The 144,075-nt window shown below is 41.0% G+C and overlaps 8 protein-coding genes and 1 non-coding gene across 9 annotated transcripts; 3 read left to right on the forward strand and 6 right to left on the reverse strand.

The window, feature by feature from the left end:
- Window positions 1-10,447: 10,447 nt before the first annotated feature.
- On the forward strand, window positions 10,448-11,383 carry LOC138384898 (olfactory receptor 5M5-like). The gene has a single exon (XM_069470556.1). The coding sequence runs from the start codon at window positions 10,448-10,450 to the stop codon at window positions 11,381-11,383; it is 936 nt and encodes a 311-aa protein (XP_069326657.1).
- Window positions 11,384-40,570: 29,187 nt separating this feature from the next.
- On the reverse strand, window positions 40,571-41,515 carry LOC138384210 (olfactory receptor 10A6). The gene has a single exon (XM_069469517.1). It carries the CDS (start codon window positions 41,513-41,515, stop codon window positions 40,571-40,573), a length of 945 nt encoding a protein of 314 aa, XP_069325618.1.
- Window positions 41,516-53,012: 11,497 nt separating this feature from the next.
- LOC138384211 (olfactory receptor 10A3-like) lies at window positions 53,013-53,957 on the reverse strand. Its single transcript, XM_069469518.1, has one exon. The coding sequence runs from the start codon at window positions 53,955-53,957 to the stop codon at window positions 53,013-53,015; it is 945 nt and encodes a 314-aa protein (XP_069325619.1).
- Window positions 53,958-62,648: 8,691 nt separating this feature from the next.
- LOC138384899 (NACHT, LRR and PYD domains-containing protein 10-like) lies at window positions 62,649-66,073 on the reverse strand. The gene is made up of 2 exons (XM_069470557.1): window positions 65,665-66,073; window positions 62,649-64,471 (listed from the first exon to the last, which is right to left on the reverse strand). Exons 1-2 carry the CDS (start codon window positions 65,945-65,947, stop codon window positions 62,649-62,651), a joined length of 2,106 nt encoding a protein of 701 aa, XP_069326658.1. The 5' UTR covers window positions 65,948-66,073.
- An 11,275-nt stretch (window positions 66,074-77,348) lies between these two features.
- Window positions 77,349-78,293, reverse strand: LOC138384212 (olfactory receptor 10A3-like). The gene has a single exon (XM_069469519.1). The coding sequence runs from the start codon at window positions 78,291-78,293 to the stop codon at window positions 77,349-77,351; it is 945 nt and encodes a 314-aa protein (XP_069325620.1).
- Window positions 78,294-89,270: 10,977 nt separating this feature from the next.
- On the reverse strand, window positions 89,271-90,215 carry LOC138384213 (olfactory receptor 10A3). Its single transcript, XM_069469520.1, has one exon. The coding sequence runs from the start codon at window positions 90,213-90,215 to the stop codon at window positions 89,271-89,273; it is 945 nt and encodes a 314-aa protein (XP_069325621.1).
- A 7,860-nt stretch (window positions 90,216-98,075) lies between these two features.
- NLRP10 (NLR family pyrin domain containing 10) lies at window positions 98,076-101,236 on the reverse strand. The gene is made up of 2 exons (XM_069469521.1): window positions 100,996-101,236; window positions 98,076-99,804 (listed from the first exon to the last, which is right to left on the reverse strand). The coding sequence occupies exons 1-2, from the start codon at window positions 101,180-101,182 to the stop codon at window positions 98,105-98,107; spliced, it is 1,887 nt and encodes a 628-aa protein (XP_069325622.1). The 5' UTR covers window positions 101,183-101,236; the 3' UTR covers window positions 98,076-98,104.
- Window positions 101,237-105,326: 4,090 nt separating this feature from the next.
- Window positions 105,327-113,582, forward strand: EIF3F (eukaryotic translation initiation factor 3 subunit F). Its single transcript, XM_069469522.1, has 8 exons — window positions 105,327-105,708; window positions 109,524-109,594; window positions 109,840-109,919; window positions 110,340-110,477; window positions 111,878-111,969; window positions 112,433-112,569; window positions 112,694-112,807; window positions 113,344-113,582. The coding sequence occupies exons 1-8, from the start codon at window positions 105,339-105,341 to the stop codon at window positions 113,419-113,421; spliced, it is 1,080 nt and encodes a 359-aa protein (XP_069325623.1). The 5' UTR covers window positions 105,327-105,338; the 3' UTR covers window positions 113,422-113,582.
- A 23,767-nt stretch (window positions 113,583-137,349) lies between these two features.
- LOC138385495 (U4 spliceosomal RNA) lies at window positions 137,350-137,489 on the forward strand. The gene has a single exon (XR_011233732.1). It is a non-coding gene; the product is annotated as a U4 spliceosomal RNA (small nuclear RNA).
- Window positions 137,490-144,075: the final 6,586 nt, after the last annotated feature.

Consider the following 144,075-nt stretch of genomic DNA (forward strand, 5'->3'; position numbering starts at 1 on the left):
ATCACATATATATTCTGTGACTCATTCATCATCTATTCCAAATGAGTTTAAGGCCGTTTAAAGGTAATTATTAATGAGAAAGGGAAATAGACCTTTCAGGGACTATTACACACAGACTCTGAGCTACACTAATTTTGGGAGGTCCAGAACTCCACTGTAGTCCATCAATCAGAGAGGAAACTTATAAGAATTAGTGGAAATCTTACAATAAGGATAAGTGGAATTCTTATAAGTGGAATTTTGACCCAATTTCACCTTATTGTGACCCCAATAGTACCCAGATTTATAATTGAAATAATTTTGGTTAACAATTGCCAAAATTCCCCCCATGTTGGCTCCCTGATTCATGGAATAGGGCTATTACATTGGAAGATTCAAGTGGCGGCTCCTGGATCTACTCATCCCAGCCAATATGGCAAATCAAAGGAATATTATTTTTCTTCAGACATAAATGCTCTTATTTGTTATTATTATCATTATTTAGTCTTATTAGCATGCTGGTTCTCATCCGAAACCAGGGCTGACTTATCTTATTGCAATCATAAGTATATTTTCAAGTTCATTAGGACAATTACTTCCCTTTGATATTTAAATTGTTTACCCAAAACTAGACTTTGGGTTTGGATTAGTTGGCTCAGAGTAGATGATTTAATGGCTTCTCAGGGAAAAGGGAAGCCTCTGCTCATAGTCAATTTTAGCAACCCCATGGAGTCTGAGGATTATTAGTCCAGGGATTCCCATCTCCTATGTTTGGAACTAAAGATGAGGTAGAGAATTGAAGAAAAAGCCCCAAAGGACTCACAGATGAGACAACATCTCTGCCTATCCCTGCCTCCCCAGCAGCTGGAACTGATACTTCTGCAAGTCATGGCGCATCCCCAGATAATGGGGGCATTAGAGCAACAGGAGATGTCATTAATTCTTACCTGTGTGTGTGTGTGTGTGTGTATATACATACACATATATATACACATTCAAACAGCACTTTAAGATACTAAGAAATACACCTTTCCTCTCTTTGGGACCTGAAACTACCTGACTCTTTGAAATGAAACAAAACTGGCATGTTTAAATAAAATTTCTAAAATCTCTGCTAACTGCTTTATGGATGACTGGTGAGTACCATCTGAATCTGTAACTTGCTCCACCACTGAGAGGGACCATCTGGTAAGGTTTCATTCAGGAATCAACAGGCTTGGAAGTAATCTCTTAGATCAGTTGCATTCTGAGCAAATGTGAGCATATTGACCAAGTGAAAGATCAGAAAGATTCTAGGAATGATGGGGATCCAGTTTTCAAGCAAATAGAATCTGACTTATAAAAAAATACTGAAAATAGAAGAGTATAAATGAGAGTAAAGAAGGAATTTTTAACCTCAGATAATAAATTGCCTTTGTCACCAAGCATGGTGGCTTATGCCTGTAATCCCAGCTATTCGGGAGACTGAGATGGGAGGATCACTTGAGCCCAGGAGTTCAAAGTTACAGAGAGCTATAATCATGTGACTTCACTCAGCCTGGATGACAGAGCAAGGCCGTCTCTTACAAAAAAAAAAAGCCTTTGTAGAAATAACTCCTGACCCAAAAGATATCAGGATCTTTTACTATCTTGTTTTATAGTAAAATGCATAAGAGAATTATCTCCACCTTCATATTCTATCTTATTTTATGAGATTGCTTTTCTCAACTAAGTTCTATAATAATTAAGGACATGGGTATTTCAATTTTCTTCAATATTTTCAATTTTTTATGTACAAAGTGTATTTTAAGCTTGTATACCTGCAAATTATTAATAAATACTTAGGAGAAGAGTATCCAAATGAAGATTAATAATATACAATAAAAATGCAAAAGCAATATGAAATGTGCAAAAAAAGGAATTCCAAATTTCAACTTGGGTATAAAGTAAATACATAGACTAAAGCGAAAAGGTTTTTTTATTTAACTACATATGCTTATGAATAAGTTAAAACAATTCTAAAGATAGGATGGTTGGAAACTATTATAAAGCCTAGCTTTGAAGATTGAATTACTTAATTAATGCTATAGTTCTAGGTATTCAGTTGGTCCATAAAGGACATTTTCACACAAAATCATATTGAAAAGAGCAGGAAATAAAAGGATGTGAGGGTGCAGTGTATCAATGAACACTCGGCCAGCTCTTTGAACATCTGTCTGTGTGGGAGGAGGACACACCTGGAGTACCAGTCAAATAACAGGATCTTATCATCCATTCATCTTATCTTCATATGTCAAATAATATGAAGAAGTCAATAATGCCCCATGCCTCTTGTATTTTAATATCTTTCTAAATAAAAAGATCAAGCCATGATGTATTGGCAGAATTTCTTCCATTGAACAGTTTTACAGACTACCTTTTTACCTGGATATTTTTATTCTTCAGAAATTAATTGCTAAAATTAGGCTGAAATGCAAGATGGGGTATTATCAGAATGCAAGCCTAGAGTAGTATAATTTTTAAAAGGGGTGAGAGAAAAAGAAGACTCAAAAATAGCTTGGAGTGAGAAGATTCATAGAAGCAAATGTCAATTTTTTTAAAACCATGTTCAGTGCTGTTCGTGTGTACTAATGTTGTACAAATAAATGCATGAACACAACTTTGGAGTTACATTTGCAGAACTAACACCAAAAATGTGTTGAAGGAAAACTATTGACATCTAATCTCAATTCCTCTGATTATGCATTGTTTTCTTCAATGTCTTGAATTTCTCATTTTCCCCCAGAAGAAAATAAATCAGAGAACAAAATGACTGGAGAAATTCAGTACACCAGACGCAAGTGCCTCCTCCATGTGTTCCCAGAAAATGAAGAACATCAAAGGTCTCTCCCCATGCCTTTCTTAGTATTGAATGTCCTTGTCCTTGTGTGGAAGCAGGAGACAATCCATATATCCCAGTCGGGTTGGAACTTCTCTTGTCCCCTGCACATTTTAATCTATATGGGGGGCTGCCATTCCCTCAGGACACTGCACAGACTAATCTTACAAAGGACAACCATTGTCAGGATGGGCACCTTTATCCACATTCATTTCTTATGTGCTCCACCCTCCAAGGATCCTTGTCTCCTGGCCAGAGTATCCAGTGAGCAATTCATGTCCATTGGTCACCCTGTGAGCTACGCATTCATGGTGACGATGAAAGTCCAAAATAACCTGCTGACCTGGGCTCACCTGAGTGCAGGGACATACACAATGACAGCCTTTCTGCTTCTACATGCTGACTGGATCATCATCTATCTCTTGTCTTACACAGCCCCATGGACTCTAGCTCTTGCCTGCTAGGGTTTTGCTCAGAAGATTGCCAGCTTTTTTTTTATTAGTGTTTCTGTAAAGATCACCAATGCTATTAGAAATGTCTTCCTCTCCCAGATATTCATCTTGGTTTAAGTTCCAAGGACTCTCCCCTCTGAAGCTTTTTTAGCTACTTCTTCCACCTCTCATTCCTGGATCTGTCCAACTTTCTTCTCTGAGATTACAAAACAAACTGGCTCAAGTCTTGTCCTAACTTGGACCAGGTAACCATGACCATAAGCACATTGAATCCCTGGATCCTTGAAATATACTTCAAGGCATTCCGAGGAAAGGAATTTCCCAGAGATAGTGCACGCACCCCCCAAAAAAAGACTATTGAATATGCACCAAAGGAAAAGAGGTCTCTGCTCTTAATTAAGCTGAAACTGAAGCCCAATCTGTTTGGTGTCAGAAACTGAGATAATATGTTTGAATTACAAAAATATTTATCAAATGCAGAAAACCAAAATGTTCTGTATAAAACAAGAGTAACAGTCCATATTAGAAAAATTTGCTTAATGGTTGCTTAGTGTTTGTCTGTTGTTTCCTCAAATAAAAATTTTCTTCATGCCATTCCCTTTTTCTGTGTCACACTCTGTGGGGCATATGGGTGGTGAATACAGATCACATAACACCTGTTTCTTCTGAGCTTATGTAGTAAAAATTCTGAGTTACTCTCATTCATGAATTTTCACTCTGAAGGAAAACAATACAAGTTAATTGTAATTTCAAGTACTCTGTGAGTCATTTTCTTGGAAAATAATTTTCTGTTATAGTACATGTTATTGAATAAATCCTATAGGTCAATATGTTGGTGTAATTCAAAAAAATCTCAGACAGATGCTAACAACTGGGCATTTGAATTACGATAGCCTCAGTGTAATTACAGCCCAGAGCTCTCTTTTCTCAGGTCATAAAGAGCAGAGACTTTCCTCAGCCCAGACAGCTAAGCTGGGGGAAGTCACAATACAAGCATGGCTCCCAAATACAAAGAAAGTAAGCGCAGGAGTAAAGAAGCCTTTGTTTACCCTGAAGGTTGGAATTTCCCACTCCATCATGACATTAACATTTCTTTCAGCCCTGTTTAAATTTTGGTAACATTAGGACAGAATTATAAGGGGACATTTCTAGTCACTTAACTACTTGACACCATATTAACATGGGAACATTTCACCAGGGGAAATCCAAATGTATAATCAAGCCTCAAACCAAATGCAGCAGCACATCAGCTACTCCAGGACAGGCACAGTAATTCAGAGCACCCACCAACTCGCAGTTCTATGAAAGAATCATCAACTCCATATAGGTTACTGGTTGTTTAGGACTAAGTATCAGTGGTTTTGAGCTACGCCCCTGGCACTTTTATTGGTCACCACCCTCAAGAACTAATATAACCAAACTTCTTACAATCTAGAGAATTCTCTTTGTCAAAGTGTATCCCCAGTTGAATGCATGAATCACATGTGCACCTTCCTTTAACATAAGTCCTTCCTAAAACCTAGAATTCAATCTCATGACCCAGCAGATCCTTAAAACACCTTCCCCTTCTTTAGACTCTCCCTGGTGACTAGCTGACGTTCCTGGACTTAGAACTTCTCTTTCCCAGTTTTGCTGAGTAATGGGGTGTAGCGTAAATACTGACTCGACAGTGCCATTGTCAGTCTTCCTCAGCTCCGTGAGCTGCACAGCAGTGTCTCCCCTCATCTTCCCCCTCCTGGGCACTCACCAGACACGATCCACAATACCATCTGCTTTCTGCAAGCCCAGCCTTTAGAAGACCTGGCTGGATTTTCCCCCAGATACTCAATTCCTATAATTGGTTCATCATGGAATGAGAATTCCATGGAAAAAACCAATTCTTTCTAAAAAGTAGGGAATGAACACACTTGAAGCTCAGACTCGGGGGGATGGGGAGGCATGGGCAATATAATTAAACTGAACTTTTGTACCCCCATAATGAGCTGAAATAAATAAATAAATAAAATAAAATAAATTAAAATTAAAATTTAAAAAAAGTACATTATCATATAACTTAGGAATAGACAGTGAAATGATGGTGATGACATGTGACACAAATGGCAGTAGTTCCACGGCCTCTCTACCTCGGTCCCTCACTCCAGCCCCTTTGGTTATGATTCAACGTAGGTGCACAATCCTAGGGACTCCGGAAACAAAAGTCTCCATGGCTTATTTTTAAGGAAACCTGGGTATGATTAAATCATGCAAAATTACAGATTTCTTCAATTAGCAAATGAAAGTTACTTTTTGCTTCCCACCATATTAACCTAAAAATTCTCCCCGCTAACCAGAAGGAAAAGCCATAGACTTACCTGCTACAAGTTACTAAACCAGTAGAGGTGACTAGGAAAGACCACTAAAACCATGCCTCCAGGTCTGACCCAAATGCACTTCTCTTCCAGTTTCCTCTTATTTGGTGTGAATCAATGAACTTGGGAAATGCTATGGGATATAAAAGGCACTTTCTAATGTGAGAATACTCTGACCTTAGCTCGGCCTTGCTTTAAATGCCAAGGTTGAGGATCGTGTTTTGGATTTTAAGGGCTGTGCTAAATCACTGCAATTAATGACCTGGAGATCCAGTTTCTAATCATTTTTCCCCAGTAGCCATTGAGAAGCTGACCTTGGCCACACCAGGAAGTATCAATTGCCCCAATTTAAATTCAGAAAGGAATAGGGAAGGGAGAGAGAAAGGGAAAGAAGCCTACAGGACCATTAAAACACTTAGGCTCTGACCTGGTCTTGAGTATGATTTTATTCCTTAATTTGATTCAATGGGAAATATATAACAGTAGGAGACATGAAGACAACTTTTCTCTTACATTATCTGTTGTGATAGATACGCTAATCAAGACCATTTTTTCTTTGCAAGCAAAAATGCCCCATAAGTTCATCCTAGTCATACCATCTTTGCATAATCTTACCTAGCTCCCTATGAAACATTCACTGGGACCTCGCCACAGTGACAACTTCCAGGCCACCCACTGTAGATGTCCTGGCAAGGGCAAGATGGCTGCATCATAGCATCACACCAAAGGTTCTGAACTTGGGAATAATCCTGAGAATAGGCACCAAAGCATCATAATATGAGTCATCATTACTTACTAGCTGATTCCGGGATTTTAATTCCCAAGGGCAATTTAAATCAAATGTAAAATATCTCAGAGAAACTCTGTATAAACTGTTCCCTTGGTGCCCAGGAAGCTCTGGAATAACAAAAGATAACAAACTCATTACACTTAAACATTATAAATACTCACGGGTTTGTCTGTAGAACACAAAAACCAAGCCCTCCCATCAGACATGAAGAAACCTGTTTGTCCGAATAGAAATGCACTAGGCAGATGCTTCCAGAGCATTAGGAATCCTGCCTGACTGTCTGACAGGTGCTTGGTAAGTTGTATTTCTTTTTAAGGTTGTCATAGTAAAAGCCACAGGCAGCCAAGAGAAGGCTTTCAGTTTCGGACTGTGGAGAGGACAGGGCTTTGGAATAGGTGTGCTTTGCTTCTGTCAGAGATGGAACGGGAAAGAATTGGTTGGCTCTTACTTCAAAAAACAGGGATTTTTTTGGTTTTTTGTCAGTGCATTGTTTTGTGAGGAGACCATAGCATGGACTTGATAAACTCACCAAGCCTCTGAAATTGCAAGCAAAATTTTGAATGAGTGAAACTTTCCTAGGAGTAGACAATTAGCTTTAATCGGATTCCCAAAGTGGTTCATGTGCCCTTCCCTTTCCAGGGGTTAAGAATATTTCTTAGGTTATTCAACAAAGTTGTTTGAATTATTCACACATAATGAATAATGGTAAGGGACAAAACAACACTGAATTGTCAAACATTGAATACATTGGCTGAACACAACAATAAATGTAAAAAGTGTTGAACGAATCCCAATATCCTTAGAATTTTCTCATAGTAATCCAACTTTGCAAGGAAAGAATAGGAAAAACAAAATCATGAAATAAATAAATACTGAGAAATCATAAATGAGAAGACACTATAATTCAGCCTGAAAGCTCTGGAATTAGTCTACCTGGTTCTATCTGGTTTCAAATCCTGGCTCATCTACTTAGGGAACTGGTCAAACTACTGAGTATTTCTATGTTTTACTTTTCTCCATAAGAAAATGAGGAAATATATACTTTATAAAATAACATGTGTAAAACAGAATGAATCTTGGCACATTGAAAGTATTGAAATAATTACCGGTTATTATTAAGTTTGATAGTAATTAAATCTCAATAGTCAGCATCTTCTTTTTAAAGGGGACTACAAATTTTCTCTTATGTAGAAAATTACAAGTTAAATTTTTATTATTAAAGTTTTATTATTTTGTTTTTCCTAGAACTTATCATCAGATCTAGTTATATTCTAAGAACTAATAGACTAATTATTAGTAATCCTCAAACTTGGAAATTAATTCATTTAGAAGTCCTTTGGAATGCAGAAGAACATTTCTATATGATAAATGATAAATATGTAGCTAATGCAATAGAAATTTTTTTTAAAATTCCAAAGTATAATGCATTAACCATCTTAGAAACCTTATAGGCAAATGTGAAATCATATAAATAATAGCTAATATAGTAAGAGTTTTCTGACACACAAGAGCTGTTAAATAAGGCTAGAGTCTACACACTGCCTTTTTGGACCCTTTCAGTTACTAAAGCTTTCCACATCTCAGTTTAGAGTGACAACTGCAATAATTCAAATGGAGGTGGAAGACTTGATCAATTCTAGAAATGAATCCAAAAGAGCACTCTACCACCTTTTGATGGCAGAGAATTCAGAACAACATTTTACAAGCAAACACTTTACTGAGTAAGACTGTTTAAGTGCAATGCCTGAAGAGGTTTGGCTTTGTGTTAAGCTATTGCTGATAGAGATAGGACCACAGCAAAACAGGTCACATCTACCATAAGCCAGGAGTGTCAGAAATGCCTGTATTTAAAAGGATCCTTACTATATCCTGGACATCTCAAGGCACCTTTTCTTCCTTGCTGATACTTCTTCCTACCCCTTAAAGATACATTTCCCCAAAGGTCTGTCCTTGAACCCTTGCTGCCACTGACTTCTCTCTCCCTGAATGATCTCATTGATTCACACATCTTATACCATCATCTCAATATCAATGGCTCCCAAATTAGGGTCACAGCTCTGATTGTGCAATGGACATCCACCATCCCCTCAAACTGAAGTCAACATTATTCCCTCCTAATCCGCTGCTAGTCCAGACTTTCTGTTTCTACTAAAATCACTACCACACAGAAATATTGTTAAATACATACAGTGGGAAAAGTCGCTTCTTTTTTCTCTCAATTGTGTCTTCTATTTTGAATTCTATGATATTAATTTTGGTACATTTTTCTGTCTGTGTGTGTGTGTGTGTGTTTAAATTGTGTCAGACCTCCTTAGGAAAGAGATAAAATAAAAATTAAATTAAACTGTCAATTCTCACATTATCATTATACTGGTAACCCAGACTTGAAAACTCAGTCTCAGCCAAATGCAAAGTGACACTGAGTCTGTAGTTGGGATGTCTCCCATCTCTGTCTCCTTTCTTCATTTCTACCATCATTCCTTAGTTCAAATCCTAACTAATCCCTCTCTGATGTGGAGAATACCCCAGCTGGTGTCCCTGCTGACAGCTCTCCCCCTTCCCTTCATCCACACACACCACCAGACTAATTCCCTGAAAGCTGAGCACTGGTCAAGTCATTCTACTGCTCAGTTGCTTGGTGAGCCCACGCTCACACTGAACTAGTTATTAGCTCTCCCTGGCATTAAAAGCTCTTCATATCCAGTTTGTCTCCCACAGAGCTCTTTCATATGTACTTGCTCTTACCCATAAGGATGCTCATAGTCACCAAACATGGTCTGGGCTCTTCTGATTCAACTCCTTGCTTAATTGTTCTCTCTACCTAAAACACTCTTCTCTAATCCATCCTTCATTTTTGGGGGCTCTTTCCGTCTTCCAATGGACATCTCAGTTCATGTCAAAGCTGCCTACTCCCTACAGGATACAGAACAAACTTCTTATAATGGGATATTAAGCCCTCCATTACCTAGCCCAGACATTCACTTCTAGTTATGCTTCTCACCACTTACTCATAAGCAATACTACCTTTAGATCCAAACAAAAGGGACTCTGCCATGGCCCCATGTTTTAGGGCTATCCTGGACTTCTTTCTACTGCACTACATTCCATGGGACAAAGGGATGTGCCCACAACAGTCCACCCCTTCTAGACCATCTTTCAGGTAACAGGACCTTAAAGTTCCTTGCCCAAATGCCGTGCCAATGCCAGACACAGGCCTCCTCCTTGGGAGCCTGCTTTCTAACCACATCAAATATTTGCAGATCTTTAAAGCCTGGTCTTTCTCAAACCTTAGGAACTTTGTTCAGCCTATGCTGTCTAGAGTACCTGAGATTCTCCTTGCACTGAAACATTCTTCAAGAGGTTGAAAGGTAAAAATTGACACCATTGTCACTATTTTTTAACACTGCTTTGGAAGTACTAGTCAATCCAAGCAAAGAAGAGAAAGGAACAAAAAATACTATATAGAAATGAGGGATGAAATTCACATCCTTTCATATTTTATGAATATGTATTTGAAAACCCAAGGGAATCAACTAGAAAACTATTTTTAAATGATAAGCTATGATAAGGAACATAATTACAAAATTAATTTACAAAAATAGCTTTCCTATATGTCAACAATATTTAAATAGACCACAAAAAATGGGGGGAAAAGATTTAATTTGCAATGGTGACAAAAAGATAAAATACCTGTGCTTACAATTTAAACAAATAGGTACAATGTATACCTGTAAAGTTTAAAGAAGTATTTGTTGAATTGAACTGAAAATGCTTCCACTGTTAACGTGAAAACAGATCCTGTCCTAGGAAAATCATTCCCCTGATTCCAAAAAGAAGTGAGATCAGAATTTGTGAGTCTGTGTTAGCAGACTAAAGCCCCATGGCTAATGAGAGCTTTTAACTATTGGAAATATAAAGCCAATTTTTTTAAATCTATCAAAGAGGTAAGAAGCTCTTGTTTTTAAGTATCTAATAATTCTTATGCCATATCTCTTCTTTTTGCAGCAGGTGAGAGAACAAAATGGCAAGAGACAATCGCACCACAGTGACAGAATTTGTCCTCATGGGATTCACAGACAGACCTGAGCTTCAGCTCCCACTCTTTGTGGTGTTCCTGGTAATTTATCTCATCACCCTGGTGGGAAACCTGGGCATGATCCTGCTCATCAAAGCAGATTCTCGGCTCCACACTCCCATGTACTATTTCCTCAGTCACCTGGCATTCATTGATCTTTGTTACTCATCTTCCATTGGGCCCAAGATGCTGCAAAATTTATTGGTGAAGAAAAAAACCATCTCTTTCTCAGGCTGTTTTGCTCAGCTATACTTCTCCAGTGCTTTTGCCACTACTGAATGTTTCCTGTTGGCCACAATGGCCTATGACCGCTACATGGCTATCTGCAACCCCCTGATTTACACAGCCATTATGACTCAGCGGGTCTGCAATGAGTTGGTGGTAGGAGTCTATACCTATGGCTTCCTAAACTCCGTGATGCAGACGGTTCTGACTTTCCAGCTGTCTTTCTGTGACTCCAACATCATCCACCACTTCTACTGTGCTGACCCCCCTCTCCTCGCCCTCTCCTGCTCTGACACCCACAACAAAGAAAAGCAGCTCTTGATCTTCTCTGCGGTGAACCTCACTGGATCCCTCATGACTGTCATCATCTCCTACATCTGCATCCTCTTCTCCATCTTAAGAATCCAGTCTTCTGAGGGCAAGTGCAAAGCATTTTCCACCTGCGCCTCCCACCTCACTGTTGTCACCATCTTCTATGGAACACTGTTTTTCATGTACTTGCAGCAACCTACAGCAGGGAATTCATGGAAGAACAACAAAGTGGTCTCTGTGTTTTATAGTCTTGTAATTCCCATGCTTAACCCTCTGATCTACAGCCTGAGGAACACAGAAGTAAAGGACACCCTGAAAAAAATGCTGGAGGGCAAAGAGTCATAGTGAGCAAATTATCAGAATGCAGCATTATGCAAATTTGATACACTGACACCATGTAACAAATCTGATTGAAATTTAGCAGGCCAATTGCTATCCAATCAGGAAGCACAGTTAATCCAATTTGGGTATTTTAACGACCAAAAGTTCTGGGCCATTTGCTTGATATAGCAATATTTAATGCAATCAATTATCTTGGACTAGTCAGGATAGATTTACAAGCTAGGATGTCAATAACTACGTCCTTCATATATTGAAAATGAAGTGGCTTACTACCAATTAGATAATAATATGAGCTATAAATTTAAAAAGATCCTGAAGAGAAACATGCTGGGTGAAAGTATAAATTAATGAAGCTGGGTACAAAACTCACATGTGTTTTGAAACAAAAATCTGTTATTAGAAACCCTTTCCAGCTTAAAACAGGCTGTATTGTAGCAAGTCAATTGTTAGTGTTAGAACGTGTTTCTTCCTCATACCTTGCTACAATGATTAAGTTTCAAGACCAGTTTTTGATTAAAGCTTATTTAATCCAAATGTAGTTGAAATACTGCATGCTTTAAATAAACAATAGAAAAAATAGTATTGCAGCAATAGTGAGGGGAAAAAAGAACAAAAAACTGTGATTCAGCTAAATGTGGGGTTTGTTTAGTAAAGAAAGTTTAATTAGAAGAGATAAAGAGAAGGTTTAGGGTACTTTCAGAGATGTTAAATGTAGTCATTTATTCAACAGCCAGGGTTTAATTTTTGTAGTCTCTGGAAAGTGGAGCTACGTTGGTTTTGGGGGGGTGGAGGTGAATAGAGAGAAAAAGGAATGAAAGAGGGAGAGCTTCCTGAGATGACCAAGCCAGGGTATGAATGTTTCTAAGAAATAAAATCATCTTAAATAATTTGAATGATCTAGAGAAATACTTTAGTTTTGCAACATTTTCCATGTTCTTTATTGTTTGTTTTCACAGATACAATATTCCAGTTTCTTGGAGACAAATCTATGTAAGTTCTTATGATTTGTGGGGATAGGTGAAAGAAATATCTTTTTAATTTTTTTTTAATTTAGTCAAGAATATGAGTGCTCTGTGGTTTTTCCAAGCCTCATTTCTTATACTTCTTTCAAAATAATTCTTAAGGCAAATGAATCTGCCACAAGCCATTAATTTTTCCTCCTAAATTGTTTTTAAATGTGATTAGTATAATGTGATTTTTTTTAATGGTTAAGAAAATATATCACCAATTAATTACAAGTAAGTTTAAAATTCACCAAGGAACTAAGGAGTCCCTGTTATCCCCAAATTAACCCTTCAGATAATAAGGTGGGATCTCTGTCTTATTGTTGCTTATGATCAAATAATTTAGGAAAATAAAGATGGTTAAATATTGACATCTCTTACTTAGTTCAGAAAGCCTTTCTGGAGTTGAGCTATACCGTGTACTCTAATCACCTGAGGACAGAGTGTTGTCTAAGGTTAAAAAGGAAGGTGCCAGCAGGATAAAGGGGCAGAGTGATGAAAGATGGGAAGCAAGCCAGGGAGGCAGGAGAGGTTACACAGGGAATGAACAGGAGGGACGTAGGCACAGTGCACAGGACAATGCTGAAGTGTAATATGAGACTGGGTATTAGACCATGAGCTCTCTGGGACCAAGCAGATTGTCTTCTTCACTTTGCACTCCAGCACCTACCACAGTTCCTGGTGCAAAACAAACACATTGTAACTGTTTGCTGGACTGAACTGAACTCTTCTGTACTTATTCCTAACTCCAATGGACAGGGGGACATGGTGCCCAATAATGGTCCTGTGGTTGGGAAGTGACAGAGAGAGAAAGAAGTCACTGGGGTTATGACAGAAAGATTGTTTTTCAATATCTACCCCCTACTCCCTGCCCCCTGCAGTGAGGCTAACACCCATAACACGGGAAGACACACAAAGGCAACAGTGCAAATTGGCCAGGGAAAGAGATGCGTTTAGGGAGTCGTTACATTGGGAATATGATAATAACCGGAGCTGTTGATGGAGCACAACAGGTAAGGGACTACTGCTGTAAAAAGAGGTTGCTGCCAGCTGAGATAAAGGTGAGCAGCTTCCAACACTTAAACGGAAAATGTGCTTTCAATCAAAAGCCACACCTATTTCCTAAATTTTTCTCTCAAACTATTTGTATGTCAGTTTAATTTAAAAAGATAAAAAAAAAATTCCACTAAGTAGATAGCACGTGTTAATACATGCCTCTCAGAAAATTAATTATAGTCATGTTTTCAAAGGACTATTTGATCTAAAAGTTTCATCAGTTCCTCAGTTCTTTTCAAAGAAACCTGAAGAAAATATGTCATGAGACCTCTCCATAATCCAGCTTTTGAATGTGTGCACTTCGCTCAACATGCTCCCTTGCTTCTGTAAAACAAAGCATAAAATCGAGGCTATCGTATTCATAAATTGTGAAGGGCATGAATCTGTATTTTACTAAATTTCCCCAAAAAGACTTGAAAAGCAAAGAGTTAGATATAAGGAAGGGTTTGAATCAGCTAATTTTGTGCAAATATTTTCTATTTTCTTTTCCCATTGGCACTCCTTGGCCTTAAAAATTTATCTCCCTGACTCTGGCATTACAAAGTAAGAAAGGTCTTGGTGAAGAATTCTCCAATTAATTATTTACATTTTTTTAAAAATATGTAGAACTCTATATACATGGATAGTATTTAAATGACAATGTTTAAGCCACAAGAGAAACCAAAATGATTATGTACCTTTGTTTACTTATAAAGTGAGGATGTTTCTATTAATACACATAATAATTATACTAATTTTTAGCGCATAATAAATATCTTCTGAATATGTAAATCTTACCAAAATAATGGAAGCTTTTACTTTTACCAGAACTTATGCATCATTTCATTAAAAGTGAAAATAAACTGCTCTCATACGTAAATAAAATGCAAACTCATTTTCCTCATGGTAATCCTAAAAAATGACTGTTATATGTCAGCATTCACCACTTAGACAATTTTCATTAACAAACCTAATATGTATCTGAAATATTTGATGTATGCATATACAAATGTGTATTCATTTGCACATAAAATGCTGAATTTTTCAATCAGCATAGATTTACATTTTTTTCCTCCTCAATAATACTCAATAGAGTATTGACTTGTCATGCTTGGAAACATACGAAAAGGGTTTTTTTAATGTTGATCATAAAAAGAAAACATGAAAGGGAAAATACTATTCTTTTCCATTTTTCTTTCATATTATTTGATATATAAGTATTTCAAAAGAATTAGCATTTTTAAGTCTCAAATCTGTGCCCCCAGATTTTCACTTCTGCCCTGGATGTACAGCTCTGGAATTCTTTTATGAGCAAGCAAGAGTAGAAAAGTTTTCATTTGGTGCTCAAGAGTGGCTCTGCCAGCAATTAAGTGGTGCATGCACCAGAGATAAGGGGCCACTGATGTCAGAACTTGTGCAGTTTAGGCTCCTGGGAAAGTGACAGATTTAGCCTACTCTTCCAACCAGGTTGCTGTCAAAATAAAAACATTTTATAAATTACTAGAACTTCCACCTCTGGTAATATAGAGAAAATTGGAGAAGGGAAAAGATAATCTTTAATTTTTAAAAATCAAAAGTATCTCTTAGGCCTTTGCAGAAGCTTAACCATCCTAACAGAGATGGTTTCTAGGTCTTATTTTGTGGTCTGAAAAAAAAAATTTTATTTCCACAAGCTTACTATCTTTGCTCGGTTGTGCTGGCCGCTCTGGCACCAGGACACCCACCAACCTGCAGTTTCTGCTTCTCATTTCAGGCAACCTGTTTGCTGGCCACCCTGGGTTTGGTATGAGGAGCAGGGACAGGACTGGGGGCCAGCCAGGCTCAAGGCTCTGCAGCTCACCCTCCACTACGGATGCTGCACAACTGCAGGCTGCTCATGTTTGGGTGAGAGTAGGGCCCATCTCTGGGTTTCCCATTGAAGCTTTTTATTTTTATTGTCTTTCCTCTTAGAGCCACTTTTAACCTTTTTTTCCTTATCATCCCCTGTTTAATCTGAGAGCTGTTATCATAAGTAGTATTTTATTAATACCTATCATTTGCCATAGCAAAACTAGCAATTAGCTTTCCTTAAAATGTAAGGAAATTAATGCAGAGTTTACATTAATGTTAATTATGATAATGCAGCAAATTGAAAGGAAACTAATGTTATTTGTGTTGGACGGTTGTCATTTTTATGAAGAAAGTTTGAAATATCCTCTTCAAATTTGGGGCTATCTTTTCTTCTTATATTTATCATAAAACACAGATGAGTCCTAAAGTGGCCACGGGCACAAAATAGCAATTCTATCAGCTTTAATGTAAGAGTACAGTTCTCTGCTCAGCTTTAATTAATTTGGTGTTAACACACTATCTGCTAAGCTTCTATCTCCTGGCTTATTCACATTTTCCTATACATTAAATTGTTCAAATTATCAAAAGAAGATGGTGATGGTGTGATAACTTCATTAAACCCATAACTCCAGATAATGTCTGTAAGTTCACATTTTAAAAGTGTATAAAAGAGCACGTTTAGCAGACACCTGCATTCCAAGCAAGCACAATAAATCAAGCTGGGCCTGAAAAATTGTATGGTCTAGGAGGTGAACATTTTGCTTACAGAAAAAAAAAAAAAAAAAACATGCCTTAAAAAGCCAGCCCTCAAAGCCTGTGGTGGCAGTGGTGACATAGCAGGGAGGGGACTGCACAGGGAAACTCAAGTGACTTGAGTCACTGGTCTGCTCTGAACTGCGATATCAGTCAAGTGGCTTGGCCCAACTAAGCCTTAGCTTTTTCATCTGGAAAATAATTTCTCACAAAGTTACTGTAAGGACAAAATAATATAGGGTGTGCTAAAGTATATTTTAAATATTACAAAAGTATAAAGTTTTTTTTAATAACCAGACTCTAGCACTCCTGACTAGTGTTCAACTTTCATAGTCTTTGATTTGAAGTGAGTATTTGAGAAATCTTTGCCTGAAATATGTTTTTACATCTATCTATATGACAAAATATGAAAGTTGCATATGTCTCCAATAATGGATTTGACTAGAAGAAATTAGCATACAGCTATTTTCAACTTACAGGAGCTCCAGCCCCTATCTCTGTTTGCAGGTGAGTGATTTGAAACATGGTCACTGTCCCCTGGAAACAATGCTGTCTTCCTAACTCATAATACATGTTTACTGGCGTTTCTTTGACCGTGAACCACTACAGCTCACATGTTCCCGTAGAACAAAGGTCTGAGGTTCCAAAGTAGGCCACTAGGAAATCCTGTACTTGTCACTGCTGCAGCTGTGGAAGGCAGCATTGTTGTCCCCTAGATCTGTGACTGCTCTGAGCTTCTGCTGGCCACGCCCCAGCCTGTAAAGGAGCAATCGGGTGAGCTGTGGGGCTGTGGTAAGGGAAGCATCTCACTTTCTCCTGCGCCTTTTCCTTGGTCTCTGCTTGGACTAGCAGTAAGCCAGGAAGAAGTTGATAGGAAACAGCACAACAGTTAAGGTCCTGCAGAAGCCTCTTTCCCTGTCTCCTTTCCCCTGAAGTGCTCTGCACCGCTAGGATAGGAATTCCAACCCCTCTCTGACTCTAGGAGGGTGATCAGGGGCCCGAGATGTGAGGAGCCAAGCTTGGGCAGGAAGACAGGACCAGGGAGGAGCTGATGCACCATTCTGAGACTCTGTGGAGGTGCTAGCTATTGCTTTATTCTTTTGAGAAAGAGTAAAATTTTTCAAGCGTTGATGAACCATCCAGGAAAATGCAGTGTTGCCTTTTACCCTATTACATACAATAGATGTGTATCAGAAGTTAACTGAATCTGGGTTTAATCTCTCTCTCTCTTTCTCTCTCTGCACCTTCCCCCCCATGTCCCGCCACATAGATACTGGACTGGGACCACAAACTCAGAATCTTAGTGGTTAAATTGGTCATCATCTTCTACTTCACATCCAACTTCTCCTGCTTTCCCTGGATTTGTACAGGGCACTTTTCCCAGTCACCTGGTTCAAAAAAATTATAGTTACTTTGGATCTCTCCTTATTGCCCTCATATTTCAAACAGGAGACAAGAGTTGTCCATTATTCATCTATGCATCAATGCAAGAGTTCTCGCACTAATCCCTGTCCTTTCCATTCCTATTACCACCCTTATCTTTACTTTGTACCTGGATCTCCCTGGTATCTCTGCTTCTAACCTCCTCACATCAGAGATCCTCAGTACATTCATACACGATGAGTACGGTGTATGGTAATATCGCATTTCATTTTTTAAAAGTCTGCCACAGAAGAGAATTATCAGAGTTACTGATCAGTGGGGGAAAGGATGGATTTATCAATAAATTAGAACAAATGCAAGCCATACACAATTACATATTATATACCTTATAGCAAAATAAATTTAAGATTAATCAGATCTTAATGTAATAAGTGAAACCTTAAAAGTACTTGAATAAAATATAAGTGAATATTTGCTAGGTTTGGGATAAGAAAAGCTTTTCTAAGAAAAGAATTAAGGTCAGAAGTTGCAAATAAAAAGTGTGACATATTTGATGAAATCAAAAATTGACATTTCTATTACAATAATCAGTAAACTCAGACAAATATCAAATGGGAAAATATGCACAATGTATATGACAAAATTAATATAGACTAATAAGAAGATAAACTGGTAAAAGTATAGGTACAAGATATGAGCAGTCAACTCACAAAATAAGAAATCTAAATGGCCTAAAATATGTAAAATATTTCAATCTCAGTAATCAAGGAAATACAAATTAATACAATAATGAGATCATTTTCCACCTTTCAGTATGGCAAAGATGTTAAGAAATATTAATAACCAGATGACAGTGTAGGGAAAGAGGAGGTACACTATGGACTAATTCGGGAAGTGTAAACTGGCATAAAATTTCCAGAGGGCAATTTGACAATATTCACCAAAAGCCTCAAAATTAAATACCTTTTGAGCCAGCAATTTCCTTTACAAGAATTTATTTGATGAAAATACTCCAACAAATTGACAAAGATCTACGTATTTAGCAATTTGCTATATAATAGTGTTTATAACAGTAAAAAAATTAGTATCAGTATAAACAAATATCAATAAAGGATTAATTCAATAAGTTAAGGAATAGTGATACAATGGTATATAATACATCAATTAAAATGATATAGAAAAATTTTATTTTCATGAAAATATTCATGATATATGTGCAAAGCATTCCCAATTATGCATACAACATCATTTTTTAATTATGTGAAATATATAAGGATACACAGATTGCAGGTAGTGGTTGGTATTGGTTATTTCTGGGTGATAGGATCCCAGATGCTTTTTATTGGTGTCTCTATTTAGAAATAAAAAAAAAATAAGAAATCAATTCCATTTGGGAAATAGTCTTAAATTTCCAGTCAAGATTCTACCCTACGTTAACCCCAAATTACAATCCTAGTGCCCAGCGTCAAGCCTAGAGGCAGAGGCCAAGTTACAAGGATGCTACCACAGTCTAGATGTATAGTGTGTGAATAATGGTAGTGGGAGAGAGGGGAAGAATGAGACAATACAGGAGTCAGAGACCATGCTGGAGTTTCACACCTGTCTGACAGGGAGGCCAATGGAGAGGTGGTCTGGCAGAAAGATGCTGGGTCTTTAAACACCCAACACAGAGCCTTGAACCTAGCAGTCATTCAGTTTTTTTAAATGGAAGAATATGGTTCTATATGATCCTTATTATGGTTAGTTGTATCCATACTCTAGCCAAAATATTCTCTTGAAATTCCAGGAAGATACTAACAGATCCATAAAGGAAATAGCAAAATGGGAGTCAGGAGACCTCTTTTACCCACTTACTAGCTGTATGTTTCTGGGCAAGTCACCTCACCCCTTCCTCTACCTAGGAACCCTCTTGTTCTGCACAGGTGCTTGAATTCCACTTTTTCAGAGAAGTCTTCTCTGATTTCCAGCCCTAAAGAAAAAGAAAGAAGCTATGTCCTCCTGTCCTCACTTGTCTGTCTGTCAGAATCCAACTGGTGTCTGGGAACTCACAAATCTCTGTCTTCCTTGTCTTGGCTTGCCACTGACATATTTAGTTCCCTTATGTTTTGGACTTAAGTGACATAAAGAATACAGCAAGGAATCTGCTCAGAATATCCCAGGATATCATCCCTAAAGATCTAGGCTTCTATAAGGGGTCTTAAACCCTGCACTTAACATGTGTAGGGCTCTCACTACCCTTCAGGCATTGCGCTAAGCACTTTGCACTCATGGGTATACCTCACTTGGTCATCACAGTGGCAAATGCCATTCTGACTAACCATAACACAAATGAGTAAAGTAGAACTTGCAGAAGCTAAGTGACATATCCTGATCACACTGTGTGTGTATGCTGGAGGCCCGATTCAGACCTGGGGAGAAGATTGGCAAGGGATTGTTCATCTGCCTCTCCTTACAGAGGTGCAGAGGCTGCTGCAAGATCTCAGGCCAGCCTGAGAGGTTTTACAGCTTTCTTCACTGATGTTTTTCACTATCTTTTATTACACAGTGTATACATATATCAAGTCATCACATTGTGCACCTTGAATGTATGCAATCTTTATTTGTCAATTAAATATGTTTTTTTAAAAAAATGAAAAGACAAGAAATACAGTGACTTGGTTGACATATTATAAGGGTAGGGGCTGGTTGTAGCTCAATAGCCCTCAGATTCACAGTGTACATCTAAATGACAGAGCTGAGTTTGGGCCCCAAACTGCTTCTCTGGAGCACCGTAGCGGGCCATGGCCTATTGTTGCTATGTCCACAACTGAACTGCTCTGCACCGGTCTGAGCAGGGGACAGCCCAGAGCTGGGCTTGGCAGGAGAGCTGAGTAGATGGCAAGCCTGGGCGTCAGCCTGTGCGCAGCAGTCACTACAGCACAGCGAAGCTTCTCACGCTCATTCTGCCGTCTGCACCAGCGGCCTGGCTTGCTTTTGTCCAAAGTGTTCTCAGGTACATAAATAGAATAAGGAATTAAATAAAGCCCATCTGCAGATTTCCCGCAGGCTTTACATATTCTCTCCCACAGAACACACACTGGAGGCTCCATGTGACAAGCGCTGGCTCACCTCCCGTGGGCCATTCTGGTAAATAATTCGCATCAGAGTAGATGTCTGAGCCCTGCAACTCTTTTTACCTCCATATTCTCTATATTCTTAAGCTACAGGATCAAATTACTGTCGTTATTCAAAAAGCACAACAGTGGACCCAATTTTTTTGACAATTTAAATCCTATTTGAACCTCAGTTTTGTGGTGTAAAACAATTTTCAAGATGTGGTATATGAGGACCTAATAATTGCTAAAACTCTGGAACAAGAAAAAAACAAGAAAAGAAAGGAACTGCCTCTAAAGCCTAATGAACCTTTGCTTAATTACTCAAGGAGCAGCAAATATCGCCTAAGCCCTGCAACAAATACCACAATTCAGAAGAAACATTTTAATTAAGAGCATTTAAAGCATTTAAAAAAAACTCAAAGTTTTGATACTCAAAAAAACTTTGCAGAATTCAAGCATCTTGTAATAAAACATTGATTTAAAAATATTGATTTAAAAGTTGAGTTGAACTAAACTGTCAGATGTATTACACACTCTTCATGATTTCAAGTATAACTTTTTAAACTTCCTTAAGCCAAATATAATACCCATGAATTATAATTTTAAAATAACGTTTTAAAAACTATCTGGGGCATTAGAACTAAAAGCCACTTACTTGCATGTTTTTGCTATCTTGAATGTGTTGTTATCAGGTTCATACTGCAGTATAAATGGGGGGAGTTTGTTTAGTCTGAGTTTTAAATAACTTGAGAAAATAGGTTCTTGCAACTTCCCAGCCCCCCCGGGATTTAATACTAATCCTGTTATTGAGAAAATTATGAGGATATTATTAGAAAAATCACAGCACTTGTACACTCTTGAAAAACATGAGCATTGTGGTCACAGTGCAGTCTAGGCTGCCCAGCCTCTGTAAACGCTACATAACTTATTTCTGTTCTTAGTAGTTTTATTTGCGTCCCTTATTTAGGCATAAAAACAACATCATCCTGAAGGAGTATGCTTGGTATGTTGGAGGAACAATAAGGAAGCCATGTGTGGAGTTAGCAGGAAGCAGAGTTGATAGTAAATGAGATAGAGACAGAATGCGAGCTCGGCACGTGTAGGGCCTTGTGGGCCGTGGCAATGATTCTGAGTAAGCAGGGAAGCCACTGGAAAGTTTTGAGCAATGGTGTCTGGCTCAGTTCACATGCACCAGCTCATGTTGTCAGGTCAGATGCCAGGTCACAGACCATCCTCATTGAAGGGATGACCTTGGTTCAGCGGCCCACCCAAATTCAACCCATGCCAAGAGAAGAGGTGAAGGAAATGTACAAGGGGTTTTGTGGCTATCTTAAGATGGAAAGCTTGTTCTGTCCCCTTGATCTTGCTGCCTCTAGCAGCGAGTGAATAGTTTACTGGAATTTTTATTTCCGTTTTGACCAAAGAATAAATCAGAAGATTTTTTTACAATTTCCAAGTAGTTAGATTATTTTTAACTATCATTTTATTAATGATATCTAGCTTTATTGAATTATGGTCAGAGAATGTGACATGTGCCATACTTCTTGGAATTAATGCAAATATTCTATGTGGCTATCACATTACCAATTTGTAGAAAAAAATATTTAAAAAGGGGTGATATCTATTTGTATGGCAAATATTTTGATAAAATCATTGAAACAATAAGTGTTCAATTATTCAAAGATATTTATATCTTTACAGTTTTGGCTAACTTATGAGTCAAATATTGAGAAAGTTATATTAAAGTCTCCCACTATTATTCTGACATCTGGCATCATTATTCTCATTTTTGATATTTTGATTTATATACTTTAATTCTATGTGTTTTGGCCCACAGGTGTTCATGCTTCCTGAGTTGATATTGTTGAAGCTAGGTGTTGGGAACATAGCAGTTTACTACCATGTTCTGTCCACTTTGCTATCTATGCAAAGTTTTCCATAATAAAAATAAAACAATATAATGATTTCAAAAGCTTCACTCTGTTTTGTACCATTAGTCCATATAAAGTAAAGGTTAGGTTCCCCCAGAAGCAGACTCTGAAACAAGGATAATTGTACATCGATTTTGGAAGAAGTACAGGGAAAACCAGCAGGGAGTGGGGATGTGATACAGGGAAGGAAAAGCCTCCCACAAAGGGTGTGCTATTAAGCACACGGTGGGCGATGGGGTCTAACTCCATGGGAAACTGAGAAATGGTGCAAAGCACATCTCAGAATTACCCCACCCAAAGGGCAAGAATCATTGGTCAAGGGCTGCTCACTGGGGCTAATTCCTTGGCATTTAAGGCTTTTTGTGGGCACAGAGTTGGATTGTGGGAGTAGGTAGAATTCTTCTTCAGAGACGTACACATTGGCAGTTAGAGTCTAGAGCACATAAAAGATTCAAGGAACATGAGGGGGCACACGAAGAGCATTCACAACATCTGTATTGTTCTTTTAACATACTGCTCTTATATTCTGCTTTTTTCTGATGGTAATATTTCCATCCATACTCTTTTGTGTGTTTGAATTTTACTATCTATTTAACATATAGTTGTTGAGGTTCTATTATACACTAAGAAGTACTCTATTAAGTTGGCATGGAGTTAAAGTCTGAAGATGGTTAGAGATAAGTAAATACAATGTGAAATATCACATGATAAGAATTATGGCAAAAGGAGCTACACTGTAGTCCACTTCCCAGAGGAAGTGATGTCTAAACTGAGAACTGACTGTTCAAAAAGGATGGGGTAGAGTGTTTTAAGCAGAGGGAACAGCAAGCTGGAAATCATAGATAACAAAGAATGTGTACTGGAAGAACTCGAAGTAAGGAGAGAGGTGCTGAATCAGAGCATAAAAACCAAGGAATAGCCAGAAATGAAGTTATAGATGTTAGCAGGGGCCATATGATGCAAGGCTTTATTAGCCATATTAAGGAGTTTGGACTCCATCCTAAAAGCAATGTGAATTCATTAGAATTTCAAACAGAGAAGAAACATACAAAAATGCATTTTAGAAAGGTTTGTCTGACCACAGTGTGGGAGACAAACCCACAGTGTGGGAGACACACAGTCTTTTGCATAAGACTAGAAGCAAAAAGGATGATTGCAATTAGGCTCGCGTAGCAATCATACAGGAGAGACGATGGGATAAACTGCAAAGATGGGATGGAGCGATATGGATGGGTTGAGAAAAACTTAAGAGTTATTTACATGGCATATCTTTGCCATCACTTTATTTCTAACATTTGTCAATCATTTCCCTTTAGTTGGGTCCCTTATAAACAGCTTATATTTAAATTTTGCTTTTGATGCAATTTGAGAACATTTATCTTCTAACAAGAATCTAAATCATTTATATTTTTTTATTTCAGCATATTATGGGGGTACAAATATTTAGGTTATAAATATTGCCCTTGTCCCCAAACCCCCGAGTCAGAGTTTCAAGCATGTCCATCCCGCAGACGGTGTGCATCGCATTCATTATGTATGTATATACCCATCCCCTCCTCCCCCCTCCCAACTGCCCAATACCCGATGAATGATATTACTATATGTGCACTTAGGTATTGATCAGTTAAAAGCAATTTGATGGTGAGTACATGTGGTGCTTATTTTTCCATTCTTGGGATACTTCACTTAGTAGAATGGGTTCCAGCTCTACCCAGGAAAATACAAGAGGTACTGTATCACCACTGTTTCTTGTAGCTGAATAGTACTCCATGGTATACATATACCACATTTTATTAATCCACTCATGTATTGATGAGCATTTGGGTTGTTTCCACATCTTTGCAATTGTGAATTGTACTGCTATAAACATTCGAATGCAGATGTCTTTATTATAAAATGACTTTTTTTCCTTTGGGTAGATGCCTAGTAGTGGGATTGCTGGATCAAATGGTATTTCTATTTTTAGTTCTTTGAGATATCTCCAAATTACTTTCCACAGAGGTTGTACTAATTTGAAGTCCCACCAGCAGTGTATGAGGGTTCCTATCTTTCCGCATCCACACCAGCATTTGTTGTTTTGGGACGTTTTGATAAAAGTCATTCTCAATGAAATTAAGTGATATCTCATTGTGGTTTTAATTTGCATTTCCTTGATGATTAGAGATGTTGGCACTTTTTATATGTTTGCTGGCCATTATTCTGTCTTCTTTTGCAAAGTTTCTGTTCATGTCCTTTGCCCACTGCTTAATGGGGTTGTTTGATTTTCTTCTTGCTGATTTTCCTGAGTTCTGTATAGACTCTAGTTATTGGCCCTTTATCAGATGTATAGCATGTAAATACTTTCTCCCGTTCTATAGGTTCTCTGTTCGCTCTAGTCATAGATCCTTTGGTGGTGCAGAAGCTTTTTAAGGTATACTACAAGGCTATAGTAAACAAAACAGCATAGTACTGGCACAAGAACATAGACCAATGAAACAGGACTGAGAACACAATATAAAACCATCCTCATATAACCATCTGATCTTAAACAAAGCAGACAAAAGCATACATTGAAGGAAAGAATCTCTATTCAATAAATGGTGCTGGGAAAATTGGATAGCCACATGTAGAAAACTGAAACAGGATCCTCACCTCTCACCTCTCACAAAAATTTGCTCATAGTGGATAACAGTCTTAAACCTAAGGCATGAAGCCATAAGAATTCTAGAAGAAAATGTTGGAAAAACTCTTATAGACATCAGCCTAATCAAAGAATTTATGGAGTAGACCCCTAAAGCAATCACATCGACAAAAATAAATGGGACCTGATCAAATCAGAAATTGATTTTAATTTAATAAATTATTGACAAATGTTCCATTTTTAATTTGGTTCCCTCCAGAAGTTAAAAAGTGCCTTTGTTTCCAAAACAATGGAACTTTACCACTATCTGTAGTTGCATAGAAAGATGCCCATGGTCTTCTATTAAATTACAAAGAAAGGATTCAGAACAGTATATGTAAGATAATTTATATAAATAAAAATATGTATGCATAAAATTTAGAAGGACTATAAACAAACAAAAAAGGGAACTGGGGGAGTATAAAACTAGATATTATCAATACTTCTCTAGGTTGATGCATATATGGGTATTCTCCATGTTTTTATTGCTTGTTTGTACTTTCTAGTTTTTTAAAATAACATATATATATTTCTTTGTTAATTTTGCAAAATAAAAATTTTAAAGAGGAAAAAAAGCAATAAATGAATCTTTTCTTTACTAGATTTAAAATGTATTCTAACAATAACAATGCAATAATTAAAATAATATATTGCACTGGCCCAGGAAAATAATAAGCACATAAATGGAAAATAAATATGATATAAATATATATAAATTGATATATATGTGTATATATACAATATATGTATATTTCAATAAATGGTGCAATAGATATGTTTTAGCAAAGCTGTAAGGTACCAGATTACTAAGTGAAATTTATAAATCCTTAAGGGTAGGAAAACCTTTTCTAAGCATGGCGTTAAAGACAGAATCATGAAGGTAAAAAATGACAGATTTAAAATGTTTTATATGCTTAAAAGAGCCAATTTAAAAATAAAATAGAAGTTTTGAAAAATATTTGTCAAGAAATGAAAAAGGTAAATGCCCTTAATGTATAAAGAGTTCTCACAATATAAAAATATAGCTATGATTATATCTCTATTGGCTAGTGTCTTTCACATCCACGTCAGGGAACAGCAGTCCCAGGTTGCTTCTTCTACCTCAGGTACTATAATTTTTAACATATTATATATAAAACACACCCTGCACCCTGGCCCCAACTGATTAGAACATGCACCAGTGTATGTGCAGGTTATTCTTTCTGACCTCACAGCAATTTTCGCTTGCCCTTCTCTGATCCACTTATTCTGTGCCCCAGTGGACTGCAGACAGACACATACAGCATCCCCCAGCCTCCTGGATCTCTGCATTCTGGTTGGTTCCAGCCAATTTAAGGTACTGGCAGAAGGTTAGAAGGTAGGGGAGATGTGTTCGCTGGCTTCCTTCCTGCCCTTGCACTACGGTTCTGTCAGTGTCTTGTCCCTCTACAAATAGTGCACTTGCCAGGTGACCCCCTGCCACAGCTTCACCACTCTGGTGACACTCATGCCTTCTTGACCATTTCAGGCCTGGGGGTGTTAATGGTTTTATTTTTAGTTAAATGCTGTTACTAGTTTCTGAGTGCCTCAGCATCCTTGTGGGCCCCCTTAATTCTGCCCTCACCTTATTACATAACCCCTTCACTAAATTCTCTCCAAAATCCCCACAAGTGTGCCTTCGAATCCTGCAGTCCCTGACTCAGAGAGTGGATGAACATAAGGTTATCAAAAATTGGCACAGTATAGAAACTGCAACGTCGTCTGTGTTGGCTTGGTAAGAAATTCTGCCTAATAGGAATGATCCTTATTAGAGGTGACACATGTCCCTATTTATATTTTCCTTAAGTGAACTCAGAGGAAGTAAGTCACTGAACTTCGGCTCTGTATGGATGACACTAAACTATGGTTGTGATTCTCATGATGCCAATGTACTAGAAGCCCTGGAAGCCAGAGGGGGCTTGTCGTTACAATAGAAAAGTCTCTGAAATTTCAGCTACCATCAAATTTATGAGACTATACATATTGAAAAGAAACAGAACAAATTATCATTATTTGCTGATGATGCTTATGAAACCCAAGAAAATCAGCTTAAAAAAACTATTATAAATAATTTTTCCATAGATGGCTGGTTCCATAATAGTCATAAATTATATATTACTCTTTACCTTTCATTCTTCCTTAATGTCCCATGACCTATCAATTACTGAGTTTGAGCAATACTAGCTGACATTTCTTGAATCACTGCCCAGCAGCAATCATGGCCTCTTTGCAACAGCCGTTGTGACTCACAATGAGGCACCCGACTCCGCCAAGACCAGCAGGCTCCTCAGCCAGGCGGGGCATTTGAGCGCCTGCTGGGTCAGCAGGTGGCAGCAGGCAAATGATTAAGTGAACTGATCCATGGACATTGAGATGCAGAAAACACTAGATGGGTGTGCAAATGCATGAGTGTGTGCTTAACTTTAGAAACAATAAGAACACATGCTTTTCAAATGCCTTTGACACACTTCATAGTCAGAGGGGGCATAGTCAGAAGGGACAAATCAATCATATATTAGTCCGCAAAGTTCTTAATGAATTTCCAAAGATTGAAATCATATAGTGCACAGTGTTTCATCAAAATAAAACTGAAAATTGAAAACAGAAAATTTTTTTAAATGTTCTAAGCAATTGGAAATAAATACTTCTCATAAATATCTTGAGGTTTTAAATAACATCTTCCTTTTATGGAATAACTAGAAACGAATCAGTATCATCAAATGAAAGCATTATATATCACTATTTGTCCAAAGTGGTAAACTGAAGAAAATTTGTAGGTTTAACACTATTTATTTTAAAATTAGAATGACTTACAAAATGAAACATTCAATCAAGGGGGCTATAAAAATACTACTAATAATAAAGCAAAAAGAGGTAGAAATAAATTAATACATGTTAAAGCATAAATTAAATAAGCTACAGAAAGTAAGTATAGTGAATTTAAAGGGAAAAATATCTATTTATTTAAAATGACCAATAATTGACACATCTGGGACAAGTCTGCCCAATGGAGAGAAGAAAAGAAAGAAAAGAAACAAGATGTGGGAAGAGAAGGGAAAAAAAATAAACAAAATTAAACTGAGGAAAAATATATATAACCAAAAATAAAAATCATTTGCTAGGTTCAATTTGACAATATAACCATTTTATAACAAATATTAAATAATTTGAAAAATCTAAATTAAACAGTTATTTTCCACACTATTCTAGAGCAATATTTCCCAATCTTTTTCACATGATAGCATACTTGGAAAATGATAAAGTTTGTATGGCATAATAACAATGCTGAAAGAAAAATTCTACTTGTACATGGAGGCAATAGGCATTAAAACTCTGGCCATCCCAGTACATCCATAACCAGTTTGTAGCAGACTGGTTGGAAGTTGTATTCTAGAAGTCCTAGAAAAGGCAACATGCCAGGGATGGATAAATTCACACCTAATGGGGGCGGTGCTCACTTTCTGGGGGATGAGCACACTTACAACTCTGACTCGAGTGGTATAAAAGCAATATATGTAACCAAAGTATGTGTACCCCCTAATATTCTTAAATTTAAAAAAAAGGCAATATGCCAAGGTTGCAGGGAGAGACAATGAGGAAGAAAATGCTCAAAGGAAGAAATAAAATTACCAAAATTACATTTTTGCAGATATTATTATCTAAGTTCATAGAGAAAAAATGGGTGAAATTCTCAACATAAAATCATAAGCAGAAAAGTTAGGAGTGATTCAGGGGAACTCTAAGTTCAGAATCAGTGGCTATAAACAGCAGGAAGAGGAATTAGAGGTAATTACCAGAATGATTATATGAGGACTTACCAGTGGTTAGCCAATCTCTTTTCCTCTACTTATGCTGAGCAGAAGACACAAGCTCATGTCCTGTGAAACTAAAGCGGTGCATGTGGACACTAGTTGCAGAGACTCAGAATAGTTTTCCAGGTAGGGTGGGCAAACCAAGATGGATGAATTGCACCAATAATAATAAAAAATTATTTTCACTGTTGACACACTCCACATGACATGTTCTCCTCCAAACTATGAAGGGAAGCTCATCAGAAACCACATCCATAGATAAATGAAGAGGGAGTCTCAATCCAAAGATAAAAGGGCGATCAAGAACCACCAAACATTTGAGGAAAATCTATGCCTTGAAAGATAGAAACCCAGTTTCACAAAAAGAAGAGATAATACCAAACAAAATAGATCACAAAACAGAAGATATTAAAATTCAATTTATTCAATTGAATTGTATCCATTCAATTATTAATAATATAGTCCCACAATACTGAGCAAATGATGTTTTCATTAAACAATTTAAATACTTTAAATTGTGACAATTGAAAAAATACTTGAAAATTTATTAGATAGGAGAATGGGCTGAATGAGAGAATAGATAATGGTTGAAGAAAGGATTGATGGACTAGCAAACTAAACTTAGTTATCTCCCCTTAAAAGTAGTACAAAGAAAAGATTTGGAAAACAATAGATAAAAGTGAATATATGAAAGATATTCCGAAACTCAACCCCTGTTTAAAAGGAATTCCAAAAGGAGAAAAGAGAGAATGGAGGAGAGGAAATAGTAAAAGATAACTTCAAGAAAATTTCACACAGGTGAAGAAACACAGAAGTCTTCAGAATTAAAAATCCCATCAAGTGAAAAGCATGATGAATGATATAGAGGCACAAATCCAGATCTCATGTTAAATTTCAAAGCACCAAGAATAAAGTGCAATGCTACAAATGTTTCTAGGGAGAAAACATGATTTGACTCTAAAGAAATAAACAGATTAATTCCATACTTCTCTTTCACAATTTTTTGATAAAATGCAATAGAATTTCCTCAAAGTTCTAATGAAAGTTGATTTTTGAACCTAAGCTATATCTAACCAAACTAGCATTAAGATGAGGTATAAAACAAAGCATTTTCAAACATGCAAGATCTCAGAAAATTTATTATTCTCAGGCTCTCTCTGAAAGAACTACTCAAGGATATACTCCAGCAAAACAGAAAAAGGAATTCAAGGTAAAGGACATATGATGATGAAGTAAAAAACAAGTAAATCATATAATTAAACCCAAATAATTGTTGATACATGCTGCAAAACTATAAGACTTTGGAAAGAAATCCCAATGTCAATACAAAAGATAATAATGCAAGGCAAGAGAGTGGGTTCAGGAAGAAGGAAATAGAAGTGTATTAAAATTTTAATCTTGTTAGGAGAAAAAGATATAGTGAATAGAGATATCAATTAATTATATAATTCAACCTAAAATGTAAATTAAAATTTTTAAGAATTTAACCCATTTTGAAATTTAACTTGTCAATTTACATTGAAATGTAAATTGGTACCACCATTTTAGAATACAGTTTAGCCTTATCTAGAAAGATTGAAAAGGCCGGGCGCGGTGGCTCACGCCTGTAATCCTAGCACTCTGGGAGGCCGAGGCGGGTGGATTGCTCAAGGTCAGGAGTTCGAGACCAGCCTGAGCGAGACCCCGTCTCTACTAAAAATAGAAAGACATTATATGGACAACTAAAAATCTATATAAAAAAATTAGCCGGGCATGGTGGCGCATGCCTGTAGTCCCAGCTACTTGGGAGGCTGAGGCAGTAGGATCGCTTTAGCCGAGGAGTCTGAGGTTGCTGTGAGCTAAGCTGACGCCACGGCACTCACTCTAGCCTGGGCAACAAAGTGAGACTCTGTCTCAACAAAAAAAAAAAAAAAAAAAAAAAGATTGAAAATATGCATAATCTAGCTGTGCAGCTTCCAACAATGGCCCTATTTGTTATATTTTAATTTTGATTTGGTTGTACTTTTTTCATAATTCTTCAGAAAATCATTAAGGATAGATACTTTTCCCCCTAGAAATATTGCTTCATTTCATGAGAGTTTATTTCAGGAGTTATTTTCAGCCCCCACCGTACCCCCATATTCCCCTTAACCAATCCATCACTAGCAGTCATGCCAGTTCCATCCTAATACCTCCCCAGTCTGTCTGTTCTCCCTATCTCCTCTGTCAACACCATAGGTCACCCCACCATACCTCTCACCTGGACAGCCTCAGTAGTCAGCTAACTGGAATCCTATAATCCATGCTAGTTTCCTTCCAAATCATTGTCTACCATGCAATTTCTCAAAATCTTTTCAAAATGCAAAACTGTTCCTGCCTGCCCTTGGTTTAAAACTTTTTTCTGTCATTCAGTATATGCAAGAGATTTCATATTATTCAAAAGCATTATTCAATTATAATATTTTATTATAGTATAATATTTCAACTATAATATTTTATTTAAGTTAGTGGTGATTACATGAATATTTATCATGTTATTCTCTACCTTCTATACACGGAATATTTCTCACACAAGAAAAACAGCCAAAAATTCAAAACAAACAAAAAAATCAAGATTATAGTATAGCAACAGAGGCTTTTTAATAGCTCCCTAATGAAAATAGGAAGTATTAAGATACTGCATGTCTGGTCCTCATGTTTCTCCAGTGATATACCACACACAACTTCTTTGGGTTATTTGCCTGAGATGTGTTTCCGTTTGCCACAGAGCCGTTTTTGTTTCTGCCTATGACTCTCTCTGCCACCTACTCTCCATAAACTCCCTGGTTAATTCCTATTCAAACTGCAGATTCCAATGTAAATATCACTTTCTTGGAGATGTCTTTCTTGATGTCTTCAGCCTAGGTCAAGATAGATAATAGACAGACAGATAGATGATGCATTGGTTTACACTATATATTTTTTCAAACACTTATCCTGGCTTGTAATGATATGCTGATTTGTGTGATTATTTTAGTTGTCTTTTGCTCTTTACCATAAGGCCCAGATGGGCAGGAACAATTCTGCTTTGGTTCCCTATTTTAGGATCTTGCCTGGAGTGACTCCTCAGTAAACTTGAGTTGAATGAAGAAGTAAATAGAGCATGCTGAGCCTAGGCTATGGTCAAAACTTGGGGTTAAAGGGAAGGATGCTCTATTTCCACTTCTGCCGCTTAACTTTGGGCAATGCATTTCAGCTCTCCGCAGCTAGGTTTCCTCATGAGTAAAATGACAATGATAGTAATGCCCAAGCTGCAGTAATGCCCCAACAAAGTGCTCAGCAAAATGCCCAGCTCCTGTAGGCACTCAAACCATTATTCATTATGTTTCCATACTTCTGTATTTGTCGTCTTTTGTTACAAAATTTCTACATTGAAATGTTCTCCCTATCTGCTCTTGCTCTTCTGAATGTCATTTGTTGATCTTGTGGGTGGAACTGAAACTGTTTTCCATCTCGGGCTGTCTGTAAAGGGTTTGAATGATACTCAGGAGGAGGAGGCGGTGGTGCTGCCATTCTCTCTGTCAGATGTGTCGCTGTCCCCGGGAGAGCATGGCACAGAACTGGGCTCCACAGGCTGCAGCCCTGAGCAGGGAACCTGCTTGGGACAGAGACTTCTGGGCTGTTCCCTTTGTTCTTTCCTTTCACTCTGTTGAGTCCTTGGCTTTTTTCCCCCCAGGGAAAATATTGCTGTGTTTTGCTTATAGATTTGTTTTGTTTTTACTTTAGATTCATGTGCTTATATTGGACAAATCCTAAAGCCTCAAAGTGTTATCCAGGGGAAAATGTATTGCTTTTTATTGAAACTGATCAAATTGTCAGAAATTCATGCTTGGCTGACCCTGTCTAAAGTTTGGTCACCTTCTCCAGGTTTGGCAAGCTTTTGTAACTCTTACTGAAGTCAGTGGTTGGCCAAAGGGGCTCCGTGAAGGGGAACATCTGGATTTAAAGTAGACTTTAATTACATCTCACACCCCTACGCTAGACCCATGTTCAACCCCAGGGAGAGGCTTAAAAGTGTGGCTTCATTAGAAACTCAGGAGTCGTTTTAAACTAATTGCTCCCTCATCATAGCTTAAAGTTGACACCTAAACCTTTAAGAATCCACTCATTGTTCCTGATTCCTGACTCTATTTGCCCTTGGCAAGTGCTCCCAGGGGACCAGAACACTATTACTAATTTCAGTAAATGTTTTCATGGTCTTGGCTATGGAGTTAATGTTTAACAAGTTCCAGAGGAACCAATTTCCTGCTTGAGGAAACTTCCTTACCAAGTTCCATAATTATTCCCAGATAGTCAGTCATTGCCCTGTGGAATCCATTCAGCCAAAGGCTGTTAATAGGCCACAAGTGGCAGCTACAGTTTAGTTACCAAGGAAACAGATCAACTCTACAGACAGTAATGTTTGACACCAGGAAACCAGAGACCTGTAAACACAGGTATTTCTGCTACCTGTTGGTTTTTTGTTTGTTTGCTTTGTTTTGTTTTGTTTTTTGGGGTGAAGGTTGCAGTTCAGGACATACATCCTTCCTCTTAAAGCCATGGAGAAATTGCCTACAGTGAATTCTCTAAACCAGTGTTCCCAAACTTTTTGTCTCAGGACGCCTTTACACTCCTACGATTTATAGAGAACCTCAAAGAGCTTTTGTTTTTATAGAATATAGCAATTAATATTTACTATATTAGAAATTAAAATGAGGACATTTTTTAAATATGTACTTAACTCATTTAAAAATAATAATAACCCTATTATGAGTTAACAGAAATAACAATAACAAAAAAAGCTATCTCTTTCGATGTTTACATGTCAAAGAGATGGTTCCCAGGTCCTCGACCTTCCCTGGGATTTAAAACTTCCAAGAGGATTGTAAGCAGATTTATATACACTTCAAAGGAGGCAGAGAAAGAATTTGTAATTACAAGTTTTCTAAAGTAAGTGATTTAAGAAAAGTGAGGTCAGGGACCTGTAGTAAGGAAGAAACCTGTCTTAAGTTTGCTCACACTGAGGGGAATGTTGAAGGCCATCTTGGTCAAAGCCCTCCTGTGATTTGATGTGAAGGAATTTCTCTACTTCCCTTCCTAGGGGTGCTTTGGGCATGTACCCTTTGCCAGACCCTAGAGAGATAAGGGAATGAAATGCAAAAGGAGAACTTACTTTCCTTATCCCTCCTGGTTGTTTGAAAAGAATTTATTTACTCCTCCCAGGAAAACCCTCTATAAAACCCAAGGCTCTTCCCTTTTTCTTGTGGATGCCTTTTTCAGCCTCCACCATCTGCCCCCAGATGTTCAAAATAAATAACATTTTGCTACACACGAGGCTTCATGTGTCTCCCTCTCAACTCTGGACCTACACCACCCAAATAGAAACAAACATGGGCTATTCAGTTTGCTATAGAAAGGGAGTCAGCTACTCCCACTTGCATTTAGCTCAAAGACAGTCAGGGAGTGGTAAAACATTATAATGACAAAAAGGGAAGGTTTCATGTATGTTCTGTTTAGAGGTTGATGGCATGGGAAAGCTGGAGATGGCTAACTAGACGTGGGGAATCTTATGGAATTGGTTTGGAAAGCATATTTGGCTTTCTCTAGTTGGTCCTGAGTTGGAAGAAGACAAGAATAAAAATAAAACTAGGGAAACTGGTAGTCAATGACCAAGTCCTGACCATTCTGGACTGATTGCTACAGAGGTTATGTTACCTAAAACTCAGCCGCTTGTCCACGAGACTGAATCAAAAGAACAAGGACAAGCAGTTTGAGGAGGAAGGAAGGAGAATCTACTTCGCTGGCAAAGGAAATATGGTAGACCTTCTCATCTCAAAATCCCAAATTTCCCAAACATAATCAGAAATACAGAGCTTTTAAAGGGAGTTTTCTCAGCTTCAGGCAATTACTGTGGTTAACTAAATTGTCCCATCTCTGCCAAAAACAAAGCCTGTGAACTCTACAGCCACCCACCTGGGAGTTTTAACAAAAGACTTAACCTGCCCCAGGGATACAGTTCCCAAAAGAGTGGGGTAAATTTTCCAGGTCATTCCCTCTGTTACATATTCCCCACTCTCATGATTTCCCTTTCATATCTATGGGAGGAGAGGCAGCCACTCTATTACAGTTGCGGGTCAGAGATCTATTGCCATGTATGGTCTGACCATTGCATATTGTCTCCCAGTTTATTATCAGCTCTGACTCATGGTATGTTAGTTCCATTCTACACGTTTTGCCCCTGTAATTGGAAAATGGCTCCTTCAACATTGGGCCTTAGATCTTCTTTCACTTGAGTCCATCAGAGAGAATATACACTCTTTTCCAGAATCTCTAGGGGAAGAAAATAGCATTTCATTGATTCTGGCTGCACCGTGTTCCACCCTTGAGCCAACCACAGTGTTTGGTGAGTGTAAATCATGAGCACCAAAGCATTTGAGCTGAGCATGGGGAGAAAATAAATTTCCAAACAAACATTGTGGCCATTTTCATTTGAATGATAGGGTCATATTCAAGAAATACCTATTGCACAAATAAATGAATGAAAATGAGTCTGGCCTCAGCCATTTTATTTTATTTTATTTTATTTCATAATATTATGGGGTATAAACGTTTAGATTACATATATTGCCTTTGGACCACCCAAGTCAAAGCTACAGGTGTGCCCATCCCCCAGACACCACCCATTAGGTGTGAATATACCCATCCCCTCCTCCTGACTCCCATCTGCCCAACACCTGGTGAATGTTACTTCCATATGTGCACATAAGTGTTGATCAATTAATACCAATTTGATGGTGAGTACATGTGGTGCTTGTTTTTCCATTCTTGTGATACTTCACTTTGGAGGCCTCAGTCATTTTTTAAGTATTGACTATTGAACAAAATGACAGAATTTTCAGTCTTTTAAGGAAAACTGTGATCAAAGTTAATGGCACCAAGACATGTTGTCTTATATATGTGAAGGCAACAGAACAACATTCTCAGTTGTGCAATTGCTTCTAATAATATTCCACCCATTTATTTTCCTTGAAAAGTATGAACTGAAGAATGGTGATGTTAAGTTAAAAAAAAGAGTTGTAGACTCTCCAACAGGACTGTAAGAGCTTAAATTGACCCAGTTCCCAACTCATAGTAAGAATCCTCTGGGCAAATGGTATTTGTGTAAACCATACCTGCTTAAAATCCTAAGTAATGAACCTTCAAGAATGTAAGTAGGATGTTGTAATGTTCATGATGGAATCTATATGAAGCTTACAGGAACATTATTTAATGGCTAATTGTTATCCCTCATTATGACAATAATCCTACAATTTCATAAAAGAAATTCCTTTCATAGAGCCTTTCCTATAGGCAAAATCTACTATCAGAGTCCAATCCAGATTGGGCTTTTTAAATATATATTTATAGTTACCAAAATATTGATTATTTGGTTAACTAAAAGTCATTAGGCTTCTACAAAGTTTCTTCAGTGGATAAGTATGACGTATCAATGAAAAATGGACTTAAATATCCATACAAAATTCTCATGTATTGGTTTCTGAGGGTTCCACAAACTGTGTGGCTTAAGCTAGCAGTCCCCAACATTTTTGGCAGCAGGGACAAATTTCATGGAAAACAATTTTTCCAGGGACCAGGGGGGCACGGGGAGGTGGAGCTCAGGCAGTGATGTGGGGAGTAGCTATAAACACAGATGACACTTTGCTTTCTTGCCCGCCACTCACATCCTGCTCTGTGGCCTGCTTCCTAACAGGCTACGGACCAGTACCAGTTCACGACCCGGGGGTTGGGGACTGCAAACTTACACAACAGAATTTTTTGTCTCAAGTTCTGGAAGCTGGAAGTCCAAAATCAAGTTGTCAGCAGGGTTGATTCCTTCTGAGGGCTGTGAGGGGAGGATCTGTTCCAGGCCTCTCTCCTTGGCTTGTACATGTTACCTTCTCCCGTGTGTCTTCATATCATGTTCCCTCTATATCTGTGTTCCAATTTCCCCTTTTTATAAGGATATTGGTCATTTTGGATAAGGGTTCACCCTAATGATCTCAGTTGAACTTGATTGCTTCTGTAAAAACCCTATTTTCAAATAAGGTCACATTCTCTAGTATTAGGGGTTAGGACAACAAGATAGGGATTTTGGGGGGAGAAGAATAATTCAACCTATAACAACTGCATTTAATAACAGTTGTAGAAATACACAGATATTAGTGTACTTCAGACTCTGCTAAGAAATTAAACAGTCCTAATTAACAATATGGAATTAAGAAAAAATAATCTTGCTATTCCCTTAGGACTCTGGCACCAAAGAACTGCCTCTAGCACTGTGTAGCACACTCTGGACTTTAGGGAACTGGGCTCTTGCCATTTTTGGTATTATGCAGCCCTTCTGATTCACTGGTACAGGGGAACTTCATTAGGCTTGACTGACATTTGTGGATTACACATATAATGTAGCCTGTCCCGAGAACTTCATTTGGTCCTGTACTTAGTCATTTTGGTTCACATGCTCAGCAAAGATACTGAACATTTGCCAGAACACCATATGTTGACTGAGAACACAGCAGCAGGGCATTTCTTTGAGATTCTCATTTGCATACAGAGTCCCTCTGAAGACCATAAAGAGATGATGAGCTTTGCAGGACCTGCTCTCTTTTGCTGGCTGCTGTCATCTCTCAAATGGCAGCTTGAGGTGGCTGTTTTTCTTTCCTTCCTCTGGGGTATGACACGTACTTGTGAGAAAGCTTTGGGTAGAGCCCCACACAACCTTATCAAACAGTGCCAGGTACTTTACACATTTCAAAATCTGTCCTGTTTAAATTTCTAAAGAAAAGGAAGGTCCCTCCCTATAAGTCAGTGATGGAAACTCCCCAGCAGAGCCCTTGAAAACCAACAAACCTGCCCAGCCTCAACCTGAATGGTGTACTAAGAAAACTGACAGGTTTGTCTCAGCAGGCTGCTAATATGCATGGGAAGATGAGAGATAATTGTGTTGCTGAAAGGGGCGGCCTTGCAAAAATAACAGGAAAATATCTAATCCCACATAAGAAAATACCTAATCCCACCATTTCCCCAGTAATGGTTAAAGAGCAATCCTATGAGTTCTCTCACTAACAGGCACTCTGCTTCAGCCTCAACCCCATCGCGAGGACAGAGTCACATCTGTGATAATCCCTTCTCCAAGGAAAGGCGGGAAACCAAGTCTTAGACTTTTGACATCCTTGCAGCTTTTGTTATCTACCTGTCACCAAGAAAAAAGAAAGGAGTAGATGCAACAGTTTCTCAATTGTACCCTGCCATTTTCATAACCCCCTTTAAAAAGCCCCAATAGCTGGTTTTCTGGGCCAGCACATTCTTCTTCTTCCCACCTCTGCACTGATCCTTTTCCCTTCCCCCAGGGAAAAGTAAATAAACCTTTTCTTTCTATCCTAATCTCTGTCTGGAGAAATCTTTCTCAAAACCTGTGCGCACTGGCATCACCACCCTAACAGTTGCCACGACAGAAAGAAAAAGGAAATTAGTGTAGCAGCAACACCGCCTTAGACCCTCAGCCTCCATAGTAAGTATATTTCTTATGCCACTGGGTCTACCCACTCGCAGGCATCTCCAAGGTCCTATGTAACTATGCAAAGAAAAGGACAGGCCTGTGACCTGTTGGCAGGGAGTAAATTGAGGGACTTCAGAAACCTCCTTGCAGGAAGAAGCTGATTGTCTCATTTGACCCCAGGCTTCACACGTCACAGCCTGGCTAACTTTTTCTATTTTTTAGTAGAGACAGGGTCTCACTCTTGCTCAGGCTGGTCTCAAACTCCTGAGCTCAAGTGACCCTCCCACCTCGGCTTCCCAGAGTGCTAGGATTACAGGCGTGAGCCACCTTGCCTAGCCTGTCCAAAAACATCTTACCAGTGTAGGCTTTTATTTATTGCAAAGGACAATGAAAGAGGAAACGGTGTGAATTCAGTGACCTTCCAAAGTCTAATGACCATCCAATAAATAAGAAATTATTTCTTTACCTTTTTTTTTTTTTTCCCCCAGAAACAGTCTTGTTATATTACCCAGGCTGCTCTTGAACTCCTGGGCTCAAACAATACTTCCACCAGTCTCCAGAGTGTCCGGGAGTACAGCATGAGCCACCTAGCCCGGCTTTTTAAAAGAACGTTTGTTAAGAAAAATTGGTTTATGTAATCAATGAAACTAGAGAATGATTAAAAGGAAGTTCTGTATTTGGGTTCATTGTTTGCTTATTTGCTTATTTGTTTGTTTTAGATAAGCGCTACTTAATGATTCTTTTAAGATGGGATCCATTCAAAAGTTTTTGCTAATGTTTGTTTGATTTCCAGCTGAAAACAATATTATACAACTTTCAGATATTACCCACAAAATTTCAGCCTTCTGCTGATGACATTTATTTATTTATTTATTTATTTTCCTTCTTTCTTTCTCTTTCTTCCTTTCTTCTTTCTTTCCTTCTTTCTTTCTTTCTTTCTTTCATTTCTTTCTTTCAAACTCCAATAGGTTTGACCTCCACCCTCATTTTTGTCAGAAGTAGATAGGAAGAAAAAAAGGTTTTCCCATCAAATGAATGATTGCTTCAGAGAAAGTATTCTAACCTCCTTATTACCTCCCAGGAGCAGAAATGAAAGGTGATGTTAACTCCTTTGATGTAGATTTAATGAACAGGACCTTATCTATACCTTGTAGCAAAATTAAAATAGGAAGCAAAAATGAAATGTTACATATCAATCTTGCAATGTATTTAATTATTCCTTGTGGGAAAGATGCAAACAGATATCGATATGACTCAAGAATAATAGAAAATAGGCACAATTAGGTAATCATATTTATGTCCCACAAGAAAAAAAACCAGTCATACATTGTTTGGCTTATATGGGGTGGATATTTTTGCCCTATACAAGAAATTTGATTAGGTTTTTAAAAACAGTGGCTTATAAGTGAAAAGGATAGCAATACTGTAAATGATCTTCAAAAATGATCATGTGATGCTCTGTACTAAAAACAGTGCTCAAAGCACTGGTTGAATATATTCTAAGAAGAAATCCAGTTTTGAATTATTAATCTCTCTGGGTCCCTGAATAGAGCCTGTGTGGTCCTCTGTATACGTAGCTTGTCTTTTATCCTCATTTATGGAACAGATTTTCACTACAAAAGTAAAAATTTCATTTCTTTATTTGTAGCCTTCTTAGAGTTCAACCCAGTCAGTGGGGCAAGTGGGTCTAAGGTTAGTCTGAAGTACTTAAAATAAAAACAAAATCAGTAATATCTATGAAAATTTACAAACTCACATTTGTTTTGACCAATCAAACCCACTATCTGAAAGCAATTCTATATAAATTAAAGTACTAGAATTCATGAACATATAAAAATAGGTTATTTGTTTTAGTATTGTTTATTATGGCAAAAAAAATTACTGCCAGTAGGGCCACTACTAAACAAATTGTTAAAGAAATTGTGTTATATCCCATGTTTAGGAATATCATGCATCCATGAAAAAGGAATCAAAACGTTACCATATAAAGATGTCCTTGATGTATGATCAAACTTGGAGCACTCAAAAAGTGAAGCATACTCATACCAAGGAATGCAAACTGTTTTCAAAATGTATTACAATTAAATATAGTACAGTTGGGCAGTAACCACATTTTACATGGTTTCTCAACACAGTCACACTGCATGTAAAACCAGTTTTCTTCTCCATAATTTCATCAAAGCCCTTTTCATCTCACTATTTCTCAAGCTATAGATAAGTGGATTCAGCAGAGGTGTAAGCAGTGAATAAGACAGGGACATCAGTTTCTTGGTTTCCGGTGAGTAGCCAGATTTGGGCTGCAAATAAGTCATACTGGCTGTGCCATAGAAGAGGGTCACAGATGTGAGATGAGAGGCACAGGTGGAAAAGGCCTTTTGCCTCCCAGTAGTTGATGGCATCTTCAGGATGGCAAAAAGAATCCGAATGTAAGACAAGAGGATCAACAAGAAAGGAACCAAAATAATCAAAACGGTGCCCGTGAAGGCATAGATTTCAAACAAGAAGATGTCTGCACATGCAAGCTCTAGCACTGCTGGGGTTTCACAGGATATATGATTAATTTCATTGGGGCCACAAAAGGGAAAACTAGAGACCCATGATGTTTGCACAGTACCTAACACAAAACCTAAGACCCATGAAAATATAACTAATTTCATAAAAACTTTTTTGTTCATAGTCATTGGGTAGTTCAGAGGATGGCAAATTGCAGCAAATCGGTCATAAGCCATTGCCCCCAGGAGAAAACATTCAGTCCCACCAAAAAGAAGAATAAAATACATCTGTGCAAAACAGCTCACAAAAGAAATCCTGGTTTGCTCAGTGGAGAGCACCACCAGCATTTCAGGCATGATGACTGCACTGAAACTCAAGTCCACCACAGACAAGTTCAGGAGGAACAGGTACATGGGAACATGGAGTCTCTGGTCCAGAAAGATGATGACTATAATGATGGCATTTCCCACCAGGGTCACCAGGTAAATCACCAAGAAAATCCCAAATAGCTGCTGCTGGAGTTCAGGAAAGTTAGAAAAACCCAAGAGGATGAATTCAACCACAGAGCTTTGATTTTGCCTTTTCATTTTCAGGAGTTGAGCCCTATGTTGTTTTCATGGACATAGTATATAAAGAATGAAGTCACAGTCCATTAACTGAGCGTTCCAGTCTGCATTCATCTCAGAAATTCTGGCAGAAGATGAGAAGTGCAGCTCATTCTGTCAGAAATTTTCTTTGAGAATTTTGGAGAATGGCCAAATACATGGATTAATGAATCTTTAAGATATAAAAGGAAAAGTGAAGAATTCTGGCTCAGAAATCTTGTCTGAAAAGGGTATAATAATATTAAAGTTCTATTTCAACTTGAACACTATGTACTTTGAAAATCAAACATAGCCTTAAAGCAAATATAAATATTTTATATTTAGTTTCCAGTCCCATAACATTGCTACAGATATCATTAATTTAACTCAATTTTATATAAATACAAAATTGAAGACCACAAAAATAAAGTGGAAAAAAGTAGATAGATTGAACAAGCTACCCCCAATATTTTGAAAATAACCTAATAATTCAAAGTTATAACAAATTTCATGTAAATTTGTTTAAAATATTTCTTAGATTTAAGATGCCTGTATGTGACTTGGTTAAAGGTGACAACACTCTGTAGAGACACACACAGAGGGTTGTATTTCAGATGCAGTTGTCTTAGGTGACCTATAGATTATGTGAATTGGCTTCAGGCTGGTTGATATCTGCCCAAACTGGACCTGGCCAATTACATTGCAATTTACAAGCATGTGAAATGTTGAGGGCCAAATCTCTAAGGCCCATCCTTGTGACCATGATGACTTAGGAAAAAGCCTATTTTTTTAATCATTGTGGAACTGTAATTTAAAAATTCCATCACTCCCTTTCTCTCTCTCTTCTCTCTTCCCACTATCCTCATCATCAAAAAGTTCATTTAATCATTAATTATTCAGCAAGCATGATTGACCACCTACCATTTTCTAGGCTCTGTACACTCAAGAACATATTTGAGTCTGGAGCTCAACAGACAGTTGCGCAAACTACATAAACCAGTTTCTGGCCCCTTAACCCATATGATACATAAAATAGTGCCCCCACCTCATACTCCAGGACTCTGCAACAACTGCCTTTTACTCTATTTACATATGTATATGTGTGTGCATATGTATGTGTGTGTGTGTGTATATATATATATGTAAATTTATATATCTATATCTCACTAGAACATAAGTCCAGGAGGGCAAAAATTTTGTTTGCTTCCTTGGCTCATAATAGACATAAAACCAGTATTTCTAGAATAAATTAACATAAAAATTAGAAAAATCTAGGTTGTATTTTTAAAGAATAAAGTATCTAAAACAAACCAGTACATAAAACAGTTGGTAATTAATAACAAATGCTTTATACATTTAAATAAGAGAAAGAGTACACCTGAAAGGAGTTGGGGAGGGTGAATGATCACAATCACAGGATGTCTTGGGTGGAAGAGCCTTCAGAAAGGAGGAGGAAGGTTGGCCGGCCCAAGTCAAAAAATGCTTGATGACACCATAGAACTAGAATGGAGGTCTACAGGCCTTTGTAGGATGTTTTGAAAACCAGAGGAAGCTCACTGTGGGAAATGAGGAAGCCAGGAGGACACATGGACACATCAAGCTGAAGACATACAAGGATGTCTGGAGAGCAGATCTGTGGAATATTAGCCGACAGTAGAAGACAGGTTGATTTATTCTTGAGTTTGAACATAGTCATGTATTAAAATCAAATGCCTATATTAACGATAATAATTATGTTTTGGATGTCAAAAGTATCCTAAAATTAGTAAAATAGGCTCTGCAGGATGAAATATTTCAAACCCAATTCTAATGGGGAAAAAAAGAACAATGTGTATTCAGTCCCAAGTATATAATAGTGGATAGATTTTGAAAATTAGAAAATGCAGAGTACCATATAAAAAAATAGAAAACTTTTATAAAACCTGTTAAGAGCATGTAATGGAACAAAACTGTCATAAGTGTAAAGAACCACTGACCATGAATACTCCATTTTTCCTCTACAAGTTGGAAGACCCTAATTGTGTCCTGAAAAACTCACTGAAAGGTAATGCTTAGGCACATCATTCCCTTCCCTAGGCATCAGCCTACAGATGGAAAGAGGTGAGTGTTGGACTTACTGACCAAGTTCCCTGCCATCACTTGCAAACTTCCAAGATTGGATGCTAGGACATGCAAAATACTTACACCTCTAATTACCACCTGAACTTTTCTCAGGAAAGAAATTAACTAGCATCAAAACAAAATGTCCACCAATTCAAATCTTTCAACCATTGCTAGCAATTCATGAGCACTGAGGCATCACTTCAACAGCATCTCCAACTGCCAGTGTGTAGAACCATAAATGGAAACACAAGCAACAGGCACACAAGCAGAATCTTCACCTCTTACCTATTGACTCTGTCTCTTTAGTTTTCATGCTATTTTATCAGAAGTTTCGCCTCTAGTCAAAAGCCACCTATCCATAAGAACAACTTAGTGATTCGGTGCACTGGTTCTATAACATTATTTGACACAGAATCATAAGCACTTGAGAATCCTTCCCTGGAGAACATGGAATCACTTCATAAGGAACTTCCTGTATTTTTATATAACTAATGAGGCTTGAACTTGGCCTCTCAGGTGAGAAGGCTCAAGAGCACACACTCCTTCCAACGTCTAAGGGGAATGACTCCTCTTCACACAAGAGACTCAATTCTACCATGACACCTCCCCATAGGAGGTGAAGGCAGAGGCTGAGTGAATGTTGTCAATAGGGAGAGAAGGGAGGGGTGGGGTGAGGGTGTGACCAAAGGCAGGTATCCTAGGATTTGGTTGGACAGAATGCAGTTTGTACAATGGTGGAAAACAAGTTAAGGAAATTAAGTTGAAGTCTCTTTATAGAAAGCCCAGATGCTCCCCCAACCCAGAACTTTTATCTTTTTGAAAAGAAATATGGAGTCACTGGAAATTTTGAGAAACAATGTCAGTACAGTTAATTTCATACACAGAGCTTTTTAACTTGGAGTCAAAATATCTGGACTGACTTGTATGATGTTGAGCACATCACTGAACTTTCTAGTTCTAGTACTTACTCTGTAAAATAGAGATAATGATATTAACCTCATAGGGGATATATGAGAATCAGGGGACTCAGGGCTCAGTCTAAACTGGCCTGAGCAATGAAACAGACCACAGGCTCTGCCCCAGGAGAGTGTGGAGGTGAATGAATCTGCAGGCTTGGCTTTATCCAGACGCAGATGATGCACTCAGGCCAAGCATCTTCTTTTCTTCTTCTCATCTCTGTTTTCATGGAGTAGGTTCGGTTCTCAAGGAAGCTCTCCCCTCCTGGTGGCAATACAGCTGCCAACAACACCTAGTAACACATTCTGCCTAATCTGTGTGCCGTGGGAAATGTACCAGTGATCCTGAGGAGAGTTCTCACTCATGGGATCCAGTCCAAGGACCCCCTCATATCATTCACAATGGTGGGGTTACATGCCCATGAATGAACCAGTTGTGAGCCCCAGAAATAGGAAAAGCTGCCTAAATATGGACTTTTTATGACCCCTACCCCATAACATCCCATGGGGGCTTCTGTTGTACTGATATATTCTATGTGTTGATGTCCATGATTGTATCACAGGTGACATATAATTTGTGAGAGGACATCAAGATGTAGGTCATGATTTGGACGCCTTTCTATATGTATATCAGATTTCAATAAAAAGTGTCTGAAAAAACATATCAGACATATGTTAAAGAGGATAAACAGGGAATAATATTAATATCAACCTCTAATTCAAAGCCAGTATGTCACTGATGTAACAATAATCAAAATGTGGAGATTTTAATGCATCTTCTTCAAAGTTTGAGAGACCAGATAGACAACAAAGAAATTCAAATGAGAGAATTTGAATAGTAAAATTTTGATAAGAACACTTTTTACCTTACTAACCATACATTTTTATCTTGAAATATCTATGGAATACATGCAAAATTTGATTATGTGTGTTGTCAGAAAGAAAATATCAATAAATTCCAAAATCTTGGCAATCATATACACACAGGATTCCTTAGAATAAATCTGCCCCCAAAAACATCAAAAATAGAAAATGGAAAGTAAACTCTTAGAAACAAGCTAAAAATAAGCTTAAAAGCGGGATGCATACTCTTCATTTTATGAAAATAAAATATAGGTACCCACATCAGTGTTTTTAAAAACACAGGAAAAATCAGGAAAAAAAAATGGACAGCAAATAATTTAGGTTTATTACTTCTAGGAATGATGGGGTTTTGGATAAGAGATTTTAGTATCTCTATTTTATACAACTACTGCTTGAAGTTAAAATATATAAATTACTTTTTTAATATAAATAAAGCAAGTTTTCTAAAAATAAAAATGAAATACAAGTTTTTAAATGGCAAGGTAAAGATGGCACTTTCCTTTTAAAAATTACCCCCAAACAAAAAAATTAATGAGAAAAATAAACCTCAACTTTATATTTAAAAAAATCTAGGATGTATCTTCATCTAAATTACAATAGGAGAAAGGACTGCCAAATACTGGGAGATGAACAAAGGTGTGTGTCATTCAGAGGGGATGCAGCAGACTAAGCCAGAAGAGCAGGGTCTCTAGACTGGTCCCCACAGTGTGGTCCGTGCGTGGGTCAGCAGCATCAGAACCCCCAGGGAACTTGTTAAAATTGCACATTACACAACCCCATTGCAGATTTACTTAAATAGACACTCTGCATGTGAGGCCAAACCATCTGTGTTTTAATATCAGTTCATGTCTGGGCAACACAATGAGACCCCATCTCTACAAAAACAAAATTTTAAATTAGCAAAACTTGGTGGCACACACTTGTACTCCCAAATACTGGGGAAGCTGAGGCAGAGGATCTCTTGAGCCCACAAGTTCAAGGCTGCAGTGAGCTGGGTTTACCCCTTTGCCCTGTACTCTAGCCTGTGAGGCAGAGCAAGATCCTGTCTCTAACAAAAATAAAAATTAAAAATCAGTTCAGTTGATTCGAGAAGTGGTAAAATTATGCTAATCTGACATATTGACTATTTAAATTAAAGGCACTTGAAAGACAGCAGGTGCAAGATCACTCTGACCTTTGTGAACTTCATGCTTTCTTTTTTATGTTTTTCTTTCTTGGACCATATCCTGCAGGAACATGCTGTTTCTTAAAAGCAGGAGATGAAATTCCCATGTGAAAAATGCAACATCCTTATCATTCAGGAAGAGAAGTTGACACCAAGAGAATTCCACACACACCTTGTTAAAATAACTTACCTTTTATTTATTTATATATTTTTTAGAGACAAGGTCTTTCTTTGTCACCCAGCCTAGAGTGATAATTTATCTTTTAAACCTCCCAACATAATTAGTTACTTCTTCACAGCTTACTCTTCTTTGTCCAAATCAGTATAACTGACTCTAAGTGTATCTTTGGGTCTTCATTTCTTTATGAGGGCTCCCATGACACATAAAACTTCTTGTATACATTTCTCCTGTTAATCTATCTTACATCAATTTAATTTTCAGACTCAACGGGACCCTAAGAAGAAGGAGGTGAAGTGTTTACACTCTTACATTCTGACACACACTAAAATTTGAGAATCATCATGCTGGCACAGCCTGGAATTCAAAACCCAAAATCGTCTTACTTGCATCTATGAGAACTACATGGATAGGCTTGTAGTAATGTCTTTCCTGGACCTGCTTTGACATAACTGATACACATAGGCATGGATGAACAAAGGATCACACAAATGTACCATTGTTTCAAGAAGCTATCTGTCAGTAACATAATAGGAAGTAATGTGAGCTCCAATTATTTGATCTGAGCAGTAGAGGAAAAATAATTCATCTTTATTATGATGATTAATGCTATGTTATACAGCAGGTCTTCTCAAACTCTGAAGTGCATCCAAGTCACCTGGGGATCTTATTGAAATGAAGATTGGAATTCATGAAGTCTCTCTGATCCTCTTTTGAGTAGCAATTTTGTAAAGAATGTTTCTGCTAACTATGGGTAATTCATGCTGACTTGGAACAGGGCCTGGCCCCTTCTCCAAATAAATATCCTGCAGATAATGGGTCAAGGAAGAACATATATTTTTCAAACATGGGAGATGACTAAAAGATATCACACACCAGAGTAACACACAGAACTGAAGAGGAACAGGAAAAGCAAATGATGTATAGAGAACATTCACTAAAGCAAAGTTCCCACGGGGAAGATGAAAATTGAAACCAAAAATGTGGCTAAGAATTTTTAAAACTCTATAAAAAAATATATATGTTCAGGGAAGTTATGACACAATAATAGAAACTGATAAAAATCTTAACTGGCAGAACTTGAAGAAGGCTTTGAATTGTTTGTTGTTTTTTTTTTTTTTTTTTGAGACAGAGTCTCTGTTGCCGTGGCAACAGCCTAGCTCATAGCAACCTAAAATTCCTGGGCTTAAGCAATCCTTCTGCCTCAGCCTCCCGAGTAGCTAGGACTATAGGCATGCGCCACCATGCCCGGCTAATTTTTTCTATATATATATATATTTTAGTTGTCCAGATAATTTCTCTCTATTTTTAGTAGAGACGGGCTCTCACTCTTGCTCAGGCTGGTCTTGAACTTCTGACCTCAAGTGATCCTCCCGCCTTGGCCTCCCAGACTGCTAGGATTACAGCCTGTTTTCTTTTTCTTGACAGCTGTGATACACAGTATATTTTAGCAAAAACATAAAGTCCTAAAACACACATGATCCTCATTCTGTCAATAAACCACTTAATGAGCAATGCAACTCCCCTAAAAACTTAACCTCATTCTACCTGCCTTCCAAAAGTAAGTGATACAAAGAAGTCAATAAACACAGGACTACCACCAAAAATCCAAACTATAACAGCCTACAACCACCATTCAACCCAAATTTTAGATGTACTATTGTATCATAAGCATATGCTTTTAAGACTAAAAGTTGGATCAGCAAATGAAGAGAGAGAGACAGAGAAAAGAAGAGAAAGAGGATACTGTGTTTCTTGCACAAATGTTAGTGATCCCTGATCTCATGTGTCTGGTTGATTGTCAGTCCAGAGACCATCCAGGGACTATAAACAACCACCCTGCTTTGGACTCAAAGAGAATGTGGATGCCCCCTCTCCACCTAGCAAAGCACACTGGGCTGCCTCAGGAGTTAAAGACCTCATCAAGAGAAGAATTCAAGAAGATTTGAAACAACCAGTTGTTGAGCATATTCTAAGAGGATAAAACATCAGAGGACCCTAAGGTGCTAAGACTGCTCCTAACTCTGAAATACTGAAACTCCATGACAAACATATCATATTCAATATTACAAAAAAGGGAACCTCCCTGTAACTGGGGGAGAAATCCCCAATATCTTTGAACCTGGCTGGTCAACCTACTTTATTGAGACTGGCCATGTTATCTGAGGGCTGAAAGCAACAAAGGTACCTTCAAGGTAACTTGGGCATAGATGCAAGAAGCAGTTGGTTAAACAACCCCCTCAAGGCACTTCCCTTCAGCTGTGATACATAATGAAGGCTTCCCCCTGAGGACTGCTCCATGACCAGTCCTCTTCAAGTCTTGTTCCTACCCCATGCCCTGAATCTGTTCCAAGTCTTGAAGCCAGCATTTTGCTGCAGACTGCCCTCTTCTTTGTAATTCAAAAAAGATGGCAGTGATTTTTTTAATTCAAAAAAAGTATTTCTAAAGCACCTACTCTGTCCCAGGCAATGTGCTAGGCAGGTGGTACACAGTGTGAACAAATTTATACAGTCACTGTCCCCATAGAGCTTATTATCAAATGTGGCAATCAACATTAAACACACCACACATTTAAGTATGAAGAAAGCTCAAGCTAATAAGCCCCTTAGAATGGAAAAGAGAGAGATGGGATCTACAGGATGTACTTAACATTAACCAGGCAACTATAGATGAAGAACCACAAAGAATTTCAAAGCAGTCTTTTGTTTCAGGTGACGTTATATATTTCGAACTGATACAAAGTCCACAGTGGGGAAAGATTGAGCAGCAGCCCTTCTAACATCTCTAAGCCACATGGATGGGGTCTTGGCCAGGGGACTAGGGAATTGGCATAACTGATTGGCTAGATCAGCGGGCTGAAATTACAGGGATGTAGAAACTGCATTCTTGTGCTGAATCAGTTCCCCGGCAGAGATCACAGGATCAGCTGGCATCAGCTGGCATCAGCTGTCCCATTGGAATGCAGGGTCTGGAAAATATCTTAGAAAACAGTCTCAGGTTTAACATTAAAGATATTGTCTATAGGAGCAATTAAGAGAAGTTACAGGACTTTGTGACAAAAGACTATATGACTCTTAAGCACTAAACAGCTATAAGGGAGTGGGGCCATGGAGAAAGAGTGGGTTAATGTTTAGCTGTGCATCTTCAAGACACATGCCCTTGTTAAAATCCTGGAGACTTGGTTTTAATTAATTTTATAAAGGCAGTTTCACTACCCCAACTAATGTGCTGCTCATTCTTCCAGTTCTCTTCTGCTTCCCTCTGTTGAGGAAGGGGTAGGGGCAGTTAAAACTCTTTAGAGCAAAGGAAAATAGCCTGGCCTCAGGGTGAAGTATTTGGGGGGGAAAAAACCATCGGATTTTATGCTGTGACGATTAGCTTCTTGGGGCATTTCTCCTGCACTTTATACTGCTAAGCTAAGGGTGCCTGCTCCTTCCCCACCTTGTGTCACATTACAAACACTTCTGTTTATTTTCTTAACAACCAGCGCAAAGTATCATTAAGAAGAAGGAAAGACCATCCTGCAATATAAAATAAAGATAAAGGGCTATGAAGGAAGGACCAGGTGTTCACAGAAGGAATGGTTTGGGAAGGGACATTGAGGCTTGGAAGGTCAAGTAAGGCCATCAGAAGGAAATGGCATTTTAAGAAGCTCTGAAGAAATAAGGATTGAACAGCTGAAAACTGAAGTGAGAAACATGAGATGGAGAGAAATGAATGTTTTGGCAGCACAAGACCAGAACGAGAGAATGACTTTATAAACTGGAGGCAGAACTTGCACCAGAACAGGTGAATGAACCAGTGAGTGAGTGAGGGGACAGAAAGGATAGCATGAAATAGTGGAAGCATAGCAGGGGGCATATAGAGCTTGGCTTCCTATGCAACGTGAAAGGGTTTTTTTTTATTATTATTATTATTATTGTAAATGTTATAGAAACCTATTGAAATATTTTAAGCAGAGTCATAATAAGATTGACATTTTAAAAGTTCACATTTTTCCCTGTCCATGTTGATTGTGATCAGAAATCTTGGAGTTAACTTCAAACCCAGAAAAGCATGGTGTCCAGCATCAGTCCTACTAGCTGCCAGCAGCTGAAAGCTGGTGTTGCCAGAATTGCTGCTACTCAGAGTAGAATCATAAACTGGGTCCGTTTGGACTGGCTGCTTTTTGCCAATGTTTAACGAGTGGAGATTCAGTGTGTCTCTGAAATCATCAAATATGTAGCCAAAGCATGCCAGTTCAACTTCTGCTTCTCACCAGGGACGGAGAAATAGGGAAGGGCTGACTCCAGTAATCTTCTAGAGTTCAGTGATCTTCCAATAAACTGTGAATTCCTCAAGGGCAGACACTGTAGTTTCCCAGAGACAGTCACAGTCAGTACTCTGAACAAAAACTTTAATTAACTCAATCTATGAATGAACAAATGAAACAAAGAATAAAAGTTAAAATAAAGCTGTGTATTTTGTCTGGTTCTTGGGCTTTCGAAGACTTTTCTTTCCTACGCCATAAGGCCTTATGTAATTGGTTCCTCTAAGTGCAAGGAGAAGGAAACTCCAGAACAACAAATGACAGAATCTCATGAAACGATTTGCTAAAGCCTATTAAAAGCCCTAACAAAAAGAATATTCTATGACATTCAAATATTACTCAAACTTGTTTCAGCCCTCTGATGAAGTTTTTTTGTGTGTAAATCCAATTCACTTTGCACCTCCTTTTATCATTTTTGGTAGAGGACATTGTAAATGAAAAATGGTTTTTCTCACAACTGAATGGCAGCTTCAAATGTGAGTAGTGTTTTACCCCTTTATTGCCAACCCTGGGGCAGAAACTAAAGACAAAAGGAGCTCATGTGATATGAATTCAATAAGGGTCCTCACCATTCTCCAACAGCAACATTAAAACATGAATCAAACATGAAATGTTCCCATGTTTCCAACATGTAAAATTATTCATTCTGGGGCCGGGCGCGGTGGCTCACGCCTGTAATCCTAGCACTCTGGGAGGCCGAGGCGGGTGGATCGCTCGAGGTCAGGAGTTCGAGACCAGCCTGAGCAAGAGTGAGACCCCGTCTCTACTAAAAATAGAAAGAAATTATATGGACAACTAAAATATATATATACAAAAAATTAGCCGGGCATGGTGGTGCATGCCTGTAGTCCCAGCTACTCGGGAGGCTGAGGCAGTAGGATCGCTTGAGCCCAGGAGTTTGAGGTTGCTGTGAGCTAGGCTGAAGCCACGGCACTCACTCTAGCCCGGGCAACAGAGTGAGACTCTGTCTCAAAAAAAAAAAAAAAAAAAAAAAAAAAATTATTCATTCTGGGACAGGCCACACAGTGATGTGAGTCAAATACCATAGAAAATAGGTACAAATAATTAATTGCTTTGGTTTCCCATAATAAAAAACAACAACAACAAAATGAACCATTCATTGTTTCTAAACAAAGTGAGGGGGGAATTTGGCCTGTAACTGGAAATATAAAGAAAGTCTTTAAAACAGTGGTCTCCAAGTAAAAAAGATATTAATATTATCAAGTGACAATTTAGGAACCTTCCCATTTAGTTCTTGGTAACTGACATTGGATAAAAATACCAAAAGAAATTCAGTTTTGGATTATAATATGTGTGAGTTTGTGAAGTAGAACCAGTTTGGGTCCCAAAAAATAGATGCACTTTTTTTGCTCATTCATGGAACAGATTTTCACTACAGAAATAAACTTCATCACTGTACTTGTCAGTTTCTGATGCTCTACTCTGTTAGTGAAGCACAGTGGGCCCTCAGGTCAGTCTGAAGCAGCTATAGCCATTTTGAAAATTAATTCTGCAATAGCTATTAAAATTTATAAGCAGACATACTCTTCACCCCATCAGTCCTACTTTAATGAAACTATCACACAGACATAAAGACTTCAGGACATATGAACATATGAAACGAGGTGTTTATTGAAGCATCATCTTAATGGTAATAATCCAGTAATGACCTGGATGTTCATAACAGAGAAATGGATAAATAGACTAGACTGTTAAATGACATGTTATGAAAACTTATGTATTTATTAAAAACAAGTGACAATAGTACTTTATTGAAACAGAGGGATACCCTAATATATTTTTAAATATTAAAAAACTCAAAATATCATCGTAATAAAAAAGTGCAATCTGTTTACACTATTTATTACAGTAAAAGATATTTCAGCTGGGCAGTGATCAAATAGGACATGACTTCTCAGCATAGTCACACTGTGTGTAAAAACACTTTTCTTTGCCATAATTTCATCAAAGCCCTTTTCATCTCACTATTTCTCAAGCTATAGATAAGTGGATTCAACAGAGGAGTAAGCAAAGTGTAAGCTAATGACATCAGTTTCTTGGTTTCCGGTGAATAGCCAGATTTGGGCTGCAAATAAGTCATGTTGGCTGTGCCATAGAAGAGGGTCACAGATGTGAGATGAGAGGCACACGTGGAAAAGGCCTTTTGCCTCCCAGTGGTTGATGGCATCTTGAGGATGACAAAAAGAATTTGAATGTAAGATAAGAGTATCAACAGGAAAGGTACCATAACAATCAAAATGGTACCTGTGAAGGCATAGATTTCAAACAAGAAGGTGTCTGCACATGCAAGGTTTAGCACTGGGGGAGTCTCACAAAAGAGATGATTAATTTCATTGGGGCCACAAAAGGGAAAACTAAATACCCATGTGGTCTGCACAGTAGCCACCATGATCCCTGAGACCCATGAGAACATTACTAATTTCATAAAAACTATTTTGTTCATAGTCATTGGGTAGTTCAGAGGATGGCAAATTGCAGCAAATCGGTCATAAGCCATTGCCCCCAGGAGAAAACATTCAGTCCCACCAAAAAGAAGAATGAAATACATCTGTGCAAAACAGCTCACAAAGGAAATCCTGGTTTGCTCAGTGGAGAGCACCACCAGCATTTCAGGCATGATGACTGCACTGAAACTCAAGTCCACCACAGACAAGTTCAGGAGGAACAGGTACATGGGAACATGGAGGCTCTTGTCCAGGGAGATGACGACTATAATGATGGCATTTCCCATCAGGGTCACCAGGTAAATCACCAAGAAAACCCCAAAGAGCTGCCCCTGGAGTTCAGGAAAGTTAGAAAAACCCAACAGGATGAATTCAACCACAGAGCTTTGATTTTGCCTTCTCATTTTAGTAGTTGAGCTTCATATTGTTTTTATGGACATAGAATGTAAAATATGAAATCACACTTTAATAGCTGTGAGTTCAAGTCTGGAATTCTTGACAGAAGATGTAATGACAGGCTCAGTTTGAAAGAACTTCAGGTTGGCAATTTTGAAGAGTGGTCAATAACTTGTAATAGTGAATCTTTAAAATATTAACAAAGAACTGAAAAATTTTGGTTCAAAAATCTTGTTCTAAAAGTACAAAATAATAGTAGGTCTGGTCTGGCAAATTTTTTGCTGTATAGGTTGAAACTTAAACCTATTTTTAAAACATACAAAAATATTATATTATTTGGAATCCAACATCCATTACATTGATTTATTCATTTCTGTGTTTATTTCAATTCTATATTTATAAATGAATTTTAAAATAAAGAGTATCAAATGAGACAAACACCAAAAATATGCAGGAAAATTTAAAACTAATAATTAAAACTTAAAGTACATTTTGATGAATATTTAATATAAGTTCCAAGTTCAAAATCCATTATATTACTTTGTTAAAGATGAAAAATACAAATAATACATCTGAATGGATACAGAAATATTCAAAAGTAGTTGGGCCAGCCAGTCCCATGCAGAGCTGACCGTTTTCTTCCCAGTCCAACTGTTCTTCCAAAGCCCAGATCTGGGCAAAGCACCTCAGTTCTCCCCACTATCTGCCAGAGCAACTCCCCTGTCCCCAGCATTCTATTCACTGTCAGGGCCCACAGGTCTTCAAAATCTGGAATCCCTGTGGCCTCAGCAAGTCCATCTCCACTGACACTGCCCCTGTTCCTCCCCTTCACCTCCCCATCATTGAATGGAAACATGACTCTCTTCTCCATGTTTCATACCTTCTCCTCCCATTTGTACCTCAAACCCCTGCCAAAATAGTGTCATCCTCTCTCCCAGAAACTTCAGGGTCTCCCCTTATTAGTAGAATAAAATAACTGCCTCTCAGGCTGGCATTTAAGGAGAAACATACTGGTAACAACCGTTTTAGCAATTTAAATGATGAGAAGATTACTTCGGAATGGAAAGTGAAGGTGAAAATCCATAATCACAGAATGTCATGGTGGGCTTTTGGGCAGAAGGAAAACAGCAAAAGGAAGAAGGCTGACTTGCTCAAGAGTATTGGATGACACCTTAGTACTAGAATGGAGGCCTACTGGCCTTTGAAAACCAGCAGAATTTCACTGCGGGACATGAGGAAGCAGGGGAACAAAAGGCCACAACAGGCTGAAGACTTGTAATATCTTGAGTTCAGATTATTAGGACATTAGCTGAGAGTAAAAGGCAAGTTGATTTACTAAGTATGTCCACAGTGATATATTAAAAGCAAATGTCTGTATTAACTAAAATAATGTATTTTGGATATCAAAAAATCTACTAAAATTAACATAATGGACTTGGCAGAAAAAAAATTTAAGTACCATTTCTAATAGACAAAAGTAAATATTCAGCTCCAAACTTATAAAACCAAATAGTTTGTAAAATGTGAAAAATTTGAGTATCTTATTTACAGTAGACAAACTATAGGGAGCTGATAAAGCAAATTGTTGAACAAATCTAAATTACTGCTTTCATGAGTCAGTTTTAAAAACTGAACTCAAATGCTCCGTCTTTTGCCTTTAACATATTGTCCAAACTAATGCTGATTTGGATAATTTACTGACATGGTCTACTAGCTCCAGCATGAACTTTCTGTCTGACCTTGAGCAAATAACTCCCTCCTCTGGATTTTATCTTTCTGCATGATTGCCCTCACTCCTAGCCCCTCAACTACATACCTCTATGAATTGATGCTTTGTGCTAGCAAACTACTTAAAGATCTAATTATTGTCCAAACATTTAAGTGAATATGAAAAGCAGAGCAATTGACTTTCTTACCTGAGCACTGAGTTATCACTTGATAAGTATCTCCAATAATCAGTGAGAAGAACTATGGATGGTAGCCCAGGTGCCAAAGTAGAATCTTCAGTTCTTTATTTATCGAATGTCCCTAATTTTCACCCCCTTTAATCAGATATTTCATCTCTTTAGTTAAAAAATACTCTCATAAATGCAACTTAGTGATTAAATGCATTGATTTTATATCAATAATACTGTACAGCATTGAACTGTATGCCCTGAGAGAAACCTTCTCTGGAGAACTTACACTGAATTTATACAGACTTTCTTGCATGGAGAAAAGGAACCTTAACTGCACAAGCTTGAAGCACCACTCCTCCAGGTTTCCACAGGGAATAGACACCTGTTCACACAGGAGACTCAATTCCACCATGACCTCGCCCATTGAGATATGAAAGCAGAGACTGAATGAATGTTGGTAAACAGGCACAGTGGAGCAGGGAGGAAGGGATGTGGGTATGAGTGAAAAGTTCCTGGAAGCTTGCATAGGAGAATATTTTATAATCTTGGGATGGGAAACATCTCTTAAACAGGAAATAAAATCACTAACCATAAAAGAAAACATGAATAAATTAAGGACTCCTTTATCAAAAGACATCAAGAGACTGAAAAAAATGAGTCAAAAAATGAGAGGAGATATGTGTAATACATAACTGATAAAGGACCTGATACCCAGAATATTTTTTTAATATCCTATATATCAATGAAGAAAAGTTAACCACTTTTTTATTAACTAAAGGCCAGGCTTTATTCAGATTTCCTTAGGTTTTTTAGAGCAATGTTAGATTTAGAGAAAAATTGAGCAGAGTTCCCACCTATAGTCAATAATACTATATTATGCACTTTTAAAAAATTTTTTTTAATATGAGAACAAGAGTAGGTGATGTTTTTTTATTTCAGCTTATTATGGGGGTACAAAAATTCAGCTTACATACGTTGCCCATGTACCACCTGTCCCCCAAGTCAAAGCTCCAAGCGTACCCATTCCCCAGACAGTGCCTGCACTCATCATGTAGTTATACCCCCATCCCCTCTCCCCACCCCCCATCTCCCCGGGTCAGCACCTTCAAGTGTTACCATTCCCCAGACGGTGCGCAACGCACTCATCATGTAGGCATACACCCATCCCCTCCCCCCACTCCCACCTCAGTCTGATATCCAATTGGTATCATTCCCAAATGTGCATTTAGTTGATGATCAGGGAAACCAATTTTCTGGTGAGTACCTGTGATGCTTGTTTTTCCATTCTTGGAATACTTCACTTAATATAATGGGTTCCAACTCTCTCCAGGAGACCCAAAGAGATGTCATATCACCGTTATTTCTTATAGCTGAGAAATACTCCATGGTATACATATACCACAATTTACTAATCCATTCATGAATTGATGGGCATTTGGGTTGTTTCCACATCTTTGCAATTGTGAATTGTGCTGCTACAAACATTCGGGTACAGGTGCCTTTGTCATAGAATGACTTTTGTTCCTTTGGGTAGATGCCCAATAATGGGATTGCTGGATCGAATGGTAGGTCTACTTGAATCTGTTTAAGGTATCTCCATAATGCTTTCCACAGGGGTTGCACTAGTTTGCAGTCCCACCAGCAGTGTATGAGTGTTCCTGTCTCTCCACATCCACGCAACATATGTTGTTTTGGGACTTTTTGATAAAGGCCATTCTCACTGGAGTTAAGTGATATCTCATTGTGGTTTGATTTGCATTTCCCTGATGATTAGGGATGTTGAGCATTTTTTCATATGTTTGTTAGCCATTCTTATATCTTCTTTTGAAAAATTTCTATTCATGTCCTTTGCCCACTTTTTGATAGGGTTGTTTGATTTTTTCTTGCAGATTTTCTTGAGTTCTAAATAGATTCTTGTTATCAGTCCTTTATCTGATGTGTAGTATGTGAAAATTTTTTCCCATTCTGTAGGTTGTCTGTTTACTGTCGTGACTGTTTCTTTGGCTGTGCAGAAGCTTTTTAATTTAATCAGGTCCCATTTATTTATTTTTGTTGTTGCTGTGATTGCCTTAGGGGTCTTCTTCAAAAATTCTTTGCCTAGCCAATGTCTGTAAGAGTCTTTCCTACATTTTCTTCTAGAATTCTAATCGTTTCACACCCAAGGTTTAAGTCTGTTATCCACTGTGATTTGATTTTTGTGAGAGGTGGAAAGCTGTGGGTCTTGTTTCAGTCTTCTACATGTGGCTATCCAATTTTCCCAGCACCATTTATTGAATAGGGATTCTTGTCCCCAGAGTATGTCTTAAAATTTTTTAAGAGGGGCAGGATGCAGTGGCTCACACCTGTAATCCCAGCGCTTTCAGATGCTTAGGCAGGAGGGCCAGGAGTTTGAGGCCAGCCTGGGCAACATAGTGAGAGCCCCCCCATCTCTACAAAATATTTAAAAACTAGCTGGATGTGGTGGTGCACACCGGTAATCCCAGCTACTTGGGAGGCCAAGGCTCACTTGTGGATCACTCAAGGATCACTCACTCAAGGATCACTTGTGCTCTGGAGTTGGAAACTACAGTGAACTATGATTGCGCATTCCCACCTGAGTGACGGAGGAGATCCTGTCTCTAAAAAAAAATTAAAAAGAAAACCTCTCATGTTAAGTGTTCTTATCACAAAAAAGAATAACAGGACACAAGAGAACTTTAGGAAGTGCTAGTTATGTTTATTACTTTGTGGTGATGGTTTCACAGATGTATGTATATGTCCAAATTCATCAAATTGTATACATTAAATATGTACAGTTTATTGTATATCAATTCTACCTCAATAAGACTGATTTAAAAAAAATACAGAAAGTTTTCATATACCCTCTCCACCATCACCACCCCCACACAAGATTTCCCCTATTATGAACACATTGCATTAGTGTGGTACATTTGTTATAGTTGATGAACCAATATTGATACACTATTATTGACTATAGCCCATAGCTTACATTAGAGTTCACTCTTTGTATTGTACAGTTCTATGGATTTTGAAAAATGCATAATGCCATGTATCCATCATTATAGTATCATACAGAATAATTTTGCTGCCATAGAAGTGCCTGTGCTTCCACCCAGTCATTTGTCCCCCACTCTCCCTGAACCCCTAGCAACCACTGATCTTTTTACTGTCTCCATAGTCTCGCCTTTCCAGAATGTCATGTATTTGGAAACATGCAGTAGGTTAGCCTTTCAGACTGGCATCTTTCACTTAGTAATTGCATGTAAGATTCCTTCAAGTCTTTTCATGTCTTAATAGCTCATTTCTTTTATTTTCCTCTGAGTCTGCCTGCTAGAGAATCATTTTTTATCACTGAATAATATTTCATTGTATGGATGTACAATAGTTTGTCCACTCACCTATTCAAGGACATCTTGGATACTTCCAATTTTGGGCAATTATGAATAAATCTGCTATAAATATTCATATGCAGGATTTTGTGGGGACACGTTTCCAAATCACTTCGGTAAATATTTATGAGTGTGATTGCTGGATCTTACATATGGTACGACTATGTTTATCTTTGTACGAAACTGCCAAACTCTCTTTTAAAGTGGCTGTACCATTTTGCATTCTGACCAATAGTGAATTAGAGTTCCCATCGCTCCACATCTTCATCAGCATTTAGTATTGTCAGTGTTTTGGATTTTAACTATTCTAATAGGGGTGTCATAATATCTTACCATGGTTTTAATCTGCAATTCTCTAATAACATATATGAAGTTGAGCATATTTCCAAATGTTTATTTGCCATCTGTATATCTTCTTTAGTGAGGTGTCTGTTCGGTTATTTTGCTCACTTTTAATTGTTTTTTACGATTATTGAGTTTTGTTTTGTTTTGTTTTGTTTTGTTTTTGAGACAAGGTCTCACTCTGTTGCCTTGGCTAGAGTGCAGTGGTGTGTCATCATAGCTCACTGCAACCTCAATCTCCTGGGCTTAAACAATCCTCCTTCCTCACCTTCCCAAGTAGTTGGAACTACAGGCACACCCATATGCCCCACTAATTTTTCTGCTTTTTGTAGAGGCAGGGTCTCACTCTTGCTCAGGCTGGTTCCGAACTCCTGACTTGTAGCGATCCTCCTCCCTCAGCCTCCCAGAGGGCTAGGATTACAGGCGTGAGCCACCATGCTCAGCTTATTATTGAGTTTTGAGAGTTATTTGTATATTTTCTGATACAAGTCTTTTATCAAATATGTGTTTTCAAATATTTTCTCTTGGTCTATGAATGTCCAGTCATTTCAGCACCATTTATTGAAATGACTATGCTTTATCCATTAAATTGCCTTTGCTACTTGTCTAAGATCAGTTGACTATATTTGTGTAGGTTTACTTCTGACTTTTTCTTCTCTATTGATTTGTGTACTATTTCACCAATACCACACTATTGATTACTGTGGCTTTCTAGTAAGTCTTGAAATGAGGTAGTGTGAGTCCTCCAATTATATTCTTCTTTAATGTATTATTGCTTATCCTGGGTCTTTTGCATTTCCATATAAACATTAGAATCAGTTTATCAATGTCCACAAAGTAACTTGCTGGGACCTTGATTGGGATTGCATTAACTCTATAGATCATGGTGGGGAAAGCTGACATCCTAACAATATTGAGTCTTCCTATCCATAAACACGGGATATCTCTCCATTCATTTAGAGCTTCTTTGATTTCTTTCATCAGAGTTTTGTACTTTTCCTAATAGGGATATTACACATATTTCATTAGATTTATTTTTTTTATTTCAGCTTATTATGGGGGTACAAAAGTTCAGGTTACATACCTTGCCCATGTACCACCCATCCCCCCGAGTCAGAGCTCCAAGTATACCCATTCCCCAGACAGTGCGCAATGCACACATCATGTAGTTATACCCCCATCCCCTCCCCCCACCCCCCACCTCCTCGAGTCAGCACCTTCAAGCGTGACCATTCCCCAGATGGTGCGCAATGCACTCATCATGTAGGCATACACCCATCCCCTCCCCCCACCCCCCACCTCAGTCTGATATCCAATTGGTATCATTCCCAAATGTGCATTCAGTTGATGGTCAGGGAAACCAGTTTTCTGGTGAGTATATGTGATGCTTGTTTTTCCATTCTTGGGATAACTTCACTTAATATAATGGGTTCCAACTCTCTCCAGGAGACCCAAAGAGATGTCATATCACCGTTATTTCTTATAGCTGAGAAATACTCCATGGTATACATATACCACAATTTACTAATCCATTCATGAATTGATGGGCATTTGGGTTGTTTCCACATCTTTGCAATTGTGAATTGTGCTGCTATAAACATTCGGGTATAGGTGTCTTAAGTATTTCATTTTTTGGTGCTAAGGTAAAGGGTATTAGGTTTTAAATTTCCAATTTTAGTTGTTCATTGCAGACATATAAGAAAGCAATAAACTTAGCCTTGTATACTTCAACCTTACTATAATTACTTATTAATTCCAGAGGGTTTTTAAAATCATTTATTTGGGATTTTATATATAAACAATCAGGTCATCTGTGAACAAATAGCTTTATTCTTTTTTTCATTCCCAATCAGTATAATTTTTATTTCCTTTTCTTCTCTCATTGCATTGCTAGAATGTTCAGCACAATGTTGAATAGGAGTGATCAGAGAGGACATCCTCCCTTATTCCTGAACTTATGGGGAAAGCATCTAGTTTCTCATAATTAATTATAATTTTAGCTATAGTGCTTTTATAGATGGTCTTTATCAAACTGAGGAAATTCCCCCTATTCCTACCTTGTTGAGAGTTTTTATGAATCGATGTTAGACTTTGTCAAATGTTTTTTCTTCATCTATTGATATGAGTATATGATTTTTCTTCTTTAATCTGTTGATGTGATAAATTACATTAATTAATTTCCAAATATTGAATTAGCCTGTATACCTGAAATAATCTCACAATTAGAGATCATTACACACACCCCAGAATAGCTAAAGCGAGAAAGATTGACAATATCAATGTCATCAAGGATTTGGAATAATGAGAACTCTTATACACTGCTTAGTAGAGTAGATTCATACAACTACTTTGAAAAATTACTCACCTTTATTTTCCAAAGTTGAAGATATACCTTTTGACCCAGAATTTACAGTTCTAGATATATTCAACACAAATGGTCATAGATGTACAGAAAATTATGTTCAAAATGACCATTGCAACAAGGCCAGGTGTGGTGGCTCACGCCTGTAATCCTAGCAGTCTGGGAGGCCGAGGCGGGAGGGTTGCTTGAGCTCAGGAGTTCAAGACCAGCCTGAGCAAGAGCAGGACCCCCATCTCTACTAAAAATAGAAAAAAAATTAGCTGGGCAACTAAAAATAGAAACAAAAAATTAGCCAGGCATGGTGGCTCGCAGCTATAGTCCCAGCTACTCAGGCAGCTGAGGAAGAAGGCCCAGGAGTTTGAGGTTGCCGTGAGGTAGGCTGATGCCATGGCACTCTAGCCTGAGTGACAGAGTGAGACTCTGTCTCAAAAACAAAATGATCATGGCAACATTATGGTAACATATAAAGCTGGATGCTGAGGGAAAGAAGCCAAGACAAAATAGAACATTTATGTAGGTTTTTAGAAGAGGACAAAACTGACCTATATGTGTATGTAAATACCTGCACAAAAAACTGGCACTCTTTTGTTTTCAAGAGTTCTAAAATGTCTTAGCTTTTATTACTGTCGCTGTTTCTGCTATTCTAGTAGTAGTAGTACTAATAGTTCTAAGCCTTCTACTCTTCCAAAATTATAAATATTACTCTTCTCATTTTATAAATTTTTTAGAATTAAAGCTTGAAATGGATAACAAACTTGGCAAAGACCTATAGTTAGCTCTCCATCCTGTTTTACTTGCTTTGTGTCTTTCCCCAACCTCCTTTTCCTCCATCCCACCACAACTCTGACTCTCCAGCAGTGGTGTCCCTGTTTCTCTGCTGCCCATGCTACTGCTCCCAACTTCCTCCTCTGGTTCCTCTTCCCCACTGCCTTTTCCATTAGAAACCTCCTTAGGAGCTCCCACAAGAGGACATTTTGTCTCTTCTTTCCGTCCATGATTCAAGCTAGTTTTGACAGAAAATGACTTGCTGCTATGGGACTTCCCTTCATTTGAATGTTCTTTTTTGACCATGTCATTTTTTGGAAAAATTTTTCTCAATTTCTTTATTGTAGACTTACACTGGAAGAGTTCCGAATCCCAGGTCCTCTTGCGCTTCGTAGATTTGATATGTTCTTTACCAGACTTCAGATTCTGTGTTATAAAAGGAGGAAATTTGAAGCCGAATTTTAGCTCCAAGTTTGAGGAGCTCTCTTTTTCTGACATATCCAATAGAAACTGCACACTGAGGGTCATCTCCTTATTCCCTTCTGGGTCCTTTTCCTGCAACAGTCTTTCCACTTCTCTGCGGGACGCTTCCCCCAGGTGGCTCTGGTCCTCTGTCACCAGGTAGGACATGGCATGAAAAAATTCCTGGAAGCTGATGTGGCGGAAGCTGTAGAACTTCTTGAGGTCAAGTCCCTCTTGGTAATCGTTGCTGCTAAGGAAAGCAGCCAGGCTGGGGCCATCTAAATTGTGTTTCCTGAGTTCAGCTTCTTCAAACAGGAACCTCTGGTGCTGGATCCCCTCAGCTGCCAAGGAGCACAGATTCCTCAGGACCCTGTGCCGGGAGGGCTCAGAGCAGCCCTCGTTGTCATCAGACGGCAGGAAGGTGGACACATAGGCCATGAAGATGTCAGCGCTGTTTCTGGGTGTCTCCGACACTGCCTGTCCTCTCTCCATCTGCTTCTTCAGCCAAGAGCAGACCACCCAGCAAATGCCTGGAACCTGGCATGCTTTGTGGAGAATGGTATTTCCTTCTACAACTTCAAAGGCCTTCCTGGCTTGCTCCTCATCCTTGAAATACGACCTGAAATAGCTCTTCTTTTCCTCCTCAGAGAAGCCTAGGATGTGGACATGGTGCGCTTCATTTAGCAAGGGCTTAAGATTATGCAAAGCCTGGGGCCGGGTGGTGATGAGCAGGGAGCACGTGGGAAGTATCCTTCTCCTAATTAGACAGTGAAGCAGGTCCTCCTTGGGACTCGAGCTCATCTTCTTCAACTGTTCTTCAAAGGGCCTCTGCAGCTCATCAAAGCCATCCAGGATGAACAGGAGCCGCTCTGGCTGCCTCAGAATCTCTGTCACAGGGGCTTGACTGTCCCCACAGCACCAGAAGAGGAGCTGCTCAATTTTGCCCTTGGGCAGCAGGACCACTTCTTTGCAGCTCACATAAAAGACATAATCAAACCGGCCTGGGTACAGGGTACCCATGGCCCAGTCCAGCACCATTTTCTTGGCCAGGGTTGTCTTCCCAGTGCCAGCAGACCCCTGTAGCACCACTGAGGATGGGGCCAGATAGGGCTTTTCCCCCGAACCAAATAGAGTTTCCACCATGACAGAGTCCAGCTCCTGTTCTGGGACGGGGCAGGCAGGTGATTCTGGGCTCCCTGAGCTGGGCTTGGCCACCAGGAGCAGCTGAAAGTAGCTGCTGCCACCTGCCCCTTCTGTCCTCTCCTCTAGGGAGCACATGTGTTCTCGGTATGTTTCTCTGTAATCTGAGCCAGAAAAATAGGGTGTTAGGTGGTGAAATGAGAACTTCAAAAGGCAAAATGGACCCTCTAAACTCTGACTTGCTCTTTGATCTCATCTTCTTCTATGCTCCCTGACTTGTATCTCCCTGAAGATTGTAGTTCTGGCTTCATAAGGAGAGGCCCCTGTATGTGCATATGAGTCTGTGTGCACACATGTGCAGTGTGAGTGTGTACATCCAAGTGAGACTGTGAGGTTGTGTTGTGTGTGTGTGGATATTTGTGGGATATGTGTGGATATTTGTATCAACATGTGCTCTTATGATTGTGCTCATGGAAGCTGCATGTTGTGCAGGAAGCCATGTCAGTGAGCATCAGCAGTGTGCTTGTAGAATATGTGTAAGGGCAAAAGTCTCCGTGTGTGACAATGCATAAATGTCTGGGTGTCCATGGGAAATGTTCCCATGTGAAGAGCTGGGGAAAGAGAGAGGAGAAAGGAAAGGGACTCTGGAGCATGGTGAGGGACTAGGTAGGAGCCTGTTCTTGGGAAAGGACAGGCCGGATGCTAAAGATAAACCAGCTGCCGAGCAGCAGCTGCAACTTGGAGTCCATGACACCCTCCCATTTTTCTGTAGCAGAGGAGCTTTCAGGCACGAAAGGAGCCTACGGGAGGGAGCACAGGCACTGACAGATCCTCCCTCCTCCCCAGCACCCCACAAGAAGGAATAGGAGGCTCCAAGCCCACCCCACTCTCTAGGGTGGTTCTGTGAGAGATCACAGGCACAGAAGACTGAAACAAGCAGCCAGAGCTGCCTGCCAGGAAGCAGCTGGGGCAGGTCCAAGCCTCACACCCTGAGGCCATTTCTCCTGGTTGGTGGAAATCCCATCACCAGCACCATCCTGGATCTCTAAGCCCCTTTCTTCACACTGTCCCCTTCTCTGACACTGCAGCTGGAGGTAGGAGGTGGGATGTTATGGCCATAAGGTACTGTAGTCTACTTGTGAATAAACGCCTACCTTCAGCTCAGGCCCCCACCTGACAGTTTTCAGAACCCTCAGCTGGAGACCACCCAGGACCCTGAGGCATTGGGGACTCCCAGGAAGGGTAGAGGGCAGGACAGCAGAAGGCACAAACTACCGGCCATGGAGTCTCTGGAAATGCCATGGGAGTAGGGGGCTCCAAAGCCACCCCACCCTCCTCTTTTCCCCTCCACACTCACCATTGAGACAAATGAGGCTGAGCTGGTCCACGAGTTCCAACAGGTTCATGACCTTCAAGACCTTGAGCACCACTCTCACAGCCTCCTGTGCTCCGTAAGTTAAAATCAGCTTAGATGCCAGCTCCACCCGACTCAGACCCTCCAGCTCCCCTCTGGCCAGGTGGGGCTGGCCCTCAGGCAGGGCCATACCCCGTAAGTGGAACTTTAATATCTTGAAATTGTTCTCCTCAAGTTCACTCAGGGCCCAGAGCAATGCATCCTGGGGGTCACGAGTCAGGGCCATGGTGAAGGATCAAGTTCAGACCAGTGACCTGGAGAAGGAGGTGAGAGCAGGGGTCTGCTGCTGATAGGAGAGCAGCCTGAAGGCACCGTGCTGGGTGCTTGGCAAGCTGCAGAGTGGAGGCCAGGAGAGATGAGAGGTGTGCAAAGTTCCAAGGAAGGTGAGCAAATGAGACCGCAGAGGAATTCCCCTAGTCACTCCCCTCTGCCTCTTTGCCAGGTGACCTGTGGCATCTGTCAGCTGGCGTTTGTGTCAACAAATAGGAAGGTATGTTGGGTGTGTTGGCCTCTCCCTCCCCCTCTCCCTCTCTCTCTCTCTCCCCGCCTCCATCTCTATCTCTCTCTCCTGCCTCCTTTCTTCTCTCCCTCTCACACACATTCTTTTTTAGCCCCACTATGCTCCTTAGATAGATGGGTTATGAAACAAATTTATTTCTAAGTTTCAGTCTGAAGTTTCAAAACTGAGCCTGCCCTTGGCTGTGTGATCCTATCCAGAGCTGGTGCACATTGGCTTCGACTGTTGAGGTACCGCAAGAAGGTAAATACTCTACACTTACACGGGCCTCACACGTCAGCCGCATTGACCCAGTCACACACGATTTCAAAGCTGGAAGTCTCATTCAGCTAAGGAGACACGTGCAAACACCAATCAGAAGAGGGACAGCTCCTTTTGAGTGCCTACTTTGTGCCAGGTGGTTTACATATATTGTACTTTTTGATCATCTCCGAAACCATTTCAGGTACTCCTCCAGATGAGAAATTCAGCAGTCAGAATAAAACGGTTTTCCAGAGTATTCCAGAGCTAGGCTATTGGAGGTGAGATCCCCCAAAGAGGTGGGATTTAAACTGCGGTCTATGACCTGGGTGGATGGAGAGAGACAGAAAGAATCAAAAAATAAAGGCATAGACAAGAAACTCAGAATCCAGGAAGTTGTGCTAAATAAGACCAGAAACTGGAGACATTTATACATACTAAAGTAGCAGGGAAAGGAGAGCAAGATTTTGAGCAATGTTTAAAATATGGGACGAACATGTAGGCAGGGTGGCAGTCATTGTGAAAAGAAAAACAACAATTAATGGAAAGCCCTCAGAATTATACCTGTCATCTAAGACCAATGGGAATCCATCTCAGTAGTAAAAGGATACATTTGTCACAGAGGGTGGTCAAAGGACTATATGGGAATGGAGACAGTTACTGCAATTCAAATATAAGCATTTTGGCCACACAGTGACAGGAAAGAGAAAAGTTCGGAATGTGTCAGGGCACATGGGGCCTTGGCTGCAAGTCACAGGCCAGTTTGGAAAAGCAGGCCTGGTAAAGAGGGGTGATTGACTACAAAGCTTCCACTGCATAAGAAGGCTCAGGGCTCCCCTGAAACTCTCTGATGTTGGCAAAGCTCATTCAGGAAAGAGGAGCAGACAACACTAGAAGCTGCCAAGGAGATGTCCAGTGTAGGCGGTTCACCCCAGCGCAGTCCAGGGGAGCTGGAGGTGAGGCTGGGATGACTCAGCCCCCAATGCAGGACCCCAGGGAGCAAGGCCCTGAGGGCTGAGATGAAACAGATCCTGCTTCTGGTCAGACAGCTCTGTGGGCCATGCCCGGGTCCTCTTAGCCCAAACCACTAGTTCACTTATGTTTGTGGGGTGGTATTAAATACATAGGTGTGACCACCCAGGCACCTACTGTACAGTACATGTATACATGGGGCTGGAGCAGAAGAAGGACCCACCAGGCCTCTGTGAAGCAGAAACACCCACACACTCCGTCTGACTGTCTGTGGGCTCAGCAACTGCTCGCCAGTGGGGACATAACCTCATTCCTCCATATATTAAAGTTAAGAAACAAGGGAGGGGCCGAAAGCATGAACTATTCTGTCACCAAAAGATCCCAGCAGCTTTTCCATCTCTCTCCTGAGGGCCTCGTCCCACTTCTGCAACCAGACCCAGTCCAGCCTGGGACAGTTTCACTTGAGAAACAAAAGAATTCCAATTCCACTGTCTCCACCACATCCTCAGACATGAAACCATTTCTTCAAGTTGTTGAAGCAACTAGAGAATATTCTCGACCAAAATGAACAAGGAAGAAGAGAGGAACTGTATGAAATAGGAATCCAAAGAGGAAAACAAATTCCTGGCAGCAGCTGGGTAGCCCGCCTGGAGAGGGAGAGGCCCTGAAAGCCCTGAGCAGAGTGGATTTCTCCAGAAAGAATGTCTCCAAGAGAAGAGGACGGATAAGTTACCTGATGCTATTGGCCTTCTGAAAGACCTAGTGAGAGCCTCCTAGAAGGTGGGAAAAACTAGCGGCAAGTTCCAAGAAAACTAGATAAATGAAAGTAAAATAAGGAAGTTACTAGCTATAGGAAAAACAAAAAATAAGACAGGAAATGTAATAGCAAACTACAACACCCAGTTGTGAATAATATTTGCAGAGAAATAATAATATGGCCAGGCAAGGTAGCTCACAGGTATAATTCCAGTGCTTAAGAGGCCAAGGTAGGATGATCACTGAAGGCCAGGAGTTCAAGACCAGCCTAGGCAACATAGTGAGACACCTCCCCCAAAAAAACTATTTTTAAAAATTAGGCAGGCTAAGGGGTGTGTGCCTTTAGTCCCACCTACATGAGAGGCTGAGGCAGGAGGATGGCTTGATTCAAAGAGTTTAAGGTTATCACGAGCTATGACAGTGCCATTGCAGTCCCACCTGAGCAACAGAGCAAGATCCTGTCTCTATAAAAACAGAATAAAAATAATAATGTTACTGCTGAATATTCATCTAACTAAAATTTATAAAATAATCATGTTGAAAGGGTAGTGGTAGAATGTACTAGAATAGGAAGTCAATTTATAATACCTAAAATTGATGAATATAGGTAGTGATATACAGTACACATATTATTTAAAATAAAGGCCAGAGAGTCACAGATAGATAAGAACACACTTTAATTAGAGGTTGGAGGCCGGAGATGAAACCAGGCCTCCCTTCCTGTAAAGCTGGCCTGGCTATGGGCTAAACTAACAACTGGGGCCACTGAGTACCAGAAACGGAAGGGGTAGAGACAAAAGAGACAGAGACTAAGGGTGGAAACAGAAATAACAGCAGAAAGAGTCAAAGAAGAGATACAGAGAGATATCAGGAAAAGACATGAGTAGGCAAAACAGGAAGTCAGAGAGAGAGAGACAAACAAAGCTAGGTAGGTATGGTCTATGGTCTCTCTCCCTCTCTCTCTCTCTTTCACACAGACACACACACACCCACACATTCACTCTACACATACAGTCTTTCTTGACAGCAAACTCTTGAGAAACAAGGGTAACTAGAAATGCATATGAATGAATGGGAGTTTCTGCATCAAGCTACCAGAGTTCCCTGCCCTTATTACAGCTTTGCCCACCCATGAGGGAGGCAGATACCAAGGCAAAGTTGAGTACACACCTTCACCATCCTGCTTCCAGGCCTCCTTCTGCCTGACACAGGCAGGGCCCAGCCCCAGTCGATCCCCTGCTGTGCAAGGGCCTTTTGAGAAGGTGCTCCCGGGACCTCCCAGTGGTCACTGGCTTCTGCGTTACACCTTGGTCAGTGTTGACCGAGTCAGCACGTGGGGCTGGGAAGCTCAAAGCTCCTCTTGAGACAGAGGCCCCATAGCCATTTTGGAGGTATCTGTCTCTGCTGCTCAAGACTGTCTTTTCTGAACGCTTTTGCCACATGACCTTGAAGGAAAAGGAGGCCTTCAACCTCCCCGCTGACTTAGCCAGGGCTACCAAGATGGTGGTCAGAAGAACAGGTAGGCAAAGCACATGGGAAAATTACAGTGGTGATGGGGGCAACTCTGAGGTTTGGTTTCTACTACGTGTTCCTGCGTCCCCAAGATGAAGGACAAGCCCGAGGCCCTCCAGTGCATCTGTGTTCAGGCAGGAAGGTGGTGCCGTGGCCTGCCCCAACCTGCTTTTCTGGGGCTTGTTCACAGGACTGAGGTAAACTTGATAAGAGTGCAGCCTGCACTGAGATAAAAGGCCTGTGGTGAGATGAAAGCAGGGGGGTACCCAAAAAGGCCAAATATAGTATCACCAGTAAGAGGAGTTTGTAACCCAGTCAAAGAGGGAAGCTGGAGGTCAGAGCCAGATTCTGACATGAAGGGCAACTTCCATAAATGAGAAATGAAGTTGAAGTTAGAGGGAAAGAAGTCAGTTTCCCCAGGGATAGAAAGCAGAGATTAGGAAGGGTTGGTCAGGATCCAACAGAGCCACATTGTGATGTAGGCTCTAAGTTAAGATATTAAAATGTTCTCTTCTTCTTGGAAGAGCACCTTTCTCATGGGAAATTTATGCCCTGCCTTTAGGCAGAAAGGGAGAGGCAGGGAGCCCCGTCCACATCTGCTGCTTCTCAGTTGCCTTCAGATCAGAACAGTCAGTGCGCAAAGCAGCATACTTTGGTGTGGCGGGTTCTAATCCCCTTAGGCCTCAGGAATGAGCCCTGTAAGGAACTCTCATTCGCCTCTGGTGAGAATGTAAAATGTTGCAACCAGTTTGATAGTTTCTCTTATTATTATTATTTCAAAATATCAAGTATCCATGTTTTGTTACATGGATACTTTGTATAATGCTTCAGCTGGGGCTTTCAGTGTGCCCTTCACAACAGTTTCTTATAAAATTAAACACTCACCTATCCTATGACCTAGGTATTCCATTCCTAGGTAATTTACCTAAGAAAAAAGAAAACATAGCCACACAAAGACTTATGCACGAATGTTCAGAACAGCCTTATTCACAGTAGTCAAAAAATGGAAACAAATCAAGTATCGATACACAAACTGTGGCACATCCATACAATGAAATATTACTCAGCAATGAACGCTTGATACTCACATTGATAAACCTTACAGACTTTGTACTATGTGAAAGAAGCCAGACACAAAGAATTCAAACTGCATTATTCCATTTACATGAAAACTAGTGTGTGATGATACAGAGAAGTGGTGCCTGCTACCAGGTGTGAAACGGGCATTGACTACAAAGGGGATCAGGGTACTTTGGGGGTGAGGTGATGTTCTGCAACTTTTTTTTTTGCAGCATATTATGGGGGTACAAATGTTTAGGTTACATGTATTGCCTTTGCCCCATCCGAGTCAGAGCTTCAAGCATGTCAATCCCCCGGACGGTGCACACTGCACCCATTAGTTGTATATATACCCATCCCTTCCTCCCCACTACCATCTGCCCGACACCCAATGAATGTTATTACTATATGTGCACTTAAGTGTTGCTCTTGATTTCCTTCTCTTGTCTGATTGCTCTGGCTAGAATTTCCAGCACTATGTTGAATAGAAGTGGTGATAGAGGGCAACCTTGTCTGGTTCCTGTCCTAAGCAGGAACGCTTTCAATTTTTCCCTGTTCAGTATACTGTTGGCTGTGGGTTTGTTATATATGATTTATATCATTTTTAGGTAAGTCCCATCTATGCTTATTTTGTTAAGTGTTCATATGATAAAAGGGTACTGAATTTTGTCAAATGCTTTTTCTACATCTAGTGAGATGATCGTATGGTCTTTGTGCTTCTATTTTTGTGGTGAATTACATTTATAGATTTGTATATGTTGAACTATCCCTGCATCTCTGGGATGAAGCCCACTTGGTAGTGATGGATTATTTTTTTGATAAGTACCTGAATTCGGTTTGCTAGGATTTTGTTGAAAATTTTTGTATCTATATTCATAAGAGATATCAGTTTATAGTTTTCTTTTTTTGTTGCATCCTTTCTTGGCTTTTGTATCGGGGTGATGTTAGCTTCATAAAACACATTGGGGATAATTCCTTCCTTCTCAATGTTGTGGAATAATTTCTGCAGGATAGGCCCAGTTCTTTCTTGTAGGTCTGGCAAAATTCAGGTGTGAAATACTATGGTCTGGGACTTTTCTTCTTAGGAAGGTTTTTTATTGCTGCTTCAATTTCAGTACTTGATATTGGTCTGTTCAGGAATTCTATTTCTTTGTGACTGAGCCTAGGGAGACCTTGTGTTTCTAAGAATTTGTCCATTTCCTCCATGATTTCAAGTTTATGTGGATAGAGGTTTTTATAGTATTCATAGATGATATTTTGTATTTCTGTGGTATCAGTTGTAATTTCCCCTTTTCCATTCCTGATGGGGCTTATTAGAGTCCTTTCTTTTCTGCTTCTCGTTAATCTAGCAAAAGGCATGTCAATTTTATTTTTTCAAAGAACAAACTTTTTGTTTTATTAATCTGTATAGTTTTTTATTGATTTCATTTAATTCTGCTCTGATCTTTGTTATTTCTTTTCTTCTGCTCGATTTGGGGTTGGTTTGCTCCTCCATTTCCAGTTCTTTAGGATGATTCATTAGATTGTTGATTTGTGATCTTTCTGTCTTTTGGATGTAGGCATTTATGGATATAAATTTTCCTCTCAGGACTGCTTTAGCTGTGTCCCACAGACTTTGATAACTTGTGTCTCCTTTAATATTTAGTTCAAAGAACATTTTGATTTTCATCCTGACTTCCTCCTCAATGAAATAATAATTCAGCGAAGGTTGTTTAGTTCCCATGACTTTGTGTAGAGATGAGAGTTTCTGTTGAAGTTGATTTCTAATTTTATTCCACTGTGATCTGAGAAGATGCATGGTATAATTTCTATTTTTTTTAATTTGTTGAGACATCCTTTGTGGCCTAGGATATGGTAGATCTTAGAGAATATCCCATGAGCTGATGAGAAAAATGTATATTCAGTGGTTTTGGGGAAGAATGTTCCCTTTTTTTTTTTTTTTTTTTTGAGACAGAGTCTTCCTAGAGTTCCATGGCATCAGCCTAGCTCACAGCAACCTCAAACTCCTGGCCTTAAGCAATCCTTCTGCCTCAGCCTCCCGAGTAGCTGGGACTATAGGCATGCGCCACCATGCCCGGCTCATGTTTTCTATATGTATTTTTAGTTGTCCAGGTAATTTCTTTCTATTTTCAGTAGAGACAGAGTCTCACTCTTGCTAAGGCTGGTCTCAAACTCCTCACCTCGAGTGATCCTCCCGCCTTGGCCCCCCCAGAGTGCTAGGATTACAGGCGTGAGCCACCACGCCTGGCCTAATATGTTCTATAAATGTCAGTCAGGCCCACTTGTTCTAGAGGTCTGTTTAAGTCCATTGTTTCTTTGTTTATTTTCTGTTTGGAAGATCTGTCCTGTTTTGTCAGAGGAGTGTTGAAGTCCCTGGCTATTAGGGTATTGCTGTTTATCATTTTGTTTAGACCAAGTAGGATTTGCTTTATGAATCTGGGTGCACCTGAGTTAGGTACATGAATATTTAGAATTGTTATGTCTTTTTCTTGAATTGTACCCTTCACCATTATATAGTGACCCTCTTTGTTTTTCATTACTTTTGTTGATTTGAAGACTAAGTTATCTGACATCAGAACTGCCATGCCTGCTTCCTTTTGGCTTCTGTTTGCTTGAAATATTGGTGCTGGACCAGAAGGCTGATAAAGAAGACTGGATAAGCAAGAGTTCATTGACTTGATCTGGGGAGAAAAGATAGGAACTTTGGCAGCAAGGAGGTCTAGGGTACGTGCATGTTGATGGACACATGCAGTGGGCATGAAGGTCTTTGTATCTCACAATAAGACCCAGTCAAGAGATAAAATGACTCAGCCAGTTGATGTTAGCCTATTTATGTCCGCAGCCACCCCAGTACTGGCATGATGCCCCCAAGAACAAAGTGCCCTAGCAACAGAGATAAAGGCTATGCAAAGGCTCAGTCAATAAGGATTCCCATTGACCAAGGCCAATCATATTTACTAGTGATATGTCTTGGACTCAGTTGTGTCCCTCCAAAACACATATGTTGAAACTCTAACCCCCAATACATTGGAATGTAACTGTATCTGCATACAAAGTCTTAAAACAGGAAGTCGATGTTAAATGAGGTCGTAAAGGCAGAGGCCTATTCCAATATGACTGGTGTTCTTAGGAGAAGAGGAAGAGACACCAGGGGTGAGTTCACAAGGAGAAAAGGCCATGTGAGTATATAGCGAGAAGGGGGCCATCTGTAAGTCAAGCAGAAAGACCTAGAGGAATTCGATCCTGCTGGCACATTTGACTTACACTTCCAATCCCCAGAGCTGTGAGAAAATAAATTCCTCTTGTGTGAGCCACCCAGTCTGTGGTATTTTATTGTGGCAGCCCTAACAACCTTATGCAGGACAGTTTCTATCTCCTCAAGGAAAAAAATCACAAATCAATAAATTAATAACAAATACGCTCATATACATTTAGAATTAATGTAACCTGATTTCTAATTATAATTCATTAAACAGAAATTGAATCAATTCTATGTGAATTGAAGTAATACCAAAGAGCAATTCAGATGTTTAAGCCAAGTTTAATATGTAATAAAGACTCAGTGAAAAATGAGTTGGTATTTATTAAACCATCACAAACTCAAAAAAGTCTAGATGTCACCAGGTTACATGTGTGTAGGGGCTATCCCTAAATAAGATGCAAAAATTATAAGACTCCCTTCAACATTTAGCAGACATATACAGCTAATCTTAATCAATATCACTACCATTTCACACAAACTGTTTTTAATTGTCATGTGAATTTGAATTACTTCCTATTTAATAATTATTACTTCAACCAATAATATAGAAACTTAATTAAAATTTATCCCAACCTTTTTCCCACATCCAATATGATTGTTAAATAGTCCTAAAATGATTCAGTGATGTTTTCTTTTCTAGCTAGATTGCACAATAAATTATAACAAAAATTTAAAAGACTAAAAGACACATAATGCCAATTTTGCCAATAAACTTCTTAACACACAAGGCAATTCTCCTCCAGGTGTGGAGGCATGTACCTACAGTTCCAACTACTCAAGAGGTTGAGGAAGGAGGATTGTTTGAACCCGCAGACTTAAGCCTGTAATGTCCTATGATCTTGCCTATAAATAGCCATTGCACTCCAGGCTGGGCAACATAGAATGACCCTATCTCTAAAAATAAAAACAAAAAAAAATCTAAATTACTCCTAATCAGTCTGTCTGCCTGCACTCAAAAAACACGTAGCATGAAAAAGTCTATGAACACAGAACCACCACCGAAAACCCAAACCACAATAAGCCCACCACCATCATCCACCAGGTGTTAGATGTACTGTTGCACCATAAACACACACTTTTAAGACTTAGAAGTTTGACCAACAAAGATTGCTATGTTATATTTCAATTAGATAAGATTTTATATCTATAAATCAGTAGACATAGATATATATGTTGATATAGATATCTACATGTATCCAAAGGATAGCACCTTCCTTTCACAAAAGTCACTGACCTCGTATTTTCAGTTGACTGTCAGCCCAAAGACCATCCACGGACTATGGATCACTACTCAGCTTCAAATTCAAAGAGAATGGGCATGACTCCCTTGACCTTGGGAAGGTATTTAGGATTACCTCAGGAGTCAAAGACCTCCCCATAAGAAGAAGAATTCAAGATTTTAAATTACTGTTTATTGTCTATATTATAAGGGGAAATCAGACATTAGGTGTTCCCTGAGATATTAAAGTTACTCCTAACTCTGACATATTGGAAATCCACCACAAACATATCAAATTTGGTATCACAAAAAAGAGAACATTCCCCATCACTGACTATACCCACAGGTAAAGAGATGCCCAAAATCTTGGATGCAACTGCTAAAACCACTTTATTGATATTGGCCATGTCTTCTGAAGGCTGAATGCAGCAAGCAGAACACTAAGGGAACTTGAGCATACACACAAAAATCAGTCAAGTAACAACCCCCCTGCACACTACCTTTCAGGTCTCCTAAGGCTTCCTCCTGAGCACTGTTCTGTGACGAGTTCTGTTTGGTTAAGTCTTGTGCCTATCCCATATCCCAAGTCTACTCCAAGTCTTGGGGCTAATATCTTGCCTCAGACCACTCTCTTTTTATTAATTCAAAAAGTATTTATTAAGGACCTCCTTTGTCCCAGGTGCCGTGCTAGGCAGGTGGTACACAGTATGAACAAATTCATACCGTCACTGTCCTCATACAGCTTATTATCAAATGTGGCAATCAAACACCAAACACATCACATATTTAAATGTATTAAGAAAGCTCAAGCTAATAAGCCCCTAATAATGGAAAAGAGAGAGATGGATCCACAAGACGTACTTAACATTAACCACGCAACTATAAATGAAGAATCACACAAAATTTCAAAGCAGTCTTTTATTCCAGGTTATGTTGTATATTTCAAACTAATATAAAGTCCTCAGTGGGGAAAGATTCATCAGTAGCTCCTTTCATGGTTCTAAGTCTTGTGTATGGCGTCTTGAGCTTAGAATTAGGAAACACCTCACGATCAGCTTGATTGGCAGAGGGACCCCCGATTCTCTCCCACACAATTCTACTCTCCTTAGGTGCTTTTCTTCATTATCCCACCATTCTATTCTGTAAGCATGAAATGTTCAATTGTTTCAACATGTAGAATTATTCATTCTGGAAAGACCACTGAGTCAGTGATTTGGCTCCAAAACCATAGAAAATACTCACAATTAGCTAATAATACTTGTTTCCCACAATAAACAACAAGAAGAAATGCATCATTCATTGTTTATAAACAAAGTGTCTGGGGCATTTTGCCCTAGAAATGGAAATTTAATGAGTCTCTACAATAGTGGTCTGTAAGTGAAAAAATTCTATGAAATGAGATTTCAGGAAAATTTCCATGTAATCCTCTGGTCACCAACATTGGATGAACATTTGGAAAAAGACCCAGAAAAATCTGCTTTTGGATTACAATCTTTGTGAGTCTGTGAAGTAGAACCAGTTTGGGCCCCCAAAATATATACACATTTTTTACTTATTTATGGAACAAATATTCACTCCAGAAATAAAAATTTTATCTGTTTGTTGGTCTCTTGAAGATCTACCTTGTTATAGAAGCACAGTGGCCTTCAGATGAGTCTGAAGCAGCTACAATCATTTTGAAAAGTAATTCTGCAATAGCTATTAATATTTATAAGCACATATGCATTTCATCCCATCAGTCCCACTCTAACGAATCTATCACACGTGTATAAACACATCAGTACATACGAACATATGGAACAAAGTATCTATTCACGCATTCTCTTAACGAAAATAAGCCAGTAAAGATGTGGAAGTTCATAATAGAGGAGTGGATGAATAGACTGTTGTATGATATGTTGTTTTTATTGAAAACAAGTGACAGCAGGACTTTATTGAAAGGGAGAGATCCCTTGATATATGTTCAAATGTGAAGAGCTCAACAAATTAAACATACTCACATCAAACTGTGATATGTTTTCACCATTTATTAAATTTAATTAAAGTACAATAGGGTAGTAGCCAAATAGCACATGGTTTCTCAACCACAGTCAGACTGTGTGTAAAAACACTTTTCTTTGCCATAATTTCATCAAAGCCCTTTTCAACTCACTGTTTCGCAAACTGTAAATAAGTGGATTCAGCAGAGGTGTAAGGAGTGAGTAAGCCAGTGACATCAGTTTCTTGGTTTCTGGTGAGTAGCCAGATTTGGGCTGCAAATAAGTCATGTTGGCTGTGCCATAGAAGAGGGTCACAGATGTGAGATGAGAGGCACACGTGGAAAAGGCCTTTTGCCTCCCAGTGGTTGATGGCATCTTCAGGATGGCATAAAGGACTCGAATGTAAGACAAAAGGATCAACAAGAAAGGTACCATAACAATCAAAATGGTACCTGTGAAGGCGTAAATTTCAAACAAGAAGGTGTCTGCACATGCAAGCTCTAGTACTGCTGGGGTTTCACAGGAGAGATGATTAATTTCATTGGGGCCACAAAAGGGAAAACTAAATACCCATGTGGTCTGCACAGTAGCCACCATGATCCCTGAGACCCATGAGAACATTACTAATTTCATAAAAACCATTTTGTTCATAGTCATTGGGTAGTTCAGAGGATGGCAAATTGCAGCAAATCGGTCATAAGCCATTGCCCCCAGGAGAAAACATTCAGTCCCACCAAAAAGAAGAATGAAATACATCTGTGCAAAACAGCTCACAAAAGAAATCCTAGTTTGCTCAGTGGAGAGCACCACCAGCATTTCAGGCATGATGACTGCACTGAAACTCACTTCCACTACAGATAAGTTCAGGAGGAACAGGTACATGGGGACATGGAGGCTCTTATCCAGGGAGATGATGACTATAATGATGGCATTTCCCATCAGGGTCACCAGGTAAATCACCAAGAAAACCCCAAAGAGCTGCTCCTGGAGTTCAGGAAAGTTAGAAAAACCCAACAGGATAAATTCAACCACAGAGCTTTGATTTTGCCTTCTCATTTTCAGTAGTGGAACCCTATATTCACTTTATGAACATAGTGTGTAAGGTATATAAGTAAGTCACAGTCCAGTCTGCATTCATCCCAGAACTTCTTAGCAGAAGTGAGAAGCAGAGCTCATCCTGTCAGAAATTTATTTAGGCAATTTTGTAAAAATGGCCAAATTCTTAGAACAATGAATCTTTCCCATATGAAAGCTCAGAAATATGGTTTGATGAGTACTAAATAATATCAAAGTTCTACTTCAACTTTTACACTATGTAGGCTGAAAATGAAACATAGTCTTAAAGCAAATATAAATATTTTATCACTTAGGTTTCATTCCTACAGCATAGTTATACATAACATCCATTTTTCTCAATTTTAAATAAATATGAAATTTAAGACCACAAAAAATAAAATGTTAAAAAGTAGATAGATTGAAAAGGGTATCTCAATAATTTTGATAATAACTAAAAAATTCAAAGTTAAAGCAAATATTCATTAGGTTCAGTGACTGTGACTTGATTACCTGTGATGACACTATAGAAACACATAAAGGGGGTTGTGGTTTAGATGTACCTATCCTAAGTGATCTGTGGCTTATGTGAATGGGCTTCAGGCTTGCTGATTTCTGCTCACCTGGATCTAGCCAAGCATACTGGGATTGGCCCAGATGGAAAACTTCTAGGGTTAATTCTCCATGCCTCATCCTAGTGACCTTGATGACATAGGAAAAAGCCCACTTTTTTGGTCATTGTGAACCTGTAATTTAAAAATTCCCACTCTCTCTCTCCCTCTGTTTCTCTCTTCTCTCCGTTCTCACTTTCCTCCTTATAAAGTTCATTTGATCATTAATTATTCAACAAGCACTAACTGACCACCTACTATTTTCTAGGCTCTGTATGCTCAGGTGAATATTTGAGCCCAGACCTCAACAGAGGGCTAACCATACTCCAAAAATAGATTCTGACCCTGTAACCAGTAACTCTCTATGTCCTACTTCTTCTATCATGCTATATTTTCTTCTATTCTCACCAACTGAAATTAAATACATATTTTTACTTAAATGTATATATAAATTCATACATATAGGAAATTCTAAATGACTCTAAAATACAAACCTAAGGAAGGGAAAGATTTGGCTTTGTTCTTTGTTAAATACGCAAAGCCTACAACTGTCCCTGGCCTTTAATAGATGCTAAGTCAATATAGGTTGAATAAATGAATAAAAATATTAGAAAATCAAGATTCTACCTACAAAAGAGTGTCTAAAAGAAAAGTAAAGCCATTACACAACATAAGTGGGAAGCGCAAGTGCTTTAGAAATTTAAATGGCAGAAGGATTAATTCTGAAAAAGAGGAGAAAACCACAATCACAGAATGTCCTGGATGGGATAGCCATTAGGTGGGAGGAGGAAGGCATAAGGACGAAAGCTGACTTGCCCAACTCAAAATGTGCTTGATGACACCATGGAAGTGGACACCTCTTGGCTTTTGAGGGATGTTTTGAAAACCGGAGGAAATTCACCATGGGAAATGAGGAAGCCAGAAGGACAGATGGATACAGCAAGCTGAAGACAAAGAATGTTGTCTGGAGTGCAGATCTGTAGGACATTAGCAGACGGTAGAAGACAAGTTGATTTGTTGCCAAGTTTGAACACAGTCATGTATCAAACCCAAATGCCCATATTAACCACAGTAATTATGTTTTGGATGTCAAAAAAATCTCCTAAATTAGTAAAATAGGCTCTGCAGAATCAAATATTTCAAGCTCATTTCTAATAGGGGAAAAAAAAAACAATGTGTATTCAGTCCCAAATACATAAAAGTGGATGGGTTTTGAAAATTAGAAAATGTAGAGTACCATATTAAAAAATAGAAAACTTTTATAGATCTTGTTAAGAGCACGGAGTAGAACAAAACTGTCATAAGTGGTAAAGAACAACTGACCACAAATACTCCATCTTTCCCCTACAACTTGAAAGACCCTAATCATGGTCTGGAAAACTCACTGACATGTAATACTTAGGCACATCATTCCCTTCAGCCTTCTGAGAGAAAGAGATAAGTGTTGGACTTACTGACCAAGTTCCCTCCCTTCAGTTGCAAACTTCCAAGATTTGATGTTAGTGCATGGAAAATACTTATACCTCTAATTATCACCTGAACTTTTCTCTGGAAAGAAATTAACTAGCATCAAAACAAAATGTCCACTGATTCAAATCTTTCAACCATTCCTAGCAATTCTTGAGCGCTGAGACATCACTTTAACAGCATCTCCAACTACCGATGTGGAGAACTATAAATGGAAACACAAGCAACAGGCACACAAGCAGAATCTACACCTCTTACCTATTGACTCTGTCTCTTTAATTTTCATGCTATTTTATCAGAAGTTTCACCTCTAGTCAAAAGTCACCTATCCATAAATACAACTTAGTGATTCAGTGTACTGGTTCTATAACATTATTTGACAAAGAATCATATGCACTTGAGAATCCTTCCCTGGAGAATATGGAATCACTTCATAAAGAACTTCCTGTATTTTTGTATAACTAACGAGGCTTGAACTTGGCCCCTCAGGTGAGAAAGCTCAAGAGCACACACTCCTTCCAAAGTCTATGGGGAATGACGCCTCTTCACACAGGAGATTCAATTCCACCATGACACCTCCCCATAGGAGGTGAAGGCAGAGGCTGAGTGAATGTTGTCAATAGGGAGAGAAGGGAGGGGTGGGGTGAGGGTGTGACCAAAGGCAGATGACCTAGCATTTGATTGGACAGAATTCACAGTTTGTGCAATGTTGGGAAACAAGTTAAGGAAATTAGATTGACATCTCTTTATAGAAAGCCTGGATGCTCCCCCAACCCAGAACTTTTATCTTTTTGAAAAGAAATATAGAGTTACTGGAAATTTTGAGAAAAAAATGTCAAAACAGTTAATTTCATACACAGAGCTTTTTAACTTGGAGTCAAAATATCTGGACTGACTTGTATGACGTTGAGCACATCACTGAACTTTCTAGTTCTAGTACTTTCTCTGTAAAATAAAGATAATGATATTAACCTTATAGGGCATAAATGAGAATCGGGGACTCAGGGCTCAGTCTAAACTGGCCTGAGCAATGAAGGAGACCAGAGGCTTTGCCCCAGGAGAGTGTAGAGGTGAATGAATCTGCAGGCTTGGCTTTATCCAGATGCAGATGATGCACTCAGGCCAAGCATCTTCTTTTCTTCTTCTCATCTCTGTTTTCGTGGAGTAGGTTTGGTTCTCAAGGAAGCCTTCCCCTCCTGGTGGCAATACAGCTGCCAACAACACCTAGTAACACATTCTGCCTAATCTGTGTGCAGTGGGGAATGTACCAGTGATCTTGAGGAAAGAGAGTTCTCACTCACGGGATCCAGTCCAAGGACCCCCCCAATAGCATTCACCATGGTGGGATTACATGCCCATGAATTAACCAGTCATCTACTCCAGCCATAGGAAAAGCTGCCTAAATATGGACTTTGTATGATTCCTACCCCATAACATCCCATGGGGGCTTCTGTTGTACTGGTATGTTCTATGTGCTGATGTCAGTGATTGTAGCACAGATGATGTATAATTTGTGAGAGGACATAAAGATGTAGGTCATGATTTGGACACTTTTCTATATCTATATCATATTTCAATAAAAAGTGTATGAAAAAACATTTCAGACATATGATAAAGAGGATAAACAGGGAATAATATTAATATCAACCTCTAATTCAAAGCCAATATGTCATTGATGTAACAATAATCAAAATGTAGAGATTTTATCACACCTTCCTCAAAGTTTGAGAGACCAGATAAACAACAAAGAAATTCAAGTGGGAGAATCTGAATAATAAAATTTTGATAAGAACATTTTTACTGCACTAAGCATACCTTTTTGTCTCTAAATATCTATGGAATATTTATAAAATTTGATTATGGGTGTTGTCAGAAATAAAATATCAGTAAATTCCAAAATCTTGGCAATCATATACACACAGCATTCTTTGCATAAAACTGCCCAAAAAAACAAAATAGAAAAGGAAAACTAAAGTCTAAGAAACAAGCTAAAAACAAGCTTAAAAACAGGGTTTCTACAAAAAATAATTTTTAAATTAAAAAAGCTTGGTGGCACACACCTGTAGTCCCAAATACTGGGGAGGCTGAGGAGAAGGATCTCTTGAGGCCAGGAGTTCAAGGCTGCAGTGAGCTAGGATTGCACCACAGCCCTGTACTCTAGCCTGCGAGACAGAGCAAGACCCTGTCTCTAAAAACAGTGAAAATAAAAAATCAGTTCAGTTGATTCATGAAGTGGTAAAATTATGCTAGTCTGACATATTGAATATTTAAATTAAAGGCACTTGAAAGACAGCAGGTGCAAGATCACCCTGACCTTCGTGCTGTTTCTTTTTTATGTTTTTCTTTCTTCGACCATAACCTGCAGGAACATGCTGTTTCTTAAAAGCAGGAGATGAAATTACCATGGGAAAAATGCAACATCCTTATCGCCCAGGAGGAGTTGACACCAAGAGAATTCCACACAAACTTTGTTAAAATAACTTATCTTTTGTGTATTTTCATATTTTTTAGACACAAGGTGTCTCTCTGTCACCCAGCTTAGGGTGATAATTTATCTTTTAAACCTCCCAGCATCATTTAGTTGCTTCTTCACAGCTTATTCTTCTTTGTCCAAATCAGCATAACTGACTCTAAGTGCATCTTTGGGTCTTCATTTCTTTATGAGGTCTCCCATGCCACATAAAACTTGTTTTATACTTTTCTCCTGTTAATCTATCTTACATCAATTTAAGTCTCAGACTCAGGTGGGACCCTAAGAGGAAGGAGGTGAAATGTTTTCACTCTTACATTCTGACGCACACCCTGATGGTCAAAACCCAAAATCCTCTTATTTGTAACCATGAGAACTACATGGATAGGCTTGTAATAATGGCTTTCCTGGACCTGCATTGACATAACTCACACACATAGGCATGGATGGACAAAGGATCACACAAATGCACCATAGTTTCAGGAAGCCACCTGTCAATAAGCTACTATGAAGTAGTGTGAGCTCCACTTATCTGATGGCAGGGAGCAGTACAGGAAAAATAATTCATCTTTATTATAATGATTAATGCTATGTTATACAGCAGGTCTTCTCAAACTCTGAAGTGCATCCAAGTCACCTGGGGATCTTATTAAAATGAGGATTGGAATTCATGAAGTGTGTCTGACCCTCTTTGGAGTAGCAAGTTTATAAAGAATATTTCTGCTAACTTTGGGTAATTCATGCTGACTTGGAACAGGGCCTGGCCCCTTCTCCAAAAAAATATCCTGAAGATAACAGATCAAGAAAGAACATACCTTTTCAAACATGGGAGATAATTAAAAGTCATCCCACATCAGAGTAACGCACAGAACCGAGGAGGAACAGGAAAAGCAAATGATGTATAGAGAACATTCACTGAAGTAAAATTGCCATGGAGAAGATGAAAACCGCCAACAAAAATGTGGCTAAAAATTTTTAAAACTCTATAAAACAAGAGTACAAAACAAAAAATATATGTGTTCAGGGAAGATATGACAAAATAACAGAAACCGATAAAATCTTAACTGGCAGCATTTAAAGAAGGCTTTGAATTTCTAAAGATCGTAAATATGATGCCCGTACTGAAAGCATAGATAAAGAGAACAGACACTGCTGCAACGTAGTGGGAAAAGAAGAATCAAGCAAAATAAAACACGAGTGAAAAGAATTTAAAATATTAATAGAGTGAAAAATATAGACTTAAGCTAATGGAAAAAATCCAGTACATGTATATATATCTTTGGTGTCCCTAAAGAATTAAAGGTATTTGAATAATTGATTCAGGAATGGAGATATGAACAGTATCTATCTCATAAAGTTTCTGCAAGGATTAAATCAGAGGAAAATGTAAGGATATTGAAACAATGCCTAACATACAAGAGCTCTAATTTGTGAATAGCTTTTTATTATGTAGAGTGCGATAATTGCTACTAATGTTAGTGTTATTATACCTGAACATTATAGTAACCCTAAATGGAAGGAGCAGAAGTATTATCATCATCGCTATTATCATCATTATCCTTTTATAAATAAAGAAGCTAATGCTCAGAAAGGATAAGTAACATGGCAAAGACCCTTGAACATGGCAGAACCAGTATTAAAAATCAGCTTTATGTAATTCTGGCTGCATGTTCCTAGTGTTTCCACTAAGCCATGATGCCTGTCACTTCCATTATATTTTATGAATATTCAATTAGCAACAATGACTAATGTATACTTACTTATATTTATAATTTCAAGCACATTAAAAACTTTGTTATGTCTCATATAAATGGTAATGACATGCATATAATACCCATATAAGCTCCTTTGTTATATCTGGTGTAGCTACAAACCAAATCCACATTACGTGACATTGATTTCCATCTGGAGGAGCCTTGGTCTCCCATTCCAAACATACTTTCTCTCTTCCAATTTAAAGCATACGTACACCAAATTCTCTATTTACATTGTGACAGACATGGAGATGCACTGCTCGCCTGCCTCTGTAAGAAAAGACTTGCTGCAAAACTGGAAAGTATGTGGTTAGCTGACTGTTGCTAGTACCTTTAAGGTCAACTTCAGCTTCTAAGGCAAGGACCCTTTTCTTGGAGAGGCGCCAGTCAATGACTGAACAAGGATCTGGCATTTACGAGACAGGCAGGATACCTCTGATAGACAATTCAGAGCTCTCTGTTGGCTTCAAAGAAGATGATGCAAGGCCTGCCTGGCAGTCAGACGGCTTCTTCCCCAATCCTGTTTCAGCCCCTTTTGTTTCTCAGGCGTTTGCACTCCTACCTCCATCTCAGTGTCTGCTTCCTAGAAACTCCAACCAGCACCACAGGAGGATCAAAGAGCAGATGGTCCCTAAGGTCCAAGGCTTCTCCTAACTCTGAAATATTGAAACTCCAAAGGTACCCTCAGGGTAACTTGGGCATAGATGCAAGAACCAGTTGGTTAAACAACCCCCTCCACGCACTCCTCTTCAGCTGTGATACACAATGAAGGTTTCCTCCTGAGGACTGCTCCATGAGCAACCCTCTTCAAGTCCTGTTCCTACCCCACGCCCTGAGTCTGCTTCAAGTGTTGAAGCTAGCATCTTGCCTCAGACGGCCATCTTTTTTTAATTATTATTTATTTATTTATTTTGTTGAGACAGAGTCTCACTCTGTTGCCTGGGCTAGAGTGCCGTGGTGTCAGCCTACCTCACAGCAACCTCAAACTCCTGGGCTCAAGTGATCCTCCTGCCTCAGCCTCCAAATAGCTGGGACTACAGGCATGTGCCACCATGCCCAGCTAATTTTTTCTATATATTTTTAGTTGTCTGGTTAATTTCTTTCTATTTTTTAGTAGAGACGGGGTCTCGCTCTTGCTCAGGCTGGTCTCAAACTCCCGACCTCAGGGGATCCTCCCACCTCAGCCTCCCAGAGTGCTAGGATTACAGGCATGAGCCACCAGGCCCGGCCCCTCTTTTTTTTTATTAATCCAAAAAAAGTACTTCTAAAGCACCTACTCTGTCCCAGGCAATGTGTTAGGCAGGTGGTACACAGTGTGAACAAATTCATACAGTCACTGTCCCCATAGAGCTTATTGTCAAATGTGGCAATCAACATTAAACACACCACACATTTAAGTGCATGAAGAAAGCTCAAGCTAATAAGCCCCTTAGAATGAAAAAAAGAGAGAGATGGGATCTACAGGATGTACTTAACATTAACCAGGCAACTATAGATGAAGAACCACAAAGAATTTCAAAGCAGTCTTTTGTTTCAGATTATGTTATATATTTCAAACTGATACAAAGTCCTCAGTGGGGAAAGATTGAGCAGCAGCCCTTCTAACATCTCAAAGCCACATGGCTGGGGTCTTGGCCAGGGGACTAGGGAATTGGCATAACTGATTGGCTAGGTCAGGGGGCTGAAATTATAGGGATGTAGAAACTGCATTCTTGTGCTGAATCAGTTCCCTGGGAGGGGTCACAGGATCAGCTGGCATTAGTGGGCCAATTGGAATGCAGGGTCTGGAAAATATCTTAGAAAATAGTCTTAGGTTTAACATTAAAGATGTTGTCTATAGGAGTGATTAAGGGAAGTTATAGCACTTTGTGACAAAAGACTACGTGACTCTTAAGCACTAAACAACTATAAGGGAGTGGGCTATGGGGCAAGAACTGGTTAATTTTTAGCTGTGCATCTTCAAGATTTATGCCCTTGTTAAAATCCTAGAAACTTGGTTTTAATTAATTTTACAAGGACAGTTTCACTACCCCAACTTATGTACTGTTCATTTTTCCAGTTTTCTTCTGCTTCGCTCTGTTGAGAAAGAGATGGGAGCAGTTAAAACTCTTTAGATGTAGGGAAGATGGCCTGGCCGCAGGGTGAAGTCTTTGGGGAAAAACATTATCAGATTTTATGCTGTGAAGATTACCTTCTTGGGGCATTTCTCCTGCACTTTATCCTGCTGAGCTAAGGGTGCCTGCCCCTTCCTCACCTTGTGTCATATTACAAACACTTCTGTTTATTTTCTTAGCAACCAGTGCAAGGTGCCATTAAGAAGGAAAGTCCATCCTGCAATATAAAATAAAGATAAATGGCTATGAAGGAAGGACCAGGTGTTCGCAGAAGGAATGGTTTGGGAAGGGAAATTGAGGGTTGGGAAGTCAAGGAAGGCCACCTGAAGGAAATGGCATTTTAAGAAAATCTGAAGAAGTGTGAATTAAACAGCTGAAAAGTGGAGTGAGAAACACGATATGGAGAGAAATGAATGTTTTGGCAGCACAAGACCAGAATGAGAGAATGACTTTATGAACTGGAGGCAGAATTTGCACCAGAACAGGTGAGTGAGTGAGTGAGTGAGTGAGGGGACAGAAAGGATAGCATGAAATAGCAGGAAGCATAGCAGGGGACAAATAGAGCTTGGCTTCCTATGCAATGTGAAAGGGTTTTTTTTTATTATTATTGTAAATGTTATAAAAACCTATTGAAATATTTTAAGCAGAGTCATAATAAGATTGACATTTTAAAAGTTCACATTTTTCCCTGTCCATGTTGATTGTGATCAGAAATCTTGGAGTTAACTTCAAACCCAGGAAAGCATGGTGTCCAGCATCAGTCCTACTAGCTGCCAGCGGCTAAAAGCTGGTGTTGCCAGAATTGCTGCTACTCAGAGTAGAATCATAAACTGGGTCCGTTTGGACTGGCTGCTTTTTGCCAATGTTTAACGAGTGGAGATTCAGTGTGTCTCTGAAATCATCAAATATGTAGCCAAAGCATGCCAGTTCAACTTCTGCTTCTCACCAGGGACGGAGAAATAGGGAAGGGCTGACTCCAGTAATCTTCTAGAGTTCAGTGATCTTCCAATAAACTGTGAATTCCTCAAGGGCAGACACTGTAGTTTCCCAGAGACAGTCACAGTCAGTACTCTGAACAAAAACTTTAATTAACTCAATCTATGAATGAACAAATGAAACAAAGAATAAAAGTTAAAATAAAGCTGTGTATTTTGTCTGGTTCTTGGGCTTTCGAAGACTTTTCTGTCCTACAAGACCTTATGTAATTGGTTCCTCTAAGTACAATGAGAAGGAAACTCCAGAACAACAAATGACAGAATCTCATGAAAGAATTTGCTAAAGCCTATTAAAAGCCCTAACAAAAAGAATGTTCTGTGACATTCAAATATTACTCAAACTCGTTTCAACCCTCTGATGAAGTTTCTTTTTGTGAAAATCCAATTCGTTTTTCACCTCCTTTTTCCCATTTTTGGCAGGGACATTGTAAGTGAAAAGTGGTTTTTCTCACAACTGAATGGCAGCTTCAAATGTGAGTAGTGTTTTACCCCTTTACTGCCAACCCTGGGGCAGAAACTAAAGACAAAAGGAGCTCATGTGATATGAATTCAATAGGGTTTCTCACCATTCTCCAACAGCAACATTAAAACATGAATCAAACATGAAATGTTACAAAGTTTCTAAGAGGTAAAATTATTCATTCTGGGACAGGCCATACAGTGATGTGACTCAAATATTACAGAAAATAGGTACAAATAATTAATTGCTTTGGTTTTCCACAATAAACAACAACAAAAAAAATGAACATTCATTGTTTCTAAACAAAGTGAGGGGAGAATTTGGCCTGTAACTGGAAATATAAAGAAAGTCTCTAAAACAGTGGTCTCAAAGTAAAAAAGATATTAATATTATCACGTGAGAATACAGGAAACTTCCCATGTAGTTCTCTGGTCACCAACATTGGATAAATATTTGTAAAAATACCAAGAGAATTCCAGTTTTGGATTATAATCTGTGTGAGTTCATGAAGTAGAACCAGTTTGGGACCCCCAAAAATAGATGCACGTTTTTTGGTCATTCATGGAACAGATTTTCACTCCAGAAACAAAAACTTCATCAACTCTACTTGTTGGTTCCTGATGCTCTACTCTATTAGTGAAGCACAGTGGGCCTTCAGGTCAGTCTGAGGAAGCTGCAGTCATTTTAAAAATTAATTCTGCAATAGCTATTAAAATTTATAAGCAGACATACTCTTCATCCCATCAGTCCTACTTTAAGGAATCTCTCGCACAGGTATAAAGACATCAGGACATACGAACATATGGAACAAGATGTTTACTGAAGCATCATCTTAATGACAATAACCCCATAACAATCTGGATGTTCATAACAGAGAAATGTATGAATAGACTAGACTGTTTTATGACATGTTATGAAAACTTATGTATTTATTAAAAACAAGTGACCACAACAACTTTATTGAAGGAGAGGGATACCCTGATATATTTTCAAATATTAAAAACACAAAAAATTATCATCCCAAAAAACGCATCGGTTTGCACCATTTATTAAATTTAAATAGACTTCAGTTGGGCAATGACCAAATAGCACATGGCTTGTCAACATAGTCACACTGTGTGTAAAAACACTTTTCTTCTCCATAATTTCATCAAAGCCCTTTTCATCTCACTATTTCTCAAGCTGTAGATAAGTGGATTCAACAGAGGAGTAAGCAAAGTGTAAGCCAATGACATCAGTTTCTTGGTTTCTGGTGAATAGCCAGATTTGGGCTGCAAATAAGTCATGTTGGCTGTGCCATAGAAGAGGGTCACAGATGTGAGATGAGAGGCACAGGTGGAAAAGGCCTTTTGCCTCCCAGTGGTTGATGGCATCTTCAGGATGGCATAAAGAATTCGAATGTAAGACAAGAGTATCAACAGGAAAGGTACCATAACAATCAAAATGGTACCTGTGAAGGCATAGATTTCAAACAAGAAGGTGTCTGCACATGTAAGCTCTAGCACTGGGGGAGTCTCACAAAAGAGATGATTAATTTCATTGGGGCCACAAAAGGGAAAACTAAATACCCATGTTGTCTGCACAGTAGCCACCATGATTCCTGAGACCCATGAGAATATTACTAATTTCAAAAAAACCATTTTGTTCATAATAACTGGGTAGTTCAGAGGATAACAAATTGCAGCAAATCGGTCATAAGCCATTGCCCCCAGGAGAAAACATTCAGTCCCACCAAAAAGAAGAATGAAATACATCTGTGCAAAACAGCTCACAAAAGAAATCCTAGTTTGCTCAGTGGAGAGCACCACCAGCATTTCAGGCATGATCACTGCACTGAAACTCACTTCCACCACAGACAAGTTCAGGAGGAACAGGTACATAGGAACATGGAGGCTCTTGTCCAGGGAGATGACAACTATAATGATGGCATTTCCCATCAGGGTCACCAGGTAAATCACCAAGAAAACCCCAAAGAGCTGCCCCTGGAGTTCAGGAAAGTTAGAAAAACCCAAGAGGATGAATTCAACCACAGAGCTTTGATTTTGCCTTTTCATTTTAGTAGTTGAGCTTCATATTTATTGCTTTTATGGAAATAGAATGTATAGTATAAAATCACAATTCAATAGCTGTGAGTTCAAGTCTGGAATTCTTGACAGAAGATGTAATGACAGGCTCAGTTTGATAGAACTTCAGGTTGGCAATTTTGAAGAGTGATCAATAACTTGTAATGGTGAATCTTTAAAATACAAATAAAAAACTGAAGAATTTTGGTTCAAAAATCTTGTTTTAAAGGTACAAAATGACAGTAGGTGTTGTCTGGCAAATTTTTGCTATGTAGGTTCAAAATTAAAACTATTATTAAAACATACACAAATATCACATTATTTAGAATCCAATGTTGATTACATTGATGTATCCATTTCTGTGTTTATTTCAATTGTGTATTTATAAATGAATTTTAAAGTAAAGCATTTCAAATCAGACAAATACCAAAAATAAGCAGGAAAATTTAAAACTAAGAATTCAAAATTAAAGCACATTTTTGATGAATATTTATTATAAGTTCCAAGTTCAAAATGCATTATATTGCTTTATTAAAGAAGAAAAATACAAATAATACATCTAGATGGATACAGAAACAATCAAAGGGAGGTGAACTTCAGCTGCACTTATCTTAGATAAACATAAGTAGATTGGATTTCAAGCACATTGATTGCTGGGCAGGCTGGACCTGACTAATCATACTGAAGTTTGCCTCCATGGGAAACTTTAGGGGTTAGTTCTCCATGGCCCATCCTGGTGACCATAACATGGCATTCAGAGCTGTAGAAAACCATTTAGGGTCATTTTGATCCTATGGTTCACACCATCTCTCTCTTTATCTCTCTCTCTCTCTCTCTCTCTCTCTCTCTGTCTACACACACACACACATACACACACACACACACACACACACACAGAAGTTCATTAACTCGTTACCCACTCAACAAATGCTGATTGAGCATCCACTACATCACTGGCTTTTGTAGGTGTTTGGGGCCCATTGTGGGGCTGGAAATACCACTGGATTGGGAGCTAGTCTGGAACTGGGCTCCAGCCCTGGCTCTGCCACTAGCTCCAAGATGAGTCTCTGCCTCTCCCTGCACTCAGGTTCTCCATCTGAATGGCTGGAACAACAAAATAACCCTGGATATCTCTTATGGCTCTGGCAAAGGTGTGTCTCTAATTTGTTGACAGAAAACTTCAGGCTGCAGGGCCTCTGCTCCATTCACATGGGGGCTGTGCTGAAAGGAGGGTGGAATAGCCGTGGGTGGGCATTAGGAGGCACATGTGCTGCCGGAGTCACTTTGAGCCAGCCAGTCCCATGCAGAGCTGGCCATTTTCTTCCCAGTCCAACTGTTCTTCCAAAGCCCAGATCTCCCCACTATCCACCAGAGCAACTCCCCTGTCCCCAGCATTCTATTCACTGTCAGTGCCCAAACGCCTTCAAAATCTGGAATCCTTGTGGCCTTAGCAAGTCCATCTCCACTGACACTGCCCCTTTTCCTCCCCTTCACCTCCCCATCATTAAATGGAAACATGACTCGCTTCTCCATTTTTTATACCTTCTCCTCCCATCTGTACCTCAAACCCCTGTCAAAATAATATCATCCTCTCTCCCAGAACCTTCGGGACCTCCCCTTATCAGTAGAATAAAAAGCTGCCTCTCAGGCTTGCATTTAAGGGAAACCATAAGGTTAAGAACTACTTTAGAAATTTATTAAAGAATAATAGTAAATTAAATAATGATAAATGAGGACAAGATTACTTCTGAATAGAGAGTGAGGGTGAAAATCTATAATCACAGGATGTCATGGTGGGCTGTTAGGCAGAAGGAGAACAGCATAAGGAAGAAGGCTGACTTGCTCAAGTCCAAAGTATTTGATGACACATTAGTACTAGAATGGAGGCCTACCGGCCTTTGAAAACCAGCAGACTTTCACTACGGGACATGAGGAAGCAGGGGGACAAAAGGCCACAACAAGCTGAAGACTTGGAATGTCATGAGTTCAGATCATTAGGACATTAGCTGGGAGTAAAAGGCAAGTTGATTTACTAAGTATGTCCATAGTGATATATTACAACCAAATGTCTATATTAACTAAAATAATGTATTTGGGATGACAAAAAAATCTCCTAAAATTAATATAATGTACTTGGCAGAAAAAAAACATTGAAGTACCATTTCCAATAGACAAATGTACATATTCAGCTCCAAACTTATAAAACCAAATAAGTTTGTAAAATGAGAAAAATGAGAAAAATTTATCTTATTTACAGTATACAAACTATAGGGAGCTGATAAAGCAAATTGTTGAACAAATCTAAATTACTGCTTTCATGAGTCATTTTTAGAAACTGAACTCAAATTCTCCATCTTTTGCCTTGAACATATTGTGCAAACGAATGTTGATTTGCCTAATTCACTGACATGGTCTACTAGCTTCAGCATGAACTTTCTGTCTGACATTGAGCAAATAACTCCCTTCTCTGGATTTTATCTTTCTGCATGATTGGCCCTCACTCTTGCTACCTCAACAACATACCTCTATGAATTGATACTTTGTGCAAGCAAATGCCTTAAAGACTTAATTATTGTCAAACTTTTATGTGAATATGGAAGGCAGAGCAATTGACTTTCTTACCTGAGCACTGAGTCATCACTTGATAAGTACCTCCAATAATCAGTGAGAACTCTAGAAGGTAAACCCAGATATCAAAGCAGAATCTTCAGTTCTTTATCTATTGAATGTGCCTAATTCTCACCCCTTTTAATCAGATATTTCATCTGTTTAGTTAAAAAATACTCCCATAAATACAACTTAGTGATTAAATGCATTGATTTTATATCAATAATACTGTACAGCATTGAACTGTATGCCCTGAGAGAAACCTTCTCTGGAGAACTTACACTGAATTTATACAGACTTTCTTGCATGGAGAAAAGGAACCTTAACTGCACAAGCTTGGAAAACCACTCCTCCAGGTTTCCACAGGGAATAGACACCTCTTCACACAGGAGACTCAATTCCACCATGACCTCACCCATTGAGATATGAAAGCAGAGACTGAATGAATGTTGGTAAACAGGCACAGTGGAGCAGGGAGGAAGGATGTGGGTGTGAGTGCAGGCAGGGTGATCTAGACAGAGGATCTGATTGGATGGAATAGACGGCTTGTGCAATGGTAGGAAATGTGTTAAAGCAAGTAAATTAAAGTTCCTTTATGAGAAGCGTGGGTGTCAGGACCAAAACTTTTTCTATTTTCTAGTAGGAATATGGAAACCCTATATTTGGGGAGGTGAGTGTTGGTGAGAAAATTTAGATAATTTTATAGTCAGAACATTTTAACTTAAAGTCAAAACATCTAGACCAGGTATATGAATTTGAGAAAATCATATAAATTCTCTGGCTGTATTACTTTTTTGGTAACATCAAGATAATGTTATTATATTAACCTTACAATATATATGTAAGAATCAGAGGACTCAGGGTTCAGTCTAACCTAACTTGAACAATCAATGAGACCAATGGTTCAGTCCCAGAAAAGTATAGGTTGAATGAATCTGCAGGCTTTATTTATCCAACACTCGGATGATGTGATCAGGACCTGGCTTCCTTATTATCTATTGCTCATCTCTGCTTTCCTAGAGTAGGTTCTATTCTCAAGGAATATTTCCCCTTTTAGTGGCAATAAGGCAGCCAACAAAACTCGGGGATACATCCTCTCCAATCTGTGTCCAGTGGGAAATGTACCAGTTATCCTGAGGAAAAAGGGTTTTCATTTATCAAGACTAATCCCAGGACCCCTCCCATATCATTTACTGTGGTAGGATTACATGCCCATCCATAAACAAGACACTGTAACTATGAATAGGATAAGAAATGCTACAAAATATCCAATTTTCACAGAGTCTACCCCATTTCTGGGTACAGCTTCAATGCCAACTATGCATACCTGAAAATGTTTAATGAAAAAATTCCTCAAGGGAACTGAAGGTACTGTTCATAAAGGAAGGAGATCAACCCACAAATGCCATATACATAAAGCATTGTATACTTTATTGTGCATATACAAAGAAGTAAGATGAAAGCTGAGAACAAAGAAATTGCATTATTTGTTTTTGCAAGACAGACTGGACAGAAATAGAATTGGGGTGAAACGGGTGAAGCAAAACAATAAATATCGCAGAGGATAAATATATAGTCCTGAAGAATATGAATTTGGAGGTAAGGAAGAGAGAGAGAGGATTTCAAATGTTGCTGAAAAAAGGATAGAGAATAAATAGAAACATGGATACAGAAGTCCACAAATAAATCAATTCAAGATCTTTGCACAACTTTGGGGCTGTTTCCCAAGTCCAGGAGTGAGAGAGAAAGGATATACCTACTCTCGTAAAAGAAATCAGGATGTGAATAGTCACATGCCCTACTAATGAAGGAGTCTTCTTGGAATTGACCCTCCCTTCATTGAACATGCTGAGAGTCTGACTGTAAAAGGCATTGTCATGAGCCCTATACAGATGCCCCAGTCCACTCTGCCATAGTAAGTAAAAAAAAAAAAAAAAATTTAAGTACATTGAAACCCATGAAGTAGGGAATGGGAAATGTGGCATAGAGAGATTCTCATCTTTCTTATGAGTCTCTTATGAACTAAGGAAAAAGCAACAGATTTAGTCCTATCAGTAGGCAGTGGATCATCAGCAATTGAGGGAGAGGGTGTTATGATGGTGGTTATTGTCCTTTCACTTTCAGATAAAGGACTCCCTTGAGTATTTCTTGTATGGCCGATCTAGTGGTGATAAATTTCAATATTTCTTGTGTTCCTACAAAAAGAAAAACTCCTTCAATACTGAAGGATAGCTTTTCTGGGTATGGTATTTTTGGGTGGTGGCAATTTTTTTTCCTTCAGCACTTTGAAAATATTATCCCATTCTCTCCTTGCCTGTAAAGTTTCTGCTGAGAAATCTGCTGTTAGTCTAATGAGGATTCTCTTGAATGACTGGATGTGTTTCTCTTGCTGTTTTTAGAATTCTAGCTTTACTTTTGACTTTTGACAGTTGACTGTAATATGCCTTGGGGAGGACTTTAAAGGTTGAATATATTTGGGGACTTTTGAGCTTCCTTGATCTGAGTCTCCATATCTCTTCCAGGACTGGAAGTTTTCATATATTATTTCATTAAATAGTTTTTCTATGCCTTTTCTCATCTTTTCATTCTGGAACTCCCATAACACAAATACTTGTTTGCTAATAGTGTCTCATAAGTTCTGTAGATTTTTCCATTCTTTTCCATTCTTATTTCTTTTTTCCTCTCACTGGATAATTTCAAATGACCTATCTTCAAGTTCAGAAAATCTTTCTTCTTCTTGATCTAGTCTGCTCTTGAAGCTTTCTATTATATTTTTTATTTTGTTCATTGATTTCTTCAGCTGTAGGATTTCTATTTGATTCTTTTTGATGATTTCTATCTATTTGTTAAATTTCTCATTTATCTCATGAATTGTTTTCCTGATTGTTTTACATTGTCTATATATATTCTCTTGTATCTCACTAGTTTCTCTAACATTATTATTATAATTAGTATTATTTAGAGTTAATTCTCTGGCAATTCATAGTTTTCATTTTCTTAGGGGTCTGTTACTGGAGAGTTATATTCCCATGGTGGTGTCATATTTCCTTCTTTTTCATGTTTTTTATGCACCTGCCTTGATATCTGTGCATCTGATGGAACAACTGCATCTTCCAAACTTTACAGGGTCCATTCCATAGAGAAACACTTGCCCCTGCAGTTGGGTTTTAGTGTCCCTGTTGGGAAGGATGTGCTGCCTCTGGTTCCAAGTAGATGCACTAGTATAGTCTCCATTCAGCCTCTTCAGCTGTGCTTAATATCAGCTGTGGGTGCTTCAGTGGCATAGGCTATAGAAGCTTGTGGCAGTGGCAGTGGTGACATAGGTTGTTAAGGGCCTTAGTGGGAAGAACTTTCAGGACCCTCCTTTTCTCATCTTCCCCATAATGGAGAGAGTTAGCTGAGGGGATCTGTCTTGTTAGGTTGGACATGCCTTACAAGGAGCTTCAGCAGTGCTAGGTTCCAAGTGCAAGTGCTTGGAGCAGCTATGGAGCTGGGGTCCTAGGCTCAGGCTCTCATGAACCTATTGTGGAACCTGGGCCTTCATGTGCAGATTTACTCTCTCTGACCAGGTTGGATGTAGATCAGACCACAAAGCCAGGATCTGTGACTCTGAGGCACCTCATAACAGCTTGGGACTAAGGGGTCAGGTCGTAACTATGATTCTGAACCTGGGGAACAGGGCACAGAACTGGCCCAACTCTCGGAAAGAAGAGGTGCTGTGGAGGTTTGGGCCCAGGGAGCAGGGTACAGCTGGAATTTGGAAACCAGAGCTAATAGGATTCAGTGGCAACTCAGGTCCCAGCGCATGAGGCATCATAAAGTAGTGACTCTAAACCCTGGGATGGTGTGACTTGGCAGTGTCCCAGACTCTGTGTGGAAGGTGCAGTGGCAGCACAGACCTCAGAATGGTGGAGCACAGCTGGTTTGGGGGCACTGATTGTAGCACAATAATGACTATAGTTCCTGGGAGGGGGTGTCTCAGCACCTCAGACTCTAGGGGGCTAGTTCAGCTCTAGAGAAGCAGAGAACTACAGCTGTTTGGCCTGTAGGGTGTGGTGTCGAAGCTCAGTCACTGCTCTGTTTTCCTGGAATGTAGGAAACTATGCCAGCTCAGCCCTGGGATGCATCACTACTCAGCTTGGCCAAGGCACCAATTTCCCAGGGGACAATGTGCCACTTCAGCTCAGACCTAGGGGCATGACCACTCTGGGCAGTCCAGGCACTATTTCCCTGGGGTACAGGGAACAGCTTCAGCTTAGACTCCAGGGAGGCTAGATGACCCCTGAGGTGCTGATCAGACATTAGGCATCCCAAGTTCTGAGTCAGACCTGAAATGAAATTTAGGGTGCTGGCCAGAAGGTGGGCATCCCCGAGTCCTGGTCCAGATCAAAACGTAGAGAAGAGCTTCCCCATGCCAGGCATCCCTGGGTCTGGGTGAAGTCTGGGAAGAGGTATCTAGGAAGCATCCTTCCCAGACACTTTTCCAAGAGTGGCAGAGTTTGAAGCACAGAACTGCCAACTCTTTTTCGAGTGTATGACCATTTCCAAAGCTCTAGAGACATAGAAAATTCCAAATGAGGACATTTAGAATGAAAGCCTGGGAGCTGTGCAGCAGAGGAGGAAGCAGTCTCAAGACAGAAGCTGAGAAGTGAGCGGAGAAGTGAGCTCCTTGTACAGAGGCAGAGAAGTGACTCAGTTTCTCCTCCCTGTGTGGGCCATCAAATGCTAGGGTATGAAGTCTGTGCACAAGACTAGAAAGAATTCTCAGACAGTGATTAGGATAAGCAGAAGTGAAAGTTTATTTATTTTCTGAGAAAGAAAGAGAGAGAGAGGCCACGACACACAGAGGGAGGAAAGAAATGTCGGGTGATGAGGAAAGTTGCTCGGTGCTTGTAAAGGGTAGAAAAGGCTTTTTTTCCTTCTGCTTTAGGGGACTGATAATAAAAGCAGCTGTGAAGCTGCTGTGTTGGCTTTTTCTGTTTCTCACATAGCAGATTGATGGCAGAAATTATTACTAGTCTCTTCCTTCTTCCTGATAGCGGGAGGGTCCTGGCACTGTCTCTTCCTAGGGAAGCAGGGGAAGTTCGCACGCCTGCTCTCCACTCAGAAACTTTCTCAAGGCTGAGAAAGAACTCACAGATAACAAGGTAGGCCACACATGTTTTAATTAAACAAAAGGTAGTTGTGTTGTGATTTTATTTACGCCTTACGCCTTAGTCTGAGCTCTCAGCTCTCCAACCTGTTTTACTTTCTGTCTGTCTTTCCCCATCCTCCTATCCCTCTATCCTCCCATTATTCTGACCCTCCAGTGCTATGGTCCCCATTTCTCTGCTCCCAGCTTCCTCATCTGGTTCCTCTGCCCCTCCACCTTTTCCATGAGACACCTCCTTTTGTGCTCCCACAAGAGGACATTTTGGCTCTTCTTTCTGTCCATTATTCAAGCTGGTTTTGACAGAAAATGACTTGCTGCTGTGGGACTTCCTTTCATTTGAATGTTCTACCCTGAATGACACGTCACTCATCTGAATACTGTTTACCAGATTCTTTATCTTAGACTCATGCAGCGAGAGTTCCAAATCCCAGGTCCTGTTCAACTTCAGAGATTCCATCTGTTCTTTAATATGCTTCAGATCCTGCATTATACAGGGAGCAATTTTGAGACGGAACTTTAGCTCCAAGTTTGAGGAGCTCTCTTTCTTCGACATATCCAATAGAAACTGCACACTGAGGGTCATCTCCTTGTTCCCTTCTGGGTCCTTTTCCTGCAACAGCCTTTCCACTTCTCTGCGGGAAGCTTCCCCCAGCCGGCTCTGGTCCTCTGTCACCAGGTAGGACATGGCATGAAAAAATTCCTGGAAGCTGATGTGGCGGAAGCTGTAGAACTTCTTGAGGTCAAGTCCCTCTTGGTAATCGTTGCTGCTCAGGAAAGCAGCCAGGCTGGGGCCATCTAAATTGTGTTTCCTGAGCTCAGCTTCTTCAAACAGGAACCTCTGGTGCTGGATCCCCTCAGCTGCCAAGGAACACAGTCTCCTCAGGACCCTGTGCCGGGAGGGCTCAGAGCAGCCCTCGTTGTCATCAGACGGCAGGAAGGTGGACACATAGGCCATGAAGATGTCAGCGCTGTTTCTGGGTGTCTCTGACACTGCCTGGCCTCTCTCCATCTGCCTCTTCAGCCAGGAGCAGACCACCCAGCAAATGCCTGGAACCTGACACGCTTGGTAGAGAATGGCATTTCCTTCTACAACTTCAAAAGCCTTCCTGGCTTGCTCCTCATCCTTGAAATAGGACCTGAAATAGCTCCTCCTCTCCTCCTCAGAGAAGCCTAGGACATGGACGTACTGTGTGTGTTTCAACAAAGGCTTAAGATTATGCAAAGCCTGGGGCCTGGTGGTGATGAGCAGGGAGCATGTGGGAAGTATCCTTCTACTAATTAGACGGTGCAGCAGCTCCTCCTTGGGACTCGAGCTCCTCTTCTTCAATTGTTTCTCAAAGGGCCTCTGCAGCTCATCAAAGCCATCCAGGATGAACAGGAGCCGCTCTGGCTGCCTCAGAATCTCTGTCACAGGGGCTTGACTGTCCTCACAGCACCAGAAGAGGAGCTGCTCAATTTTGCCCTTGGGCAGCAGGACCACTTCTTTGCAGCTCACATAAAAGACATAATCAAACCGGCCTGGGTACAGGGTACCCATGGCCCAGTCCAGCACCATTTTCTTGGCCAGGGTTGTCTTCCCAGTGCCAGCAGACCCCTGTAGCACCACTGAGGATGGGGCCGGGTAGGGCTTTTCCCCCGAACCAAATAGATCTTCCACCACGACAGAGTCCAGCTCCTGCTCTGGGACAGGGCAGGCAGGTGATTCTGGGCTCCCTGAGCTGGGCTTGGCCACCAGGAGCAGCTGAATGTAGCTGCTGCCCACTTCCCCTTCTCTCCTCTCCTCTAGGGAGCGCACGTGTTCTCGGTATGTTTCTCTGTAATCTGAGCCAGAAAAATAGGGTGTTAGGTGGTGAAATGGGAACTTCAAAAGGCAAAATGGACCCTCTAAACTCTGACTTGCTCTTTGGTCTCATCTTCTTCTATGCTCCTTGACTTGTATCTCCCTGAAGATTGTAGTTCTGGCTTCATAAGGAGAGGCCCCTGTATGTGCATATGAGTCTGTGTGCACACATGTGCAGTGTGAGTGTGTACATCCAAGTGAGACTGTGAGGTTGTGTTGTGTGTGTGTGGATATTTGTGGGATATGTGTGGATGTTTGTATCAACATGTGCTCTTATGATTGTGCTCATGGAAGCTCCATGTTGTACAGCAAGCCATGTCAGTGAGCATCAGCAAGTGTGTTTATAGAATACATGTAAGTGCAAAAGTCTCCGTGTGTGCCAATGCATAAATGTCTGGGTGTCCATGGGAAATGTCCCCAGGTCAAGGGGTAGGGACAGAGAGAGGAGAAAGGAAAGGGACGCCAGAGCATGGTGAGGGACTAGGAGCCTGTTCTTGGGAAAGGATGGGCCAGATGCTAAAGATAAACAGGCTTCTGAGCAGCAGCTGCGACTTGGAGTCCATGACACCCTCCCATTTTTCTGTAGCAGAGGAGCTTTCAGGCACGAAAGGAGCCTACGGGAGGGAGCACAGGCACTGACAGATCCTCCCTCCTCCCCAGCACCCCACAAGAAGGAATAGGAGGCTCCACGCCCACCCCACTCTCTAGGGTGGTTCTGTGAGAGATCACAGGCACAGAAGACTGAAACAAGCAGCCAGAGCTGCCTGCCAGGAAGCAGCTGGGGCAGGTCCAAGCCTCACACCCTGAGGCCATTTCTTCTGGTTGGTGGAAATCCCATCACCAGCACCATCCTGGATCTCTATGCCCCTTTCTTCACACTGTCCCCTTCTCTGACACTGCAGCTGGAGGTAGGAGGTGGGATGTTATGGCCATAAGATACCGTAGTCTACTTGTGAATAAACGCCTACCTTCAGCTCAGGCCCCCACCTGACAGTTTTCAGAACCCTCAGCTGGAGACCACCCAGGACCCTGAGGCATTGCGGACTCCCAGGAAGGGTAGAGGGCAAGATGGCAGAAGGCACAAACTACTGGCCATGGGAGTCTCTGGAAATGCCATGGGAGTAGGGGGCTCCAAAGCCACCCCACCCTCCTCTTTTCCCCTCCACACTCACCATTGAGACAAATGAGGCTGAGCTGGTCCACGAGTTCCAACAGGTTCATGACCTTCAAGACCTTGAGCACCACTCTCACAGCCTCCTGTGCTCCGTAAGTTAAAATCAGCTTAGATGCCAGCTCCACCCGACTCAGACCCTCCAGCTCCCCTCTGGCCAGGTGGGGCTGGCCCTCAGGCAGGGCCATACCCCGTAAGTGGAACTTTAATATCTTGAAATTGTTCTCCTCAAGTTCACTCAGGGCCCAGAGCAATGCATCCTGGGGGTCACGAGTCAGGGCCATGGTGAAGGGTCAAGTTCAGACTAGTGACCTGGAGAAGGAGGTGAGAGCAGGGGTCTGCTGCTGATAGGAGAGCAGCCTGAAGGCACCGTGCTGGGTGCTTGGCAAGCTGCAGAGTGGAGGCCAGGAGAGATGAGAGGTGTGCAAAGTTCCAAGGAAGGTGAGCAAATGAGACCGCAGAGGAATTCCCCTAGTCACTCCCCTCTGCCTCTTTGCCAGGTGACCTGTGGCATCTGTCAGCTGGCATTTGTGTCAACAAATAGGAAGGTATGTTGGGTGTGTTGGCCTCTCCCTCCCCCTCTCCCTCTCTCTCTCTCTCCCCGCCTCCATCTCTATCTCTCTCTCCTCCCTCCTTTCTTCTCTCCCTCTCACACACATTCTTTTTTAGCCCCACTATGCTCCTTAGATAGATGGGTTACGAAACAAATTTATTTCTAAGTTTCAGTTTGAAGTTTTAAAACTGAGCCTGCCCCTGGCCGTGTGATCCTATCCAGAGCTGGTGCACGTTGGCTGGGACTGCTGAGGTACCGCAAGAAGGTAAAACTCTACACTCACACGGGCCTCACACGTCAGCCACATGGACTCAGTCACACACGATTTCAAAGCTGGAAATCTCATTCTGATAAGGAGACACGTGCAAACACCGATCAGAAGAGGAACGGCCCCTGTTCAGTGCCTACTTTGTGCCAGGTGGTTTACATATATTGTCCTTTTTGATCACCCCAGAAACCGTTTCAGGTACTCCTCCAGATGAGAAATTCAGCAGAGAAACATGGTTTTCCAGAGTATTCCAGAACTAGGCCACTGGGCAAAGCAGTGGGATTTAAACTGCGGTCTATGACCTGGGTAGACACAGAGAGACAGAAAGAATCAAAAAATAAAGGCACAGACAACAGACTGAGAATCCAGGAAGTCGGGCTAAATAAGACCAGAAACTGGAAACATTTGTAGATACTAAAGTAGCAGGGAAAGGAGAGCAGGATTTTGAGCTATGTTAAAAGTATGAAACTGACATGTAGGCAGGATGGCAGTCATTGGAAAAAAAAAGAAAATAGTTAATAGAAAGCCCTCAGAATTATACCTGTGATCTAAGGCCAATGGGGATCCATCTCAGTAGTACAATGTCACATTTGTCACAGGGGGTGCTCAGAGGAGTATTTGAGAATGGAGAAAGTTACTGCAATTCAAATATAAGCATTTTGGCCACACAGTGACAGGAAAGAGAAAAGTTCGGAACGTGTCAGGACACATGGGGCCTTGGCTGCAAGTCACAGGCCAGTTTGGAGAAGCAGGCCTGGTAAAGAGGGGTGATTGACTACAAAGCTTCCACTGCATAAGAAGGCTCAGGGCTCCCCTGCAACTCTCTGATGTTGGCAAAGCTCATTCAGGAAAGAGGAGCAGACAACACTAGAAGCTGCCAAGGAGATGTCCAGTGTAAGCGGTTCACCCCAGCTCAGTCCAGGGGAGCTGGAGGTGAGGCTGGGATGACTCAGCTCCCAATGCAGGACCCCAGGGAGCAAGGCCCTGAGGGCTGAGATGAAACAGATCCTGCTTCTGGTCAGACAGCTCTGTGGGCCATGCCCGGGTCCTCTTAGCCCAAACCACTAGTTCACTTATGTTTGTGGGGTGGTATTAAATACATAGGTGTGACCACCCAGGCACCTACTGTACAGTACATGTATACATGGGGCTGGAGCAGAAGAAGGACCCACCAGGCCTCTGTGAAGCAGAAACACCCACACACTCCGTCTGACTGTCTGTGGGCTCAGCAACTGCTCACCAGTGGGGACATGACCTCATTCCTCCATAAACAAACAAGGGAGGGGCTGAAGGCATGAATTACTCTGTCAACAAGAGAAAAAGAGCCCAGCAGCCTTTCCATCACTCCTGAGGGCCCCATCCCACTTCTGCAACCAGACCCAGTCCAGCCTGGGGCAGTTTCACTAGAGAAACACAAGAATTGGAGCGCTGTCTCCACCACATTCTCAGACATGGCACCATTTCTTTAAGTTGTTGAAGCAACTAGAGAATGTGCTCAACCAAAATGAACAAGGAAGAAGACAGGAGCTCTATGAAATAGGAATCCAAAGAGGAAAACAAATTCCTGGCAGCAGCTGGGTAGCCTGCCTGGAGAGGGAGAGGCCCTGAAAGCCCTGAGCAGAGTGGATTTCTCTAGAAAGAATGTCTCCAAGAGAAGAGGATGGATAAGTTACCTGATGCTATTGGCCTTCTGAAAGACCTACTGAGAGCCTCCTAGAAGGTGGGAAAAACTAGCGGCAAGTTCCAAGAAAACTAGATAAATGAAAGTAAAATAAGGAAGTTACTAGCTATAGGAAAAACAAAAAATAAGACAGGAAATGTAATAGCAAACTACAACACCCAGGTGTGAATAATATTTGCAGAGAAATAATGTGGCCAGGCAAAGTGGCTCACAGGTATAATTCCAGTGCTTCGGAAGCCAAGGCAGGATGATCCCTGAAGGCCAGGAGTTCAAGACCAGCCTGGGCAACATAGTGAGACACCTCTCCCTACCCCATCTCTAAAAAACTTTTTTAAAAAATTAGCCAGTTTCAGTTGCATGTGTCTGTAGTCCCAGCTCCTTAAGAGTCTGAGGCAGGAGGATGGCTTGAGCCAAAGAGTTTGAGGTTGTCACGAGCTATTGTACTTCAGCCTGAGTGACAGAGCAAGACCCTGTCTCTATAAAAATAGAATAAAAGAAATAACAATGTGACCACTGAATATTGATCTATCTATTTAAAAAATTTTTCTTGCTTATGGAGCCAGTTATATAACTACTGTATATCAGGCATGTACTTCACAAACCATTACCTCGTTTAATCCTCTCCCAAAGTGCAGATTACTATATATAATACAACTGACTACAACTCCACTTGGATGTCTAATGGACATCTCAAAAAAGACATCCAGAAATGAAATCAGGATCTTTACCCAAAAACCTGCTGCAACTGTAGTGTTCACTATCTCAACTAATAGCAACTCCATCTTACTAGCCACTCAGCACAACAATTTGGAATCATCCTTGATTCCTTTCACACCTCACATACAATTTCTCAGGAAACCAGACTGTCTCCATCCTCAAAATATATCTGTAATCTTCCCACTTCTCACCACTCCCACTGCCACCAGCCTGGTCTGGCCTCCATCATCTGTCACTTAGATTACCCAGTGGCCTCCCAGCGGGTCTCCCTGCTCTGCCTCCCTCACCTCCCTCTCCTCCACCAGCCCCCAGCCCAGTCTGTTCTTCTCAAGGCAGCCAGAGTGACCGTTTTAAAACTCAGACAGATCGTGATTCTCCCCTCCTGAAAGATTCCCCATCTCACTCAGACTAAAAGCGAAGTCTTGCCTTCCTCACCTCCTTCAAGTCTTGGCTAAAACTTCACATTCTCATTGTAATCTACCCTAACGCCTCACAACTCCTGATTCCCCTTTACCCTCTGCTAGTTTTCCCTTCCTCATAGAACTTCTCGTCGTCTTCTAATATATTACATAATTTATTTATTTGTCTCTTTCTGCTATAATGTAAACTCTTCAAGGATAAATATTTTTGTCTCTATTTGTCTACAGGTATATTCCAAGCTCCTAGAAGAGCATCTGGAACATATTAGACACTCAAATTGTTGAATGAATAAACCGCCCTATTGACACCTTGTGACGCTGTCAAGAACAAAGCCCTTTTTAAAGGTGCTTTGACATCCATTGTCCCATTTAAGTCTAAAACACAAATTGCGACCTTTGCGCTGCTCTTTGGCTCCACCTGGCGGCAGCTGAGCAAACTGAGTTGAGTTGTCTCTCTTCTAACGCCGTCCCAAGTTTACTCGGAACTATTTAGCCCAGGGCTCACTGAGAGCTCATCGGACCGAAGGCAAAGAGCACACACTCCGGAAGAAATTATAAGCAGCAGGACGTTTTAATGCCCCGAGAAGTATCACCCGTAACCAATAAGCACAAAGATACAAATCACGTGGTGCATAGTCAGCCTATCAAGCTCCTAATAGTCACTAACTCAGTGTCTTCCGGTCCTGGCTCCTTCTTTCGCGACAAGATGGCCACACCGGCAGTAACAGTAAGTGATCCTCCCGCCACTCCCGCCGCAGCGCCGGCGGCGGCCCCAGGCTCAGCCCCAGCCTCAGCCCCGGCACCAGCGCCAACGCCAGCTCCGGCGCCAGCTGCGGCTCCGGCCTCATCTTCAGACCCGGCGGCAGCAGCGGCTACGACTGTGGCTGCGGGCCAGACCCCGGCCTCAGCCCAAGCCCCAGCGCAGACCCCGGCGCCCTCACTGACTGGTCCCGCTCTCCCAGGGCCCTTCCCTGGTGGCCGCGTGGTCAGGCTGCACCCAGTCATTTTGGCCTCCATCGTGGACAGCTACGAGCGACGAAACGAGGGAGCTGCCCGTGTTATCGGGACCCTGCTAGGTGAGTAGTCGGAGAAAGTTGACATCCTTTTCTTCCTGCCACCTCACTTTTATCCGGCTCTCTTCATTAACTCTTTAATCTCTGACATCCTGCTTCCCTCTCCTTCCATCCCCATTGACCGTTTATCCATTTCTCCATCCCACCTTACTGCTACGACTTATCTTCCCAAGGAATTTGAACCTCATTTTATTTCTAACCTTCCGAACAGCATTTTACAAAGATGGTTTTACAAGTATGATTAGCCCCAATCTGCCAAAAATGAGCTCAGACGTGAGTAAGAAGTCAAGAACACTTGACTCCCAGTAACCACGTTTTTCTTTGTTATCCATTGACTATACATCTTTGGTTTTCCAGGTATTGACAAATAATTTCTGACTGGTTAGCATAGGAGTGGGGACATTTGTAAAAAGACATTTTTTCCAAAAAGTAAACGGGTTTGGCTGGAACTCATTAGGGATTTTATAATATTCTGCTTTCCTAAATCTCTGAGCCTGATCCTCTGTCCCTCAGTGTCCCCTAGTATTATTATCTAATGTGATAGACCCTGTTCCCCCAGCACTATCTCTCATTTTCCATTTGGACACAAACAATTGTATTATTTGTTTATAATTTTTTGCTTAACCATCAGATTGAAGAATAATCTTTACCATGCCTGTGCTCCAAATTTGGGGAGTAGATATTTTATGTTAAAGTAGTATGTAAAACAGAAAAGAACTAAAGAAGAATTGTTGATAATTCTTTTTTGGGAGGGCTGTTGATCCCATGAAATTCATTTCCACTCCATTTTAGTGGCAGGTTTTAAACCTTTATGAGCCCACTTCACTTACATGCATCCTTTCTCTTTCATATTCTTCAACCTGTAGTAGTCCTTACTCCACAGAAGACAATTGGTGTATTGCAAAGTGGATGATTTATAGGCAGACTCCACTAAATATTAACCATGTGCCTTGGAGCAAATTACCTAAAAAGTCTAGTTCTTTAGGGGCTAATTTAATTTAGACTTAGTCTTTGTGAGAACTAAATCATTACAAAAAGCGTCTGTGCTGGCACTCATCAGGTACAGCTGTTGGTTGCCATTCATCACATCAGGACTATACCACCCCTAACACGCACGCACGCACATTATCATCTATCTTTGGCAGTATAGTATTTTACAGAAAGTTCATAGCTGCTAAACATTGTCATGTCTTTTCTTAAACCAAACGTTTGTATTCTTTGCCACAGGTACCTTCCCTGCTCTCCCTCATTTGTTTTTTTGAGTTCCACCTATCTTCTTGGTTCCCAGGAAGAATGTTAAGTATCAATCCTCTATCCCATATTCCAACCCTCACCTCATTCTTAACTTTCCACAGTATAATAATATTCTGTAACTGTGCCGTGCTTTGAGCTTCTGTTACAAATAATTTTTGCCTCACTGAATTAGCACTAGACAAATACACTTTCAGCTGCACTGTCAAATTTTCCAAACTCCGAGGAGCTATTTAACCAAAGAAACAATTGCCTATCCATGTTTAATGCCCCAGATATTACGGTGACCCTAGTCAGACTAGCTGTAAGCTAGATCCTCAGATCCTCTTGCAGACTGGGATCATGGCATAGTGCTGTAGGTTTTATGGAGGCAGTGCTTATGGAAGAGTGAAGCATAGATTCTGCATGCTAGGAACTTAAAATTGTAAGACATTAATTCATGAAACATTTCATTTGGTTAAATGAAGCCATTGGTGCCTTTTATGTACCATAAAACTGTTAGGTACTCATTAGACTTTGAATTCTAAGTGCCTAACATGAGCTCTGCTGTAACCTTAAACTCAGAATAGAAATATACTCTTAAAAGCAAATAATTAGAATATAATGTGATAAAAGCTCTGATAGAAGAGTGTCATAGTGTCATGGAAATACAAAAGACTTAACTATTTCAGAAGGTTGGGGAAGACTTCACAGAAAAGATGACATTTGAGCTGGGCATTAAAGCAACTTTTATAAGAAGTATAAAAGAATCTGGTAAGTCTACTGTCTGAAGAGTTCAGTATTATAGAAATGTAGAAGAGAGAAGAAATGTAGCAAGAAATGAAGCTAGCAAAGTAAGGAAGCAGGAAGAGGTGTTAAATAATTGCAAGTGTAAAGTGCTGTGAAGGAGAATTACCAAGAGCTATGAGAAGACAAAATGTAAGACTAACCTAGTTTGGGGCTATTTGGGGCAGATCTTGAGCAATCAGCATTTCAGCTAAGACCGAGTAGGAATTAAAGATACCTCTGGCTGCTCTGTAGACAGTGGAAAAGAGACAGGCATGAGCTGTGCATGGACACCAGAGAGAGGCTGTTCTAGTAATAGGGAAGCACTAGAGGAGGGCTGAGTAGAATGGATGAGTTGAGAGATAGGAAATAGAGTTGATAGGACTTGATGTGATCAGAAATTAGGGATTAGAGAGAAGGAAGTATCAAGGAAAACTCCTACATATTTGGTTAATTGTGGAAGAAGAAAGGGAAGCTAGAAGTTTACTTCTGTTTGGGATATATATTCCTTTTGAGATGCCCATGGAGCAGTCTAGTAATTGTCAAGTAGAAAATTGAATATAAAAGTCTGGAGTGCAAAAGAGATGTGGCCAAGTATGTCAATTTAGGAATTATGTCATTGAAATGTAAAAGTTAATTGAAACTATAAAAATGGATGAGATCATCTGAAGCAGAGATTGGAAATCTGTAAGAGGCCAGACAGTAAATATTTTAGGCTTTGTGTGCAGTCTCTGTTGCAACTACTTAACACTGCCTTTGTGCCAAGAAAGCAGCCATAAATTGGCATGTAAACCTTTATTTACAGAAACATTTCTATGTCAGAGCTCAGAGCCTGACCTAGAAAAGAAGCATAGAGTGAAAGGGTAAAACTAAGACAGAACCCTGAAAACCTGAGAAGTCTGAGGGAGGAGTGGAAGAGACTGGTATCAGGGAAGCCTAAGAAAAGACAGTTTGAAGATGGAGGAAGTGGACAAGTCTGCTGAATGCTGATGAAAGGTCGAATAAGATAAAGTATATGTCCGTTTGCTTTAAGGACATAGTTTCAGCTAAGGGAGCAGAATCCATAGTGAATTGGAATTAGAGAGATACTAGGGGATACAGGGAACATCTGCTCTGTAGTAGAGAGAGAAGCACCTGAAGCCTGGAGTAAGAGGTTCCAGTAGATGAGAAGAGATTGGAGAAGTCAAGGAATTAGTGGTTTTCATATGGTCAGGAAACAAATGTAGTGGGAGTAGAGGTTTCAGAACTAGAAGAACAAAAGTTTGTGGTAAAAAACTGAAATGTTGACATTTCAGGTTCACAGCAGAGGGTTTCCAGATGGTAACTGGGTTACGGGTATGACCGTGGGACCAGATGGCTAAAGGGAGGTACAGGTGAAGCTCCGTAGAGTTGTGCTCAGAGTCTGAGACGAGGCTCCTGTATTTGATATTCGATATAGACATTAAAATCTTCCAGGTAGCTCTGCAGATTAAATTATAGGGAGAACATCTAGAGGCTGAAGAACAAAGGTCACAGAGTGAAGGTCTGGAAGAGGGCTCGTAGTGGGAAGTGACAGATAGGCAAAGGGAGACCTTGTGAGGGAAGAAAACCCTATTTGGTGATGGTTAGAGGGAGGAGTTGGAGATCACTCCAGCTCTCTGGAGAATCCTTGATCTCATTTGATGCACATAGCTGAACTTGGAGCTAATAGTTCAGTTTGGTGTTCATTGACTTTGAAGAGGATCACCAAATGTATTTCAAAAGTAGTCAGAGGCTATTGGGATTGGGATTATATAACCCATGGATGATTCTCTCTTTCACAGGAACTGTTGACAAGCACTCAGTGGAGGTCACCAATTGCTTTTCAGTGCCGCACAATGAGTCAGAAGATGAAGTGAGTGGGAATTTGAGCTGCCCCTCTGCAGTTTATAGCTGTTCACTTGCTAGGCTCCCTTCAAGGCCCCTCCTGCACAGTATGTTGTGCTCATAACCGGAGCTCCTACAGCCAAGGAGCTTCATTTCATTTGTATGTATTTCCCAGACCTCTTTTGTCTGTTGGGGGTGGCCTCTTGTCCTTTTTATCCAATTTTTCTGTAGACTTGGTGGCTTCTTAGCTTCCTTTCCTGCCTTCCCTCTTAGGTGGCTGTTGACATGGAATTTGCTAAGAACATGTATGAACTGCACAAAAAAGTCTCTCCAAATGAGCTCATCCTGGGCTGGTAAGTTGGGGGTGGAAAGTCTCTCAGTGATTGCCAACGTCCTTTGCCCCCAGACTAGATTTTGTCCTCATTTTGAAGACAGAGTATTGAAATGTATTACCTTGAGGATCCATGAATTCGGTGTGTTTTGCTGGCAATTCGGATCCTGTGAGGAAAGGAATATTTATTTTGAATTGTAGCTTTTACTGTGCAAGTCATTTTTTGCCTTGGCTGGTGATGTGGAATTTTTCAAGGGCACTAAGTCAAGCCTTTGATTTGATTTGACTAAGTTTTCAATGTGTATATTGTTTTTGGCATTTGGCATTGCTAGGTATCACTACCATAGCAGTGTCAGATACCCTCGAGACAGCCATGCCACTGTTGTGTTTGGTACTGATGTCCTAAATAGACATGAGTGTGCAACTGTGTTCCATTTTCCAGGTATGCTACAGGCCACGACATCACAGAGCACTCGGTGCTGATCCACGAGTACTACAGCCGGGAGGCCCCCAACCCCATTCACCTCACTGTGGACACAAGTCTCCAGAACGGCCGCATGAGCATCAAAGCCTATGTCAGGTGACCACAGTCTTGAGCCACAAGGGCATAAGAGGCAGTCTAGTTCATACCATGCCTAGATGACATCCCACCCTCACCTCAAGCAAGTTTAATTCCTCAGCGTATAACTCACTGCCTCCTCAGAAAGCCTGCCTGTTCCTCTTGCTTAAGCAAGAATAACTGTTAACAGTTATTCGGAATGTTTTACTCTGAAACAGAATCGGTCCCTGTAATTTCCATTCACTGATCCTAGTTGTATTGCAGGTTTCTACTACTTGGTCTTAACCAGTTTCAGATGGCAGCCCTTTCAGTTATTTAAGTAAGCTATTGTGTTTCTTTGAAGTCATCTTTCTGGAACCTCTAACTATCCACATTTTCTACAGCCAGTCCTCACAAGGTGTTCTTGTTGTGATCCTTCACCATGTTTATTACTTTTCTGAGTTACCCTTTAGTTTGTTGTTACCCCTAGAACTCAACACAGTACTCCGGGTAGTACAGATTACCATCCTTATTTTAAACATGTTTATTAACCCAGGGTTGAGTGCAGTTTTGGTGACAATAACGTTGTTAATGTGTTAATACATTGAGCTTGCAGGCAGTTAAAATGCCGGTTGATGGGAGTGGGGGGTGTTGGGAAAGGCCCTCATGGCATGCTGAAGAAAGGCTGCTATGGGAGCTAAAAGGATCAGATCTTCTGGTAAGAGTGAAGGCATTTGTTAGTGCATATCTTACGCTGTTTAACTTTGTGCTGGTTCTGTGTCTGACATTGTAGCCAGTTAATTGTTGTGCGGTAAGACAAAGGTGGTAAATGCCAAGACCTTATAAGTCAGTTGGCATACCACTAAGCTCTAGCCATTGCTTGACTTCTTAGCCTTTCCAGGTATAAGAGCCACTCTGCGTACATGTGTAGTTAATATAGTGAAGTATATATCCAGTATATAGTTGACAAGACAACATCTTTAGTGAGATTACTTATAGCAGTCAGTCTAGTCTTGGTGTTCCAGAGTCAGATTGTTTTCTCAGTGCTAATGAAGGGCTTAGCCCTAGAAAAGACCTGTCTTTGTCTCTTCTTTCCATGGGGGCTGGTTATCTAGGCAGCCAGCTCCACAGAGAAATCCAGAGTCCTGTCCTCTCATCATTGACATCGCACAGTATATGAAATGTTAATAATCTTCTATAAGGACCAGGCCAGATCCAAAGGCTAAGTACCCTCTTACAGGGCGTGGGTTTGGTGTGTGGAATGAGCTAAGGGGAGAGGGTGACTTTTGCTCCTGCGTGATCTCTGTAGTTCAAGTGGCCCCAGCCTTCTTATCTCAGAACCCTGGAAGCCATACTTGTGTTGTGACTGCTTTTGCAGCCCAGTCTAGGCATGGAAACCCTCTCCCAAGGCTGTTTGTTTACTTTGACTTCTCCCTCCCCAGCACTTTAATGGGTGTCCCTGGGAGGACCATGGGAGTGATGTTCACACCTCTGACAGTGAAATACGCATATTATGACACTGAGCGCATTGGAGGTGAGTAACCTTCCCGTACACTCCTTAGAGGTCTTAGGCATTTTCAGGGGAGGGAGCTGCTGTTCTGTAACAAGGATGAAGGCCTCGGGTGGTTTTAAAAGGAACCAGTGAGCTAAGGTTTGTGATAGCTAGAAGTCACAGTCATTCTCCTGTATAAATGGGACTTAAGGAATTATTGGAGAAATTGCTAGAGGTGGGAAATTATTGGCACCAGAGGCCACGTGACCATTCACATGAGACCAAAACCAGTGATTGACATACGGGGTGAAGGGATTGAGCTCTGTCAGAGAAAGAAAAGCTGGAAAGGGCAGAGCAGGGAGTCTGGGAAAGGTAACTGAGTCCAAAGGGAGGTAGGAAGGAGAGAAAGGACAGTTAGAGACCACATGTTTTCTGATGGGATGACTGAATTCTCTGTCTCTTGTTGCCTATCACCACTCTCATCCCCCACAACCAACTCCCACAGTTGACCTGATCATGAAGACCTGTTTTAGCCCCAACCGGGTGATCGGACTCTCCAGTGACTTGCAGCAAGTAGGAGGGGCGTCAGCTCGCATCCAGGATGCCTTAAGCACAGTGTTGCAGTACGCAGAGGACGTGCTGGTGAGAGGGGCACGGGGTAACAAAGGGGAGGGCGTAGGTCTCCACTCTGGGAGCACTGATGAAATGATAGTGTTCCGTGGTTAGAATTAACTGTGCCTCATTGAATCTTTGTTTTGGTGTTCAGTCTGGAAAGGTGTCAGCTGACAATACTGTGGGTCGCTTCTTGATGAGCCTGGTTAACCAAGTACCCAAAATAGCTCCTGACGACTTCGAGACCATGCTCAACAGCAACATCAATGTGAGTGCCACTACTGGGCCGCTGGGAGCCTGGTTCTTCCCCCACCTCAGCACATAGAAATGTGAAGGGAGTTGGGTGAGGTGTCCTGGAGTAGGATAGAGGAGGCAGGGCTTCACCAGTAGCCCCCTTGCAGTCCAGCTTGGGACAGAAAAGGTGGTACACGTGCTTGGAGATTCCCTTCTTTCTCCATCCTTGATTCCATTGTCTCAGTTACTGCTGATACTACTGTAATATGTTGTCTAGATTCGTGAGAGCGATGAAAGTACAATTTCTTATTTTCCCCATCTCAGTTCACAGACCCCCTGTATTCCACCCATGGATCTCAGCTACAGCATAAGTATATCAGTAGAGATGAGAGGATATTCTCAAGCATGTCCTTCCAGTGTTCCACCTTTGACTCTTGTTCACTCTCTCTCAGCTGTCATTTATCCAGGACTGCCCTCATGCCCAGTGTCCACCATGGAGTTGGCCTAGATCGGCCTTTCAGCTCCCTTTCCACCCAGCCCCTCACTCACTGTGTATTCTTTGTCTTCCAGGACCTGCTGATGGTGACCTACCTGGCCAATCTCACACAGTCACAGATTGCCCTCAATGAGAAGCTTGTAAACCTGTGAATAGGCCCCAGGCAGAACTCCTGCCAGTCTGGGTCTCACCCTAGGACTCAGTATGAAGGGAAGGCGAAATGGTTTCTTTGTGGTCTTGAGTCACACTGAGTCAGTCAACTGCTTGTGACTCTAATAAACATGGCCTACCTTTTGTAAATGAATTCCATTTTATGTGAGTTTATTGCTGGTTGGAAGGGAGGAAAATGTTCTAGAGCTCACACAGAAACCAGTAAGTGAGTACTGTAGGTACAAGTTGGTTACGTGTTTGGCATGACTCATCATCAAGAGCTGTCCCCATAGCCCAAACCACTTTAGCATCAACTGCCCACACCAGATAGCCTTGCATGCTAGGCTTCCCTTGGCACTTTCTCCCCACTCTTTTGCCTGTGATCAGGGCAGAAAATTTATTCGTATCATTTCTCCATAGCATCTTAAATAGATGACAGTACAAAGGGTTTTGTGCACAATATTACTGTATCTGGAGATGTGCTAGTGAGTGGGAGGAGAAGAAAAAGAAGAGGATGGATACAGATCTCAGTCCTGGGACCCATGCGTCCATGCTGGTAGAAAGACAGCCTTCTCCATGGTGAGGATTAACTGCTTTATCAAATTGTTGTTTTGGTTTTCAATATGGAAAGTGTCCATTGACAAGACTGCACCATTTCTTGATGGTTCATATGGTTTCCACAGGAAATGAAAATGAGAATCCACGGAGAAAAGATAGTTGAAAGAATTGTGTACTGTATCTGAACTAAAAGAGTAGTGTGTGTAGTTGATGTCTTAAAATACATTAACAGTGGGATGGAGCTGTTCGCCACTTTGGTTCAGGGAGGCAAAATTAGTATCTATGGGTTAAAATTTAAAACTTCAGAAAACTCTCAGGTGCTGTCTGTAACTGGAGAGCAGCCTTGGGTTATGCTGAGGTCTGCCAATGGCTGAATCTTAGCAAAAAGTAAATGACATTTCCCAGAGACCTTGTAGGATAGAGTACTTGCCTAGGTAACTTCAAACATCCCTTTCATCAGATATCCTGAAGTTTTACCTGGCCTCTGCGAGATGTCTTGGCATTGAGAAAGAAACAAGTCTTTGTTGAGGGACTGAGGGGCATATTACATATACTGGAGTGAAAAGGTGAATGTAGGCAATTGGGAATCAAAAACACCTGGATCCTAATGTCAGTTCTGATATATGTAACCTTAGGAAAGACAAATCTAGGAGTCGTAAGATGTGAATCATGATACTACGTAGCCTGTTAGGGTATTGTGAGGATTTTGGTGAATTAATGAATATCAGGCTAACACTTGCAGAGAATAGTGCCTGGCATACAGTCAGCATAAATAAGTGGTAGATATTGTATCTAAAGCTGAATGCAGTTTGAAAGTAATAAGCATCATGAACCCCAGCCTGGATCTCAACTCTGGTGCTGAGATATGTGTGTAACCTTGGGAAATACAAGTTCTGAGGATTATAAAGTGTGGATAGTAATGATAACTTTCTTACATATAGGGAAATGTAAGCAGATGTTATCTGCAAAATGCTAATGATTGGGCCACATTGTGACATTATAAATAGAATGCATGGTGGGAAGAGGGTTAGAGTTAAAATGTTGAGGTGTTCTTAGGGATAGGTAGTTAATATCAACTTTAGTCTTTTTAGGTATGCATGATAAAATTCCAAGGCTAGTTACTGGAAATATATAAAGTCAAAAACAAGTGAAACTAAATTTATTTAGACATACAGTTGGCCCTCTATATCTGTGGTTTCAACTTTCATGGATTCAGCCAACTTTGGATTGAAAATACTCAGGGAAGAAAAGATCGCGTCTGTACTGAATGTGTACAAACTTCCTTTCTTGTCATTATTCCCTAAACGGAATACTTTTTATAGTATAATAGTCATTTACATAGGATTTACATTGTATTAGGTATTGTAAGTAATCTAGAGATGATTTAAATAAATGAGAGGTTGTATATAGGTTATATGCAAATACTGCACCATTTTATACTAGGGACTTGAGCATCCAAGGATTTTGTTAGGAAGGTCCTGGAACCAGTCCCCCACGGATACTGAGGAACAACTGTATGTAAAAATTGTGTGTGTATACAGTTGTTTTTGTTATCCACAGTAGTTTTGTTCCATAAAGTAACCATGAACACTTAATTAGAGAGTGCTACACCATTACTCCTAGGGGAAATGCAGGGTTGGGTTCCTACCAGCTTCTGGCCATATTTTTATCAGTCTACCAATACATAACCTTGTTACATGTGTGTTTCTGTTTAAAGACACCTTACTTGACATATTAATCTATGGTTGATCCATTAACATTGAACTCAGCCAACAACACACATACAGTTTCTCCATAAGGCACATCACAGCCGCCTTGCAGTTAGGAACTCTCCACACTATGTTTGGTTACTATTTTAAGCAGCAAAATCAACAAAAACGTAAAAAACAGATTGTGGAAAGGATACTTGCTTATGAAAGCTGAAACAAGGCCTTGTTCCACCTCAGCTGGGAACACGCATGGCAGGCAATTCAGATTTTTCAACACTCTGCATGTCCACAAATAACTTCAAAAACACTGCAAGTATTGATAGTGAAATTAGAAATCAATATTAGTGAGAAATGAATTCAGAAATATAGAATCTGAATAATGAGAATTGTTCAGATGGATGGATAATGCAAATATACGTGTACACAATGGAATGTTATTCAGCCACAGGAGGAAATCTGTCATTTGCAACAACATGGATGAACTTGGAGGATATTTTGCTAAGTGAAACAAGCCAGAGAAAAACAAATACTGCATGATCTCACATAGATGACATCTAAAAGTGTTGAACTCACAGAAGCAGAGAGTAGAAGGGTGATTCCTTGGGGTAGAGAGAGGAGGCAAAAGGAGAGATTGGATCAAAGGGTACAAAGTTTCAATCAGACAGGAGGAATAAGTTCTGGAGACCTATGGTGCAGCAGGGTTACTATAATTAATGTATACTTGAAAATTGCCAAGAGAGTAGATCTTAAATGTTCTTACCACAAAAAATATGTGAGGTTACGGACATGTTAACTAGTTTAATCATTTAACAAATATATACATGTACCAAAACATCACATTGTATACTATAAATATATACATTTTTATTTGTCAGTTTAAAAACAAAAATGCATATAAGAATTTTAGACTTAAAGTTGTTTGCAAATGCATGAAGACGGATTACTTAAATGAGGACAGGTGAGTGGTCATTGGGAAACAAAGTTGAAGTCCTACTTAATGACTTTCATCAAAATAAGTTATTCATGGAATAAAAATTTTAAGTATGAAAAAGCCATATAAATATGAGGGAAAGAACAGCAAAATGTTTTAATGATTTATGAGTAAGAACTTTATAAAATCTGGGGATCCAGGAGTTATTTTTTTAAAAGACTGATAAATTCAACTATAGTTTAAGAATCTGAATGGCAAAATGCACAAATTAGTACAAATATGTAACTGGGAAAATATGTTCAATTCATATCAAACAAAAGGTTAATATTCTTGTCATAAAATCCCTGATCTGATGTATAAGTATGTGAAAGATGTGACCAGACAGTTCACATGCACGGACACATATGAAAAGATGCTTAAGCTCACTGATAAAAATATAAGATGCCATTTTTGTTTGTCAAATTAGCAAATTCTAGAACTTGATAACACTATAATGGCCAGAGTAAGGGGAAACATGACACAGGTATACATGGCTGGTTGGTGTGTAATTGGCACAGCCGTCTCTGTGGAGGCATTTTGAATTTATATTTATCAAAATTATAAACGTGCATACCCTTAACCCAGGAATTGTGATCCTAGTTGTGTATCCTACAGAAAAGCTGGCTTGATTGTGATATAGTGTAGTACATAAATCATTGCTGCAATGCTTGGTTATAATGCATAAAGATTTTTATCACCCCAAATGACTATTGCCAGAAGACAGATTAAAGTATTTTATGTCCCTAAAATGCAATACTATTCATTGTTAAGAATGAGACCATGTATTAATATGAATAGTCCTGAAGATATAAGTAAAAAAAGGCAGGAGAAAATGATGTCTATAATATACTATGATTGTGTGCAGCAAAATAAATGATAGTAAATACCTAGGATATTTGTGAAAGTGTATCCAAGGAACTGCTATCAGTGTTTGTCTTGGGAATATACTAGATGGGGCACAGGAAGAGAAGATAAACTTTTTATTGTTTCTTCTGTATAGCTTTTGGATCTTATGCCATATTTATGTAATACTTTTTCTAAAAATATAAAAATGTGAAAAAACAAAATATCTTACATTGTTTACATATACAATAAAAAGTAGGAAACATGCAAAAGAATGATAAAATCAAATTCAGGATATTGACTACTTCTGGAGAGGGAAAGAGGAACGGAGGGAACAGTATCAGCAAAGGATACAGAAGTGGTTTCAACTCTATCTGTAATGGCTTTTCTTTAAAAAATAAAAAAAATAGATGACCAGGCATCGTGGACGTGCCTGTAGCTCAGCTCAGAGGCAGAGGCAGGAAAATCACCTGAGCCTAGGAGTTCGAGGCTGTAGTGTGCTATAATGATGCCTGTGAATAGAAGCTGCGCTCCAGCATGGGTAGCATAGCAAGACCCCATCTCTAAAAAAATAAACTAAGGTATGAAGTAAATATGACACAATATTAAGTCTTTATAAAGCTAGGTAATGGGTACATAGGTACTTGTTATATTTTCCATAATTTTCTCTATGCATATATAATATTTTATCAAAAATTAGAGGGTTGATGTTTATCTTGGAAAGATGTACATACTATTAGGTTATTATGAAATGTCTGATTTCCTTAAGTACTAAGTTTGACAGTTAATATCTGTGACATTTCACTTCGACACTTCTTGTTTTTTTTTATTGTAAAGGTACTCCTCATTCTTTCAAATGAATATTTTGACTCAATTATCTTGCATATTTTTAGAACAATTTTTTTACAACCATAGATAAGTAAAAAAATCGTTATTACTTTCAAATATGAGTTCCGTCATAAAACCAATACAACATAGACAGCTGAAAATATCAACAGTGTTTGGAAAGGATGTGGCTGATAAACACACAGTACGTCGATGGTTTAAAAAGTTCCATTCTGGTAATTTTAATCTTAAAAATGAGCCATGTGGACAACCTGAAACCAAGGTGGATAATGATAAACTAAAAACTGTAGTGGAAGTGAATTTATCTCAACCTATGCATAAATTAACAGCAGTGTGACGTTACTATTCCAACACTATTAGACCACTTAAATCGGCAAGGTAAAGAAGCTGGATGACTGGGTACTACATAAACAAACATCAAAAGAAAAATCATCTCACAGCTTGCCTTTCTTTGCTGTCATGACATAAAGGCAAACCCTTTCTACAACGTATTGTTACATGTGATAAAAAATAGATTCTTTTTGACAATCACAAGCATTTGGTGCAATGACTGGATTAAGTGCTGAAACACAGTCCAAAACCAAATATTCATCAAAAAAAGCTGACAGTATCTGGCGATCCAGCGCTGTTATTATCCACTACAGTCTCATGAAACCTGATCGATCAATGACAGCAGATGTCTACTGCAACCAGTTGGATGAAAATGAGGATGCTTGTGATTAAGCAGCTAAGATTGGTCCATAGAGACAGGCCAATCCTCTTGCAAGACACCACTTGACCACATGTTGCACAAACTGCTGCTCAAACTACAAGGACTGGATTTAGAAACTCTCTGTCGGCCGGGCGCGGTGGCTCACGCCTGTAATCTTAGCACTCTGGGAGGCCGAGGCGGGTGGATCGCTCGAGGTCAGGAGTTCGGGACCAGCCTGAGCAAGAGTGAGACCCCCGTCTCTACTAAAAATAGAAAGAAATTATATGGACAACTAAAATATATATATAAAAAAAAAAATTAGCCGGGCATGGTGGCGCATGCCTGTAGTCCCAGCTACTCAGGAGGCTGAGGCAGTAGGATCGCTTAAGCCCAGGAGTTTGAGGTTGCTGTGAGCTAGACTGACGCCACGGCACTCACTCTAGCCCGGGCAACAGAGCGAGACTCTGTCTCAAAAAAAAAAAAAAAAAAGAAACTCTCTGTCATCCACCATATCCACCAGACCTTGCACCAACTGACTACTACTTCTTCCAGGCTTTGGACCACTTCTTGCAAGGAAAAATATTCAATTCTCAACAAGCTGTGGAAAATGCTTTTCACAATTTCATTGCCACTCGTTCTCCAGGCTTCTTTGCTGCTGGCATAAACAAGCTACAGTTAAGATGACAAAACTGTGTTGATAGTTTAGACACATACTTTGATTAATTTTACTGCTTCTTGTTTGAGAAATAATAAGCTAAACTTTTGATTTGAAATCAGACATTTCATATTTAATGACCTAATACTTTATCATGTGCCCAGAAAATTAGGCCACTGTATGTGTTGTCATTTGTATGTGAAATGGCTCTTAAACAAACTAGAAGTAGGAGCCACCCACCACATCTCTATTTCCAGAGTGCTCCATGCTCCATCGTGGAGCTGACCCCCCATGCTCTGTCCCCTCCATTCACAGCTCTTTAGCTCTATCCTGCCTCCTCCACTCCCAGTTCAACCTCCTGAGTAACATTTTGGGGCCAGAGTGCAAAATCCAACCCTTCTCTTTCCCTAGAGGCTGCTCAGAGCCTAGCGGGCTTTGACTGTCTTCTGGGAAGTGTAGGGCAGAAGAAATGGGACCCTGTCTCTTAGGAAGCTTAACTCGTTCATGCCAAGGGCAGCCAAAAGCAGGACATCTTTTCTGGAATTGTAAACTGCTACAGGAGCCCAGAGGAGTCATTGGGGAAGATTTTCACTGAGGTAGTGAATAGAGCGTAAAGGCTGGTCAGGCGGTAAACCTGGAAGTGAGAGTAGGCTGCACAAGGCAGAGGGAGCCTGTGGTCCGGACTCAGTGGAGAGACAGAATGGGCTATGAAGCCATGCCACACCAGGATAGCTGAAGAAGACCCCCAGAAGTTTCAGAAAAGAGGGACAGGGTGCCTTTCAGGATGGTCTCACCATTGGCTGTCTGAAAGATGATTGGAGTGGTCCCAGTAAGCAATAAAGATGTCCTGAATTAGGGCAGGAAGAGGCCCAGGAAATGGAGAGGCAGAAGCACACAAGAGAAACAATGGCCCAGCACTCCTGAGACGCTCTGGCTACCCGCCCTGCCTGGCGGGTGCTACACACATCTCCACTCCATGCTGAGTGGGAGGTGGAAGCATCGACCATAGGGAACAGTTAAGTTATGGCTGAGATGGGATTTCCACAGCACAAGGAAAAATGGGACAAGCCTACAACACCTATCACTAAGGTATTCCAGAGCTGGCCTCCCCCTCTTCCATCAGCCCAAGTCAGGGCCCTTATGAAAATTAATCAAGTTAACTTTTGAAGAGCAAGGGAGATTCTAGGGACCTGGAAACATGAATTCAGTTCCCTTTCCCCATCCCCAATCTCCCTCTCTCCTGAGCCTGTGGGCTGCTTGGGGCCAAGTGAGGCCTTGAGCTCTGCTGGAATCCTGACAGAGAAATTATTTTAGGGCTTTGTCCCTAGTGGGCCAGGAGAGTCTGGAGAGGCCAGTACAAAGGGATCTCTAGCAAGGACCAGACAGCCATAAATCCCATGGAGAATGTGGCCCACAGAGACCCGTGGACCCTTGAGGGGAAGGAATTGTGGGGATCTTACTGGATTCTTGTTCTGGCCAAGAATTGAAGAGATAAACTGGGGCAGGAGAGTATGATGAGACAAGGGCTTCTGCAGGGCACTGGCTCTGCCCCCACCCCATCCCAGATGGAGAGACCATTTCCCCTTCCAACGCCTGCAGAACTGCTAACCGCAGCCAGACTCCACCCCCAAAAGCCTCACTTGTTCTTGAGCATCAAGGAATCAGTTCTCGCTGCAAGTTTACTTGGCACAGCCTCTGACTATGACAGCAGGTTCTGAGCATATCTGATGAAGAAGTTAGCGTTTCTCTCGCATACTAGCCATAGTCAGCATGTCCAGGAGTGTTCAAACAGAACCCAAAGTTGTGTAAGGTGGGAATCTGATTGTTGGACCTGATTTGCTTCTCATGGCCATGTCTGGGAATCCACACATACTGAGTGACACAAGTCCTTGCGGGATAACAACACTCCAGCTGACCTCTTTCCCTGAGGATGTCTCCCAGAAGGCAAAGCTGCTGGCTGGGGTAATGATCTAAGTTGTGAATGAGATTTGTGTGTCCCTGGTGGTTTGTCAGATCCATCCTGGTCTGTAAGTCCTGTAAAGATTTCTGTTTCCTTAGGGTGTGCTAGCCCTTGCTTATGTTTCTGTCCCCGATTGGTCATCAGTTTCCTAATGGTTCTCTGTCCCAAGGTGTTGGTCCTTCTGTCCATGACAAAGGGCCACCAGCCTCACAAGGAGCATTGTTCTATGCCGGAGGCGTTCTGAGTTATGGCCACTAGAGGGCGCCCTGACACCACTGAAAGACCACTGGTTGTCAGTTGCCTTTAGTTCCTGAGCCAGGATGGTGCAAAATGGGTGGCCAAAGCTTCTGAAAATGCTTCCCTTGGCCACCTTTGAGCCACAGAGTGATGACACCAAAGCAGCATCCTCTATCCTCACCCTAAAATCACTCCAGGTTAACACAATCTATTTCAAAACTTGGTTTGGAAACACAGTTTCAAGCAAATCTCCTAGGGCCCATTCCCCTTCCAATCGTATTATTATCTACAAACCCCTCTGTACAGAAATTCTGGAGCTGCTACTGCCCAGGAGAAACTCTAGCTCAGGCCCTGATTACTAAAATGAGGTTTCTGAGGCTTTCCATCCAGGGGAAGGGTGATGTCAGAGCTGTATGTAGTCCTAGGGCCCTTATAAGAGTTTTGGACAGGTAAGTGAGGGACTCTTAGGAAATTCTGGACGTTGGAGAAGTAAGAGGCACAAGATAAAATCATGTACAACAGTCCCAGTAAAATTGCTTAATGGATTTGGAGTGCTGTGAATTGGGGATAGATTGAAGTAAGGGTTAGCTACGAATGGAAGGCCCAGATTTTAGATTTAGATCTAAAATTTCAGCTGGAGGGAGAACATACTTCGTTTGGGTCCCTTGAAAGCGGACCATGTGACAAGGACTTGGGGGAAAGTAGTTTATTTGTAAGGTGATCTGTATTCAATTACTGTGGTTATCATAACAACAGTGCCCCCTTATCTGCAGGGGATGTGTTCCAAGACCCCCAGGGGCTGCCTGAAAACAGGCATAGTACTGAATCCTGCATATACTGTGTTTTTTCCTGTGCATACACACCTGTGATAAAGTTAATTTATAAATTAGGCACAGTAAGAGATTAACAACAATAACTAATACTGAAATACAATAATTATAACAATATACTGGAATAAAAGTTATGTGAATGTGACCCCTCCCCCCCCCCACAATATCTTACTATATGGTACTGCAGGTGACGAATCACAAGAAGCAGAACTGCAGATAAAGAAGGACTATTGTACCACAAACTTGGTGGCCTAAAACAACAAAAATTCGTTCTCACAGTCCTGGAGGCTAGAAGTCTGGAATCAGTATGGTTCACAGAGCTGTACTGCCTCCAGAGCCTCTAGAAGAGTTTCCTTCCTTGCCCTCCTTGCCTCTTCCAGTGTCTGACAGCCCAGGTGTTCTTGGCTTGTAGCTGCAGCACTTCAGCCTCTGCCTCTGTCATCACATGGCGTTCTCCTTGTGTGTCTGTGTCCAATTTCCCTCTTCTTACAAGGTCACTAGTCATACTGGATTAGGGCCCACTCTAATTAGCCCATCTTAACTTGATTACGTTTGCAAAGACCCGATTTCCAAATAAGGTCTAGGGGTTAAGACTTCAACATAATTTTGGAGGGGACACAACCCATAATATGATCCAAGAAGCAAAAATGACTATAGACAGGAACTTAATAACCTTAGGTATTAAGCTGGTTATTTGGGCAACAATAGAGACTCATCCCACTGGGAGCTTCCAAATTCTCCCACTGAAGCACTGGGAGGCCGGGACACTCAACCAGTTCTCCCATTGGTTGAAGAATTCTCTTAAGAGGGTACCTTCCTACACTTACAGGCTGCATACACAGGTGGGCTGCATCCTTCCCTACCTACTTAAGAGAGCCTGAAGAGCGATGCAAGCAGTGCACATGGAACTGTCCACTGCCAGGAACTGTCCACTGCCACCGTGCCGAAGCCAGGGACACGCCCCGGCTGCATGGGAAGCTGCACGCCTCACACTGCTCTGATCTGCTCGTGCCCCACAGTAAGTCTGCTCTGTCACTCTTTAAGGTGGTGGTCAACTAAAAGCTCTTAAACACAAAAAGGAGCCTCAATGGGAGGCTTAGTGGAATAAACTATAGTCCCTGTGGCAGCTGGTCCTCAGCCACAATCAATAATCATCATCCCCCCCCACCACCACCCGTTCTAGATTTGTCTCACCCCTGGTCAGCACTAAAGCTGGTCTGGGTTGCTTTTCCTGAGAGTCTGAGCCCTTGATTGTCTCGCCATTACCTGCTTTGTTGGCTGTGATTGCCTATTCACTGTTATCACCGGGGCTGAGAGCACCAGGAGACACACCAGCACCCAACTTTCAGATTAATCCTCGCTGCCCCATTATGCAATCACAACCTTTAGTGCCTTGGCATCAGGACAATCGGGGTTGATTGCCCCTCCAATATGGCAACTCTCTTTTTGTCTGATTGTCCACTGGCATGGGGAGCTCAAAGGAGCCCAGCAGCAGATTCAGCAGAAAAGTTTCCGTGAAGAAGTAGACCAGCGGAAGCCTTCCTCCTAAGAACCAGGACCTCTGATCCAGCAGAGCCAGCTGCAGAAATAGGAAGCACAGTTTCTGCAAGGAGATAGCTGGAGTAATGATGAAAGGGGCCAATCTTACTTCCACCCTTGGTCACTCTGGCCCTGTGTGTTCTAACTACTTGAGACCAGCACCATATATCATCTGAGAGTTTAACACACATACCATATGCTGGAGGACAGCATCATCTCAAAGCTGGCTCCTTAGCTGAGCTTTAATAGGCCATTCCTGCTTTCTACCCTTTGCTCCCAAGTAATGCAGCACACGGGAAGACGCATTGTTTTACAAGACCATTGTAACAATCCTTTATTATAAAATAGATCCTTGAGCTGAGATTTCATTATGCTGGATCCCAGGCTGATAATTACTCTATAAACCACTGGTGAAGCACTGCAGGCATGGAAGATAAACCAGGAAAGGTGTCAGTTCCAGTGAGGACAAACTACTGCCCTCTCAGGGTGGAAGGAGTCTGATGTAATTAACATACCACCAAGTGCTGGGGTGGTACCCTCCAGAAATGACACCATAATGAAGATCCAGTCTCTGCTACTGCAGGTTGAGCATTCAGCAGCAGTAGGTAAATAACCCTTGGTGAGAGCGAGTCCCTGTGGTTGGGTCTGTGGAGCTTTCTTCTCTGCCACAGTCCCGCCCATTTGTGGGTCCAAGCACTTAGCTGGTTGAGGATAGAAACTGACTGGTAGTCACCAGACAAGTCATCTTTACACCTGGTCACTGAGTGCCTCCTCCACAGCAGATGCTTTCTGATGGGTGTTAACATGAGGCATAAAGATCTGCACAGTCTGGTCCCACTCCCATGTGTCCACCCACGTGCCTCTTCCCCAGACTTCCTTCACTATTCCAGTCTTGCTTCCTCCAGGCCACTGACCAGCCAGTCAAGTTTTCTCCACTGTCCAGACGTCCAAGTGTATTCTTGCCTCAGGCCATGCCTCCCTACATGCAAAGTGGGTGGCCAAGTGTACTGTCCAAGCCTCTTCCCCGGGGAGATGTCCCTCGCCACTCTCCTTAAGGACCTCTCCTGAGTGGGTGTGGAGTACGGCTGTAATTCATTCTTGATTCACACCACTGTATCAAGCCAACCCATCCATATGTCGGGCTCAGATTCGTTCCTCCTACAGCAGGGGTCGAGGGAACCCTCCCACATGCATGAAGCCATAAGTGTGAGCTGAGGAATCCAGATGGTGCAACGGGAGTATTTGACATGGAGTTTGAATCATGTCTTCATGTAGTTTATGTCTGCCCTCTGTGCCTGTCTGGATCCAATCCCAAATGTACTGTCATCATCATACCATGACTTGCTAGCTTGTGACGGGTGAACTGGTAAACATAAATCATGGCTAGGTGAACGTAAGACTGGTGTCCCAGATTATAATGGGCAGTTCTAGTCATGTAGTGTCCTGACGTCCCACTGTTAGGTATTCAAGCTCCATTGGGGCCCACTAGCACCCAATAGGCCCCCTGTTCAAATATGAGTAGTTCTCTGCTGCACAAAGTGTAGCCAAGATCTTAAACCTACAAGCTCCACACAGATCTCCAGAGACTCCGCATAGTCTAACGAAGACACCGCTGGCACTATTGGCCTATCAGGTCACAGAACCTAAGTATCGGGGCAGCTAGCATTCAGCCTGAGCCTGCTGAAGATGCCTTTCTTGCTTTAGTCCACATTTAGAACTTAAATAGGTAGTGGATCCTCTGGTCTCATAAAATAAATTTATTCCAACCTGCCTTTCTGAGCCTCCTGACCCTCAACAAACTGCCAAGGTAGTTCCTTTCTTAGTTCAGGGTCTCCAGAAGGGGACTCCGAAATGAATACTGACATATGAGTGATTTATTAATCACTTGTCCTAGTGGTGTGTTGGTAAATGACTAACAACTGGCTCTCTGGAAAGAAAATAAGTGGGCCTTGATTTACAGCATTTTCCAATTTCCATGAATACTCCACGGTGAATACTCCCACCATGGCAAATTTAGTTGCTAACATGATGTCTCTAGACATGAAGTTGAGAAGAGTGGCTAACAATCGGTGCTTAGGAACAGCCAGCATCTGCACACCACCAGGGGAGGCAAGTGAAGGAGTGGTTGCAGGAGGATAAGAAATAAGAGGAAGTCAAGCAAGAGACTGATGTCAGACAAAGTCCCACAGAGGCTGGAATCAACCTGGTCCTGCAGGGAAACTGTGGAGTCCAAGTTACACCTCAGTGTTGTCTTTCTGCAAGGCAAAGATGCTGCACTTCCTTGCTCCAGCACCTGTCAGGTACCAGGCAAGGGCCATCCTGGGGTGGAAGTCGTTTCCTTGGCACCTGTGGCTCTTTGTGTAGGTGAGCAAAGTGGCTCCAGCAGAGTGAAATCAGTCCTCTGGAGAAGAGGTGCAGGTGCTGGGCTTTCTGGACCCTTGGAATATTCTGCCCGATAAGAGTGCTTTTGTATGCTTGAGACCTTGGGACATGCTGTACCAGTTGGAACAGGTAAGTTTATCCTAACAAAATGACTTATGATGAGTTCCTGGTCTTGCTCTGGGGTTGGGGTGGGGAGTTATCATGGCAGCTGAGATCAGTCATACAGGCATTGTTTGTCTCCATGACTGACTCTTCATTAAGAACTTTGGATACCAAGGCTTGGGTGAGTTTCCCTGATTGGCAACACTGTGTACGTGTTGTCACACATTGTTGCTGGGAGGAGGAAGTGAATCCTCATATAACTCCACTGGGAGGGGTCACCTGGAAGCTCGTGCCTGGTTTCTCCAGGCTTTTCCCCAAAGCCTTCCCATGGCTGACTTTAATCTGTGTCCTTTCACTGTAATAAACCATTACTGTGAATATAACAGCTGTTTCTGAGACCGGTGAGTCCTTCTAGTGAATCACAAAGGCTGAGATGGGTCTTGGAGACACTGACACAGAATCCTGTCACCATAATAAACCATAGCCATGAGTACAACTCTGTGCTGAGCCCTGTGAGTCCTCCCAGCAATCATCAAACCTAGGGGTGGTCTTGGGGACCCCGGATATTCCCCATCCCCCTTCCTTCTTAAACTCCCAAGAGGGATTTCTGTATCATACTGTCACCTAGAGAAAGGAAAGTACCTAATCCACATTCATCTTCTCCATAAGAACTGCCTTGTCTCAGCTGATCCTCGGTGTCACATGCCATCACCTCTACTCATGTTTGCCATCCCACCGTGACCTCTCTGGTCACCTGGCCTGTGTATTTTGCATCTTCCTCACCTGAACATTGAAGCCCGCTTGGGTCTACTAGTCCTCTGAGCCTTTTTATCTCCCTCAGGGGGAGCCCAGAACTGTCCATGGCCTTTTCGGGCACCAAGCTAAGGAAATAAAATGCTGTGTGAGCCCTGCCCTCAGGACCAATGTCCTCTGTTGATCCTCCCACCTTTGGCACTAAGAGGGCAGCAGGGCACCCTTAGGATCCCCACAAACCTCACTGGGGTTTCTGTTGTCCCAGCTTTTCCTATATTCTGCCTTTTATTATTTACATCATTGTAAATATTTGTGGCTTCAGAAAGAATATGATGCTCTCAAGTTCCCCAGGTAACTCTCTCTTAATATTTGAATTAACTGTCCTTCTATTTTTAGATTTAACTTTTTGAAAACTCTTAATAATTGATACATTAAATTAAGAGCTCTCACAATTATAAATATTGTGGCATGCAGTCATGCAATTATAAATATACACAGTGGAATTTCAACCTATAAAGCACTGTGAGGTAATTTTTTCCCCTCCAAGTTCTACCTAGAATGTTCGCCTATATTTGAAGGCAAATATTCAAATATTAATAATAAATCCAAACATCACCCCTTCATTCTGTGGCTGCTGTGCCCTTAAAATCCATGGCTTTCACAATTATTGACTCTACTATGAATTTTAAGAGTCTCCCCAACAACCTTGGGAACTAATGGCTGAACATTCACCTTGATGCTTATTTTTGTCCATTCATCTGCCAGCCCTGCCCTGCCCTTGCTCAGGCTTCCAAATAGCCCATAGAGGGCATCTGCCCTCTCACTGAGAGCTAGAACCGTCAAGTGTGGGGCTGCTTACCTGGGTAGATATGAAAACCTGCTTCTGCCTCAGACAGCAGGGTTAGGGATGTTGAGAAAACCACCTGTCAGTTTATGTGGACCTCTCAGATCCCTGTCTCCACCCCTTTCTTCACTTACAGAAAGACCTGAGGACTCAGAGAAGGGCTGAGAGGTGATCTGCATGAGAACCTCCTGCCACTGTGTGCGTTTGGGGTGGAGAGGATGGGAGTGTCTTGGTCTGTTTGGGCTGCTATCACAACAATACCATAGACTGGGTGGCTTATAAACAACAAAAATTTATTTCTCACAGTCTGCAGGCTGAGAAGTCCAAGATCAAGGTGCAGGCAGACTCAGTGTCTGGTGAGGGCTCACTTCCTGGATCATAGATGTCAAATGTCTGTCTGTCTTCTTGCTGTGTCCTGACACGGTGGAAAGGGCTTTCTCAGGCCTCTTTTATAAGGTCACTAATCCCATTCATGAGGGTTCCACCCTCATGACCTAATCACCCCTCCTCCTAATAACAGCACCTTGGGGAAGTCAGGTTTCAACATATGAATGGTGGGGGGCATGTATATTCAGTCCATAGCAGGAATTAATGGGTAAGATTGCAATGTGGTTATTCATTTGGGCCTCTGACTTTGAAGCCACCACTCCCTGTGAGTATGGGAGGAGGGATGGCCCATCAATTGCTGAGGCCACTCAAAGCTAGTCATCTGAACACAAAGCCCATCTCTCAGGACAGAAATGGGAATCTTCACCTCTTAACCTTGGGCATTCAGCTATCAGGATGTCTAGGGCAGAGCTCCTGTAGGCAAGTCTACCTTTTGGAATCAGGATACAGGTATTTGTAGATGGCCAGAGGAAAGGTGCAGGGCCCTGGACACTGCATTTATGCATTTCATGGGATGGCTCTGCTTATTTTTCCCGTGTCTTTCCTCCAAAATTAATGAAATCTTTAAGATCTAGCCTTTCCCAGCTGCACTAAGGAAACAGAGGGATTCTGTCCACCAGGACCAGAGTGTTAAGGGAAAGCATTGCCTCGAGGTAAAATGTGGTGGTAGTGGTGGGAACGAAACCTAAAGGAAAAGGTGGGCATTAGGGACACAGCGTGGAGTGCACTTGGCTCTAGCTGGCAGTGCTTTTGTCCAGTTTTACTCTGAGAGTATGGACCTTGCTTTAGTACAGGAGGTGCTTTCCCTTTATAGCTCTCCATCTCTGCTGAGGATTTTTCCTTCTGGGTTTTATTCTCTGGGGACATAGACTCCCAGGTCCTTGTTCCTCATTTTGCTATGGTAGACCCTAGGTCCCAGGTCCCAGTTTCGGGTTTATCCATTGCTTGTTTGCTTTCCCAGAAATGTGTTAGACAGTTTGACCTTGGCATGGCTGAGAGATTCTACCTTACTTTAGAGTAGCCAGGCCCCTAGTTCCAAGACCACTGGTCATATATCTTCACAGATAGCCCAAAGCCCTCCAGCCTTCTAAGGTTACACTTCCCTTTAAAATCCAAATAGACTTTCTCTAGCCTCTTCCCTTCATTTGGGGAGGCCTAGTGCCCTCGCTGATATGCCCAGGGATGTCCAGGAGGGGGTATGCTCTTCAGGTCTCCTTGCCTCACATTCCTGCCCCAACTTCTCAATCTCCAACAGGCTGCAAGGGTTGCTGTCCTCCTACTCCACATTATCCCACATGTGGATAGTGCTCTGCCTTCTGCATTCCCCAAAGCATCATTCATAGGAGCTGATGGTGTATGCATATCAGACTTTTACTGAAGGTTTGGTGAGAGTAGAGCAGCATCATGGAGCAGGAACCAACTTAAAATAAAATGTTAGACATCTTCATTCTTCGAGATCCTTGGCCATCCCTGCCTCAGGAATTTCTCACCAGCTACTTTCCTTCTTAGATTCTAGCCTTTTGCCATTTCACCCTCTCTTCCTATGCAAGCCTTTCTCCTGTATTCTCTCTTCTACCATTTCCAGCCTCTCATTATTTATCTACCAGAGAACAACCCCTAAATTCCTATTGCTTTACTAGGCTGATTGCAGCTCTTCTCTGCAGCTGAACTAGGACCCTTGCTGTCAAAACCGAAAGGCCCATTAATCAGCTTTCAAGGAAAAAGACCCAGCTCCTCTGAGATGAATTCTGCCTGACTGGTATGCTCACAGATTCTCCGGATCGGGCCAGGGCACAGCGAGGATGGCTTGTCTCTCTGTGATGTCTGGGCCACAGCTGGGGACAACTTGAAGGGCTAGGGGCTATAATCATCTGAAGGCTTCTTCACTCATATGTCTGGAGCCTGATTGTGGGGACTTGAAAAGTAGGCTCAGCTGGGACTGTCAATTGAAGCACCCACATATGACCTTTTCTTGTAGCTTGGGCTTTCTCACAGCACAGCGGCTTCACAGTAGTCAGACTTCTCACATGATGGCTCAGGGCTCCGTGAACAAGGGGATGCTGAAGGGCCTTTAGTACTTAACCTCAGAAGTCACACAGCTTCCAGATTAAAGGGGAGGTAACATAGACCTTACTTCTCAGTGAGGGGAATGGCAAAGATTTTGTGGCCATGCTTTAAAACTGCCACATGTCCCCCTCCTACAGAATGCTTACATACAGCTCCTGGCATTGGTAAGAGTCGAGGGTCTTATCTCTAGGGCTTTGTTAAGCTCTTCCATCTGCCTAGCCCAGAGTTGTCTAGGGATGTCTGGGGTATAGCTTCTCTATAGCTTTCAGCCCTGGATCAGGACAGCTGGCCTTGGGTTTTTTGTGTGCACTTCCAGGGGGTAATGGGATTTGAAGGTGGGGCCTGAGAGCCCAGTAAACCTGCTATTGGCTCTTATAGCTGTAGAATTCTGGTCTTGTATCAACTAACTGGTTCCGTCGGGAGGCAGAATCTGTGTTCATTCCTACCACCTCCAGTGGCCCCACCAAAGCAGGCTGCAGGAGCTTGGCAGCTGTGCCCAAGGTCAGTCTCAGGAGGCCTCTGTGACTGCTGGCTCTGAGTTAGCATGGATTGGGGGTGGGTGGGGTGGTGGGCGATGCTGCTGGATGGAGCTGGACCTTCCCATGTCCTGTGACTTTACTGTCAGTCCTTTGGAGAAGGGACATCCTTGGGACTTGTTTTATAACATATGGGTCAGGAGCAGTAGCTTATGGTCCTACAGGTGCTGTGAGAGACCCCACAGACTCCTACACATTCTCCAGATAGGGAAGTTCACCGACCCCTACCCCTAAACATTGAACTAAGGCTTCACACAGTCAAAACAAGTTGAATCTGGAGTCCCAATCCACTGCTCCTGAGATTGTGGGTATGCCAAGAGTCTCGCCTTCAAAATAAGGTTCAGAAACAGTGGTTCTGTTTGGGGGTCAGTCCTTGCATGTCAGTCTGTAAACTCCACGACGGACAGTAACAGTGTCTTCTTGGTGCATGCAGCATTTTGCTAAGTACCTGGCCTTTGGTAAATATTGGCTAATGATGCATTTGGGCAGCTCTGAGAGCCAGTTGGGAAACTTCAGTGGTTACAGAGATGACTGTACTTCACAGAGATGACTGTACTTCACAGGGATGGCAAACTTAAAAGCTATAGTGACAGGTAGGTTATGTAAGTGAGAGAAGCTGACTGGCTGGGGCCTGAGGCCTGTAGAACAACACGCTCCCTGCTGCCTGTGCAGAGAGCAGCCACTGCTCTGCTCTATCCCTGCCATGCTGAAGGTAGGCCCAGAGTTGCCAGATTTTCTTAGTTTTCAAGAGAAGATGGAAAGCTAGATCTTTTAAATCTCCCAATTTTAAGTGTTTTCAATTTATCCAATGGAAAAAAAAAAACAAAAAAAAACTATGCAGCCTAAACAAAACATTTGCAGGCTGGATGCAACAGGTGCACTGCCGGTTGCATCCTCTGTAAGCCACAGGGTTAACTCTAGCTCACAGGAGTTGGCAGGATCCTTGGATTAGTGTAGCTCAAACCCTACCCCCTACCTCCCTGCACTCCACCTCCAGGGCACCTCTACTCTGACCCTGACCCTGGCTTGCAGTTAGCCAGCCTCCCCACAGCAGCTGCACTAGAAGGTCCTTCTTAGGCTTCTGTGACCTCTGCAAGAAGATTATACCTGTAAATCCCCAAGCCAGCAGCCCCAGGTGGGGAAAGGGGAGGGAAAGGGGCTGGGCAGACAGGAAGGTGCCAGCCTGCTCTCCCTACCAGGGGGGGCCCTCTCTCCATAGCCTTCCCTGGATCAGTCAGCCAGGTATAGACAAAGACACTCTTTCCTGCTTGAGCCAAGACAGCTGGATTTTTTCCCAAAGGATCTTTAGTAGTAATGAAGGAAAAGCACAAAGGGACATAAACAGAACGAGGTGGCCTAGAAATGGGGGTGTTTACAGAGCTTGGTTTTTGGAGCCCAAGAGAGCTACAATATGCCAGATAGCAGAGCCCAGGGAATCCAGTGGGGGAAGAGGGAGGAAGAGTGGATTTCCATTCCTAGTAAGTGGGGATCCACGCTGGGGAAGAAGGGGCGGGGAGACGGAGGGAACCTAGGAAATTAGGGGGATGGGTATTCCCATTCCTGAGAAGGGGGAACTTGACGGTGGAAGGTCGGAGGGGGCGAACGGATGAAGACTTCCACGCCGGAAAGGAGAGGGCAGCTCTGCAGAAGTAGCCCGCGTAGGGAAAGCGTGCCCGGGACTCCCAGGCCAGCAGGGAATGGAGCAGCCTCTTAGCAGTCCCTGTCCCGGGTAGGTTTGAAAGCAGCCGTGCCCTAGTGACGCCGGAAAAGATGGAGCAGTTGTCATGGCGACGTGGAGCACACATCGGAAATAAATAAATAAGCAGTTCAGGCAGCCGCAGCCGCGCCCCCGCGGGACCCGAGCGCGGGGGAGGGGGCCCCGTGGGCCCGGGTCCCCGCAGCCCGCGCGTCCCCGCCATTGGCGGAGCCGGGGGGGGGGTCACCCCCCGGGGGGGCGAATGGTACAGTCCTCCGCCCGCGCCCCGGCCCGGCCCGCGGCAAGCCAGCGAGCGAGCTAGGAGCCCAGCGCAGCCGCCGCCGCCGCCGCCGCCGCCGCCCTCGGAGCCCGGAGCGGAGCCGGGAGGCGGCGATGGAGGGAGTCAGCAGCCACCGGACCCTGTCCTACAGCCGCTGGAGCTACGACAGGTAGGGCGCGCGCCGGAGGATGGGCTCTGCTGGGCCTCTCCAGGTGGCCCTGCGTGGGCGCCCGCTGGCCCTCGCTCTCCTGCGGGAGAAGCGGGCCTCCGGGGGTGAGAGCGGGTGAGAGCGCCCAGACCCCACGGTGGACTCAGGCACCCGGACCCCCGGGCAGCTGGGACCTAGGGCCTCGGATATCCGAGCCCGAGCTCCAGCGAGGGTGTCCTCACACCTACGGGGCAGAGCTGTCGGAGGAGGCGTGCTTCACCCGGACCGGCGAGCTGTCACCTGTACCCCCACCCCACCCCCACTCCCACCCAGACTGCCCCGCCCGGATCGGCCGGCGCTGGAACCGCGCGAAGGGGTGCGGCGGGGGCTGCGGGTGGGGCGGGGCGGGGAGGGGCCGGGCCCTGGCAAGGTGGGGCGAGGAGGGGCGCCCCTGGGCTCCAGGATGCGCCCGCCCGGCACTGCCGCCGCCGGGGTCTGCTCCCCGCTGGCCCACGAGGGGACGAAGGCTGGCCGCGGCGGAGTGCCCCGCTCGCTGCCCGGGACCTGCGAGTCGCTGCGTGCTCCGCGGGGCGGGATGGCAGCCCGAGGCCGGCTGCGGGGCGCAGGAGCGGCGCGGGAGAGGTACCGGCGCCGCCGGGTTGCCAGGCTCCGCGCCGCCCTGCGGGGATGCAAAGCTGCTGGCGGCGTGGGCGGTTTGGCGCTCCGCTCCCCACGCACTCGTCCTGGAGGAAGGAATCATCCTCCTTGGCGAAATGAGAAAAATAAGGACAACGGAATGAGTCGGTCATAAAGCCGAGGAGATCTATTCCGAGATTATGTCCATTCTACCTTCTTTGGTGTGTTAAATGTCATCCCTCTATTTAAAATGAAACCATGATGATAGTGGTTTAAAAAAAAAAAAAAAAAAGTTTCTAAACCCCATGTCGATCTCTAGAATTCTGGAATTAAATTTCCTGATCCACGGCCCTAAATAGCGAGGGCTGGAGGAGAAACTTCGTGAATAGCGCCGCTCTCACCTCCGTGAAGTCCTGCTTCCTGCTGCTCTTCTTCCCTTCACTCGGCCCCAAACCCTCCCGCTTCTTTCACAACCCTTGTTTTCCTAGATTCAGAGGAACAGGTGTCCCTCCTGCCCGAAACTAGTTCCCCTGGGACCCCTCCTCACCTTCCCTAGGTCTCTTCCTGTTGACCCCACCTGTCTTCATCTTCACCCTCCTCTCCTCACTAGGGATCTCGCCTCTGCCTATAAAACTATTCAAGTTCATCCTGTCGCCTTCCTCAAGATGGATGCGACTGGTCTACCTTTTTCTTAGCTTTCATTGCCTTCTTTGGGGGGAAATATTGTCTGAATTTGTTCTCTGTTTCCTCATCAACTCTTCCTTGCACAACCCTAGCAATCTGCTGTCCACCTCACAATTCCAATGAACTTACCTTTTTGAAAAAATGGAGCAGTCCCCGATGTTTATGGCCCCAGAGACAGGTTTCATGGAAGACAGTTTTTCCACAGAACAGGTGTGGATGGGGGGAGGTGGAGCTCAGATGGTGATGCCAGGATGGGGAGCGGCTGTAAATACAGATGAAACTACTCCTCTGCTCACCTCCTGCTGTACAGCCTGGCTGTCAGTTCCTGCCCCACATCCAAAACTCCAGGCATATTAACCCCAGCAATTTTTCCATAGACAGAGGGTAGGGGGATGGGGGGAAGGCAGAGCTCAGGCTGTGATGTGCAGCCCAGTTCCTAACCGGCCGCAGGCTGCAGCCCCGGGATTGAGGACCGCAGCTCTATAGGGAGAACGGTAACATTATTGAAATCTTAAACTTAAAATAACAAAACCTACAAGTTTGTGTTCTGATCCCAAATCATACATTCATGCGCTTATTCAACAAACATGTATTAGATGTGAACTATGTGGGCCCTGGAGAAAAGGAGGTAGAAAGACATAATTCCTTCCCAAGATGAGCTCACAGTCTAGATTCCAGTAGACGTAAGTGGTAGCATATTCCAAAGGTCTAATGCACATGTGAGAAAGAAATTTTTAATTGCACTAACTCTATATCATAACTATTTTTTTCTTGCAAAAACAAACAAAAGCAGAAAGATTCTAGAATTAGACAATCTGGATTCAAATTCTGACTCCACCTAGCTATCCTTGGACAAATTACTTCCTCTCTCTGGGCCTCAGTTTCTTCATCTGTAAAATGGGGAAGTGTTATGAGTATTAAATGAGGTAATAAATATAAAGGGCTTAGCATACTGCCTGGGACATGGTAATCATGCAAATAAGTGGTACCTGTTACTGTCTTATTAATAAATATTATAAATGTTTTTGGGAATCCTAGTCTTCCACAGAAGCTCAGTTTGAAAATCAGCGTTCTCCTTTTTAGACCCGTAAATAAAGACATTTCCTGGGGTTCTGTCTTCAGAGCTTTCTTCTTCTCACCCTGACAACCTTAACACACAGGGGAGCTGTGTGAAGAAAATACTTCCCTAGCCCTTGTCCAAACTAACGGAATCAGAATATCCAGGGGTAGGACCCTGGACTCAATATTTGTATGAAACTTCCCAGGTGACTGTGATGCAGCTGGTTTGGCTACCCTCTGAAACCACTGGTTCACAACACCCACCATCATTTTCTAATCAATGCATGGGTTTTAAGACATAAATATTGAATTATTCAAAAAATTATACAATCCTCTATAAAGTTGTTAAAAATATTATATAGGCAACATATGCATAGGGTACACAGGTATTAAAAGTGAAGTTTTTCTGCTGCCCCCATCCCGGCCCCCCACTTCATAAGTAACCACTGTTTGTATTAATAGCTAACCTTCACTTTGCAACCCTGTTCTCTGCCTTCTGTCCCCAACACATTTTTGAACATGGGAAACAACGTCAAGTTCCTTCAAGGTTCCATCCAAGCTGACCTCTCCTCAGTGTGTTTATTTAAGATGTTTAGGTTTTTCCCCTCACTCCTGGGGCCATATGTTTACCAGTTATCTATTACTATGTAATAAATCACTTACAGACTTAGTGCCTTAAAAGAACAACTGTTAATTTGCATAAGATTCTGTGGATCAGCAATTCAGCTGGGCTCAGCTAAGCAGTTTTTGTGGTCTGTGCCCACCGGCCAGGCTCAGCTTTTCCAGGCTGGGCTTGCTCATGTATCTGGTGCCTGGGCTGGGAAGGCTGGAACAGCTGGGCTTCTCGGCACATGCTCTCTCGTCTTCCAGCAGGCTAGCTCGGGTTCGTTCACATGGTGGTGGAAGGGTTCCCAGTGAGAGGGCAGAAGCTGCAAGGCCTCTTGAAGCCTAGGTTTGGAACTTGCACAATATCACTCTGCCACACTGTATTGGTAAAGTTAGTAAAAAATACCAGCCCACTTTCAAGGGGTGAAGAAATAAGCCTTACCTCTTGATGGGAGGAGCTGTGAACAATTTATGGCCACTTTAACAATCTACCACAATATGCTGCCTACATTTTTTAAATTTCTGACTCCTGTTGGTCCCCACTGTCCAAATGTGAACACATACCAAAGCACTCCTCTCTTCCATTCCATTCTCAGGCTACACCCTGGTCTCAGTTATCAACTCAATACTTTTAACATGGAGACCCATATCTTCAACCTCAACCTCTTTGCCAAGCCTTGGCCCTATTTCTGTAATAAATGTCTGTGGACATGTCCATCTAGATATTCCACCAACACCCCTAACTCGACATATTCAAAATCAGACCCTTCACTAATAACTCTATATTCTCTATTCAGCATCCTTCCAGCCAAATGATCTAAAAAATTTACCATTGACCTTGAGCTCTCCAAGTCTAGTCATTTTGTATGGCTTTCCTTATCTATACCACTGATTGTTATTAAGATAATATGAAGCTTTGCACAGTGGCAGTATCACAGCCAATGAGCTTTATATGAGGCACAATTATTGCTAATTGAAAACTTTTCCCAATACCCCGCCATGACAACTTGCACCATAGTCAGCATTGGCGATTTCTGATGGCCCCTATGGGGACTGAGTGGTGCAAATTTATTTTAAAAAAAAAAGATAATGTGAAATGACATATGTAAAATGGCACAAAATAGGTGTCATCAAGTCCATTGTTTTCAATAGCTTGGCACTTCATTAACCATTTTGTCTCCACTCAAGCTCCAGACATTTTCCTAAAAGGCTTCAGTGCCCATGTCAGTGACCAAACTGGCACTCTTCACTCACAATTTCTGGACCTTCCCATTCCAGACACTTCTCTTCAGTTATTCACACGTTAAATTCCTAGATGTTGAGCCCTGGAATTGCTTTGCTGCTTCTCTCATGCACTCTAACATCTTACTCTCTGACCTCAGGTACCTCCCTTAGACAGTGCCGTGCAGTTATACAGTGCCTTCATCTCTGCATTTGCTCTTGCTTGGTCTGCGGCCTTTTCCTGTCCTCTCTTCCCTTCCCAGCTTGGACACATGGTAGATTATTTCAGTCGCTCACTTCAGCACTTTCTGTTCCCTCACGTGTGCTTGGCACAACTCCAGCCATGCATGGATTCTAACACTGGCTAGAATCACCATCCCTTTTTCCTCAAGGCACCAGAACACTACCACAAAACCTACACAGCTATGCAGAATGCCACCACATTCATAGTGTTCATCTTCAGCCGGGCCACCTACACCCTCTTTCAGCCTTTCTGCATCTCCCTGGTGGGCTTCAGTCCCTTTCTCCGCAATGTTCGTCCAAACCTGCCTCACTCTCAGGACCCCTCTCCACTTGACCCTCACCCACACCCACATACTTTAAGCAATGGCCTCACCTCCTGCTCCTTTGAGACACATTGATCACATTGGGCATTATCGTCTGTCACTTTCTGACTCCACTTCAATCACTCTCTGGTAGGGGCTTTTTTGTTGCTTCCAATTCTTTGCTATTATAAGCAATTCTGTGATAAACATCCTTGTATACTTAACATTCTTTCCTCATGTCTGATTATTCCATTAGAGCAAACTTCTGGAAGAAGGGTTATTAGTTTCCAATTTTGGCTATCGTCAGATTGTCCTCCGGAAGGAGTGAATTGATGTCTGTTCCCATAGGCAGTTGCTTTAACTGCATTGCTTTATAATTATGTTTGTTTGTGAATCTGGCCTCTCAGACTCTGAGACAATACAGCATAACTGCTCAGAACTTGGATTTTAGAATAGAAGTGACCTGGCTTTGAAGCCCAGTTCCTTCAGTTATTGGTTATATGATTTTAGACAAGTGACTTAACCCCCATCTACAAATAGATAATAATAACTGTACCTACCTCTGAAGGCGGTCCATTCATTTGCTGTGTATTTACAGAGCACCTCCCAGAGGCCAGGCAACGTTTTAGCACTGGGGACAGAGCTGTGAACAAAACAAAGTCCCTGGTCTCAGTTCTTACTGTCTGGGAGCGGGGGGGGAGAGACATAGAGAAAATATTAATATGTAATGTGTCAGTGCTAAGTGACTTATATAGCATGATAAGAGCAAAGAAGACAGACAGAGTAAAGAGAGCGTCTGACTGCGTGGGGGTGGTGGTGAGTGTGCTGTGTCACATAGCATGGTCTGGGAAACCCTTTATGATGAAGTGATATTTCAGGAGAGACCTGAAAAAATCAAGGGAATAAATCATGTGGCTAATAGGAAGAATATTCCATGGAAGGGAGCAGCAAGTGAAAAGGTCCTGAGATAGGACCTACTGTGTCTGGGAACAGCAAGGAAGGCAGTGTGTCCTGGTGCCTCTCTATGTTTCCTTCCTGCTCCTCTCCCATCCCCCACACACCCACCCCACATCCTCAAGGAACCACTGATCTGATTTGTTTCCTAGAGTTTTATATAAATGGAATCATCCAGTATGAACCCATTTTTTTGGTCTGACTTCTTTCATATAGCATAATTATTTTGATATTCTTCCATGTTGTTGCATGAATCAATAGATCATTTCTTTTTATTGCTGAGTGGTGTTCATGGATATACCAGTTTGTTTGTCTATCACCTGTTGGGTTGTTTCCACTTTTGGCTCTTACAAATAAAGCTTTTGTACAAGTCTTTATGTACAAGTCTTTGTATGAACATATGTTTTTATTTCTCTGTGGAAAATACTTACCAGTGGAATGACTGAATCATATGGTAGGTATACATTTCAAGTTTTAAGAAACTGCCCAACTTTTCCAAAGTGGTTGGACCATTTTACATTCTCATGAGCAGAGTATGAGAGTTCCAATTCATCCACATTCCTGGTACAGTGACAGTTTTATTGTCAGTCTTTTCACTTTAGCCATTCTATTAAGCATGTAATAGATCTCCTAGTGACTTTATTTTGCATTTCCCTAAGGACTAATGATGTTGAGCATCTTTTCATGTGCTTGTTTGCTATCCATATATCTTGATTGGAGAAGTATGTGTTAAAATATTTCCCCATATTAAAATTGGGTTGTTTCCTTATTGCTGAGCTTTGAAAGTTTCTTGTATATTCTGAATACATATTTTTTCTTTTTTTAGGCAGAGTCTCACTCTGTCACCCAGGGTAGAGTGTAGTGACATCATCGTAGCTCACTACAATCTCAAACTCCTGGGCTCAAGCCATCCTCCTGCCTCAGCCTCTCAAGGTGGGGAATACAGGCACATGCCATGACACCCAGCTAATTTTTCTATTTTGACTAGAGATGGGGTCTTGCTCTTGCTCAGGCTGGTCTCAAACTCCTGAGCTCAAGCAATCCTCCCACCTCGGCCTTCCAGAGTGCTAGGTGGTTACATGTCCTTTATCTGATATATGACTTGCAATATTTTCTCCCAGTGTGTGGCTTTCTTTTCATTCTCTTATGTATTTTCAAGGAGTAGTGGTTTTTACTTTTGATGAAATACAGTTTATCGATTTGTTCTTTTATGGATTGTGCTTTTGGTGTCATATCTAAGAAATCATGGCCTACCTTGAGGTAACAAAGGTTTTCTCCTAGGAATCTTCTAATTTTATGTTTTAAATTTAGGTGTGTGTTATATTTTGAGTTAACTTTTTGTATATGGTGTGAGGTTCATTAAAAAAATGAATGTCTAATTGTTTCAGCACTATTTGTTAAATTCTGCAGAATTGTTTTTGCACCTTTATAGAAAATCAGTTGTCTTTACTGTAAATTTATGTCTACACTTTCTATTATAGTCCATTGATCTATTTATCTTTATTGATGCCAATACACATTGTCGTGATTACTGCAGGTTTTGAAATCAGGTAGTTTAGGACTTTCAACTTTATTCTTCTTTCACAAAGTTGCTTTGACTATTCTAGGTCCTTTTCAATTCCATGTTAATTTGACAATGAGTTTTTCAAGTTCTATCCCCCACCTCTCAAAAAAGTCTGCTGAGATTTTGATTGGGATTTTGTTAATGTGTAGATCAATCTGGGGAGAGTTGGGATCTTAGTAATATTGGGCCTTCTAATTCATGAACATGGTGTGTGTGTGTGTATATATATATATATATATATGTGTGTCTGTTTATTTAGATCATCTTAATTTCTCTCAGGCATATTCTATAGTTTTCAATGTATAGGTCTTTCATCTCCTTTGTAAGATTTATCCCTAAGTATTGCATATTTTTGAATGATATTGTAAATGGTATTATTTTTTATATGGTATTTTTTTAAATTCTAATTTCCAGTTGCTCATTGCTAGTGTATAGCAATACAGCTGGAGTATTTTAATTGTGGTAAAATAAATAACATAAAATGAACCATTCCAATGATTTCTAAGTGTACAATTCAGTGGCATCAATTACATTCATGGTGTTGTGCAACCATCGCCGCTATCTATTTCCAAAACCTTTTTATCACCCCAGACAGAAACTCTGCACTCACTAAGAAATAACTTCTCACTCACCCCTCTTCCCAGGCTCTGGTAACCTCTAATCTACTTGCTGTCTCTACATATTTGCCTATTTTAGACATTTCATATAAATGGAATCATATAATATTTTTCCTCTTGTGTCTGGCTTTTTTCACTTAGCTTAACATTTTCAAGATTCATCCATGTTGTAGCATGTATGAGAACTGCATTCCGTTTTTGACTGAGTAATATTTCATTCTACACATGTACCACATTTTGTTTATATATTCATCTGTTGAGAACACTTGAGTCATTTCTACCTTTTGGCTATTGTGAAAACACTACAATGAAGATTGGTGTGCGAATATCTGTTTGTCTCTGTTTTCAATTCTTTTGAGTACTATATACCTAGGAGTAGAATTGCTAGATCATGTGATAATTTCATGTTTAGCTTTTTGAGAAAACACAAAATTGTTTTCTACAGAGGCTGCACCATTTTATATTCCTACCAGCAACGTACCTGCGTTCCTATTTCTCTACATCCTCACCAATACCTGTTGATTTCTAGGTTATTATTATTATTATAGGCATCCTAGTATAGTCTAGGAAGTGGCATGTTATTAAAGTTTTGATTTGCATTTCCCTGATGACTAATGAGTATCTTGTCATGTGCTTATTGATGATTTATATCTTGGAAAAATGTCTATTCAAGTCCTTTGCCCATTTTTTCATTGGGTTGTCTTTTTGTTGCTGAGTGATAGGAGTTGTTTATATATTCTAGATATTAAATTCTTATCAGATGTCTGATTTGCAAATATTTTCTCCCATTCTGTAGGTTGTCTTCTCACTTTCTTGATAAAGTCTTTTGAAGCACAACAGTTTTAATTTTGATGAAGTCCAATTTATTTATTTTTCTTTTGTTGCTTATGTTTTTAGTATCATATCTAAAAATCCATTTCCAAATCCAAGGTCATTAAGATTTAACTGTTTCCTTATAAGTATTTTGTGGCTTTAGAGCTTATGTTTAGGTCAATTTTTAGTTCATTTTTATGTATGACATGAGGTGGTGGTCCAACTTCATTCTTTTGTATGTAGAAATCCAGTTGTCTCAGCACCATTTGTTAAAAGGTGAAAGATTTATATGATCTGAAGAGAAACCAGAGTATAGCACCATTTGTTAAAGAGACTATTCTTTCTCTCATCCAGTGGACTTGGCACCCTGATCAAAAATCAATTGGTAGATGTATGGGTTATTTCTGGACTTTCAATGCTATTCCATTGCTCTGTATGTCTATCCTTATGCCAGTACCACACTGTTTTGATTACTGTAGTTTTGTATTAAGTTTTAAATAAGAGAGAAGGGCAAGGGAGCATGACATGGCCTGTAACACATGTCTAGGGAAGGCTGGGACTCCCAAGAGACTGGGTTACAGAGATACCCCAAAGGGGTCAGTAGAGCTTGAGTCTTGATATTAGACAGACCTGGGCTCAAATCTCAGCACCACCTCTTAAGAGCTGTGTAAATGTGGCACAGTAAGAGGAAATCCTTATTGCTTTGTTGATTGTAGAAATCATATCTGAGCAGCCTGAGCAAAAGCAAGACTCCATCTCTGCAAAAAAAATAGAAAAATCAGCCAAGTGTGGTGGCACACACCTGTACTCCCAGCTACTCGGGAGGCAAAGGCAGGAGGATCACTTGAGCCCAGCGGTTGGAGATTGTGGTGAGCTATGATGATGCCACTGCACTCTAGCCTAGGCAACAGAGTGAGACCCTGTCTCAAAAAAAAAAAAAAAACCCCAAAGAAACAAAAAAACATATTTTCCACTTATAAAAAGGACAGAAACAAAGGTGAAATCACTCAGAAGTGTATCAAGTAGATAATTACTTAATCATCTTCAGTCTATTTCCCCGTCTGTGAAATGAGGGTGATATTTTGCTTGCAGTGAAGGGCCATTGTGAGAATTCAATGAGATACTGTTTGTGTACCTTTTCACATGGGCTTTGGGTTAGCAAAAAGAGACACATACAGATGGAGTAGGTGAAAGTCAGGCATGGTGGCATGGGCCTGTAATCCCAGTTACTCAGGAGGTTGAGGCAGAAGAATTACTTGAGCCCAGGAATTTGGGGCTTTGAGGCTGCCTTGCGCTATGATCATGCCACTGCACTCCAGCATGGGTGACAGATAGAGACCCCACCTATGGAAAAAAAAAAAAAAGAGTAGGTGAAGTGAGTTCATGATTTAATTGGCCTGAGCTTACTGGCAACAATGGAACAACACTGGCCTCCTCCACAACATATCTTGGTGTGGCTTTCTTCTGGCCCCTTGGTTCCCAGACAGGGCATGCAGTTGCTGGTGACATTCTGCACACTTAGGTTTCTGTGAAGTTGAGGACGTAGCCAAATTCTTATTGTAAAAGTAGCCCCTTTGCACTAAAGCTTTACTTTGCCACTCCAGGAGAACTTAACACTAACACAACACATGCTTCTGGTTTGGGTGATGAGGTGTGGTCTTGCTATGTTGCCCAGGCTGGATGCAAACTTCTGGGTTCAAGCAATCCTCCCAGCTCAGGCTTCCAAGGAGGTGAGACCACAGGTGTGTGCCACTGTGCCCAGCCTTCTCCAGCTACATACTTTTGGCCGGGGGTGGGGCTGGAGCAGGAGGGAGCCAGAATTCAGAGATATTTCTGAACAGTGGCTTGGGCTTCTGCTTTCTAGTATTCCAGAAAGATGTTTCTTGTTCCTTCACAATATTCAAATCACTTGCCCAGGACACCT

The sequence above is a fragment of the Eulemur rufifrons genome, chromosome 6, assembly GCF_041146395.1.
Source record: "Eulemur rufifrons isolate Redbay chromosome 6, OSU_ERuf_1, whole genome shotgun sequence".
NCBI lineage: Eukaryota > Metazoa > Chordata > Mammalia > Primates > Lemuridae > Eulemur > Eulemur rufifrons.

Bases quoted from the DNA above. Each gene is read 5' to 3' on its own strand.
- LOC138384898 (XM_069470556.1), top strand. From the start codon at position 10,448: ATGGCAAGAGACAATCGCACCACAGTGACAGAATTTGTCCTCATGGGA.
- LOC138384210 (XM_069469517.1), bottom strand. From the start codon at position 41,515: ATGAAAAGGCAAAATCAAAGCTCTGTGGTTGAATTCATCCTCTTGGGT.
- LOC138384211 (XM_069469518.1), bottom strand. From the start codon at position 53,957: ATGAGAAGGCAAAATCAAAGCTCTGTGGTTGAATTCATCCTGTTGGGT.
- LOC138384899 (XM_069470557.1), bottom strand. From the start codon at position 65,947: ATGGCCCTGACTCGTGACCCCCAGGATGCATTGCTCTGGGCCCTGAGT. The intron at 64,472-65,664 runs GTGAGTGTGGAG...TTTCTGGCTCAG, and splicing joins CAGCCTCATTTGTCTCAATG to ATTACAGAGAAACATACCGA.
- LOC138384212 (XM_069469519.1), bottom strand. From the start codon at position 78,293: ATGAGAAGGCAAAATCAAAGCTCTGTGGTTGAATTTATCCTGTTGGGT.
- LOC138384213 (XM_069469520.1), bottom strand. From the start codon at position 90,215: ATGAAAAGGCAAAATCAAAGCTCTGTGGTTGAATTCATCCTCTTGGGT.
- NLRP10 (XM_069469521.1), bottom strand. From the start codon at position 101,182: ATGGCCCTGCCTGAGGGCCAGCCCCACCTGGCCAGAGGGGAGCTGGAG. The intron at 99,805-100,995 runs GTGAGTGTGGAG...TTTCTGGCTCAG, and splicing joins CAGCCTCATTTGTCTCAATG to ATTACAGAGAAACATACCGA.
- EIF3F (XM_069469522.1), top strand. From the start codon at position 105,339: ATGGCCACACCGGCAGTAACAGTAAGTGATCCTCCCGCCACTCCCGCC. The intron at 105,709-109,523 runs GTGAGTAGTCGG...TCTCTTTCACAG, and splicing joins TGTTATCGGGACCCTGCTAG to GAACTGTTGACAAGCACTCA. The intron at 110,478-111,877 runs GTGACCACAGTC...CTCCCTCCCCAG, and splicing joins AGCATCAAAGCCTATGTCAG to CACTTTAATGGGTGTCCCTG.